Here is a 139,071-nt window from a genome sequence, read left to right as displayed (position 1 = left end):
AGAACTCTTTGGTTGCCAAGTTCCTCTGGGACTTTGTTCCTAAAAGTCTCGGTTGTCATACCTTTGGGCTGCCCAGTCAATACGGAGCCTATACCTTCTTCCAATAACTACCTCTTGTTCCTTCTGTGGCATCCATGCACCGTGCTGAAATCCTGCAAACAGGAAGTAAAGGTCATCACTCTCCAACATCAAGACAGGCCAGGGACCAGCACCAGGCCAAGATGGGGGTGACACCCCGAAGCCTGGCAGTAAAGGCTTTGTGGCACTGTGGAAACAGCTTGCAGGGGGTCCGGGAGCCTGTGGAAGATGAGGCTTGTTCACCCAGCTAAGCAGAAGCTCCTGTGAGCTGAGTCCCTGGAAAGAGGACAGAAGTGACTATTGGGCCGGGACTAGAAAAGGGGAGGAGTTAAGATCAGCTTGTGTGCTTACTTGGAATTTTTTTTTTAACGTGTGTGCGTGTGTGTGTGTGTGTGTGTGTGTGTGTGTGTGCCAGCCACAGCACTTGGGTGGAGGTCAGCAAACATCTTGCAGGAGTTCTTTCATTCCACCATGTAGATCTCAGGGATCTAACTTGAGTTAAGATTGGCAGCAAGTGCCATTTTGCTGGCCCCTAGAAAATTTTTTTAGTAAGTTTAAAACAACAAACAAACACATTAGCCGGTTATGGTGACATATACCTCTAATCCCAGCACACAAGAGGCAAAGGCTGGCTGATCTCTATGAGTTCTAGGCTAGTCTGGTCTATATAGCAAGTTCCAGGACAGCTGGGGACCTCCTGGTGCTTTGGAAAGTTGATGGGACTGGACCTGGTCTTTGCTTCTGCCCCTCCTCTCTACAGCCCTCCCGCAGCCTCTCCTGGGGCACCATCATTCCAGAGCCAGCTCTGCTTACACACCTAGGACCTGTTGGGAGGAGGAGCATGAACAGCAAGACACTACCCTTCACCACCTGAGAAACTGAGGCACAGGCATGTCCACTCCAAGTCTGAGCCTGGCATCCACACTCCTGCTTGTGGCTGTCCTTAATTCCAGACAAGCTAAAAGCTTGCCATCCTCAGAGGCACAAAGCCAGGATGGGGAGATGCTGGGCCAGTAGCCAGTCACAGAGCAGCTGTGTGCCCTCAGTTATCCCACAAGCGGAGGGTGGCAGTCCTCGAAAGGTCACCCACTAAACCTCACATCACCTCCCTCTAACCTCACCAAGTCTCCTCCATGTTGGTGTGGTCAGGCCTCCCCAGGTCCCTCCTACGTAATGGAGAGACTTCTCCCTGGGATTGCCTCTCCCCAAAGAAAGTGACATCTGATGATCTTCAGCGTGGTCAGACGCAGGTGTGGGTCTCTTGGACGGCTCGCACGTCTTTCTAGCCTGAGCCCTTTTTCTGTCTTAACCCTGGTGTTGCCTTCAGCATTAGGAACGCCAGGTGTTTTGAGTTTAGACAATATTTCTTTTTTAGACAGTTTAGGAACCTTTTGGGAGTCATTAAGTCATGGCTGCTTAAGTGTTTTTGTTTGTTTGTTTGTTTATGCATTTATTCAGTATATTTGTGCGCTCATACAGGTCTCAAGGTCAGATGCCATTTCTCACTTTTCACCGCACTGACCCTGGGACTTGAACTCCAGCCAACAGACTTGGTGGCAAGTGCTTTCCCCTCTCAGCCACCTCACTGGCCCACGCTTGTTCATTACTGTACTTAAGCAACAGGTCTGTGGTGGCGGTGTCCAAAGGCGTCACCGTTTTTGTGGGAATAACAAGTTTATCCCTGAATTTTGCAAGCCATCACACAGATTCCAAATAATCTTTGTCTCCTGAAGAGTATTCAGATAGGTAGTGGCATATGCCTTTAGCACGCCTTTAGTCCCAGCACTCAGGAAGCAGAGGCAGACAGATTTCTGAGTTCAAGGCCAGCCTGGTCTACATAGTGAGTTCTGGGCCAGCCAAGTGCTGCATAGTGAAACCCTGTCTCAAAAAATAAAATAGTGCTCAGACATGTCAATCTTCCCATCCTTTTATCGTTTTGTTTTGTTTGGGTCTTTTTAGTTTGCTGTTGTTTGAGGGTTTTTAGATGCATTTGCTTTGTGTCTGTATGTTCCCTGTATGTGTGTCTGTATGTTGCCTGTATGTGTGTCTGTATGTTCCCTGTATGTGTGTCTGTATGTCGCCTGTATGTGTGTGTGTGCACCGTGTACATCCCTGGTGGTCACAGAATTCAGAAGAGGGCATTGAGTCCCCTGGAACTGAAGTTACAGATGATTGTAAGCCACCATGGGTGGACTAGGAATCAATCCCAGGTCCTCTACAAGAACAATACTCTTTTTTTTAAAGTTTTTTTTTGTTTTTCATATATATATATATACATATATATATATAATGTATACAATATTCTGTCTGTGTGTATGCCTGCAGGCCAGAAGAGGTCACCAGACCCCATTACAGATGGTTGTGAGCCACCATGTGGTTGCTGGGAATTGAACTCAGGACCTTTGGAAGGACAGGCAGTGCTCTTAACCTCTGAGCCATCTCTCCAGCCCCAAGAACAGCAATACTCTTAACCAGATCTCCAGCCTCTTTTTATTTTTGAGACGGGGTCTCACTGCATAGCCATGGCCAACCTATAACTCTCTCTGTAGACCAGTCTGCCTTCAAATACACAGAGATCTGCCTGCCTCTGCCTCCCAAGTTGTGGGAAGAAAGGCGTGTGCCACCACATCCAGCTAATTCGTTTGTTTTTTGAGAAAGAGTCTGACTCTGTACTTAGACTCACCTCAAACTCATAGCAGTCCTCCTGCCTCAACCTTTCCCATCCTGAGTATGATGTGATTACAAGTGTCATACATGCTCATCCTTAATTTTCACTCAGGAAATATGGTCATTGTGTTTAGTAGTTTTATGTCAACTTGACACAAGCTAAAGTCACCTGAGGGGGGGAAACCTCAGTTTAAAAAATGCTTGCATAAGATGGAGTTTAAACACGCCTATAGGGGGTCTTTTTAGCTAGTGATTGACGGGTGGTGCCGTGCCTGGGCTGGTGGTTCTAGGTTCTGTAAGAAAGCAGGCTGAGCAAACCATCAGGAGCAAGTCAGTAAGCAGCAGCCCTCCATGGTCTCTGCATCAGCTCCTGCCTCCATGTTCCTGCTCTGTTGGAGCTTCTGTCCCGACTTCCTTCAATGGTAGACTAAGATATGTAAGTGTAAACCAGATAGCACCTTTCCTCTGGAACTACTTTTAGTCATGGTGTTTCATCACAGCAGGAGAAGCCCTAACGAATACAGTCATCATCACAGAAAAGATTAAAAAGAAGTATCTCAGCCTATTCTCAAAGAGCAAAATGGGCTAGGGATGTAGCCCAGTTGGTAAAATGCTTGCCGAGTTTGCATGATGCCCTGGGTTCAATCCCCAGTACCACCACAGAAAAAAAGGAAGGACGGAAGGAGGGAGGGAGGGAAACAGAAGGAAGGAAGGAGGGAGGGAGGGAAGGAAGGAAGAAAGGAACGCATGGTGACATACACATAAAATACAAATAAATCTTACAGAGGTGGGATGGGGGATGAAAACCTTTAATCCCGATACTTAAGAGGCAGAGGCAGGCAGATCTCTGAGTTCGAGGCCAGCCTGGACTACAGAGTCCAGCACAGCCAGTGCTCTGTTATGCAGAGAAATTCTGTCTTGGAAGACAAAACAAAGCAAAACAACAACAACAAAAAGTATGCCAGGGAGAAGAAGCCAAGAATGAATATGGACTTCATGGGCCGTCTCTCTGTCCATCCCCTGCAGATGAAGACCACCTCCCCATGGGGCGCCCAGTCTGGACTGGCAGGGTCTGGCAAAAGTATTTCTAGAGCCTGTGCACTCCCTAGTGCTTCTGTGCTCAAAATGCCAGTTTGAAAAAATGAAATTAAAAAGGTTGTCAAAGGTGGGCAATGGTGGTGGCACTCACCTTTAATCACAACACTTGGGAGGCTGAGGCAGACAGATCTTTGTGAATATGAGGCCAGCCTGGTCTCTAGAGCGAGTTTCAGGACAGCCAGGGCTACACAGAGAAACCCCTGTCTCCAGAAAAAGAAATAAGGTGGTTGAGCTGATTATAAGCATGTTGGCACATGCTTACAATCCCACTTGAAAGAGAGAAGCAGAGGATCATTGAATTCCAAGTCATTTTCAGCTACATAGTGAATTTGGGGTCAGCCTAGGCTACATGAGAACCTATTTTTTTTTAATATTTATTTATTTATTATGTATACAATATTCTTTCTGTGTGTATGCCTGAAGGTCAGAAGAGGACACCAGACCTCATTACAGATGTGTGAGCCACCATGTGGTTGCTGGGAATTGAACTCAGGACCTTTGGAAGAGCAGGCAATGCTCTTAACCGCAGAGCTATCTCTCCAGCCCGAGAACCTATTTTTTAATAAAAGTAAACCAAGAGCAAGTGAGAAGGCTCCATTGGTAAAGGTGCTCGCCACCAAGTCCGACAACTGGAGTTTACTCCCTGAGACTCATGCGGCAGAAGGAGAGAACTGCGTCCCATGGCTGTCCTCTGAATTAATGTGGGACAGGAGAGATGCCACAGTGGCGAAAAGCACTTGCTCTTACAGAGAATCGAGGTTCAGTTCCAGCACCCGCGTGCTCAACCATCCCTAACTTCAGTTCCGAGGGATCAGAGCCCCTCTTCTGACCTTCATGGGCACTAGCAAACACATGGTGAACATGCAAACATGCAGACAAAACACCTACACACATACGATTAAATTGAAAAGAATCAAAAAAGAAAAGGTAATTCCCACCTAACAAGAGAGAAGTCATTCCTGTTATTGAAAACCTAGCCAGCCACCCGGAGCTAGTGAAGTCATGGATCTTGGAGGAGAACCTACGACCACCACCTTACTAAACCAGCATAATCCCTAACTACATTCTAAACATTTGTCTCCCTACACCTCACTCCCCATCGAGGAAACTTCTCTTTATAAGACATTACAGAAAACCACCAACAGTCAAAACGAGGACTTTTGGAGCCCACTTCCAACTGATACATCTACAACTTAATTCCTGCACCTAAGACTCAGGGATCATTGTTTTGTTTTGTGAGTTCGAGGCCAGCCTGATCTACAAGAGCTAGTTCCAGGACAACTAGGAATACACAGAGAAAATCTACCTCAAAAAATAACCAAAGAAGGCTGGAGAGATGGCTCATTGGTTAAGAACCCTGGCTGTTCTTCCAGAGGTCCTGAGTTCAATTCCCAGCAACTACATGATGGTTCACAACCATCTGTAATAAGATCTGGTGCCCTCTTCTGACCTGCAGATGTACATGCAGACAGAACACTGTATACATAATAAATAAATAAATAAATAAATAAATAAATAAATAAATCTAAAAATAAATAACCAAAGAAAGGTGGCGGGGTGGCGGTGAGGCTCTTTATCCCCCAGTGTGGTACCTACCCTCTCAGCTCATTATCCTCACAGTCACAGGAGGCACTGAGCACACTGGCATACCACAGACCTCTTCTAGATGGTGCCCTGGGGTCAGGCAATACCAAATGTATGCCTGTTCCACAAGGAAATGTGACTTACGTGTTGTCTGCCTGACATTAACCTGATATGTGTGGTTTCAGGAACTCAATAAAACCTCATTATGTTAATGATAGTGCTTTGAGTTGTGACAATAGCTTGAGATCATACATTAACTTCTTTCAACAATGCCTTAAATTTCATTTGAACAAAGTATTTAAGATCTGCTTTGTAAAATAAAACAGTAACCAGACATGATAGAACATGCCTTTCATCCCAGCACTTGGGAGACAAAAGTGTATCTCTGTGAGTTCAAGATCAGTCTGGCCTACATAGTAAGTTCCAGGCCAGCAAGGGCTGTGTAGAGAGACAAACAAAAACAAACAAAAAATAAATAAATAAAAGCTTAAAGTCTTAAATTTAAATTAAAATATTTATAAAAATACTATTAAAAATTTTAAAGAGAGCACTGGATGTTCTTAATGGACAGAGGTTTGTTTCTCAGCACCCACTTGCCAACTCACAAGCCTCTGTAACTTCAGTTCTTAGGAAGCCATGGCCCTCCTCTGGCCTTCCACAGGCACTGCATACTGAAAGTTCACAGACACACATGCAGGCAGAACATCCATACACATAAAATAAAATGAAAGACAAAGGGGAGATGAAAGCAAACGTTTAAAACACAATAAACCGGGCAGTGGTGACGCACGGCTTATTTCGTTTTAAACCCAGCACTAGGGAGACAGAGGCAGGCGGATCTCTGTGAGTTTGAGGCCAGCCTGGTCTACAGAGTGAGTTCCAGGTCAATCAGAGCTATTACACAGAGAAACCCTGTCTCAACAAACAAACAAACAAAAAACAAAAGAAAAAGAAAGAGAGAGAGAGAGAGAGAGAGAGAGAGAGAGAGAGAGAAAGAAAGAGAAAGAAAGAAAGAAAAATAAAATAAATAAATGTAACTGGGCAATGGTGGAACATGCCTTTAATCCTGGCACTCAGGAGGCATAAGTGGGCAGATCTCTGTGTAGTGTCATTTAATTTGTATTTTAATAAAAAATAAAATAAAACTTGCTTGAAGATCAGAGAGTAAAATAGACACACTGGTCAGTTTTACAGACCAGGCAATAGTAACACACACCTTTAATCCCAGGAGCCACACTAGTTGCCATAGAAACCAGGCAGTACGTGCCGTTAATCTCAACCCTAGAGAAGATTATAAAATAGAAGACAGCTCTCACACACATTCTCATTCTGAGATTCCTGGAGGCAGGATCGCCATTTTCAGACTGAGGTCGAGATAAGAGCCAATGACAGGCTGTTTTGCTTTTCTGACCCTCAGATTGAACCCCAATTTCTATCTGAGTTCTTATTAATTGTGCTTCATCTCTGTTAGTTCTAGGCTAGCCTGTTCTACAGAGTGAGCTCCAAGACAGCTAAGGCTACATAGAAAAACCCTATCTTAACCTTCCCCCCCCCAATAATAATAAATTAATGTTAAAGAAGTACAAATTTATTTGGTTTTGTTATTGTTATTGCTTTGGTTTTTTGAGATAGGGTTTTCTCTCTACGTAGCCTGGACTGGCCTGAAACTCACTATGTAAACCCGGCTGGCCTTAAATACATTGAGATCCTCCTGCTTCTGCCTCTCCAAGTGCTAGAATTAGAAGCATGCACCACCACACCCTCATGGGTTTCTGCTATTTAAAACCCAGATTTTTAAAATGCTTGTCAGTGTAACCTCCAAGACAACAGGAGTGTGAGCTCTAGGGACAGGCATAAAAGCAGTAAAGAGGTCAGGAAAAGGGAAAGAGACAGCGCTCACTGGGCCGATTGCCAAGTTTGAACAATCTCATGAGGCAGGCATCACTATTGCCATTTTGCAGTATGATTGGTAGCTTAGCCAGGGTCAGAGAGCTGTTAAGTGACAGATTTGAGCTCATTTTCCGCTTAGACTTCATAATTATGCTTAGCCACTGGCCTGTCACAATTCACTGAGATAATATACACCCATTGTTTTAGTTAATGCACACAGTAGCAACTGCAGTAGCAACAGGGAAAAAAAAACCGATCCCGCTGAAGCCCCCCTCCCTAAGGACCTCCCAGTGTTTAGGTAGCACTGCCTATCTACCTCGCTCCCTCCTTTCCCAACCCCCTCTCCTGCTTCCCTATCTAGGCCCCTAGTGCTTATGCCTTAGTTACTAGGAAACGCTCATATCAGCCTGCAGGCAGCGCCAGCTGAACAGTCCAGACACCTGCATCTTCACCGGGACACAAGCTCCAGGACACAGCTTCCTCATTTCCTCCTGGCTTTATCTGTACCCCTCCCTCAGGGAATTCACTGCTTCCGTGGAGCTCTCCCCTTCTCACCTACTCCAGGCAGCCAGCTTGGCGGAAGAAGATTCCCTGAGTCACACGGCAACACTACTCCATCCCTCCGTCCCGGGGCCATTTCAAGAACAAGCCTGTAGCCCTTTCAGAGATCCACAAGCGGACCTCTGGTGTTTGTGTAGCCTCTCCACTTTATTTTCCTTGTCGACAAAATTAGAATAAAAATACTATTTTGCCTCCTCTCCTCAGCTCACAGCAAAATGGGCAGCATAAAAAAGCGCATATTTCACCAGACAGGGGTGGCGCATGCCTTTAATCCCAGCACTCAGGACGCAGAGGCAGGAGGATCTCTATGAGTTCGAGGCCAGCCTGGTCTACAAGAGCTAGTTCCAGGACAGGCTCCAAAGCTACAGAGAAACCCTGTCTTGAAAAAAAAAAAAACAAAAAAAGAAAAGAAAGAAAGAAAGAAAGAAAGAGAAAGAAAGAAAGAAAAAGAAAGACTGCGTGTTTCATCGGTTGAAACAAAGCACTAATTTATCAGATGACACAAGACCCACCCATTATCCTTATTCCTGGCACCAATCCCCTAACCTTCCCACACTATCAGTAACCTGACTGAAACCCCAATCCTAAACTTCCTTTTCCTGCTTCCCAAACCTGAGCTTTCAGGGCTGGTGGCAGGGCTGAAAAAGGCTGCCCCCTGCTGTCCACCTGTTTCCAGACCATTGCAGTACCGACAGTATAGAATTTAGAAAGCAATAGCGTCATCTAGTGGCCAATAGCGACGGGTCACCAAACTGAAATCTCTTAGCTTTGGTACCTTTTCGGCAGGAACCTGTACAATAAAGAGCAGAAATTGCCCCACCTCTTCCGGTGCTCTGCGTCTAGGATATGGGTTACCCTCCCCCTGATTGGCCAGGGCTTTTGGAGGAAACATATTTGATCATATTTCAGGCTGCACTCAGAGCATGTGGGGCAAATTGTTACATTGGAGTGGATGGGATGGAGGGTTCTATCAAGGATATAGTGTCTGACTTATAGACAAGTTACACTTGCAGTTTGATTTTAGGGTTCAATGACAGATGTATGCTATGCAAGCTTACCCCTGCTGTGGCCCCTCACAGTTACCTGGTCCTTGGAATATCAACTTAGAAAATGTTCTGGTTCTTAGGGCTGGAGAGATGGCTCAGTGGTTAAGAGCACTAACTAATCTTCCAGAGGACTTGAGTTTGGCTCCAAGCATCTATATTGGGTGCCTCACACTGCCTGTAATTTCAGCTCCAGGATATTTAATATGTCTGGCTTCCTTTCTGATATCTTCTGGGCACCTGGAAGTGTGCACATATTCATACATGCATGCACGCACATGCGCGTGCGCACACACACACACACACACACACACACACACCTACAATTTAAAATAAAAGTAGTCATTAAAATTCTGTCCCTCTCCCCAGAGCATCTGCTAGTAATAAAAGAGTCAGGAGGGTATAATGACACACCTGTCAACTCAGCCCTAGGGAAGCTAAAGCAGGAAGATAGAAAGTTCAAGGCCAGCCTAGGCAAACAGGGAGCCTCAGCCTAAAAAAGGGAAAAGTAACACATTTCTCATTTCTGTGTATTCTTTTCTTGCTGCTAGCCTTAGAGCCCTGCCTGAAGCTTGAATAAAAGCCCGACCACAGCAGATGCTTCTGGCTGCAGGGCACAAGGCAATCCCAAAGGGAAAAGAAAAACCAAGTTTGGGGATCAGTAGATCAGCAAGAGGTGCAGCCACGGGCTTCTCCTATGACCCAGAAACAGCCCCAGGAGGATGTGAGGACTCAAGAGAAGACTTCTCAAATTTACAAGAGGAAGTGGACCCGAGAGACACACACTAGAGGTCAGAAAAGAGTTGTGCAGAAGGAAAGCCAGCAAGGGGCGCGCCAGTGAGCTCCAGAGCCTGCACACACCCCAGAGCACAGGAAGTAGGGGGCAGAGCCTCCAGTCACTGTGGGGTGGGGTCAGCCTGAGCCTCTTTCAGTGAAGGTGAAGCAGCTGGAGCCTCCAGCAGATCCTGTCTGTTGGTTCTGGGGCATCAGCCTGCCTGGGCCCGAGGTACAGGGCTCATGTCTTGACCAGAAACCTCAGCTATGTCCAGGCAGCATGTGGCAGGCTGCTAGAGGAAGCCAGGATGGGAAACACGTACATAAGTCCTGTACAAAGTCCCAGCCAAAGACCTTACTAAAGCAGCACTCTAGAGGCAAAGGCAGGCAGAAATCTGTGAGTTCAAGGCCAGCCTGATCTACGTAGTGAGACCGTATCTCAAAACTAACAAATGAGTGTACCTGTCCTAGGGTCAGGGGTGACTTGGTCCTGAACTTATTAATACTTTCCAAACCCCTCAAACAATGATGGCCAGGAGAATACTGCGGGAGGTGGGGCTACACAAGGAACTGAGTTACCCCAGGGTAGGTGGAGTTCAGGACTGGGGGGGACAGGGAGGAAGATGTGTCAAGGGAGGAGTTTAGATGAAGTTGGCCTTGGAGGAATGCTTTCTCTGTTGGCTGTGGCTTGGTGTCTTACTCTACACAGATCTCTTTGGAAGAAGATTCAGAGGAGCTACCCTGGACAAGGGCTTGGAATCCCTTGGGCTCACAGGACAAGAGGGGACATTTTCCCAAACAACAACTTCTGGACTTTGGCTGGGGCCTCGCCAAAGAGCGCCCTAACTGCTAAGCACCCCTCCCTCTGGGGTGTGCCCTGCCCCTCCCTGACTCACACTAAGGAGAGAGGGGAAAAGGGAAGCAAGGAGAAGCACTGTCTACAGAAGGAAAAGGAAGCAGTGGAGGAGGAGAAAAGCCACGTAGGAGTGGGTGACAGAAAAGCCCAGAGAGGTCAGACCTAGGGCAACGCTAGGGTCGGGGGAAGATCAAGAGAGGACAGGGTGAGCATCCCACGGAGTGCCCCAGCGCAGAACCCAGGGGCGGGGAGCCAAGGGGGCGGGCCGGCTATGTCCCACGGGACCTACTATGAGTGTGAGCCTCGGGGTGGCCAGCAGCCACTCGAGTTCTCAGGGGGTCGAGCTGGGCCTGGGGAGCTGGGGGACATGTGTGAGCATGAGGCCTCCATCGACCTCTCTGCCTACATCGAGTCTGGGGAAGAACAGCTACTTTCTGACCTCTTTGCCATGAAGCCGGCGCCGGAAGCCCGAAGCCTTAAGGGCCCAGGAACCCCTTCGTTCCCCCACTACCTGCCAGCTGACCCTCGGTCATTTGCTTATCCCTCACATACGTTTGGCCCAGATAGGAAGGCTTTGGGGCCTGGCATTTACGGTAACCCAGGGAGCTACGACCCCAGGGCTGTGGCCGTCAAGGAGGAGCCTCGTGGGCCAGAGGGCAGCCGAGGCACCAGCCGAGGTGGCTACAATCCCCTTCAGTACCAAGTGGCACACTGTGGGCAGACAGCGGTGCACCTTCCCCCGAGCCTGGCAGCACCTGGCCAGCCCCTACGCGTCCTCAAGGTAAGACCAAGACAGCTCTCCTTCTTTCCACCGCGGGCTGGAGCTAGGTGGTTGGAATGAGGGGACTCTGACTTGGGGCTTACCTAAGAAGTCTGCGTTTGGGGCTCCTCTGTGAAAACTCCCCACCTTAAGGCCTTCTTTCCCCCACTCTTGTGAATTCGCTTCTGCATACTCCACTGTGTCCTGAAGACCTTGTGGGAGCTGCTCTGCGCTGATCTCGGCCTGGACCCGCTTCCCTGCTGTCGGTCCACTCCACCCCTTGTCTTGTTTCTCCACTGTCCGCTTCTGGAAGAGGAAATGCTGCTGCTTGTAGAACTGTAGAACAGGAGACTTACAACAGACAAACCGGGGGAAAGTGTCCTCAGAGAGTATGAGAGAGAGAGAGCAGGAAAGAAAGCTTTGGGCTCCGTTCAGGACCATGTGCATCTGGGCTGTCGTCTTTCACAGGGTCAGGGTGATGAATGGGAGATGGGAGCTGCCTGGGAGCCTGTATTCCTTGGAAGCCCCAAGTATGCGCTTGCTGCTAGGATTCCTGCTCAGCCTCTTCTCTGCCTCTTGGTGGACACTCACTTCTCTGTCCCTCTGACTTACCCTCCAGGCCCCTGTGGCTGCTGCTGCCCCTCCCTGCAGCCCCCTTCTCAAGGCGCCCTCCCCAGCTGGGCCCTCACACAAGGGCAAGAAGGCAGTGAACAAAGACAGCCTCGAGTACCGATTGCGGCGGGAACGCAACAACATAGCAGTGCGCAAGAGCCGGGACAAGGCCAAGAGGCGCATTATGGAGACACAGCAGAAGGTGCTGGAGTACATGGCTGAAAATGAGCGTCTGCGCAACCGTGTGGAGCAGCTCACCCAGGAGCTAGACACCCTTCGGAACCTCTTCCGCCAGATCCCTGAGGCCGCCAGCCTTATCAAGGGCGTGGGGGGCTGCAGCTGAGCCTACCTGGCAGACTGTGGACACCAAACCCTGTCGACCCCCTCCCTCCTAGGTCCCCAGAGTCCTGAATAGGTCAAGCCTAAAACAGGGATCATGGACAATGGCAGCCAGTAGCTGGGAAGGTCGGGACCTTAATGATTCTGTGGCTGAATAAACTACACTGTGGCTTGATGCTGGAGCTGTTCACTGGGTCTGGGGCCTGGGCCTGGTGGGACAGCTGTGTGACACTCGTGGAATACCCCCAGGTCGGGGCATACATGTGGCTAGGTCCACATATTCTTGTCCCCATGTCCAAATGCTGCCCACATCTCTCCGTCACACCCTCCAGCCAAGCTGCAGGCCGGTTACTTCTTTTCTGACACTTCACCTCCGTGTCCTTCCACCCACTTGGGCCTTTGTAAGTTGAACGCATGCTTGGTACCAGCACTGTGCATGCCAGGGCCTGGAGCAGTCTCTGCATACTGTCTTTAAAGAATTCTGGGGTTCACGATGATTCCAACACTACACAGCTCCGGTGCCGAGCCCACTGACCCTGGGCATACTCTCTTACTTTAAGGCCTGGAGCTCTTTCCTACGTGACTTCCTGACGGCTCTGCCATACTCGCGGTCCCTTAGCTCTTGCCCCAGCACTCCATCTCTTTTGTCTTGTTCCACAGCCCTGCTCCTCTTTCTCTCATCCCCTAGAGCACTGGCTCCCTAACACGGGGAGAAATCAGTTAATATGTGAAACCCCACTTTCAGGGGTTTTCAACCCCCTCATCGAACTGCAGCCCAGGAAGCAAAACTGTACAATAATTGAGTCTCGGTTTGCATCTCTGATGGATTGGTTGTCTGACCCTGGGCCAATCCCCTCTCCTCCCAGTGCCTCGGTTTCCTCATCTGCACAGGAGGAACCTCAGTACCTACCCCGTGTGCTATTTTCACAGGGAAATGGGCTTAGACACATGGTGAGCGTGACTCTTTGTTCCGGCTCCATTTTTGCTAGAAACAGAAAGATGTCAGACCTCCTCTAAACTTCTCTTTTTGCAGGTGAGGAGCCTGGGGCCTCAGAGCAAGGAGGAGACCCCCTAGAATCACAGAACTGCGTAGAGGCAGAATCAAAAATAGCTCCGTGAAATCACAGATCTCAAGAGGTTCTAGGAGAGACCTCAAGAGATCATCTGTGTGAGCTTTGCCCTCAAACAAGCCAGATAGTGGGAGCCACATCTTGTAGATAAAGCAGGGAGGGCCAAAGGGGATAAGAGCTCACTCAGTCCTTTGCCGCCGCAAAGTGATGCTTGTCTTTCCTCTCACATCCTCCCCTCAGGGCAAAACAGCACACAGAGGCACTGTCAAAAGAGAATTCTGAGGGCTGGGATGGGACAGAGTTGGCAGAGTGCTTGTCTAATATCCACAAGACCATGAGCACCGCAAAAAGAGTAGCAGTGAATTGTCTCACCATGATGGAGACTAGACAGGATGAGAGCTGCGGCAGGGGGATGGACATGGTACACACGGATCATCACAGATCTGGTTCCCTTTCCACGTCAGACTCAGTGGTCCAAGCTATCAGACACCCCAGACATCAGTGTGCACCAGGCTAATCTTGGCCAAAACTCTTCCCACTTCTGTCTCGGCACCCTCTCTTCTCCCTGTGTCCTCGGGCCCTCAGCCAAGTTCTGATTAGGGAGGACAGACTTGAACCTTTGGGTGGAGGGTCTGATGGGTGCTGCTTGGGTAGGAGGTGAAGGAGGCTGTCTCTATGAAACCTGGGAAAATCCTTTCACCTTGCCTTCACCCCTGGGGAATGTGTAACAGGGGGCACAGAATGCTCAGTCTCCCGATTCCCTCCACTTCACTTAGGACCACCCCACCCTCTCCTGGACTCCTTTTGAAGGCATTGGATGGTACTGCTTTGTCTAAGTGTCTTTCCCAGGGCTCTGAGCTGTGTCTCCTTCCAGTCCCTTTTTAATTGGCACTGAAGCTGAAAAAGCTGTCTCCCCAGTGAGATCCCGATGAGATATGACAAGGAATCAAACACAGCCCTCTCCTTTCTGTCCAACTCTGTCCGAGCGTTTCGCCACTTGCAGGCGGCTCTCGAGCTGATGTTAGCTGGCTTCGATCAAAGTCATTTATTCAACAGATACTGCCAAGCTTCTTTGCCGAGAAAGAGATGCGGCTCAGCTGCAGGACTAGGAAGGAAAAGGTAATAGACAAGCATGCCTCCTATCTCCACGGCCCTTCCACCCACCCCTCCACTGTCTCTCTGTCCCTTCATGGGCTGTTCTGCTCTCAGGAGGCTGCCTGGAGGTGGGGGGCCACTGGTGAATGAGAGAGAGGGCTAGAGGAAGGAGAAACAGAGCCTCTCTGCTAGCCTGTCTCTTAGCATTCCCCTGCCCTTAGGGCCCTAGGGTGGCAACGACTCCCCTGCTATTGAGCCCTGGTACCTGCCATTCCTGCGGTTTTCCAAGACTCTCCTTGGACACCATTATAAAGTACTTTCATTCTCATTATCCCATTCGAACGTGCCTGCGGGGAAAATCAAATTAACAGGTACTGTCTTGGCTAGGAAAGTTAAAGGCCTCTTGGAAGAAGAGACATTTAAGTTGAAACCTAAAAACTTTCAAGGAGGTTGATGGTCGCAGGGAAGAGAGATGCAAAGGGGAGGTGGTAAATAAAGCTGGGCGCTCTGAAAATACCCCCTCCACAGAGAGGACTAGGGAATGACTCCCCTGCTGGTCCCTCTGCCCTGACTGCTACCTGCTCTAGGAGTCTAGCTGGCTTATCTTTGACCTGAGAATGACCTCACAGGGCTGTCCAAGGGAAAGAACTAGTTGGAGGAATGGAGGGAGGGGCACTTGGCCAACCCCTGCCAGAGTTTGGAAAGGCTTCAGGACTAAAGGTTGAGAACCTAGGAAAACCAGCACATTAAGCCCCCCAGCCTCACTCCCACCTCCACCCCCACCCCTACTCCCACCACCAACCCCACGTCCATTCCGGGCCACTTTTCCTTCTTTGAGCAGAACCGAGGTAAAGGACAAGAGACCTGAACTGAGACTGGATCTCAGGCTACAGGGAAGCCTGTGAGAAGGAAGGTTGTGGGGAGATACTGATACCACGAGGGAGGAAGCTGCCCAAGGTGAGTCTGCCAAGGTCAGGCAGCAGCGCTTGTGAAAGCTGCCCCCTTCAGTGCACACCTCCCAACCCCCAGAGATTGCCTCACCCTGGCCCCCAGGGCCCCCATCCCAGTGTTGCAAGATCCCCGTTGGGGTTGTGGTGGAAAGGGGCCTCTTCACCTCCACCCCCTGCCCTGCTCCAAGCCTGTGAGAAGACTCTAGTGTAGAGGAATGAGACAGCGGGGCCGAAGACCTATGTCCTCCCCTTGGACAGCCACTACTCTCCAGCAAGCCAACCCCTCCTCCAAACTCAAAGTGTTCTAACCTACACAGTATGCCCTAGCCTGACCTCAGAAATCCAATGGCAGGTGAGAAATTCTCTCCGTGGGGAAAGGTTGGGTGTATTCGAAGGAAAGCGGCAACTTGACTTTATTAAAATGACCAACAGCAGTGACTTAATGGAGCAGGGGAAGGATCCTCTGTCCTGGCAAGGGAAGACCTTGCTTGCAGGGAAAGACCCAGCTGCAGAGCTGTGACTTCTCACTTGTCCTAAAAAGAAGCAAGGTCATGATGCAGGCAGAGGTGAGCCATGTGTAGCATGGCTCCACCCCAGTGCCCTTAAAGCTAAGCTTCATCCAAATGCTCAAATTCAAAATCCCTATCATTCCCCCAACACCTAATGACTTGGTCGCCCCGGCCAGGCCATCCAAACACTGCTGCAATCGGGACGGTTTGCAAAACTTCAGCTAGCTCCCCTTTTGTTACCATCTGAGGTTAGGACTGTACTTGGGAGATAAGCTCGGCCCCACCCACCTGTCCCACAGACTGCTGGCCTTCTGCAACTGGGAAGGTTTGCAAAACCCCTGCTAGCTCCAGCTGTCAACATCTGAGGCTAGCTAGGGCTGCACTCCAAGATAAAGGCTAGTTCCACCCACCCGCCCTGCCTTCAAACCTCCAAAGTATCATGGCCCCAAGAGACAGTGCTCCCAGGAGCCCACTCAGGGGGTCTGGAAACCTTCTCAGGCTAGCACTGAGAGCTCCTATCTGAACCTTGGGGTTCCATCGCCAGCCTCACTTTCTGGTTTTCTGTTTGTTTCTTGAGTCTCTTATGCTGAAGCCCAGACTAGCCTAGAATGCAAAGCAATCCTCCTGCCTCAGCCTTCTGAGTGCTCAGATTTCAGGCGTAGTCCGACACACTCAATCTCTTTTCCTATCTCTGTCCTCACCTCCCTTCTCACCACATGGAACACTTACTCCTGGTTAGGTACTTTTCTTCCATTAGGAGCTACAGGCTAAATGAGATTCGTCTTTGCTCTTGTAAAGTTTACAATTAATAAGGGTGACAGACAAGCATGTTATCATAAATAGAGAATTCTAGATTGGGGGCATTGCTGTGTGGTTAAAATTGAAGAGATTTGTGATCCAGCCTGGACATGGACTCTTCTTTATTTGTTTGTTAGGTTGGTTGTTAGGTTGGTTTTTTGTTTCTGAGAGAGTTTTTCTCTGTGTAGCTCTGGATGTCCTGGAACTCACTCTGTAGATCAGACTTAAATTCAAAGATTAACCTGCCTCTGTCTCCCAAGTGCTGCAATTAAAGGTATGTGCCACCACCACCCGGCTAGACTTGAACTCTTAATCCTCCTGCTTCAGTCTGTCAGGTCCTGGGATTGCAAGGGTATACTACCACACCTGGCACCAGTGCTGGGGTTCAATTAAGGCACGTGCTTTAAATGTGAGAACCAGGAAAGGCATGTTTGAGAGAATAACATAGAAACAGATTTCAAGAGGTAAGTCTGGCAAAAAGCAGGGTTTCCCCACATAGAGATAATTGTTCCTAAGCAAGTCACTACCATTCACATCATGGTCTGTGGTTGGAGTGGGACAGGATAGGTTGGGAGGGAGAAGGGTGCCCGGAATTAGGCCCAGCGTGGCTGCAGCTGGAGTTCCCAAGCTCCTTCGGGTGGGATCCAGAGCATAATGGAAAGATGCCCTCCCAAAGGAAGAGAAATCCGCCTCTCTCTCTCTCCTGGCAGTATGGGAGAGAACAGGCTCCTGTTTGCACCATGGCACAAATGGCTACACACACACAGACACACACACACAGACACACACACACACACAGACACACACACACTACTTTTTAAATTTTATTTTTAGATTTATTTATTGTATTTTATATGAACAAGTGTTTGCTTGTGTATGTGTGTATCACATGCATTCTTGATGACCAAAGAGGTCAGAAGAGGGTATCAGTTCCCCAAGAACTGGAGTTTTGGGTGGTTGTGAGCTACCGTGTGGGGTGCAAGAGCAGCAAGTGCTCTGACCAGTGAGCCAGCTCTCTGGCCTCCAAAATAGATGGCTTTTGTTTGTTTTGTTTTTAACATGTAGCAACGAATTTTAAACACATCGGGTTGAGTTGGGCGTGGAGACACATACCTCTAAGCCCAGCATTCGTGAGGCAGAGGCAAGAGGATCTCTACGAGTTTGAGGCCAGTCTGGTTTACACAGCAAGTTCAAGGCCAGGGATGATACATAGTGAGACCCTGTCTCAAAACACCAAAACTAGTGATAATTTTTTAAAATAGGTTTGGCTGGGCATGGTGAAGCAAGCTTGCCATCCCAGCACTCAGTCGGCTAAGAAGGGACAATAGTAAGTTTGAGACCAATCTGACAGCATAGCAAGACCCCGTCTTAAAATAATAAAGACTTGTAGTAGACAGAGGTTGCTCCTATCTTGGAGCTTTTATTTTTCATTGTGAGAAAAAAAAAAGAGGCTCCTAAAAGTGGCTGAGCTGCAGGAGAGGCTTTGGCATGAAGGAAGGTACAAAATCCCAGTTGCAGCCAGGCAGTAGTATGCATGCCTTTAAATCCAGTACCCAGGAAGCCTGGTCTACAGAGTGAGTTCCAGGACAGCCAGGGATGTTACACAGAGAAACCCTGTTTCCAAAATACAAAACAAAAACCCAACAAACAACAACAAATCCCAGTTGCTAAGGGGAGGAGGAGAGAGCTGGTGGCTGAGGTTTCTGGTTTTGGAGCACACAGTTGGAGCTGATGATAAGTGTTTTTAGAGCGACAATAGTCTGTCTTCTGGAATGATTCCCTCTGGTCCTTAGCTGCTCAGATGCAAATGCAGGCAAATGTTGGATCCATCTAAGGTTGGTGCTCAACTAGGGAGGTTGGATGGAAAGGATAGACAGGGAAGAGGAGTTGAAGTGGTTCGGGAAAGAACTTCATCAGAGAGTCTACACCCTAAGGCAGAGAAGGGGAGACTAAAGAAAAGAAGGGTCACCGTTTCCCTGCCCGCTTGTCCAACAGCTGCAGTGAGCCAACCTAGCAACGAACCCTAAGGAAAAGAGATCATATCAGAGACGGGTGCCTGATTCCGTTATTTCATAGATGTTTCAGTTTCTAGCGATGATAAGGCTCTGGGCACAGCTCTGAGACTGTCTCACTTGAGTGGAATGGAGGACGAGAATGCTAGAGGTGGAAGGGCAAAGGATCTGAGAAAGGTGCCTGCTGGACAGAGCAGCACCCGGTGATGCCATCACAGCGGCAATGCCACCACCTGTGTGGACTGTGCTCCTCAGGCCACCCTCCCTCGTGTTTTCTCCATCATCCTCCCCCTCTCCAGTTCCTCACTCCTGTCTTACCCACCGTCTCTCCTCTGTCTCTCCGGTCTCTCTTCCCATCCTAATGTAACTTCCGCCTCTCTGGGTGAATTTGAGAAGCCATACTGTGTAGTTGGTGGGATGAGGAGTCTAGGGTTGGAATCCTACACAATTATTTGATTGCCTAATTTTGTTGTGCCTAGATTGTAAAATTGAGATAATAGCAATAATGCCTAATCCTCCTAAGGTTTCTGGAAGACTCATAGGGGTATACAATGTTTGGAACAATATTAGGACGTGAAACGTGCTTGCTATGACAATGGCTGTTAGCGTAACTCCTCACCTCCTTCTCCTGCCTCACCCTCATCTTCTCACCTCCACCAGCACTCCAGAGTTACTTCGCATGTCTTCAAAGAGATGAATAAGACTATTTCTCTCTGATGTCTGGTAGAAAAGCACAGTCTCACAAAAGTCAAGATGGAGCTGGGGGCAATGAAGAGACATTCAGTAGCTAAGAGCATTTGCGCCCCTTGCAAGGGGACCTGAGTTTAGTTCTCCACACTCACAATCACCTGCAACTCCAGTTGAAGGGGACACTTGCACAGGGCAGTAAAACACTTATACACATAAAATAAATAAAGCTTAAAAATGAAGACTAACTCGGGAAGCAGATGTAGGCGGATCTCTGTGAGTTCGAGGCCAGCCTAGTCTACAAGAGCTACATCCAGGACAGCTAGGGCTACACAGAGAAACCTTGTCTCAAAAAAACAAACAAAAAACCAGAAAAGAAAGAAAGCAAGAAAGACTAAATATGGAAAAAAATAGAATTGGGCATAGTAATGCATTTTTAAAGTGATCGCAGCACTGAATTTCAGTAGAAGAAAAGAGTTGGGAAGATCCTGAGTTCAAGTGATAGCTTCTCAAAAAAAAAAAAAAAAACAAACAGCACTTGGGAGGCAGAGGCAAGGCCAGCCTAATCTACAAAGTGAGTTCCAGGACAGTTGGGACTATTACACAGAGAAGTCCTGTCTGAGAAAAACAAACAAACAAACAGAAACCCGTTTTTAAAGATGAGAAATAATTGTTGTTGGAAGACAGTATATACAAATGAATGTTCTCTTCTTTCTGGGGAATAGAGAAAACCCCAGTGGGTAGACAGCTTGGATCTGGAGCAAAGCAGGGGTTGACAGTAGGCCCTAGTTCACTGCTGTCCTACAGTAGGCTCTATCTGATCTGAGTGCTGTCATATAAACTACTTACAGGCACACAGTGCAGGAAAAATAAGGTGTCCCTGTGTTTCTTCTGCTGGGGTGGAGCAAGTTCCACCCTCCACTCCCACAGCCCTTGTGATGTTAAGGACAGCCCCTACTCCAGCAGGGTCAGGGCTCTCCCAGCACGGCCACATGGGGGCAGCAAAGAACAGGAGTGGCTGCGGAGAAGGGCCAGAAACCTGGAGGGCCACCTTGGCCCACTGAACTCATCACACAAATACTTCGTGGGAGCTTTTTGGTTTGTTTGGCTTTGTTGTTGTTGTTGTTGTTGTTGTTGTTGTTGTTGTTGTTGTTTTTCAGGGGAAAAGGTCTTCAGACAGCTGGAGAAAGCTGTATTTGTCTTAGACAAAGAAAAAGAGTCCCTTCAAGCTTGTACACCTAATAATAATAAGCTTTTAATTCTAAATTCTCTAATTTCTGTGTGTGTGTGTGTGTGTGTGTGTGTGTGTGTGTGTGTGTGTGTGTGTGTGTGTGTGTGATTTTTTTTCTTCTGGTGAAAGTGAAAACAGGACCTTGCCCTAGACCGTATAATATATATTCTTTTTTAGAATTTATTTCTTTTACATTCTGACCACAGCCTTCCCCTCCTTATAATATATATTCTTTTCTTGCTCACGAGTGCCATTGGAGGCCAGAACCCCTGGATACCCCTAGAGCTGGAGCTGCAGATGGTTGTGAGGCACCTGACATGAGAGCTGGGGATCAGGAATCCTGCCTATCAGATATTTACATTACAGTTCATAGCAGTGGCAAAATCACAGTTATGAAGTAGCAACAAAATAATTTTATGGTTGAAGGTCACCACAACTTGAGGAACTGTATTAAAGCCCCCCCCCCAAAAAAAGGGTCCCAGCATTAGGAAGGGTGAGAGCCACTGTTTTAACTGCTGAGCTGTCTCGTGCCCTGGGCACTGTTAGCACTTTACAGATCCTCGCTGACTCCCCGTAGCAATCCTTTAAGTATATTCATCCTTAAAATGGCAACGCTAGAGCACTTGGTCAAAAGGACATAAACAGGGCTGGGCGGTGGTGGCAGGAGAATCTCTGAGTTCAAGGCCAGCCTGGTCTACAAAGAGTTCCAGGACAACCAAGACCACACAGAGAAACCCTGCCCCATATTCATTTTCCCAGAGAACCCAGAAGTTCCCTTTGTACTCTGGTCCTGATGGTGCTTGGGTTGTGATGGTGTACACCTTTGGTCCCAGTACTCCAATACTGAGGAGGTAGAAGCAGAAAGATCTCTATGAGTTCCAGGCTAGCCTGGTTTGCATAGAGAGTTCCAGGCTAGCCTGGTTTGCATAGAGAGTCTCAGGCTAGCCAAGGCTACACAGTGAGATCCTGTTCCCCCTCCCAAAATAAAAATAAGAATAGATTCTAATCCTTCCCTGTCATTAATTAGATATTCTGCTTTAACATATGTGACTTTATCCCTTGCAATTAATGAAGCAGACACGAATGTGCTTGGCTGTAATCTCTGTACTTGGAAAGCAGAGGCAAAGGGGTCACAAGTTCAAGGCCTGGACTACATAACAGAGAAAAGAAGCTAAAATAATAGAGTTAGGACTCATCTCCACACAGAAGACCTGACAGGAAGTAGGCTTCTTCTTGGCGAGCAGGAAGAGCCTGCGTCTGTACTTAGAGAAAAACAGGTCTTGTCAGGGGTACAAGGAAGGTCAGGGAACTCCTGTAAATGCTCCCTCCCACCTCTGGGTGCGGAATTTGGGCTGGAGATGTTAAGAAAGGCTTCCCAGAGTAACTACAGGAAAGGTGGGGGTTAGCCCAGGGGGAGGAAGGGTGGCCAACCAGGAGAAGCAGTTCAGAAAGGCACAGTGGGAGCAGAGGAAACAAAGGGCTCCAGTAGTTCCCTCAGAATATCTTTGAACTTCTCTTACGCCCATCTTTACGGCTTATTTTTCCCACTCCTGTCAGTGAGTGAGCGGGTTCTGAGAAGCCTCTCAGGCCTAGCTCACAGCCTCCTGAAGGTGTTGGTTGGTTGGTTTGCTGTGTACCTGCTGGCAGTACTACACAGGTGCAGAACATTCCTGAAAGTCTCACAGCCTAGTTAGAGGCTGGCCCAGTAAAAGACAAGACCTGTTTGCTCCCCTCCAAGGAGATGGCAGGCATCCATGAAAAACAACAGAAACAAAACGACTGCCCCCTGGCATTCCTCATCCCTGGCCTCCACTTTTCTGTTGTGGTCTTGGGGGAGACTTCAAGACTTCCCACTGAGAAAGACCGGAATGTGGGGTAGGTCCTCTCTGGGAAAGTAAACTGAAGGCTCAGAGTCACACTTCCCAGCTCTCCACCTCTGGCATCCTAGAGGAGACAGCCCTAGTCCTTGTGGTCCATATCCTACCTCCTAGTAGGAAAGGAGACTCAGTTAACAACTTTCAGCTCTTCAGAGAACAATCGAGAATGGTGCTGCCGGGAGTGTGGAGAGAGAATACAGAGAGAAGGGAAATACGTGACCTGGCCACAGCGGGCAGGACCCAGGGCTGGCTGCGGAGACACAGAGTGAAGATGCAGCTGCTGCTCCTCCTTGGGGTAGCCACAAGCAGATGTCTGCATGACGAGACTCAGAAGACTGTGCGCCTTCTCAGGCCCCACTTCTCCCAAATGCCCATACACTTCCGCTCCTCAATCCTTCCCCTCTCTGGCTCCCATGATCCTCAGCCCCTTAGAATCCTGACCTACTATACAAGAGATCCCGTATCCAGCGAAGCTTGGGGTCCTGCTGCGGATGAAATGAGAGGGGCATCTCGAGCCCTGGCTGCACTGAGAGAGACCACTCGAAGGATTCAGAGCATCCTTGCAGGTAAGAGAGGAGCCAGCAATGACCACGGAAGGCTGGGGGGCAGAGAGGTCCAAGACAAAGAGTCTGTCACAGAAAAGGAATTGAACTCAGATGACGAGATGATTTTGTCCTCTTGTCTCAAGTCACCCCAGTACAAGGACCTCTGCTTCTGAGTCGGGACCCCACACGATACTGCCATGCCATCTGGGGAGACCCAGACACTCCAAACTACCATAGGTGAGTTTGTCACTGTTAATGTCTTCTTCAAAGACATCTAGAAAATGTCTCCAGCTCATTTCTACCCCCCCCCCTTTTTTTTTTTGGACAGGTGTAGCCTCTTGAACCCAAGATACCAAGGAGAGAGTTGCCTCGGGGCAAAGGTGAGAGCTAGTCACCAGTCTCAGGGATCTGAAGGTCTCTAACCTACTTAGACTTCCCTAATACCTCAGCACATAAAAGGAACTGATCTCAGATAGGTGAACCTGTCCTCTTGTCCTGTTCTTCATAGTAATGTGCATTCCTTAGTTTCTTTCCGCCAGCTCTCCTCAGATGCACTAAAGCAGAGCTGTGGGGGCTAGGGGCACAACTCTGGGTTGTTGTTGTTGTTTTAACTCAATTGGATCCCAGGTCTTGCACATGCTCTTAGGTGCTCTGAGTTACACACACTCAGCTGGCCGTCAGTTCCAATTGGCTACCTCGATTGGTACCGAGACAGCCCAAATTATCTCCTTCCTTCTAGCATCCAGTTTCCATCCATCTGTTAAGTTTAGACTAGATTTCATTCCCCGACAGATACCTGATGCCCACCTGCGGGGTTATTCCGTGTGGCCAGAGCATGGTCTGCCCCGGCTGGTCCAACCAGATGGCCCCGGAGTCCAAGACACTGACTTTCTCCTGTATGTGCGGGTTGTCCACACTGCCAAGTGTCACAAAGAGGTGATCCAAGCCCACCCCTCCTCCCTGCTGTCTCTCTTAATCTGAAGTTTTGTAAGGAGGGGTATGGAAATAGGAGCAGTTTTATTGAGTTGTGCTTTTGCGGGGGGCAGTCTGGAGTATGGTGACAAAGCTAGAATTTGGGGCTCAGAACCTTCCACATGGGCACCACCCCACCAGCACTCTCCAGAGGCCGGGCTCCGTTTTCAGAAAGGCTCCATCCAGCTGTATCGCCTCTCTCTCCTTTCTGTGCCACCATCTCTTGTTTGCAGCCCTCTGTCATAGCTTATGCCGCCTGCTGCCAGCTGGACTCAGAAGACAGGCCCCTCGCTGGTACCATTGTCTACTGTGCTCAACATCTCACCAGCCCCAGCCTCAGCCATAGCGATATTGTCATGGTGACTACTGCATGATGGATGCGGGGGGGGGGGGGGAGGGGGGAGGTGGGCGGGATGGTGGTCTCCCAGGAAGAACCTACTGAAGGTGGAACAGGAGATGCCTTAGGCTCTGCAGAGAGCTGGTTATACAGAGGCGCTAGAGTCCTGCTACAGAGCCCCCTACACACACACACTCTGCAACCGCTTGTTCTTAGGGTACGCTACATGAGCTGCTCCATGCCCTGGGTTTTTCTGGAGAGCTCTTCAAGAAATGGCGGGATTGCCCCCCAGAACTCAGTGGTAAGCGGGAGGAACGAGGGAGGGAGTGGGCTTCCTGGGATGTCGACCAGAGGGAGTTCACCACCTTCGACTCTATGTCACCCTTCCTAAGTTTTCCTTTTTCCAAGCCAGCCAGAGAGAACTGTTCTACAAGGAAACAAGTGACGAGGCGAGACGAGTGGGGACAGCTGCTTCTCAGCACCCCAGCTGTTAGCCACAGCCTGGCCAAGCACTTGGGTGTACCGGGGGCTTTGCCAGGTGCTCCTTTGGAAGAAGAGGTGAGAATGACACCTTCGGATGATGAGAAAAACCGGGGATGGCCAAATAGTCGCCAACTAACTGCTGCCGTGCCCAACAGGGCTCTTTGTCTTCACACTGGGAGTCCAGGCTATTCCAGGGCTCTGTGATGACGGCTGCCTTCGAAGGTGCCCAGCGCAGTCGACTTGACCCCGTAACGCTCGCTGCCTTTGAAGATTCAGGCTGGTATCAAGTCAACTACAGCGCTGCAGAGCAGCTATTGTGGGGGCAGGGTAAGAGGCAAGAGAGAGCTGCAGGGCATCACTTCCAACCCAAGTCAGTTTTGTGGTAGGGTCTAGTCTGAAATTATCAGCTACTAAGGTGTAATTCAAACTGTAAGCAGAGCTGGTGCTGAGGGATGGGATTTTATCCCCCCCCCCACACACACACATACACACACACACACAAGACAGGGTCTGACTGTGTAGTTCTGGTTGTCCTGGAACTCACTCTGTAGACTAGGCTGGCCTTGAAGTAACCAAGATTCTCCTGGCTCTTACTCCCAAGTCTAGGATCAAAGTTGTATGTCACTGTGGCCAGTCTGAGTTTCGTCTTCACGTGCCTTCTTTTCTTATCGCACAAGCAGGCTCTGGTCTAGGATTTGGCCTGGTGAGCACATGCAGCAATGGGTCCTCAGACTTCTTCTGCACCCGCAGGTGTGTGTTGAGTGGGCAGGGGGCTGTACAACTGTCGGTGATCCCAGCGTCATCTAACTATCGCTTCCACACAGTGGGCTGGGCTGCCACTACTTGCACCTGGACAAGGGAAGCTGCTCCTCAGACCCAATGCTAGAAGGCTGCCGCATGTACAGACCCTTAGCCAGTGGGGTGAGTGGACTACACAACAGAGGAAGCAGGCCCAGGAAGAGTCGACCTCTACGGTCTTACACTAGTCTGCCATTTTCCCTACACTTCAGAGCGAGTGCTGGAAGGTGGAAAATGGACTCCTCACTGGAGCAGAGAACCCCCACGGGGAGATCTACCATCCCTACAGCCGTTGCTTCCTTGCCAACCTCACCTCCCAAGTGCTCTCCAAAGACAAGGGCAGCCAACTCTCGGTAACTCCCACAGGCCGCTGCTATCTACATCGATGCACACACAAGGGAGCATACAAAGTACAAGTGGAGGGGTCACCGTGGATACCCTGCCTTCCGGGAAAGGCTGTTCAGGTGAGAATTTCTTTTCTTTTTCTTTCTTCCTTTCTTTTCTTCTTCTTTTTTTGGTTTTGTTTTTTCGAGACAGGGTTTCCATCCTGGAACTCGCTCTGTAGACCAGGCTGGCCTCAAACTCACAGAGCTCCACCGCCTGGGCCGGGTGAGAATTTTAAGAGTAATCGGAGCACACAGGCAGAGACATTGGGAAATGATTGATTGGTACTACTGCCTAGCTTCTTAGAGTCTTACTCTGTAGTTCAGGCTGGCCCAGAACTAGCTACATAGCCCAGGCGATCCTCAAACTTGTAACAATCATCCTGTCTTCGCCTCTCATACACTGGGATTACAGACGTGAGCCACCAAGCATAATATTGTTTGTTTCTTGAAATCTTGAATTTTTATATTATATGTATTTACTAGCAGTGCATTCTCTGAGGCAATGCAATCTCTGGGCTGTATCTTCAGCCTCTGGTCCACTTATCTTTCTCCCCCCAATTGTCTCCCTAGCCCACGACTGGGCCAGTTTCCCTAGAAGGTAGCCCTAAACGAGTACCCGAGGCTGTAGTTTACATCCTACCATCTCCTTGCAGATACCTGGATACTATGGTCTTCTCTACTGTCCCCAAGGCCGGCTATGCTTGAGTAACGAAGGTACCAGTGCTGTCACTTCTCCACCGAGGAGTTTTTCAACTCCAAACCTGCTATTCCAGCTGTCTTTAGGGTTAACTGGGACCCCAGGCTACTCTCTGGGGAAAGAACAGAGAGAAGAGCTGGCTGAGGTAGTTCTGCAGGCTCTGGTGACAAGAGGAGGCACTAGCAGGTAAAGGGGACAATTCTACCTGTTTAGACGATGGGCCATAGAGAATGCTTGGGTCCTTCCTTTCGTACTCTTGTCTCTGAAACCACACTTAACCCTTTAGATGTTCTTTCAAGCACTCCTCCTCCATCAGGTGACCTCACTGTCTGTTCAGGTGCTATTTTCAAAGCCCAGCTGTCACTACGAGTCTGGTGTTCACTGTGAGTGTGTGGAAGTCTCCAGGCTGCCAAGGGCCTTCTGCTGCTACACTGTACAGGACCCTGACCCTGACTCTTCAGGAGAAACCCCTCCAAGTACACTATGAAGAAGCCATCTTTACGACACAATACAGCAAGTAAGATCATGCCCCTGCTCTCAGACATTTGAAATCACATCTGAGTTTGTGTTTTTAAGATTTACTTATTTGTATGTATCTGCATGTGTAACTCTATGCCAGAAGAGAGCCTCCGATCCCACTACAGGTGGTTGTGAGTTCCACATGGTTGCTGGGAATTCAACTCAGGGCCTTGGGAAGAACAGTGCTCTTAACCACTGAGCTATCTCTCCAGCCCTCTGAATCCACATGTTAGGCATGCACTTATGCATGCCTTTTTCTAGACAAGGCTATGTTTATCAGTAAAAAGATGCAAAACATCACCTTGCACCCAAACAGTAATAGGACCCAATCCCTAGAACTTAGGAATTTCAATTATCTTGTTTTTTTGTTTTTTTGTGGGGGCAGGGGAGGATGAGACAGGGTTTCACTGGATAGCCCTGGCTGGTCTAGAACTTACTTTGTAGACCAGCGTAGCCTTAAACTTACAGACTCATCTGCTTCTGTTTTCCCAGTTGTAGGGTTGTTTGTTTGTTTTTGTTTTAAAAGACAAGATCTCATTTAGGAGCAGGCTGGCCTCAAACTTACTGAGGATGATCTTGAACTTCTGACCCTCCTGCCTCAGGAGTACTGGGATCACATGGTACACGTGGGCCATCACAGCTCTTAAGCAGTGTCTTCCCATAACCTAGTCATTACCATTAGGTCTCCTTTCCGTACTTGGAGCTGTTGTTAACTTGGACCTTGGTTTCATACCCATGTTTTGGGTTCAACATCAGCTTTTACTGGGTTGTTTGCCCTAGTCCTTGATCCAAACAGGTATCCATTCCATAACGCCTGAACACTGCTGCAGAACAAAACAGTGCCTTTCATGTTCCTAGGCTGTCGACTTCCTCGGACCATAACCTCTCTGTGACTGACCAACTTCTACCCACGGGATTCTGCCTACTGTTGTTAATTCTGGTGGGTGCATTGGGAACTATGGCTTATCAGAAACGAGCTACACTCCAAGTTGGACCATCTACCACTTAATCATCATGAGAGATACATGTACAGGTGTGATGCCAGCCAGCAAGATGGCTCAATGGGTAAAGTCACTTACCTGAGTTTGATTCTTAAGAAGACACAAAGCGGACAGAGAAGACCAACTCCTACAGGTTGTCTTCTGACGTCTACGTGCACATTGTAGCTCATGAGCACCCATATACAGACATACATGAACACATCCAGAACTGCATAATTTTTAGTACTTATTTATGTATGAGTGTTCTATCTGTATGTACGCCTGTATGTTAGAAAAGGGCAGCAGATCCCATTACAGATGGCTGTGAGCCACCATGTGGCTGCTGGGAATTGAACTCAGGACCACTGGAAGAGCAGCCAGTGCAGCCAGTGCTCATAACTGCTGAGCCATCTCTCCAGTCCCTCCACTGTTTTTGTTTTGTTTTATTTTTCAAGACAGGGTTCTCTGTGTAGACCCTGATGTCCTGGAACTTATTCTGTAGACCAGGCTGGTCTTGAACTCAGGAGATCTACCTGTCCCTGCCTCCTGAGTGCTGGGATTAAGGCCCTCACACATACACTTAAAAATAAATGAAAATCTATTTATTGTAAATCCTGTTCTACTTTCCTCAGAATGCCTCTTTGTCAGGATATCAACTTTTCAATAGTTTTACCACATACAAAATGTGGAGTCTTATGGTGAAGAACTACCCTTTATTTTGATACTCCCCCACAAATTAAGTTTAATTTGTGAAGCATCAGTTACTTTCAGACTGTTGTAGACCAATGGCAGAGCAGGAACATTTGCCACCAGCCCTAAGTGCATCACACACACTTTAGAAAAGGTTGCTGCTACTTGATACTTATCTAACATTCATTGCTCTTTGGAGTCAAACAATGCAAAGGATCAAGTAATTATTTTCTTCTCTTGATTTTCCTTAATTTATTAAATCATCACTGGAAAAATCCAACAGTTGGGACATCACATTTTATGCTAGAGTTGGGTGAATGTGGTAAAACCAGCTATCTGGGCCAACAGTAGGCCTGAGTTATAAGATACAGGTTCTTTTAATTATAGTAACAAAGGTCATTAAATTCTTGAATTTAGACATCTCCTGCTAATGCAGGTACGTGCCATAACCAGATTTGTCTAATGGATGACATTTACAGCATCCAGGTAGCATCGCTAAGCTAAAAACAGTGCTGGCACTCATCATGAAGTTCACACAATTTTCTTCACCAGCGGCAGGGTCTGACTTTGTAGCACTGGCTGTCCTGGAACTTGATATGTAAGCTAGGCCGCCTCTGCCTCCTGGTACTGGGAAAAAGGGCACACCACCACCCCAGTGGTTCAGGCAAATCTCTAAGTGACATACTTGCACTCGATTGTCATGATAATCGTAGTCTTTGGCTTGATCAGACACAGTTATCTTCTTGATCTGATTGATTATCAGTCTTTACCGGCAGTGGCAGCTACTGCTTGGTAAAACTTTGCCACAAAATCTGGCTCACTGACCTCCAGCTGTCTGACAAATTCATTGCGCTCCTGTTCAGCCCAACCTCGAAACCACTGATCCCAAAGCCGTAGCTGACACTCAAAGATACACGGTGGTCGGTTTGCCCCAGACACACTAAGCTGCTCCAGACCATCCAGCAGCGGCTGCAGCTTTCCAGGCACTGCCTTAGCTACCAGGTCTTGTAGAAAACGTTCCCGCTGGGGACCTGACCAACTGGCAAACCAGTGAAGAATACACTTCATCTCCTGGGAAGTGATGTAAGACATTGGAGGAGGGGATGAGTCGGCAATGTCATCTGGCACCGAAGGTAATACAGAAGGGAATGATGGTGGCATTGACGAAGATGACGATTCCAGTGGCATCCTGAAACAAACAAACCTGTTAATACAGTCTTTGGCAGAGAGCAATCTAAACATAACCTCCTAAGCAGCAAACCCTACTGCACCCAATTGATAGCCACTAATTCAATCTAGAGGAAAACAACAGGACCCTTTTTTTCTTTCCTTTTTTGTTGTTTTTTTTTGTTTGTTTGTTTTTGAGACAGGGTTTCTCTGTAGCTTTGGAGTCTGTCCAAAAAGAAACTAGTTCTTGCTTGTAGACCAGGCCGGCCTCGAACTCACCGAGATCCACCTGCCTCTGCCTCCTGAGTGCTGGGATTAAAGGCGTGCGCCACCTTTCATTAATATTTATTTGCATTTATTTAATGCTAAAGTTATTCACATGCTGGAAGTTTTTGTTGGCATTAGTTTCTCCTGAGATGTTTTTGTTCTTTGTAGCCTATCCTCCAGTTTGGGAGCAGTTCCTTTTCAAAAGTGAAGATCATTTTGATGTGACAGGCAAGCTCAACGTATTTTGGGTGTACTGCTCTGGATATGTCAATGACCACAGAATCTACTTCAAAGCTTGTAGTTCAGCATTTTCAAGCATGTATAGCAAAACTTCAGCACTCTTTGGGGACCACCAATCACATGTCTAGTCCTACTCTTACCAACTCTAATGTGTCAAAAAGTCGGTTTCATTAAAGGGACATCTTTCAGATACTTGGTAGCTCTTTAGATACATAAGGCCTAAATGGTTTGGGCAATTTCTTTCTTGCTTGCTTGCTTGCTTGCTTTCTAAGATTTTTATTTATTATGCGTACAGGACCTGACTGCATGTATGTCTGCAGGCCAGAAGAGGGCACCAGATCTCATTACAAATGGCTGTGAGCCACCATGTGGTTGCTGGGAATTGAACTCAGGACCTCAGGAAGAGCAGTCAGTGCTCTTAACCTCTGAGCCATCTCTCCAGCCCAGCTTGGGCAATTTCACATGTATTCTAAAGTGAATACAGACACCTAACCTCTTGGTTTGAATGATTTGGAGGTAGAGGTTTCTGGGTCAAGAGTAGAGTAATCATTGTTACAGGTTACCTAAAGCAATCTTAGAAAAAAAATCTTGTCTCCTGCCTCAGCCTTCCATGCGTTGGTATTAAAGATTACAGGCACGTCAACACATCTACCCACAGCCTCTCTCCCCATATCCCTTCTAATTTTCACGTAGCCTAGGCTGAACACATAGCTAAGGATGGCCTGGAACGGGGATAGCCCGCCACACCATTCCCAGGGTGCTAGGAATAGAAGCCAGGGTTCCTGGCGTGCTAAGAGAGCATGGCCTCCAGCGTCTGCAGGACACACACACACACACACACAGACAGACACAGATACTCAGTGTCTGCGGGACACGCATACACCCACAGACAGACAGTCAGCGTCTGCGTGGCACGCATACACCCACAGACACAGATATTCAGCGTCTTCAGGACACGCATACACCCACAGACAGACACAGGTACTCAGTTAAAAATAATAAAAGCAAGCTGGTAAGTGGTGAGGCAAGCCTTAATCCCAGAACTTGGAAGGCACAAGCAGGCCATCGGATCTCTGAGCTCCAGACCAGCCTGGTCTACAGAGTGACTTCCAGGACAGCCAAGGCAACACGAAAAAACTCTATTCTGAAAACCAAAACAAACAAACAAAAATACTTGTTCTATCTCTCCTACTTCTGTTTCAGGTTAGGTTCACATTTATCTACTCTAAAATCAAAGTGCATAGTTTTATAAACTTTGGTACAAGCAACAGCTCCCAGACTAAATGCTAACTGTTCTGTAATTATCAATAGTGTGGGGACATCCGTGAGCCAAGAGCCTCCTACGCAATGTGTACACAGCCTCTGAAATTTGTCAGAATTGTTTTTATTTTCTATGACGCCCTTAATAATGAATTTATTGTACAGCACCAATAAATTCAGGGTAGGATGAGTAAAGGCCTTGCCTCAAGGAAGGTAATAGCTGAAAAATTAGAAGTCACACTTTCAAGGTTCTGAAAAAGGTTCCTTTGGCTTCTTAGGCAGCCAAGGAAGGGTGATAATGGTGCACAAGTGTCTCTGAACGGTTTTCTTACTGGTTTATACCTATACATGCTCATGCATCAAGTGTCAGCCAACTTCATCCAAAAGGTTTAAGTCCTACAGTTTGTATCTCTAACTACGAAAACCTTCAACCCTCTTTGACCTAAATTACTACTTCTGTTCCTTCTGCTTCAAGTTGGAAGATCTGTATCGACAAAGAAAGAAATCCCTAAAGATCAGTTCAAGTCCCGGTTCAGGGTGACTGCCATTTTCAAAGAGACCCTACAGGGATAAGTTCTTTCTAAAACTTCTCTTTTTCAGGGAAAGGGAATTTTTCTAGGGTCTTGCCACATGGCTTCAACAGTAAACTTAAATTCAATATTATTAATAAGTTTACCGCCTGGGAAGCTACTATTTCCCACGTTTGGAAGCCGCAAGCCCACAAGTATTCCTCAGACCGAGTGGCCAGTATGTAGAGGACGGGGGGGCGACAGGAGTTTCGCCACGGGAGCAGGCGATTCCCCAAAAGGAAACCTGCAGACAGACACCAAATCTTATCTGGACAAGGAGGGACTTCTTTACCTGTTAGTTACCTCCCCTTTCCTCTCAAAGGGCGGCAGAGATCACTACAGTCTTTCAGCTCCAGCTCCAGCAATCTCTTCCATGTTTCCTGAAAACCCTAAGCAGAGCCAGCCCAGTAACCCACGCACTTCCGGTCTCAAACCAGCCCCAAACACCCAAGTGCCCCAGCGCCTCATTCCCCCAGATCCGAAGATAGCCGAATATCTCCGATTATGGTTAAACCCGATTCGAGGGCTTCCGAATAGATTCGATCAAAGCCTCGGCATGACGAAAACAAACGAGCCTGAACGCAAAAAGGGAGGGGGCGGCAGCTGGGCAAATAGAAAGAGCTGATTGGTACCGATGTGGAGACGGAAACGACCGAACAGTTCCGGAGGAATTCTGAGCAGTAATAGAGGGGCAGACTATGGCAGTGGGCGGAGCCAATTCGGTACGTTCGAAGGGCGTTAGCGGAAATTACCGAAGATGCCCGAAGCCGTCGGGACGGACCCGAGTACCTCACGCAAGATGGCGGAGCTGGAGGAGGTGACTCTGGACGGGAAGCCTCTTCAGGCTCTGCGGGTGACCGACCTGAAGGCCGCACTGGAGCAGCGAGGCCTAGCCAAGAGCGGGCAGAAGAGTGCCCTGGTCAAGCGGCTCAAAGGGGTGAGAAGTCAGCGTTGCCGAGGTGTCGGTGGGGAGCGGACCCGGTAGAGACGAGTCTCCGCCGCGGCGCAGGCGCAGTGTCCGGGCTCGGCGCGAGCTCTCTCAGGCCGCCAGCGCGAGCCTGCAGATCCACGCGCACGGTGGTTGGTGTGGCTTGCGCTGGAATAGAGATAACGCCGGTTCCCGCCTTAACGGCAGCAGCGCGAGCCCAAAATGGGAGGGTGCGCGCTACTCTCCCGGAGTGTCTTAAGCTCCTTCCTTCTTCCCCCCACCCCCTCCTTGTTTGTGTCTGTGTTTTCGGCGCATGCGCTGCAGAAGGAGTTAAATCCCTCTACAACCACCGGTGTGGCTGGCCTTAAGGGGGCGAGTAGGGCAGGGTCCGAGTTAGGGGTACAGTTGGGTGGATAGGGTTGGTGTCTCTAGCTGCAATAATACACATGGGGTAGGGTAAAAATGTCCGCTTGATTAGATTAAGACCTTGGATGAAGGGAAATCTTGATTGAAGGACTTGGTCAAAGACGGGTGTCTAATTTATAGGGAATCGAGAAGCAGTCTGGATAAGAATTTGGTGACTATTAGTGTAAGAGGTGAGACAGATTAGGCAGGGATTTTCGTATCGGTTTGAGTAGATGAGAATGGGTTCGTCCTGAGGTATACCATATTGTATATCGGTTTGATGTAGATGGAGGGAAGGTGAGACGGACTAGTGTAGTTAAGAGTTCATTAGGGTACATGGCTGATGGTGTGGATTGGGACGAGGTTAGTTCAGGGTTTGAGTTGACAGACCGTTGCTTATCCTGAAGCTGACAGTTTGTGGGTGGATATGGATTAAGCCAAGCCACAGATTACGAAGTCTGTGGTCAATTTCTTTTTGAATTTTTAATACATTTGATTAGTCTGGATGTCACTCTGCTGAAAATTGTGCCGGTTCAGTTAGTTTTAGTTCTGAATAACTAACCAAGTAATAGTCAGATCCTAATCAGCAGCCTCACGGGTTCATGTAATTTAAAGCTTGTTTGAGTATTTGGATTGCCGCCCCCCACCCCCACCCCGCCGCCCCGTATTACCAGATTTAAAGTGGTTCCTAGTCAAAATTGCCGACAATATCGGGATTCTAGTACTGATTCTGTCACTTTTGCTGATTTTTTTTCTTTTTTATGACATAGCCAGGTCGCTGATTCTTTGTGTGCCTGTATTTTTCATCTGTATATTTGGGAGCGGTAACCATGGCTACCTTTAAGGGTCTCATGAAGATGCATGAGAACAGTATTAGTAAAGGGCTTTTAAGCTCCATGAAAGAAGCATGGTATAAATGTATATTTAAATGATTTAATATAATGAAAAGGCTGTGGGAGAGGTAGAAATCTGGGTTGCTTTTTGGTCCCCCCTCCTGGTTTCTGATTTTTGCTCTTCTTTGTGCCAGGCTCTAATGCTAGAAAATTTACAGAAACACTCAACACCCCATGCTGCATTCCAGCCAAATTCACAGGTAAGAAAAAGGGTTTGTTTAGATAGAATGGACTGTTTGGAGAAAGTTGGGAATAGAAGGTGTTGGATCTTCCATGCTTATCAGAAGCAGTATTTTCTTAATTTTTTTTATTGCAAGTGTTCTCATATTAGACAGTTGCTGTCTTTTTCTTTTTAAGGTTCATTTTTATTTTATGTGTATGAGCGATTTGCCTGCATATATATCTGTGTATTGTGTGTATGCCTAGGTCCCACAGAGGCCAGAAGAGTAAGTATGCTGAGTCCTTTGGAACTGGAGTTACAGCCAGGTGTGAGCCACCATGTGAGTGCTGACTTGTACCTGGGTCCTCTACAAGAGCAGCCAGACCTCTTAACTGCTGAGCTCTCTCCAGCTTTCAGACAGTTGAATTCTAATCAAGACTAAATTTTGCATAAAGAGTAAAAAAAAAACATACCAGAGGAGCTATAATTTTGGATACTTGCAGTGTAGCATGCCAAAAGGTATAGCTCTGATGAAGTGTGCCACAAGAATCTGAAGTCACTTATTTGCCATTAGTTTGGGGGAAAGTTGTCTTTGAATAGGGATGTGAAATAAAACACCTGTTATTAACAACTCTTATTGACATAGTTTTTTTTAAAAAAATTTGATTCTCTATTAAAAATTCCTTATTTCTGGTGCTAGCTGTTTAACTTAACAGTTTAAGGCTTTATTTCCTCACCTGTAGTAGGGAAAATAGTTGGACTCGGCTCTTAGTTATACACCTGTTCTGCCTTGATAGCTGGGAGAAGACACTTCATGCTTTTTTGTTGTTACTGTTTTATTTTGGAAGAATGAGACAGAATCTCTCCGTGCAGCCATGATGGCTTGGAGCTCCCAATTTACCTATGCTGACTTTAGACTTGGGGCAGTCCTCCTACCCAGCTTCCCTGGTGCTGGGATAACAGACTTGTGCCCTGCCCCCAGCTTTCTACATATGTTTAATTTTGAAGACAATATTCTATAGTTAAAAGCAAATATAAATGTCTAGACCATATCGTCTATTAGAATGCTTTTTATCTTTTAAACAATCCTTCATTTAATATGTCATACACTTAAAGGAAAATGCAGTGGTGTCTGGACCCAGGACTAGATGAGGTCCCAGGATACTGTGGAAAATCTTCTGTTCCCTTGTTAATACCTCATTAAGCTGTGAGTCCCATAATGTAGTCAAGTTTCTGAGGTTAACAAGCATGGGAGAACAAAAAAATCAACTATGTAAGGGGCTGGAGAGATAGCTCAGTACTCAAGAGTGCTTGTCACTCTGATTCAAATTAGAGTTGATTCCAGCACCTCCATTGTAAACATCTGTAACTTCAGTTCCATGGGAGCCAACCCTCCTCTGACCTCCAAGAACATGGCTGAGCACACAGACACACATATACACATACATCTAAAGGTACGTGTGCATATACCCATAAGTGAAAACTGAAGAGATGGCTCAGTAGCTAAGAGTACTTGTTGCTCTTTAGAGGACCCAGGTTCTGTTCCCAGCACCTACATGGTGGCTCACGGCCGTCCTTAACTCCAGTTCCAGGGCATCCCATATCCTCTTCTGGCTTTGAACACCAAGCGTACACGTGATGTACATACATCCATGTACTTTAAAAAGTCATACATATAAAATAAGAATAAATAAATAAATCTTCAAAAAACAATTTAAAAAACTACTTAGAATAGTTAATTCATAGTTGTATTTTTGGATCTTTGTGTTTTAGACTTTGAAGCATTGATTGTATTAACCAAGGTTTTGCGGGAAACATACTTGTTTTCTTATTCTTGGAACTCACAGTTTGTCAGTGTCCATTGAGTACTGAGAGACTCCCTTACTGTAGGTGAAAATAAGTATTTACTGTTAGAAAATATGACCGAAAACATCGGAAGTATTGGATTGACTTGCCTTCTTTGGAGGTCTGTAGACGTACAAGAAGGACTTGAGGGAGACTTGTAAAGAAAGAACTGAAGGGCAGAAAGAATGGTGTGGAAATGTTATAGATGGGGGAAAGGACTAACCCTGGATTGACTTTGTTGTTGTTGTTTTGAAGCAGGGTCTCTCTGCATTTCCCTGGCTACTCTGGAATTTCCAGAGATCCTCCTGTCTCTGCCTCTGCCTCTGGCTCCACCTCCCTAGTGCTGGGATTAAAGGTATGGGCTACAGTGCTTGGTATGCCAAAATTTCTTACTCAGAGAAAACAGATCTGTTTGGTTGGTTGGAGTTTTGGAGGCAGGGACTTACTCTGTAGCCCAGACTGACCTCAAACTATGGCAGCTCTCCAGCCTCAGCTCCTCTCGTGGTATGATTGCAGATAAAAGCCACATGTACTCCCCTTTCTGTGGTTTATTTTGTATATCTTTTAATGAAAGTGCTGTTATAAGTGTCTCAAGTATTGAATGTATATTCCTTTCTTTGGTCTCTTAATTTCATTTAAATACTATGCTTGTTTTGTTTTTTGTTTTTCAAGATAGGTTTCTCTGTAGCTTTGGAGCCTATCCTGGAACTAGTTCTTGTAGACCAGGCTGGCCTTGAACTCACAGAGATTCCCATACCTCTGCCTCCCCGAATACTGGGATTAAAGGCACGCGCCACCACCGCCCGCCCCGGCTGGCATTTATCTTTTTTTGAGATGGGAACTCACTTTGTAGACGAGAGTAATCTGCACAGTAGATATCACAGAGATTGGCCTGCCTCTGCCTCTCTAGTGCTGGGATTATAGGCATGCATCATGCCTACTCTTCTTATTTTTAAGGAAAATGGTAGATTATTTTTAGATAAATTCTAATTTATATAAAAATTTAGATGAAAAGGCATAATTTGGGCTCAGGATATAGCTTACTGGTAGGGCTCTAGGTATTATTCCTCCCTCCCCCATACACACAGGGGCCAACAACAGGATTCATTGTGATAGCACACCTATGCTACTCAAACTGAGGATTATAACGCCTAAGGACTTCAAGTTGGAAGCCAGCCTGGACTGTGTAGTGAGACCTAATTTCCAAAAGAAGCGTAGTCCCTAAAATTCTTACTTCTTTTTATCTGCACACTAACATCACTCTTTGAACTGAATATTTTAAATAAAAATATTGACGTAGTTTCTCTTTTTGCCATAGTGCTATTTATTCTAATGTTTAGTATAGAATGGTTTAGAAAAAGCCTTCCATATGAGTGGTGGTGGCTCCTACATTTAATTCCAGCACTCAGGAGGCAGAGGCAGGTGAATCCCTGAATTTGAGGCCAGCCTGGCCTGCACAGTGAGTTATGGGACGGCCAGGACTACATAGAGAAACTCTTAAAAAAACCTAAAAAAAGAAAAAGAATGATAAATCTTCCAAGAGTTATGTTTCTTGGATCTAGATATATGGAGTAGACTTGCTCCATGTAATTTCTTTGCATTTCTCTGGTATACTTTCTTAGACTGTTTTCTTTTTTTAATCTCTAATTAATAGAGAAAAGTCTTACATGTTTAGAAACTATCAGATTTTACTGTTTATAGAAATTATTTAAATAAATTCATGTTTCTTTATAAGGTAATTTGCTTTTGTTGCTTTTAGTAAAATGTTTCATAATCATTTTTAGTTTTATTTGTTTATTTTTAAGGCAAGGTTTCTTTGAGTGCTTTTGGCCGTCATCTGTAGACCATGATGGCCTTGAACTCACAGAGATCCTTCTAGCCTCTACCTCCCAAATGCTGGGATTAAAGGCGTGCGCCACCACCACTGCCTGGCTTTATTTTTAATTTTTTTAATTCTTTTTTAAGGAGTAAATTTTTTTAATGACTTATTTTTATTTTATGTGCATTGGTAGTTTGCCTGAATGCGTGTCTTTGTGATCGGGATTCCCCTGGAAATGGAGTTACAGACCTTTGTGAGCTGCCATGTGGGTGCTGGGACTTGAACCCAGGTCTTCTGGAAGGGCAGCCAGTGTTCTTAACTACTGAGCCATCTCTCCAGCCCTCATAATAATTTTTAAAACATTTTAACATATTAAGCTTAACTTTGTGATAAACATTTTAAAACGTTCTTTTTTTTAAGAGGTGGGGGTGGGTTAGAGCAGTAACTCAGTAATTAAGAGTACTGGTTGCTTTTCCAGAAGACTCGGGTTTGATTCTCAGTGTCCATGTGGCAGCTCAGAAGTAAATATATCCATTCCCAGGGCATCTGATACCTTCCTCTGAACTCCGTGGGCATTTACACGTGTGCTGCACCAACAGTCAAAACATTCATACATGTAAAGTAAATTTTAAAAGCTTTCAATAATTAAAACAATTCATTATTAAAAAAAGAAAACTTGGAAATAAAAATGTTATGTAACTAAATTAACCAAACCCAAAGTATGTACATTACCATGAGTTTCTCTGCAGTTAGAACAGCCATTGTGAAGCCATAGAGCTTCACATTGGATTGTGTGCTTTAGCTATCTAAATATATTTTTATGTGACTTTCCCATGAGGGAAAAAAAAAAACTTTAAAACTAGAAAAACATCTTTGCATCTCTTCATGACTCAGGTGTCCGTTACCTGCATGCAGACTTTTCTAATCACCTAATAGCTACCTCCCTTAGACTTTCTTATCCCATTTCCTCTGCACAGATTGGGGAGGAGATGAGCCAGAACAGTTTCATCAAGCAGTATCTGGAAAAGCAGCAGGAGCTCCTGAGGCAGCGTCTAGAACGTGAAGCGCGAGAGGCTGCAGAGCTTGAAGGTAAGCCTGGCTGTCACTTCTAACACGATCTTTGCTTTGATCTCTGATACCAAAGTAGATGGGTCTAACTAATTTCAGGAATAAGTCGGGTGAGACTGCTGCTCATTTGCTTTCAGTGTTTTGTGAAGCCAGATGAGTTACAGTTTGACTGTGTCAGGGAGAGAGATGCTTAGTTTGAGTAGAAGAGGAGTTGGAAGTCATGCCACCATTTAGATGAGGTGGAGCTTAGCGCTCGTTTTTGTTCAGTGTTCTTTTTTGGTATGTGTGTCTGTATCTATAACTTTGCCTGCCGTCCTTCACTGCTACAAATCCTACATGCTGAGCCCTTCACTCCCTCCCTGCCCCGACCCACTGTGTACTTTGCAGAAGCTGAGTCGGAGGACGAGATGATCCATCCTGAGGGAGTGGCTTCCCTGCTGCCTCCTGACTTTCAGAGCAGCCTGGAGAGACCAGAGCTGGAACTCAGCAGACATTCGCCCAGTACGTATCTCCCTCCCCACTGCGCTGTTTGTCAATCTTGCGTAGTTGGTGGGGGAGGTAGTGATGCCTCCTTTCATGATAAGCCTCCATGAAAGTCCGAGGAAGTTCTGTAAAGCTGATGGTTGATGTCTGTTTTTAGAGAAGTATGTCCTTTTTAAAATGTGGTTTTACTTACATGTTAACTACTCAGTATCTTATCAGTTAGTATGATTTTTCTCTGTACCTTTTCCTTTTTCATACATCTCTGAATTCAGCAACAGTCACAACTTTCACCTCTTTGTTGTATGTATACATGTAGCCACCACCACTCCCAGATTTGACATCTACTGTTTACATGCCTGTTGTCTACCAGGTATGTGCTTGGCCCCAGAATATACTAGAGGAAAAGATGTCTGTCTAGTAAGTAGATGGGTATTGATCAAATCGTTATGTATACAGTTATACTGAGTGCTGTTAAAGGCAATGCAGACTGTTTTGTGAACATATTATAAAGAACTCTAATTTGTATAATTGGTTCAAGTAAGATTAAGTTTTCATGGATAGTAATACTAGGTACCTAATTTTTCATATTATCTCATGTAAAGACTATAAATATAGCCTTTGTCTTTTGGAAAGATTTTAATTTGATTTTGATTTTGTTTGTAATGAGGTTTTGATGCATAGCCCTGGCTGTCCTGAAACTCACTACTACAGACCTGGCTGACCTCAAACACATCTCCACCTACCTCAGCCTCCAGATTGCTGCAGTTAAAAGCATGTGCCACTTTCCCAGCAAAAATTAGGATTTTTCAAGGCAGTGTGTGTGATGTGGTCATTAGGTAGTGTAGTGAGCCAGTGTGTAAATGAGCAAATATTTTCAGCTGTTAGTGTAGTTAATGGGCATCAGGACGGTTAAATATGGACAGTCCTGCCGGGCGGTGGTGGCACACGCCTTTAATCCCAGTGCTCCAGAGGCAGAGGCAGGCGGATCTCTGTGAGTTCGAGGCCAGCCTGGTCTACAAGAGCTAGTTCCAGGACAGGCTCCAAAGCTACAGAGAAACCCTGTCTCGAAAGAAAGAAAAAAAAATATGGACCGTCCCTCCATGTTGAACACTTTCAGAATATGTGCCTTTTCAGCTCTCCTGATCAGCACAGAATTCCTTGAAAAGGGTACATTTTTTTAGAGATATTTATTGGAGAAAGAAATTCCATGTAAGGTTAAAAAAGTGAAGGACCTTTGAGGCTTATTTTATGTAAGGTCTTAAGTTGGTTATTAGTGTCTGTATTTTTTGATCCTATTCTGAGTCCTTGAGGGAAATTTTTAGATATTGTTTGTTTTTATTTTATATGTATAAATATTTTGCTTACATGTATGTGTGTGCATCTCATGTGTGCCTGGTGCCCGGGGACCTATAAGAGGGCGTTATTATGCCCTGGAATTGGAGTTAAAGGTAGTTGTGAACTCACATGTGAGTGCCAGGAACTGAACCTGGGTCCTCTGCAAGAGTAGTAAGTGTTCTTAACCAGTGAGAGACCACCATGCCTGTTTTGTTTTGTTTTCAAGATAGGGTAACTCTGGCTGTCCTGGAACTTGTTCTGTAGACTAGACTGGACTTGAACTAACCTGTCTCTGCCTCCTGAGCACTGGGTTTAAAGCATGCGCAGCCATTCAACTCTCCCTGCCCCTTTTTTTGAACCTCATGTAGTCTAGTCTGGCTTCCAGTTCACTGAGTAACCAGGACTTACCCTTGAACATGAATTATGGTATGCTCCATCACATCCTGCTTTATTCAGTGCTAGAGGGATCAGACCTAGGGCTTGGTGCATGATGGGTAAGTACTCTACCAGCTAAGCTATAAACCCAGCTGAAAATTCTGTTGATAACAAATTTCTTTTTCCCCCTTTGCTTATGGATCAAACCCAGAGCCTAGCACATGTTAGGCAAGTGCTCTGTCCTTTTGGAATTTTATGTGTATGGGTGTTTTGCTTTTGTGTATGTCTGTGCTCCATGAGTTCAGAAGAGGGTATCGGATCCCATGGAACTGGAGTTACAAACTGTTGTGAGCCACCATATGGAATTAAACCCAGAAGAGCAACAGTGCTCTTAACAGTCACTCATCTCTGTAGCCCACCCTCCCTTACTACATTTGGGGTTGGGGCTGAGGAGCGCTAAGGCACAGCCACAGACCATGTGTGGAGGTCAGAGACAGCTTGTAGGAATTTGTTTTTGGCACCGTGTGGGTTCTGGAAATTGAACTCAGGTTGTTAGACTTAGTCTCAGTTCTTGCTGGCCGTAGACACTTTTTTCTGCTTGTATGCGTGTTGCCGCCCCCTTCTCCCCCCCCCCCCCCTGAAGCTTTTAAATTTAACAGTGACAGTTTTGGAGTGATTAAAAAGTTCTTTGGGGCCCTCTTTTCTTCCCAAATAGGGAAATAGTCAATTCTCAATTGGTTTGTTTGTTTGTATGTTTGTTTGTTTTTCAAGACAGGGTTTTTCTGTGTAGCCCTGGCTGTCCTGGGACCCACTCTGTAGACCAGGCTGGCCTCAAAGTCACAGAAATCCGCCTGCCTCTGCCTCTAGAGTGCTGGGATTAAAGATGAGCACCACCACTGCCCAGCTGGTTCACTCTGCTCTTTACTGCTCTTCTTTTCCCCCGATTATAAAGCCAGAAGGACAGGGAGAGTCTCTTACAAATAAATTATCATCATTGTCAAAGTCATGGAAATATGTATTGGAATTTCTGCTGGATACATATTTCTGTTATTAGAGTTTATTGGATGTTAGTACATGTATTGTCTGTTGGTGAAGAGAATAATTGCACATAAAACTTTAAAAATGGAAGATAGTAAATATGTGACACAAATGATACACATATACCATACTTTTTTAAGATTATTATTTTGTATTTTTAATTATGTGTATCTGTGCGTAGGTCTGTTTACAGGAATGCATTGGATCCCCTGGAGCTGGAATTACAGGAGTTATAGCCACCTGACATGAATGCTGGGAACGAAGCTAGGGTTCTCAGGAAGAGTGGTACATGCTCTTAACCACTGAGCCATCTCTTTAACCCTCTTCCATAGGGTTTTTTTTTTTTAATTGCATTCATTTATTTGGTGTGTGTGTTTGGATGCACCAATGCCATGGCTCACAGGTCAAGGTCAGAGGACAACTTAAATTGACTCTCCTGCCATGATTTCAGGGACTGAATTCAGTTTGACAAGATAGTATCTTTACCCACTGAGCCATCTTGTCTGCCCTTTGTTTTATTTTGATTTTGTTTTTCTGAAACTGGGTCTTTCTGTAGCCCTGGAACTTGCTGTGTACCAGGCTGTTTGAAACTCACAAGGATTCATCTCCCTCTGCCCCTTGGATGCTGAGACTAAAGATGTGCACCACCTTGCCCAGCTCTTCTGTTTTTTAAGGCAGGGTTTTGCTGTGTAGCCCCAGGTTAAACTTAGTCTTGAGGTCTCTGTTCCTTGCCTCTCATCAGAGTGAGAGATCTGGGACCACTCTTCTGGGGGATCTGAGTTCGATTCCCAGCATCCACAGGGCAGCTAACAGCCATGTGTATCTCCAGTTCCAGGGGATCTGATACCCTCTTCTGGCCTCCACAGGCATGAGGCACACAAATAGTACATAGACATACATCAAGGCAAAAACACTTATATACATAATGTTTAAAAAAAAAGTGAACAATCTCAGTACTGGAGGAGTAATTAGAGATTGCCTCATGGCAGAGATACAGATTTGAAACACTCCTTAGAAATCAGTAACAGTTTAAATTGCTACAGACTTTAAGAATTATTTTTAGAATGGTACAAAGACATAATAAAGATAGGAATACTGCAATTTTTTCGATGTGTGAGTGAGTATATTAAAGATATGTGTAGGTTTCTGAGGAAGCCAGAAGGGGAGTCATACTCTAGAACTGAAGGCAATGTGAGCCTCCCAGTGTGTGTCCTGGAAGAAAAGTAGCAAGTACTCCTAACGACTGACTCAAGTCTGCGGCTGTTGTGGTGTTTTTAAAGGAGGGACCATACACTTAGACTAATACCACCAGAGTAAAGTTATTCATTTTCAAAAATACTTTAAAATACAACTTAAAATATAGATTGAAATAATATTATAGAAGTCTTTATGTGCCAAGCCAGTAAATATGAACTTTTAAATTTTTCTAGGTAAGTAGGGAATTTTTATTTATTTATTTATTCATTTATTTTTGTAATTCCCTGTGGTTTTTTTGGGAAAGATCTTCTGGGGACTAGGAGACAACTCGGTCAATCAAGGGCTTGAGAACCTGAGTGTGGACCCCAGAACTTATGCCAAAAAAAAAAAAAAAAAAGCTGGATACATGGTGTACCTGTGATCCCAGCACTAGAGAGGAGACTGGTATCCCTGAGGCTCATTGGCCAACCAGACTATCCTGCTCAGCAAGCTTCTGGCCAGCTAGTGATCCTTTCTTGAAGGGCAAGATGGATAGCATTCAAAACATCCAAGATTGCCCTCTGGTGCGTGACTGTGTGTGCGCGCACCCACACACACACACCTCTATTCTAAATGTAATTTGAAATGAAAGTGAACAGCGTATCCTTATATAGAATAGGTTTCAAAAGCAGCCATTTTGAGAGGATAACCGGTCTTCTGTGATTTAGATCCTCAGCAGGATTTTACCTGTGGTTATGATTGATAGAAGCAAAAAATACCGAGAGGGGAAAAAGAGGTGAAAAGTAAATTAAAAAACAGGAATTTAGTAAGTTGTAGAGTACAACTAACAATTGCTTTCAGTGCTCTCCACTGTATTTTATGCCAGAGACTTTTCTCCTAATCTTGGAGACTTTTCTTCTAATCATGGCTAGGATATGCATCTCACTAAAGATATGATACAGCCAGAGATGGTGGTGCTTGTTCAATGCCAGCTACTCACGAGTTTTCTGTGTTGTGGCCAGTCTGGCAATTTATTAAGACCTCATATTACAAAAAAAATAAAGAAGTCTAGGTATAGTGGCAAGTACACTTGGGAGGCAGAAGCAGGATGGTCTCTTGAGTTCAAAAACCTTGCTTCTCTATAGCAAGTGCAAGAACAACCAGGACTAGTAGAAGAGGCCCAGTCTTGATGATAATGATGTTGAGCCCATAGGATGGCTCAGTGGATAAAGATGGTTGTTACCAACTTAATAACCTGAGTTCGATTCCCTGGGCCCCATGAAATGGAAGGAAAGAATTTCCAAAGGTTATCCTCTGACCTTCACATTGTGTTGTGATATGTACACGCCCACATACTTAAACATACACACAATAAGTAAAATGTAATTCCTAACTAACCTGGAACTTGCTATCTAGACCAAACTGGCCAGTAAAATCTAATTCTCAACAATTAAAAAAATATGAAAATGTGGTACAGGGATGGGGATGTAATGTAGTTCGGTGGCAGAACACGTGTCTAGTATCATGAGGTCCGGGTCCAGTCACAAACACTGCAAAACAGATGTGGGAGTGACAATAAGCTTAATATGGAAAAACACTTGCTGCCACACCTGACAGGTTCGTTGAGTTTGGATCCCAGAACCCAGATGGTGGAAAGAGAGAAACCAAGTCTCACAAGCTGCCCTCCGACCTCCACACACCTGCCATAATATGCATGCTCACCCGCACACAAATAAATATATGTAAGAAGTAAGGACAGCAGAGTGGTGAAGGTCTGTAACTCCAGGCTAGGAAGGCTGAGCAAAGGATTGCCTCAAGTTCCAGGCCAGCTTGCACTGTGTGGTAAGTAGCCGGGCAGCAGGGTCTGGTTAACAAGACTCTGAAAAACAAAAAGGAAAACCCAAATGGCAAGCTGTCGTTGTCATAGTTTACTGGCCTATGATAGATTGACATTCTCTATCCCCAAATCAGGGAATACCCGGATTCAGGGCTGATAGAGATAGAGCTCAGCCATACCACCCTCCATTTAGGTACTTGAAGAAATGCCCACTGCCTTTTCTGTTTTACTCTTCAGTAGTAAGATTTTGGTTGAAATAAATTTTCTAGGAACATGTTTTGTTAATCACTAGTAACAACTAAGTGTTTTGTTCACTTGTTTGTTTGGTTTGGGTATTTATTTATTTATTTATTGTTTTAGTTTTTTGAGACAGAGTTTCTCTGTGTAGCCCTGACTGTCCTGGAACTCGCCCTGTGGGCCAGGCTGGCCTTGAACTCAGATCCACCTGCCTCTGCCTCTTGAGTGCTGGGATGAAAGGCACATGCCACCCCTGTGCAGCTGTTGTTGTTTTTAAGATTTATGAGGGTGTTTTGTCTGTATGTATATATTTGTACATGTGTGCCTGGTGCCTGCAGAAATCAAAAGAGGGCAATCAGATCTCCTAGAACTGGAGTTATGGATTTAGGTGCTGGGTCCTCTGGAGGATTAAGCGCTCTTGAACTATCTCTCAGCCCCATTAGATGTTTTTAAGAACTCAGTCGAGAAAAAATACAAAAACATTCTTTTAGTTTTTGAGATAGGCTTTCTATGTGTAACACTCTTGGCTGTCCTGGAACTCTTTGTAGACCAGGCTGACCTTGAAATCATGGAAGGGAAGTCCGCCTGTCTCAGCCTCCTGAGTGCTGGGATTAAAGGCGTGTGTGGTGTTTTCATTGCCCGCTGGAAAAAAACATCTTAGAATATCTGCTGAGAGTATTGGTTTCTTCCTCCACTCTCCATCGTATGCCTTTAACAGCCCTCGGTGCTTTACCCTGTGTTTGTCTTACAGAGTTTGTAGCCCTACTCCTTTTTCTCGGTCTGGATGCTGAGGGGGATTTGGCAAACAAATTCCTTAGAAGGCTGAGTAATAATTTAAGTTTGGCATTATTGCTAGGACTCCCTATTGTTGCTGCTAATGTTTAGATAAGGGTACCTTGGTAGTTGTGATTCAGTTGCCTAAATTGGGTCCTGTAAATCCTCTCCAGGGATTTGTTTTCAAAGATTAAAAATAATAATAATAAAACTACTTAATCCCAACACTCATGAAGCTAAAACAGGAATATGGAGAATTTGGAATCAGCCTGAGATACATAGTTATCCCAAAACAGCTCCCAGACTACTCTCCGAAATGCCCTTATATAGTCTTCCTATTAATGCCTCCTTCACTGTCTAGCAGCACTTTTCCCTTTCTTCTGAAGGCTTCTGGCTTTGGACATCTTGGAAATGAGAAACTTTTTTTCAAACCTTTCTTTCAAATTTTCAAAAAAATATTTCCTTTAATATTAGCCTGTTGGTAGCGTTGGATTTGCCTTTAGGTAAAGTGCTCAATGTCTACATGTATTAACACCTGACTTTAAACATTCATGTGGTCAGGTATTGATAATACCAGCTGTCTCAGGCTTCCACCTGACACTCTCCTCCACCTCCGAATGTTTTGTATTGTTAGTGATTCCTAGTTTCATTTCTGAGGATTCCTTCGAGTTTTTGTGACTTTTATAAAAGTGATTGTCAGAACTGAACAGTCTACCTATTTTCCCAGATCTCTTTGGTGACCTCCTAGTGCTTCCAAAGAAATAACTATCCATAATCCTGTTACTGAGGTTTTATGGTATGATATCCAAAATAATGTACATTAGACTAACCTACAGTGAAGAATAAATCTCTTAAACTTGGGTATGTTTAATTTGTAAATTACAACTTAATAAAACTTGCCTTTGGCTCTCAAGACATTTATCTCTGGTCAACTTTTTTTAAAAATATTTATTTATTTATTTATTTATTATGTATGCAATATTCTGTCTGTGTGTATGCCTGAAGGCCAGAAGAGGGCACAAGACCTCATTACAGATGGTTGTGAGCCACCATGTGGTTGCTGGGAATTGAACTCAGGACCTTTGGAAGAGCAGGCAATGCTCTTAACCGCTGAGCCATCTCTCCAGCCCTCTGGCCAACTTTATATACAACTTTTTTATTGCCTTTTTGTTGTTGTTTGTTTTGCTTTGTTTTGTTTCTTAATAGTGCTAGGGATTGAACCCAGAGCCTGTACCATGCCACACAAGTGCTGTACTGATGAGCTGCATCTCTGACCCTTGTGTTCTTAGACATTTCCTTAGTATCTCAGTCTTTCCATCTCAGATGACTTTGAAGTCACCTTGAAGTCCAGGGTGACCGTGAATTCTTTTTAGTTTTTCAAGACAGTGTTTCTCTGTAACATTTTGGAGCCTGACCTGAAACTCGCTTTGTAAACCAGGCTGGCCTCGAACTCACAGAAATCCACCTGCCTCTGCCTCCTGTGTTGGAATTAAAAGCGTGTGCCACCACCACCTGGCTGGCCTTGAATTCTTTATCCTCCTATTTCTCAGGTACTGGGCGTCTGGAAGCATGTTACCATACCTGACCTTGTTTTTGCCTACAAGATAAATTAACTTCTTTCTTTTCTTCTGTCAAAGGAGTTTTGCCTTTTTTTTTCTCCTTTTTCTTTTTCTTTAAGTAAATCCTCCTGTCCTGAGCTCAACTCTGTAGACCAGACTGGCCTTAATTCACAGATCCACCTGCCTTTGCATAGGTGCTGGGATTAAGGACACGAGCACCCCACTGAGTGAGAAACAGTTATCTCTTCTTCTCTCTCTCTCTCTTTTTTTAATATTTATTTATTATGTATACAGTGTTCTGTCTGCATGTGTGCCTGCAGGACAGAAGAGGGCACCAGTTTCATTACATATGGTTGTGAGCCACCATGTGGTTGCTGGGAATTGAACTCAGGACCTTTGGAAGAACAGTCAGTGCTCTTAACCTCTGAGCCATCTCTCCAGCCCCAGTTATCTCTTCTTTTAGCTTTGTTTACTTTATAATTTAGCCTATTCAAGATCATTGAATTATGAATTGTGCAGTCCAGCCAATAATATCTCAAGATGCCTCCAATGTTTGCAAGAGTCATACTGTCTCTGTATGTCACATAGATCCTGTTAGAAAAACAAACAAACAAACCAAAACCTTATTTCAAGTGTTTGTTTACTCTGGTATGAAATTAAATCATTTCAGAGATCTGGTTAATCAAGTAATCATGGAATAAACTTTTATAAAAATGTTCACAGTCTTAGTTTTATTAGTTTTAGCTTGACTTTATTGCAATCAAAGCTTAGTTCATTTTAGACTATTGGTATCTCGAGACAACAGCAGATCCTGGGTTAGAGCTTACACCATCAGAATTATTTAACACTAGTGTAAATACTACTTATGTAGGTCGTGCTTTCTGTGTGGTTTAACCGTTCTTAGTGGGCGTGTTGGTGGTCGGGACTAAACTAAGGCTTTGTGCCTGCTCAACAGGCTGAACTTTATCTCTAGCCCAGACTTATGCCTTTTATACTGTATTAAAGTTAAGTCCAAACCAGGCATTGGTGGCGCACGCCTTTAATCCCAGCACTTGGGAGTCAGAGACAGCTGGACTTCTGAGTTCAAGGCCAACCCGAGCTATAGAACAAGTTCTAGGACAGCCAGGTCTACATAGAGAAACCCTGTCTCAAAGAAAAAGGAAAGAAAAAAAAAACTAAAGTTAAGCCTATTTTAACTAATTATTTGGAATGTAGTTATCTTCATTGCTCTCTTTCCTCATTGGACATTAAACCTAAGCTTTGTGCATTGTTAGATAAGCACTCTCCTCATAAGCCACCCACTCTTACGGTAAATACTCCCTTTCCACCCTTATGCTGTTTTTTAAGTTTTATTTTGTGTGTATATGTGTTTTGTCTGCCTATGTGTCTATACCACATTACAGTGCTTGTGGAGGTCAGAAGAGGGCATCAGATCCTCTGGAACTGGAGTGGCAGCTCGTTGTGAGCTATCATTTGATTGCTGGAAATTTAACACACACACACAGCACCACACCACCACCACCACCAAAGAGCAGCCAGTACTCTTAACTGCTGAGCCGTCTCTCCAGTCACACACCCCATGCTCTTTTCTAATTCAGCCTAGTACTACCTGTGTGGTTATAAGCTTGCACTCTCTGCTGAGTTATGCTCATATCTTCCATATAGTATTTAATATTGGTAGTAAACAAGAATTTTCCAGTTCATGCCCTTCTCTTTCTTAGTTAAGATATTGAAACTTAAATTGCTTAAGTGAATTTTCCATAATTTCATTTGTGGAATATGGTGAAACTTTTTTTTCTTTCAGTTTTATGTGTATTTACTTGCATGGTCTAGATTGGTAATTTTCAAACTTTTTCTTGCAAGGAAGAAAAAAATTTCTACCTTGAACTCCAATGTGCAAAACATAGTCAAGAGGACCCAGTTCTAAAGCCCTGTTCATTTAGCTTGAATTAATTGACAGTGGACATCTTTTATGTTTTAATCCCTGGGAACTTTGGCTTGGGTATTTGCCACTTGACTAACTGATCACTCCGTACTGCTGAGCTGTATCCCTAACTTATTTTTTTTTTTACAAAGAAAACTTTGTTACTCATTTCTTGAGTTTATGATTATCAGATTGACTGGTATATTTACTCATAATAGTTTGATCAAACCTAGCAGTAGAGCTAGCACAACTCACACATACAAATTGTAGCATGCAGTAATCCAAGACAGAAGGATCCAAGCTAGCTTTGGCTACATAGAGGTACCTCATCTCAAGTCAAAAGAAGGGGTATAGCTTAAAGGTGGAGTTTGGTTTAACTTTTTATATGTATAGATATTTTGTGTGCCTGTGTGTCTGCGCACCTCTTAAATGCCTGGTGCCCAGGATGGCCAGAAGAGGGTTATCAGACCTGCTGAAATTGGAGATACAGATGATTGTAACCCACCATGCAGGTGCTGGAAATTAAACCCAGGTCCTCTGAAAGAGCAGTGAGAGCTCTTAACTGCTTGAGTCCAGCCCCTATGGTGCTTGTTACACATGCACAGGGTTCTGAGTTTTCATTCCCAGTGTTTTGGGTAAGGGGTTACTAACAAATAATGGTACAAGGCAAACTTTTCAAGAGTGATAATAGGGAATGGAGAGGTACCTATGCAGTTCAGAGCACTGACTGTTCTTTTTTTTTTTAATATTTATTTATTATGTATACAACATTCCTTCCATGTATGGATGGAAAGGGCCCGCAGAAAGAAGACACCACCAGATCACATTACAGATGGTTGTGAGCCACCATGTGGTTGCTGGGAATTGAACTCAGGACCTCTGGAAGAGCAGCCAGTGCTCTTAACCACTGAGCCATCTCTCTAGCCCCCAGCACTGGCTGTTCTTGCAGAGGACCTAGGTTTGATTCTTAGCACCTGCATGGTGTATCACAACCATCTGGAACTTTGGTTCTAGGGGATCTGATGTCTTCTCTGGCCTCTAAAGGCACGAGAGGAAAATTTGCACACGTGCAGGCAAAACATACACATAAAATGATTTTTTAAGTGGATACAAAGCAGTGAAGACTTCCTGGTTTTATGTTTTTGAGACAGTCTCACACTGTAGTCCAGGACAGCCTGGGAACTCAACATGTAGCAACTTGTGCTGGCCTTGAACTCATGGCAATTCTCCTGCCTCAACCTCTGGAGGGCTGACATTGTATGTGTGAATGATCATTTCAGGCCTCAGAGTGATAATCTCTCAAGTTCTGCTTCAGAATACCAAAAGACATTATAGAAATAGGTGCATTTTGTATTTCTGTTCCCCTGCTGGGTCATTTGCGGTCTTAAACTATCCCTAAACATACAGTTATTAAAAGAACCCCTGGGACTTGTGTAGTCGTGAGTGTATATGTGAAAGAAATGTGGAAATGTATTCATGAACAGCTTGTAGATATTGATTGGTTGGATTTTAGAAAGTCATGAATCAGGGTTTTCAGATCATGAATGTAACTTGATTTTCTTTCATTTGGTAGGAAAGAGCTCCTCTTTTTCTGAAGTAAAAGGTGAATCTGATGATGAGAAAACAAGAAAAGGAGAAAGACGATCATCCAGGGTTAGACAGGTAATCCAACCCCTAGATCACAGTTGCCATTTCCTGCAGTGCTCTGGATCCAGCCATCACAGGCTGTCTCTGGATTGCTGTGGAGCCATCTTTCTCACGCTGCTCTTGCCGTTTTGTTATTTAAATGTGCTCTGGCCTTCAGACTTCTAAGAAAATACATACATTTTTAACTTTTTTTTTTTTTTTTGAGACAGAGTTTCACTTGATCCTGCTGTTTTAATTTTCCCAAGTGCTGGAGTTAGAGACAACGGGCTACCATGTATGCCTGATGTGAACGTAGTAATAAATGTGAGGGCTCAATGAATAAAGTTGCCTGATAACCTGATTTCAGTCTCTCAGACCCTCATAATAGAAAGAGAATACCAATGCCCATGTAGCTGACCTCTTTAGCTCCACATACACAATAAATAATGTAATTTTTTTAAAAAAAAATTTAAAATTAAATATTGAAAATTACTAGGCTAGGCTATATTCTTAAATGTATAATAAGACAAGATATGGCATAATTAAAACTATATGACTGCATTAATAATAGCTAATAGAGCAGTTGAAAAATATGTGAAATAATGTTAAGGAAGAACAGTGGGGAAGTGCAGCCATACTGCAATTGACTGCAAAGGTAGGAGAGTAGAAGGCAGTGACACACTGGTATTTTCAGCACTTGAAAATTCAGGTGCTCTGAATACGAGACCATCCTGGGTAACATAATGAGGACCTATTTCAGAAGAGAGAGAAAAAGAGGAGGGTGAGAAGCAAGATGTGGTATTGCAGCTCAAAGCAAAGAAAAGAGAAGAATGTCTGTGTGTGGTCTTGAATAACAATAGGGTAGTTCTCCCTTGCTTTCTGGGTGTTCCATCCAGTTGCGAAAAGCATAAAAGAGTCTTGAGTCTGGAGAGAAATGGCCCAGTGGTGGTGGTTGCAGGGTACCTGGGTTCAGATCCCAGCACACCAACTGTGGCTCACAGCCATCCTTATCTTCAGTTCTAGGGGATCAGACACCCTCTTGTGATCTTCTCAAGTACTGAGCACATACATGGTGAACCATATACATATGAGCAAAATATTCATACACATAAAATAAACCTTTAAAAAAATTTAAAGCTAGGGACACACGGTGGTGGCGCATGCCTTTGATTCTAGCACTTGGCAAACAGAAGCAATTTGATCTCTGTGAGTTCAAGACTGGTCTACAGAATGAGTTCCAGGACAATGAAAGCTACACGTGGAAACATGTCTCAAAAAAACCCGAAAAGAATTATAAAGCTTGAGCTGGCGAGATGGCTTAGCAGTTAAAGCCCTGTGTGCTCTTCCAGAGGATTTGAGTTCTAGCACCATTATCCACATGGTAGCTGATGCCCTCTGCCAGCACTTGTGCTCACACAGATAATACACATTTACATAAATAATAAAGTAAATCTTTTTAAAATACATAAAAAGAGATTGAAGCTAAAAAAGCAAACCAGAAGCAGCTCTAATGATGCGCTCCTTTTGTTTCCTTTGCTTTGATTCCCTGAGGAACCCATGTCAGCAGTGGTTGCTGTCTCGCCTGCTTCTGTGTTGCTGAAGGTGTGTCCTCCATTTCTCTCTCCTAAGAATACCTTAAGAGATGCTCTTTTTAGGGTTGGAGAGACGGCTGCTTAGGGGTTAAGAGGTGCTCATTTTCCTCATTCATTATGAATGAGTATATGTGAAGCCATTGTATATCTTCTCTTTCAGGCAAGAGCAGCTAAACTCTCTGAGTACAGCCAGGCTGCTGAGGAAGAAGAGGATCAAGAAACACCATCTAGAAACCTGAGGGTCAGAGTAGATCGAAATTTAAAAATGGAGGAAGAAGAAGAAGAGGAAGAAGATGATGATGATGACGATGAAGAGGAAGAAGAGGTAGATGAGGGACAGAAATCTAGAGAGGCAGAGGCACCAATCCTGAAACAGTTTGAGGATGAAGAGGGAGAAGAGATCCCCAGAGCAAAACCAGAAAAGGCGGTAGAAGAGAAACCCCAATTCATAACATCCCAGGAAAATGATGGGTTAGAGAAAGGAGGGCGAGTTACAAGATCCCAGGAAGAAGCTAGAAGAAGTCACCTGGCCAGACAGCAGCAAGAGAAAGACACAGAAGTAGTTTCTCCCATTCAGGAAGCAAATGAGGTAAAGTCTTCACAAGGCTTGGAGGAACGATCACAGTCTCCTTCCCCGCCTCCACTCACTGAAGACCTAGAGAAGACCCCTGTTGTGCCAGAGCAGATAGCCAGTGAAGAAGAAACTCCCCCACCGCTACTTACCAAGGAAGCGTCATCTCCTCCAACTCATATCCAGCTCCAGGACGAGGAAGAGATAGAGCCAGTGGAAGGTCCAGCACCCCCTGTTCTCATTCAGCTATCACCTCGTAATACAGATCCTGAAAGTCGGGAGCTGGTGATGTCTCCACATCCTGTCCATCTGGTAAGAGGCCTGTCTCCTTTGTCCAGTATTCCAGACACCAAAGCAGAATCTCCAGCAGAGAGAGTGCCAGCTGAGAGTGTCCTGCCTCTGGCTCAGAAAAGCTCACTGTCTGAATACTCAGCCCAGAAAGGTCTTGAAACAGAACCTGAAAAATCTGCTCACCCCCTCCCTCCAGCTGTAGAGGAATTAGCACCCACCAAAGGGACCACTGAGGAGCCTGTGAAAAAGCAGTCTTCGGAACAGAAGGGGGACAGAAGAGCGCCCCCTACTCTCTTCCCAGACCATGATTTGAAACAATCAGCCGACTCGTCCTCTAGCCGGTCCTCTTCACCTTCATCCTCCAGCTCTAGGTCCAGATCTCACTCTCCTGACAGTTCAGCCTCCCACCCACAGTCATCTCCAAGATCTAAACAGAGAGATGAATCCCAAGCTCAAGTTCACGCCAACCCTCATGATAGACCCAAGATGGGCTCCAGGTCAACATCAGAGTCCAGGTCACGGTCCCGATCCCGTTCCCGTTCAGCATCAAGCAGCAGCAGAAAGGTGAGTGTGGAGAATCCTGTCTCCTCTCTCGACTAGTTTTGAAACCCAGAATAATGTGTAATGATTTCTAACAAGAATAGAAAGTCCTTGTTTATCTGGGTAGTAGTGGCGCACGCCTTTAATTCCAGCACTCGGGAGGCAGAGGCAGGAGGATCTCTGTGAGTTCGAAGCCAGCCTGGTCTACAAGGGCTAGTTCCAGGACAGCCAGAGCTACAGAGAAACCCTTTCTGGAAAAAACAAAACACAAGAAAGTTGTTGTTTAGCCTCCGCCGTTTACTTTCCCTTCATTACAGAGTCAGTACTTTGTTCCTTGGGTTTTCTGGTCATTCTGAACCCCTTTGATTATAAAGCATGTTGCTTACACTGCTCTTTCATTAGTCCCTGAATGAAACCTAGTAAATTTGTTGAATAAGTAGTTGGAGACTGTTCACCTAAATGACAGTAAACACACAAGACAAAAAGATCTAAAGGAAGACCAAGTATTTATAACCCATGACTGTATTAGCTCTTGGGAGGTAGAGGCTAATGGATCAGTAGTTAAAGGTCATCCCTATGCTACTTATCAGATTCAATGCCTGTTTGGGCTACTTAAGTCTCTTTATCAAAAAAGTAAAAAATAAAAAAGATCCAGAGTATATATGGATTGGGAGAGCAAAAGCTGGAAGTCAGTGCATCGTTCATTCCTACTCATCTCCCAATTTCATTTTGTGTTTTTAGTCTCTGAGCCCTGGAGTCTCCAGAGACAGCAACACCAGCTACACTGAAACCAAAGATCCCTCTTGTGGTCAGGAAGCTGCACCAGTGCCACAGCCGCGGGTCCTCGAACCAAAGGAGACTCCCACGTCCTCAGCCTCTGTCCGGGGGAGGCATCTGAGCCAGACGGAGCCAGAGCAAAAGCGTGTGATCCCGAAGTTACAGCCTGAGCAGGTAGGCTGCTCCCACCCCTTAGACTGCATTGCCCCATTGTTCAGTTTGAAACGGTGTCCTGACTCAAACTCAAGGTCCTGCCTTAGCCTCCCAAGTGCTGAGATTACAAGTGTGTGCCAATGCTGGACAAGAGTCAAGAAATGCAGAGGGTCGAGGATGCTTCTTAATTTTGTGTTTTGGGTTATTTGTTTTACGATTTTTTTTTGTTAGCTTGGCGGTTGGGGTAGCATTGTGTGCCATGGCACAAATGTGGAAGTCAGAGGACGAGTTTGGTTCTTCCATCATGTGGTTTTAGGGATGGAGCTCAGGTCCTTGGCAGCTGAGTCATCTCCCTGACCTTGTTTAATATTTGTTTTAATGTGAGTATTTGCCTGAATGAATGTATTTGAACTACAAGAATACAGAGAGACGAAGGCAGCTCTGGATGGAACTACAGCTGTGGCTGATTGTGAGCTGTATGTAGGCGCTGGGAAGTGAATGCTCGTCCTCTGCAAGAGGGCAAGAGCTGCCAGTGTTTTATCTCTTCAGCTCCCCCAACTTTGCCTTGCCCTTTCTTCTTAACATAGTTATTTTTTGTGTATGTGGATATACACACCATAGTGTGTACATAAACCTTCTTAACTCTGTGGTTAGCCAAAGCTCTGTGTAAAGTTTAGCAGTGGAGTTTTCATCTCCAGGTTTCTTCCTCAGGACCCTTCCATTTATCTGCCCCAAAAGGGAGGCCTTTTTTTTGGGAGGGGGGGTCTTTGAAAAAAAAATTTTTTCCTTTAATCCCAGCACTAAGAAGTTAGAGGCAGGTGGATCTCTCAGAGTTCAAGGCCAGCCTGGTGTACGTAGTGAGTTCCAAGACAGTCAGAGCTGCATAATAGAGGGACCCTGTCTCTTGTGGCTTTTGGGAGGGTTTTGTTTGTTTGTTTTCCCTGAGACAGGGTTTTTCTATGTAACCCAAACTCAGAGGTCCACCTACCTCTGCCTCCCAAGTGCTGGGAATAAAGATCTACTCTACCACCGCCCAGCTGAGAGACCCTGTCTCAAAAAAAGGGCTCTGTGGTACTGAGGATTGGAAGTGTTTGCTCAGTGGTAGGTAGAGTGCATGCTTAGCAAGCAGGGAGCCTTAGGTTTAATACAAGTACTTCATCCGTAATCTAATGAGATGATTGCTAGAATACAATGTCTGCTTGTCTGTCTCCTTTTCTTTGTTGTTGTTGCAGTGCTGGGGATGGAACTTGGGGCCTCATATATGTTAACTATTTCTCCAGCCCCTATAGAAAGCCTTTAAATATTAGCCCCTAATCTTACACATCCTAGGAAAGTAGTAGTATCTATGTCCCTCAGACTTCTTTTTGCATTTTAAGACAGTGGCCATACCTTGCAGTCTTCATGCCTTAGCCTTCTGAGTGTTGAGGAAACAGGTCTCAGCCACTGGCCCAACTAGAAAGTCTTGAAGTGCCTACCTTTAGCCAGGCATGGTGGCTCATATTTTCAGTCCCAGTACTCAGGAGGCAGAAACATGTGGGTGCCTGGGAGTTGCAAAGCTAGCCTGGTCTAGCTAGTGAGTTCCAAGCCAGCCAGAGCTATAAAATGAGAACTTGAATCAAATAAAACAATTTTAGGGGCAGTGGTGATGCATACCTTTAACACCAGTACTAAGGAAGCAGAATCAGGCAGATCTCTGAGTTCAAGGCCAGTCTGGTCCAAAGAATGAATTCTAGGACAGCCAGGACTATGCAGAGAACCTCTGTCTCAGGAAGAGGAGGGAGGAGGAAGAAAAAAGGCATCAACTTTGGGCAGTGATTGTGCACGCCTTTAATCCCAGTACTTGGGAGGCAGAAGCAGGCATATTTTTGTGAGTTCGAGGTAAAATAACAAAGACGGCCATATGTGACTGTCTGTCCTACCTGTACTATGTATATCCTGCCCTGTCTTACTAACTCCGGGTTAAAGAAAAGGAACCTAGCAGAATTAAATTCTTTGGGCTGGAGAGATGGCTCAGTGGTTAAGAGCATTGCCTGCTCTTCCAAAGGTCCCGAGTTCAATTCCCAGCAACCACATGGTGGCTCACAACCATCTGTAATGAGGTCTGGTGCCTTCTTCTGGCCTGCAGACATACACACAGACAGAATATTGTATACATAATAAATAAATATTTAAAAAAAAAGAAAAAAAATTCTTTGCTTTGTTTGTTTTTGATCTCCATTAACAGGGGAGCCCAAAGAAGTGTGAAGCTGGAGAGGCAGAGCCACCGGCAGCCACACAGCCTCAAACCTCAGAGACTCAGATCTCTCATCTACCAGAATCAGAAAGGATTCTTCACACTGTGTAAGTAAGGATATAACAAGGAAGATGAAGTGTGGGATCATTCTTTACGCACGAGGGCTTCTCTGACTCAGCAGTCCTGGTTTCCTTTTAAAACACGCAGGCAGAGTTTTAATGGACAGAGGCCAGACTTTAGTGTCACCATGGTAGGACCTCAGCTTGCAGAACATTAAGGTGGTTTGGAAAATAGTGATCCAGGATTAGAAAACATCTGGGACCTTTGAGCTGAAATAGGTGCCTCCTTAACAGTTAGGCACCTGAGTGTAACAACGAAATAGGGGATTAATGCATCCTAACTCAGCGTCCTAATCACATTTGCCAGGCTCTTACATCTGAGCCTAAGAACCCAGTGTGATGATGAAGGCTCTTAAAGCTGGACATGGCAGTTTGTACCTGTAATCCCATTTTCAAGGTAGGCGAAAAAGAACTAAACGCCAGTGGTCCCATGGCAAATTTGACAGCAGCTAGATGAAATGCTGTTTAAAAATGAATAAACAGGCACACATAATGCTCAGGAGGATGAGACAGGAGAATTGTCCCAAGTTTGAATTCAGACTGGCTGACATAGTGAGTTCCAGGCCAGTGCTTGAATAGCAAGTCTTGTCTATAGACTGGGCATAATGGCACACGCTTTTAATCTCAGACTCAAGAGGCAGAGATAGGCAGATTACTGAGTTGGAGGTTAGTCTGGTCTATATAAGAAATTATGGGGCGGCTAGGGTGACATAGAAAGACCTTGTCTCGAAAAAAAAAAAGTCACATAAATCTGGGCACGGTGGCACAAGCATTTGGAGACTGAGGCAGGAAGATTGTGAGTTTAGGGCCAACCTGGACCACATAGCAATACCCTGCCTCATAAAACAAAGCAAAGCCAAAAAGACAACTAGCCACATAGGAGCATGGCTTTCCCTGATCTCTGCCTGTCACTTCGGTGAGTGGCCTGTACCAGTTGGTGTTTTAAGAGCACAGGACAGCAGATAGGAGGCCCTCTCAAGACATTGTTCTTAGAGTTAATGTGAGCTTTTTAGCACTCAAATTGTAAAAGAAATATTCGTGTCTCATTAATTTTGTAGTTAAATGGATAATCATTATTCTGGGCTTTGTATTGTAAATTAAGTTATTGAAGCAAGACAGGTGTCATGTGCACACCCCAGTGCTCTCCTACAGTCCCGGTATTGGGGAGGCTGAGGTAGAACAATTGAAAGTTCAAGGCAAGCCTGGGATAAGTACCAATTCTCTGCCTCACAAAAGAAAAGGAAAGAAAAGAGGCATGGTGGAACACACTCTGGAGGTGGAAGCAGGAGGATCAGATGTCATCCTTGGCTTCATAGTAAGTTTCAAGGCCAGCCTGCTATGGCGAGAAATTCTGTCTCTAAATATTTGTATATGTTTATTTACTTACTCGCTCACTCAGAATTCCTGGCATCAGCATCTCAAATTCTCATGGAAAATGAAGTATTAAAATAGTAAAATTGTTTAACTTTAAACATCAGGAATTCTGGATTGCTTTGGAAAATGTCCTATATATATAAAGTTTGATCATTTACACACTTAAGAGAGCTTCCAGCACTCTGTGGTTTGGAGGGTGGAAGGCAAGTGGTATGGTAATCTCACTTCCTGTGACTAATGACAGTTTGTGCTCTGCTGTTGTAGCTCTGCTGCACATTTGCTCATATTCTTGCCTCTGCTGCCATCTGGTGGCCAATTTTTTTAATTCAGAAACCAGAAACTCTTTGAAAAGGTTTAGTTTTTCTGTTATGAGACAGAGTTCATCATCCTTTGGGAAAGGGTTTTTCTTCTAGGTCCATAAAATGAAACTTTTAGGACTCTGGAAGGTATTCAGAACCCCAATTTACACCGTCTGTGACAAAGTGGGGCAAAATTTTCCTTTGTATGTCACTCAGTCATATTGTGGTCTTGCCCATTCCGTGAAGGTGCACATGAGCAGTTTGAAAGTGCTTGTTCCCCCTTGAAGAATTGCCTGCTGTGCATGTGGGAGCAGCACACCTTTAAATATCTGCAAGGTCCTAGGTAAAGAGAGGCTTTTTTGTTGTTTGAGAAATACCTTTATTTCTGGGTTTGATTTTTCCATTCCATTGCAGAGCGAATGAAGCTCGGGGTTATATGCAAAGTTTTTTCACTGCCTTGAGGTGATTTTGACCTTCATTTTATGACTAAGATGATCCAGTTGTATTAATTCTGACAGGGTAGATAACTTGGGCAAATGGAATTGTTTGTTGTCTTGATATGTGATAGACAGTCTGTTCAACAACCTGACAAAAAGATGGGTTCACAGGCTGAAGCCCTACACTGTTCTGACCTAGAATTTGGTAAATAAATTTTGTAGGTTTCCTACATTTCAATTGATTGATTGGCAGCACTCCTGATCTTAGCAGCCTGATGTTCTAGAGCCCTTGCCAACTTAGAAAGTGGGTTCTTTTAAAAATATTAAGTAGCAGGACTGGAGGGATGGCTCAGTGGTTAAGAGCACTGGCTGCTCTTCCAGAGGACCTAGGTTCAATTCTCAGCACCCACATGGCAGCTCATGGCTGTCTGTAACCCCAGTGGCAAGGAATATGACACTCTCTCACACACATACATGCAGGCAAAATGCCAGTACACATAAAATAAAAAAAAATAAAAAATTATAAAAAAAATATTAAGTAGCAAATAACATTGGTGACTTAACTCTTGGTTTTCCTCTTGTCTCAACACCATATGACTGTTAAAAAAAAAAACAGTAAAGTGTTAGGCAAAGATTAGAATTTACTTCAAGGACCATTCTTACTCCTGTTGGTTAAACCTGTTTGATTCTGATTGTATGAGAGGTAGTCTAACTGTAAGAAGTGAGCCAGGAGTTATGGCACACTGCTTTAGTCCCAGCATGCAGAGGTGGAAGAGGGGTGGGTGTTCCTGTTGAGCGGGAGGACAGCCTGGTCTACATAGGAGCTCTGGGACATCCTATCTGTAAAACAGAGCAGTGGTAGAGTGGGAGTAGTGTCGTTTTCACTTGCTCAGGGCAAGGATTTGGGAGTCCTTGGTCCAAATTTGTTCAAGCTGTGTTCCAAAGTCTAGCCTTTTGCCTGTGGTGGATATAGCAAAAAATCTCCTACAGCAAAAGAATAATGCTTTCCTTTTATATTAAAAACAGTAGAGGGTTAGAGAGAGAGAGAGAGCGAGAGCGAGCATGTGTGCTTGGTTGGTAAAATGCTTGCAGTATGCATAAGAACTTGAGTTTGATCCCCAGTATCTACATGAAAAAACTTGGTGAGCATGATACACACATGAGACCACAGCACATAAAACATGCTCTGCTTGCAATAAAAACAGTGGAGGTGCACACCTGCGATCCTGGATCTTGTATTGAAGGGCTGGCCCTGGCTTATGTACTAAGACCAAGTTTAAAGAGGGGAAAATTTTTTTTCAGAGGGTACAATAAAAGGTGAAAAGGGTGGGTGCAGTTGTTGATGGACAGCAGTGAATTCATATGCTGACCTTTTCTAAATACAGCCTTCTGTATACACAAACCTACTCGACAGTAGCAACCTCAGACTCTTGATGCTATGCTTATTTGTCCTTGTGCCTTGAGAAAAGGAAGGAAATACTTTAAACCAGTTTGACAGTCTGATGCTCCTCGGGAGACTTAGATGCCAGTTTCCCAAATGGTATATTTTTTTAAAACAAAAATAGCATAAATATGATACCAGAGTTTGCTTACTGAGAAGTTTGTATATTAGGATAAATCCTCCAAATGATACTGTAAATGATACTGTCAGGTTTCATTATTTCTTAATTAAGTTTTCATCTAGGGTCCATAGCATTTTAGGATTTTTCTATAATGACTAAAGTTTAAACATACATGCCTATAGAAATGGCCTTTTACATTGGTTTCTCTTGGGTTATTCATACTGTAATATGTTAATATTTAAATAATTCTGTCCTTTTCTTCTGAGCTGTGATGCTTTGCCCGGGTCTTACTTGTGGATCCCTGTTTCCTCTCCTGTTCCCAGTACAACTTTACAGGTCAGAAACATTTGTTCAAGAGCTAACATAATGGGGAGAGAGAGAGAAAGATGCCTTTTGTCTAAAAAAAAAGATGGGAATTTCAAGGATTCCTTGTTTTCTGAAAATAGTGTCTTACAGATTCTTGGATCCCATAAAATTTATCACAGGAAATAGAAGGGGTAGAGAGATGAATCAGCGGTTAAGAGCGCTGACTGCTCTTGTAGAGGACCCAGGTTCATTCTTAGCACACACATGGTGGCACATGACCATCTGTAAATCCAGGGGTTTCAGTGCCCCCTTCTGACCTCTATGGGGACCAGGCACACTCAGTACACATACATATATGCAGGCATAACACTTATACACATAAAATAATGAGTCTACTTTTTCTTTCATTTTTTTTAAATATTTATTTATTTGTTTATTATGTATACAGTATTCTGTCTGCAGGCCCTAAGAGGACACCAGGCTTCATTACAGATGGTTGTGAGCCACCATGTGGTTGCTGGGAATTGAACTCAGGACCTTTGGAAGAGCAGGCAATGCTCTTAACCGCTGAGCCATCTCTCCAGCCCCCTCTTTCATTTTTTGAGGTTATAATTACATCATTTCTCCCTTCCCTTTTCTCTCTCTGAAGCTCCCATATACCCTTCCTTGTTCTCTTTCAAATTCATGGCCTCGCCAGGCCTTTAATCCCAGCACTTGGGAGGCAGAAGCAGGCAGCTCTCTGTGAGTTCAAGGCCAGCCTGGTCTACAAGAGCTAGTTCCAGGACAGGCTCCAAAGCCACAGAGAAACCCTGTTTCGAAAAAACAAAAATTCATGGCCTCTTCTCTCATAAATTGTTGTTATATGCATTTATGTATGTATGTGTGTGGATAAAAAAATAGAAGGAACAAATCTTAGCTGGGTGGTGGTGGCTCACACCTTAATCCCTACACTCAGGAGACAGAGGCAGGCCAATTTCTGTGATTTCAAGATCTGCCTGGTCTATAGAGTAAGTTCTGGGACAGCTAGGGCTACACAGAGAAACCCTGTCTCAAAAAAACATACAACAAACAAACATACATATACATAATGTATGTTATGTATAAAAGTTCCAGTTACAACCCAGATGTGGTGCTGCATACCTTTAATCCCAGCATCAGAAAGAAGTAGAGGCTGGAAGGTCTCTCTCTGAGTTCAGGACCCACATAGCTAGTTCCATTGTTAGGATCAAAGGCATGCACCACCACTGCCCAGTGAGAGACCCAGGTTTTGGTTTTTGGTTTGTTTGTTTGTTTTCCAAGATAGGGTTTCTTTGTGTCTTAGCCCCAACCGTCCTGGAACTCAATTTGTAGACCAGGCTGGCCTTGAACTCACAGGGATCCCCTGCCTCTGCCTCCTGAAAGAGACCTTGTTTTAATGAATAATGTACAAGAGGTAAATGATTCCTAACTAACCTCTTGACTCTACATGTAGCCTCACACAGGTACATACATATGTCCATGGAACCCACCCCTCACACATACATGAAGAAACTGAGAACAAAATCTTTTAAATCAACAAATATTTATGAAGTATCCCTTTTTAACCTATTATTATACTGTACTTAAGAAGTACTTATGCTGGGCGGTAGTGGTGCACACCTTTAATCCCAGCACTCGGGAGGCAGAGGCAGGTGGGTCTTTGTGAGTTCGAGGCTAGCCTGGACTACAAGAGCTAGTTTGAGAACAGGCTCCAAAGCTACAGAGAAACTCTGTCTGGGGGGGAAAAAGTACTTATATAGTGGGTTTGGTTTGGGGGTTTTTTGTTTTGTTTTGTTTTGTTTTTTAAGATTTATTCATTATATATGCAGTATTCTGCCTGCATGTGTACCTGCAAGCCAGAAGAGGGGACCAGATCTCATTACAGATGGTTTTGAGCCACCATGTGGTTGCCGGGAATTGAACTCAGGATCTCTGGGAGAACAGCCAGTGCTCTTACCTTCTAGCCATCTCTCCAGCCCCCATATATGGGTATTTGTGTTAGGCCCTGAGCTAGGGGCCAAAGTGCACAGTCCATACCTCTGAGGAACTTTGCAGGGTGGAGATAGATGGCCAATAACCTAATTATTATTATTCAGAGTGATAAAGGTATTGTCAAAACCTGTCATCCCATCACTAAGTGTTTTAACGTCAGAGAAAGTATCTACCCTTTGAATTAAGGGGGAAAAGCTTGAGCTGTGGTCCCTCCAGTGACTGCTGCCTCTACCTGTGTTTCCTGCATAGTCTCATCTAGATTTGCAGCATCAGCCAAGCCAGACCCCACAGAGCTCACACTGTCACTGAGGGGGTGTTATTAGCAACACTTACAGAAGATAGGAGAAATTCGTGAATTTGGCCACTATCTCAATTTGTAAAAGGTCTGAGATTCCTGGGTTCCCCTTTTTTTTTTTTTTACACCCCATGCAGGATCTTGCCTTACCTTCTGAGTGGGGGGGTCACTGTGTAAAAGAACTTTTAAAGTAATGGATAAACATCACTTCAGCACGCATTGTTTTGGCAGTAAGTTTAGGAGTCAGAGGCAGACTGGTCTCTTAGTTGAGGGTGCGCGCGCACACACATACACACTCCTTCCTCCAGAGCTTGCAGACAAGTTCTGAGAAGCTTGTCTGGTGCTCCAGTTCTGTTTGCCATTAGGGAGAGGAGTTAGTACATTTCGAGTGGCAAATGAGCTCGTTGAGTCTCTTCAGTGTTGTGTGGCTTTTATGGAGTGGGGGTGCTTTTTGTTTGTTGTTGCTGTTTTGTGACAGACTGGTCTCAAACCTTTAGCAATCCTCCTGCACTGTCTCTCAAGTCCTGGGGTTGTAGTTTTGAGCCCCGAGTCTGGCAGGAATGCATCTTTTGTTCGGGTCTGCTTCCGACTTCATAGTTAATCTGTGAAGATTCCCATCATTACTGTCTTCGGGTGTCTCCCAGTTTCATTGTGCTCAGCTGATCTCATCCTCCCTTGTCCAAGTGACACCTCTCACTCCAGTGTCTTGTCTGCTTCGGAAGCCTTCAGGCTTTAGCAGTGCAAGACCTCCTGGCCTCTTCCTTAAGAGTTGTAGGCAATTCCAGGGCCAAGCAGCCTTGTTAAAGACTGGGAACACGCACCTGCTATCCCTCCCAGACACCCATCCTTTTCTCTTTTGGAGAAGGAGCTCTCCCAGGTTTATCCACTTTCCTCGCCGCCGTTCATTTGAAACAGACAGGTTACCTGTAGTCATTGTGGGGGTGAGCAGCATGAGAGCTCTCCAGCTTGGAGAGTGATGGGCACATTAAGAAAAAAATGTGTCTCGATGTTCTGAGGGTAGAATGGAAACTTTGGTCATCTTTTAAAAATCTTTGCACTTTGGCTTTATCTTTTTTCTTTTAATCATTTCTCATTCCCAACTCTGCTGTTTCACTTCACTTAATTTATGTCTTCAATCACGCAGCTGTAACTGTGTATTCTCCCACCTGGCCCCTTCCTTGCCCCCTAGCAAGTCTGGGAGAAAGCACCCTGGCCCCGTTAGCACTAGACCTCTCTCTGTAGTTGTGGTAACCTGAGAAAAGAAGGGAAAAGGCCTAGCTTCTCGAGCCAGTTGACTCCCTGTGGCCTGCCAGAGGATAAGAACCTTGCTCACTCAGCTCCCTCCCTCTTTCCCCTCCCCTGCTGCATCAGGGCCCTCCCCCATCCGCACACACGGGCTGCTGGGTAAGTGGCAAGATGGCTCCCCTGCATGTCTCCGGCTGATCGCTGCCGCTTCGCCAATACAATAGAACCAGCTACTACCAGCAGCCTGGCCCTCTTCCTCCTCTTCTTCCAGAGAGACCAATCCGGCTGAACTCGGGGTTTGCCGTGAGGACTTAAACGCTTATCTCTTAAAAGCCAGATCTATTTTAGCCTCCCCGCTCCACCACCACCACCTCCCCTTCCATTTACCATTTTTTTTGGATCCCCAGTTGCTGCATCTTGATTTTCTCTCTCTGGATCGGGTGGCTGGGAAGCGGTGGTGGGATCTCGGGGCAAGGAAGGTGGTTTGTTTGGTTTGGGGTTTTGTTTTTTGTTTTAATTTTTTTAGGATTTTTTTGTTTGGTTTTTGTTATTTCTTCCATTCCAGAAAGGGATAAACAGCACTTCCAGGGGGAGAAAAAAAATCATGTTATCAGACAGCAGAGAAGGGTGAGAGCCTCGCACCCCCATGTGTCCTTCCCCACCTCCAGCCCGCCTGCTCCCTAGCTTCCTCATGGCTTTCACTGTCTTTCATTTTGATCTGTTTTCAGGCATTCCGCTTTCTCCCTTTGTCCTTCCTGCTTGGTTTCTAATTGGCCCCAGTTGCCCTCTCCAAGAAATAGGTCGTTTGTTTTGGTTTGGCTTTTGATAAGCCTTTCTTCAAGATTTAAGCAGACAAATCACGTGTTTCTGTGGGGGCCTGTTAGCTGGGGGCCCAATCCTGACTTCCCCCTCCCCCTCAGTTTTGCATCTCTCCCTGCCTACCCTAGGGAGGCTTTTCTGACCCCTTGTATGTCAGACAGTCTGTTGGGAATGCTGGATTTTCCGGTACTAGTTAACTGACCTGGGGAGGCTTGGTTTTCCTTCTCTGTCACTTGGGCCCCTGACCATCCTGATTTGATTTTTGTTTTTTAAGCCTAGTAGTGGGGTAGGGGAAATTATAAGTGAGGGATGGTGACAGAAAGGTAGGCAGGTATTTTATCTAATGGAATCTCTGGATTTCTTTGTCTGAAGTGGGTGCTAACTTGTGGGAGAGTGGGTTTCATGTTTGGGGGGAGGGGAAGGGATGTACTGACTTGGGAGGACTGCTCTTTTTATCTTTTGGAAGTTGGAATGAAGGAGTGGGAGAGACTGGGGAAGAGTCAAATGTAAGAACTGTTTACTCTGAGCAGGTAAAATTGGCCTGACTCTTCCAGCTTCCATTCTTGCTCAGCAGTTTCAGGGTTCCCAGGGTCTGTGCTTACCAACCCTGTACTCTCCCTACGGCCCCTCGCCCTTGTCTGTACCTGGTGTCTCCACATCATGTGGACTATGAGGCACTTGCTTATTAAACTGGTGATTTAACACAGGGCCAGGATCATTTGCTACAGCCATGCCTTTTTAATAAAGGAACCAGGTTCCCTTTAGATTCTTGTGTAAAGTGAAGGTGCCTGTGACTAGGGGGTAAGGAGACCACAGGCTGATGGACAAGTCGAAGTAACTTTTGAAGGACTTTTTAGAGGAGGATGTTTGTTTTGGGCAAGAGAACTGTGGAGTTAGTACATGAGAACTCTTGGGTCCTGGGTGTCCACATGAAGAGAGCAGTATTGTCCCATTCGGGTACTAGGTGGCCATGATTGGTCACTGTAATCCGTGCTTTTTCCCCAAGGGAAACATTCCCACGTTGCTGTGGTGGCCAAGTTCTGGTGTGATCTAAAAGGCAGCTATTACAATCCCTCCCAAGTAAGGGGACACTGAGATTTTATAGCCAAAGCTAACATCTTGCTCTCTCTTCCCCTTCATTCTCTCCTACCCTTTCCTTCAACCTCTTTCATCCTGTCAGTGAAGAGAAGGAGGAAGTGACCATGGACACAAGTGAAAACAGACCTGAAAATGAGGTTCCAGAGCCTCCTATGCCTATTGCAGACCAAGTCAGCAATGATGACCGCCCAGAGGGCAGTGCTGAAGAAGAGGAGAAGAAAGAGGTAACTAGCCAAGCCACCTGATGGGGTGGGTGGGCAGAATGTGGGCCTAGGGAGACTAGACCATCCTAGTGATCCCTCTTACACAGTGGGATGACTTCAGAGGGGACAAGGCAGGGCCTTGGATCAGGAGAATTCGCTGGTTTAGCAAGGGATGCCCCTTGTGATGGGGACAGGGCTGTTTGATTTCCTTTCCCTACGTGGGAAGTAGTGCAGACCAGACTCGTAATTTGCAGATCTGTTAATGGTCCTTTTTTCTGAAGCCCAGGCACAGCTTTTCCTGCTGCTGAAGCTCACGTGAAGTTAACTCCTTGAGCTTTCCCTCCCTTTTAAAGGCTTGATGGCACTCAACGCCACCTAGTGGCCTTTGGTGACTCTTACCAGATCAACCATGCGGAGGAATTTTTTGTTGCTCTTCTGCCCCCCAGTGGTCTCATTACAGAGGTACACTTCTTAGAAGCCAGCACTGGGGTGATCCCTAAGGCTCCTCTGTCTTTTTTTGTGTGTGTATATTACCTTTTTTCCTGTACTCAATTCAAGAGGCTTCCCACATTGGAGCCAGCGAAGTCTTCTTGGCTCTTGAGATAGAATTAGCTGGGTTTGGGAGTGGTATTATTGTAGGGTGGGAGGGGCTGTTGTGTGTGTAGCCTTTCTCTGGTGTGTGTTGCGGGGGTGGGGGCCGGTGAAAGTGATTTGATGTGCAGAATATTATTTATTACAAGGTCCTTCTTCCCCGTAAAACTTTGTCCAAGTACCTCATGTACGGTAATCCGCCCGTAAAATATAACCCTGCCCAACTGGCCAATCGCTGATGCCGCCTCTACCTCTGGACCCACCCGCTGCTACTGAGCCGCCCAATCAGAGCTGAGTCTGCTATCCAGGTGTCTTGGCCAGAGGGGGCATGTGTATGGCCTCCTGTGATGGGCCCCTTTGCCTCCCTGTCTTGCTTACGTCAGGGGGCTAAGAAGAGCACTGTTGTGGAGAGACTCGTATTGAGAAAACAAAAGCATTTGGAAAGGGGTGGACTTGAATCATCTCCCTACTTGGGACACCCCAAGAAGAGTTTGTGCCAGTGCTGGGGCGCCTGCCCACATGCCCTTACCTATCAAAGACTGTGGGTTGCCTTGTTTGCTACAGACTGTTGGGATTCCCATCTAGGGACCAAGAAACCTAAGAGAGGCAGTGTTTGTGATCACAGTGCCATGCTGTACACACTGAGTGGGACCCATGGCTTAAGCTGTGCCGACTAGGAACCCTGCAGAGAAGTCTAGGGTCTGTACCCCAGGGACTTAAAGCTGATGACAGCCCAACCCATGTGTCACCACTTGCTCATCAAATGGACTTTCTTATGGTCCCTGTTGTCCATGGTGAAGGGCAGCAGCATGTTGGTTGCTCCAACTTCTCCATCCCTGGAGGCAGGGACTCACTCATCCACCTGCCTGGAACCACTGTCTCAGCTGGAGTCCCTGAGGAGATGCCAACCACAACCCAGAAGACACATATTCCGATCTTTCTGCCGAATGTGTTCCAGGTCCTGGGGAAGTTCATCTACTACTGCCCCGGGCTACCTTCATCAGAGGCTCCATGATCCTCCTCGGTGAAAGGACCCCTCCCCAGTTACATTCAGAGGAGGAAGGGACTTTGGAGTCATCACCTGGATTCCGAGTATTGGGTGGTGGTATTTGCTGCAGCTTGCCACTGGTGGACTAGGGTCCTGCCTGCCTCATAAAAGGCAAGGAGCATTCCTGCTACTCACAGGCCATCTCACCAGGGACTGCAAGATGATGCCCTACAGGGCCAGGACTGATGTTCTGTCCCCATCCCCCTCTGCCCCTCGCTGAGTCTGGCCATCGCCAGTGAACTGTCTTGACATCTTGGAAACTGGGCAGCGTCCCCCCACACGTTTCCCTCCCGCCTCCCCTGCGCCCCTGGGAGGACTCTGGCAATGCCGCGCTGACTACCACGCCGTGCGCCCACCTTTTTTGCCAACCCAACCCCCCACCAATTGCACAACGCCTAGCAGGGAGGGCTCATTCTGATTGGACCGGCGGTTGACTAGATACAGTACACAGTGAGGTGCGATTGGCTGAACTGAAGATCCCAGGTGTGAGATGGTACCTGGAACATTTGTCATATCCTAGTTTATCCTTTATTTTCTACTTCCTCTTTACTCTGTTATTTTCATTTCTTTATTTCTCTGATTTTTTTTGTTGGGTTTATTTATTTGGTTCGTGTTTTTATTGTTTTAATTAAGACTTTTCCCCCCCTTTTCTCACTAACTTACCCATCATGAGCAACCCAGCTAGGGGTCAGGCTGGCCCTTAACAGAGACCAAGGAGACTTGGTTAGATGACACAGGCGGGGCTGGGGGTGGGTGGGAAAGGATAAGAGGGTTCTGCCCTACCCTTTAGAAGGGTGGGTGGTAGGGAGGGTGGTCTTAGTTTTTCCAGAAATAAGCACCTAAATCTAAAAGTGTCGTTTCCCCTTCACCCCCAATACTTTGTTCTGTCTGTATTATTACTCCCACTGATTGTCTCGGAAGAGACTTGCCCAAATCTGTCTCTTGGGTTGATTTTGGTTTTGACTCTTGGCCAGAGCCCCTGAGGTTTGAGCCCTATTTGAAGGGTAACGATAAGGCTCTGCTGGAGTAAGGGTGGTGGCTGGAGGTGCTGAGGCTTCCCCTGGGGCTGCCTGCCCTTTACCAAAACCTCCTTACCCAGGAGATACTTTTCAGTTCTCTGCTAGCTGTTGACTCGGGAGCTTCATCTTCAGTGAATCTAGTATAGTTCTTTCCATGATGGGTTGGTCTGGGTATTTTGCAAGCACCCCACATCCTGTTAAGATGTCAGACTGTGCGGTTGGGAGTAAAGGAAAGCTGTTTAAGTTGCCTTCTCAAGAGCGGATTCTTTTGTATCTTTCGCATTAGCAAGGAAGGACCTGAGAGAACTCAGGCACCAAGTCTGGGCATAGCTCATTGGGTTTTGATATCCTCATCCCTTAGATCCAGTTGAAGAGGGAGAGAGCTGGGCATGGTGACTCATGCCTGTAATCCCAGCACTTGGGAGGCTGAGGCAGGAGGTCTGCCACAAGTTTGAAGCCAGCCTAGGCTACATAGTGAGACCCTGACTCAAAAAGAAAAAAGTTAATTAAGTAGCTGGGAGGTTGTTGAATTCCCCTTTAGCTTATTTCTGGTAAAGCTAATACGCTGATGTGACATGAAATAGATGAGTTTCCCTATAATGTTTGGTTTTAATTTTTCCTCTAACTTGCATTGATTCTGCTTCGTTTTTTTGCCGTTTGCTGCTTCTGTTTTGGTCTCTATCTGTTGGTGTCTCTTTCTCTCTGTCTCTGTGTGTCTTTGGCATTTATGCTAAGATCGCCCATTTAACCTCCTCCCCCCTCTCTGTGGGGTGTCTCTCTCTCTCTCTCTTCCTTATCTTCTCCATACAGAGTTCGATGCCCAAATCCTTCAAGAGGAAAATCTCCGTTGTCTGTAAGTCTAGCTCCAAATCCCTGGCAAAAGTTATAAAAACTGCTCACAGACGAATAGAATCTCCATTGTTCCCAATAGCATTCTTGGTAGGGGGCAGTTCTCCCTATCCCCTCCACATGTAGGTTTCTTTTTTCCCCTTTGAAGCAATCCTGTGTTTCTCCAATTACCTGTGTGTTCATGTGGGTGTGGGTGTGTTACTGAGGGTTGACCCGGGATCTTGCGCGCGCCAGACAACCAGTACTGCACCAGCTTCCTCAGCTCCAACCACGCTTAGGAGAGTGTTGTACCTCAGATGGTTTCCAATCTATGCTCTTCTTTGTACTGACTTTTGAGACAAGGTCTCTGCTATGTAGACCAGGCTGGCCACAAACCTGCCACATCCTCTCAGGTAGCTGGGATTACAGGCATGTGCTGCCACACCCAGCCCTTAGAGGAATATTGTTCTTTCAGATATCTGACCTTGAATTTGTAGTTAGACTCCCAAAAATGCTTACCATTTTATACTTTAAATGACTGCTTCTTACAGTCATTTTAACTATCTCCCACTGAGGAACTCTGGGTGGTAGTAGTGGTGGTATTTTTCTGGTTGGCCTGGAATTTGCTGTATAGACCAGGCTAGTTTTGAATTCACAGATAGTTCTCTGCATTTTCAGGTGATGGGATTAAAGGTGCGTATCATCATGCCCGCCCACACACCTATTGCAGAACTTTATTAGATGGTCATAGAAGGTCATATAGTCTTACAGTATACTTGTATCCCCTGATTCGGCCAGCTAGGTGCCCCCTTCTGTTTTTTACAGACAAATAGTTTCCATCTATAATGAAGAAACAACATCATCCTTCCTTAGTGCCCTCCCCTCCCCCACCCCACCTCCAAAAAAGAGTATTTTCTTAACTTTGAATGTTATGGTTTGAGCTAGCAGGGAGCCTGAGGCCATCTAACTGTTGGGTCCTATTATTTCTTGGGGACAGCAGCTACCAAGGGGGTGCAAGCTGGAAACAGTGACACAGAGGGGGGCCAGCCTGGTCGAAAGCGCCGTTGGGGAGCTAGCACCGCCACCACGCAGAAGAAACCTTCCATCAGCATCACCACCGAGTCACTCAAGGTGAGGTGGGGGGCAGGGAAGGGGGTGCGATGTGTTCAGGTGGGGATAGACATGGGCCCAGTGTAACGGGGTGGCGGGGCTGTCTGTGTCCCAGAGCCTCATCCCCGACATCAAACCCCTGGCGGGGCAGGAGGCTGTTGTGGATCTTCATGCTGATGACTCCCGGATCTCTGAGGACGAGACAGAGCGGAATGGCGACGATGGAACCCATGACAAAGGACTGAAAATATGCCGAACTGTCACTCAGGTAAAAGTGCTGCACCCCAGCATCTGGAGTGAGGCGGTGGGTAAGAACTAAGAACATTTATTAGAGTACAACTGCACCAGTTCATTACTCTTGTTTCAGCAGCTTGCGCCTCAATACCAGAATTGAGACTAAAGCCTCAAATAGTAGTTTAACATGTTGCCTCGAGCAGAAAACAAGGTCCAGGCCAGCAGGACTGTTCAGTGTGTGGGTAAGGGGCCTACTGGGAAGCATGACCGCACTCCTCAGGACCCATGTGGTAGAGATGCAGCTCGGAAAGTTGTTCTGACTTCCACAGAGGCCATTGCCTGTGTGCATATAGGCACACAGATAATTAAATGTTGTTTTTGTTAAAGTTTTTTAACCAGTCATAGTGGCACATGGCTTTATTTCCAGGTGGGCAGAGGCAAGCAGGTCTCTGAATTCAAAGCCAGCCTGATGCACATGTGGATCTCTAGGACAGCCAGGACTTTATAGACCCTGCCTTAAACCAAGAGTTGGGAGTCACTGAAAATAACATCCCACAGTGGACAGAATGTGTGCAGTTGATGCCACTGCTATCTCTGGGAGCCAGAGTCTGAAGAGAATGTGCCAGCGTGGGACCGACCACCTCTGTTTTCTCATGTCTGTATAGGTAGTGCCTGCAGAGGGCCAGGAGAATGGGCAAAGGGAAGAGGAAGAAGAAAAGGAGCCTGAAGCAGAACCCCCTGTACCTCCCCAGGTGTCAGTAGAGGTGGCCTTGCCTCCACCTGTGGAGCATGAAGTAAAGAAAGGTGAGTGAGGTATCTGAATTCTCTGAGGACCACATATGAACCATTTGGGTGTTTGATGCCTTCTGCCTTACATATCAAAGGTTTTCTGTGCCTGGTATTCTCCCAGGTACTGCTTGGAACTGGGTTTGGGTCGTCTGATGTTCAAGTCTCCACACTAAGGAGACCAGTCTGCCCTTGCACATTGGCACATCTGGATGGAAGAGTGGCCGCTAAGTAGAGAATGAAAGGAAGGGAGCCGTGAGCCAGCAGGGCTGACTCCTGAAAACTGCTCTGTGCTCTCTTTTTAGTAACCTTAGGAGAGACCTTAACCCGGAGGTCCATTAGCCAGCAGAAGTCTGGAGTTTCCATTACAATTGATGACCCAGTCCGGACTGCCCAGGTGCCCTCCCCACCCAGGGGCAAGATCAGTAACATTGTCCATATCTCCAATTTGGTAAGTCATTGTTCCTTATTGTGAGCTCCTTTCCTTTAGGGTTTAACACACTGGGTAGGTGCTAGAGATGCCTCAGCAGTTACGAGCCTAATGCTTTCCAAGTTCTCAGCATCCACGTGTGAGTGCTGTGACTCAGGCCCGGGTCCTGGAAAAGAAGCCAGTGCTCATAACCACTGGTCATGTCTCCAGCACTGCTCTGGATACTTACTGCTAGATGTATGGGTGTGCTGCTTTCTTTAAGACGTTGAAAGTTCATTTTCATTGGCAGGTTCGTCCCTTCACTTTAGGCCAGCTGAAGGAGTTACTGGGGCGGACAGGAACTTTAGTAGAAGAGGCCTTCTGGATTGACAAGATCAAATCTCATTGCTTTGTAACGGTGAGCAAAGAAGCTGACTCTAGTTAGTGTCGTGGACTTTTGTGAGCAGTCTGGGCAGACTTGGGCACTGTAGCGCGTGGAGAGGACTAAAGATACACCATGCCTCTCTGCTTCTTCCTTACCAGTACTCAACAGTAGAGGAAGCCGTTGCCACCCGCACAGCTCTGCATGGGGTCAAGTGGCCCCAATCCAACCCCAAATTCCTTTGTGCTGACTATGCTGAGCAAGATGAGGTGAGAAACCTAAGGAAAAGGAGGGAATGGGCAGAGGCAGCCATATTCGGTGGATTCTGAGACCTTCAGCAAACCTGCAGTCACTAATATTGTGGTTTTTTTTTTTCCTCTCTTTGTATCCTTTGGTACCTGGACTCCTTCATTGGAAATGGTTTAACCTGTCTTGACTGTCCTTGTCCCTTTGCCCACAGCTGGACTATCACCGGGGACTCTTGGTTGATCGACCTTCTGAAACTAAGACAGAGGAACAGGGAGCACCAAGGCCCCTGCACCCCCCACCCCCACCCCCAGTCCAGCCGCCACCCCACCCCCGGGCAGAGCAAAGGGAGCAGGAACGGGCTGTGCGGGAACAATGGGCAGAACGGGAGCGAGAAATGGAACGTCGGGAGAGAACTCGGTCTGAGCGAGAATGGGATCGGGACAAAGTCCGAGAGGGTCCCCGCTCCCGATCACGGTCCCGTGACCGCCGCCGCAAAGAGCGTGCAAAATCTAAAGAAAAGAAGAGTGAGAAGAAAGGTATTTAGGAGGAGAGGGTGTTCGCAGCTCGTCCTGGTTAGAGGGACAGGGACCCAGGTGGGTTGGGTCGGAGGGTTTTATGCATCTGATGGTAATTTCCTCCCACACAGAAAAGGCTCAGGAGGAGCCACCTGCCAAGTTGCTGGATGACCTTTTCCGGAAGACTAAGGCAGCTCCCTGCATCTACTGGCTCCCGCTGACTGAGAGCCAGGTGAGTGGTTGCTGTGCCCGGGGACGGGTGTGACTGGAGTGAGCGGGCCTGGCATTGACGTAGGAGGGTGGGCAAGGAGAGCTGTGGGGAGCTGACCCTGAGAAACAGCCACTAACAGCCAGGGCTACACAGAGAATCTGTTTGGGAGAGAGGGGGGAGAGAAGAGAGAAACGATATGAGGATGAAGAGAGCGAGCCACTGAGGGTGCTGTAGAGAAAGTGAAGGTGGCCATAAAGGCAGGAACTAGATAGAGCTTGTGGGTGTCAAGAAGCTGGCTGTGTTACCCACACTTCTTGGAACTTAATTGATTAGCTGAGAAATGCATGTTTTATAAGGTCCTCTTTATACAAGTCTTCTGCTTTTTCCGGTATCTAGAACTGCTTTCCGTGAGACTTTAAAGCATTCTGTTAGTGTGTGTGTGTGTGGAAGGGGTGTGCTTGCCGTGGTGCTCAGGTGGTGCTCAGAAAACAGTTTTGTGGGATTGGTTCTCGTACCACCTTTATGGGTTTCAGGGGTAAACTACATTGTCAGGCTTTAACAAGGACTTTAATACAGTGAGCTGTCTTGCTGACCCCTTAATGTGAATCAAAATTCGGGAGAATTTTTGGGCTTAATGCTACTTAGGTTTGTTTGCATCTAGACTGATGGAAGCTAGGGAAATACCAAAGAGACGGCACATGGATGGTGCTGGCCCCGCATGGATTGGGGGGGGGGGTGCACAGCTCATCCCCCATGCCTGCTCTTTTCCTATTTAACAGCAAAACTGACAGTGAGTGACCCTGAGCTAGGAATTCAGGTACTGGGGCAAGCTACACAAAGTGAGACCAATTCAGGCAGGACTGTGATGCACTTTGTCTCTGCCCTTCCTGCCTGACTACAGATTGTTCAGAAGGAGGCAGAGCAGGCTGAACGGGCCAAGGAACGGGAGAAGCGGCGGAAGGAACGAGAGGAAGAAGAGCAGAAGGAGCGGGAGAAGGAAGCCGAGCGAGAACGGAACCGACAGCTAGAACGGGAGAAGCGAAGAGAGCACAGCAGGGAGAGAGAAAGGGACAGGGAGAGAGAGAGGGATCGGGGCGACCGAGATCGGGATAGGGAAAGAGATCGAGACCGAGGCAGGGAGAGGGATCGCAGAGACACCAAGCGCCACAGCAGAAGCCGGAGTCGAAGCACACCTGTACGGGACCGGGGTGGGCGCCGCTAGCTGAGAAAAACTAGGAGAGCTGCAGGTACCTGCCACTCTGCCCGGGGAGGTTAAAGGCCACAGAGGGATAGGTACAATCACCACCACCCTGGAACCAAGGGTCTCACACCATTGCTCAGTGCTGAACTATAACTGCCACCCATCCCCACATACCAAATGGAGCAGTGGCAATCTCTCCCCAACCTATCTCTTGGAACTTAGCCCTCTCCTTTCTTCCCATTAAGTGTTGAGAGGGAAGAGCTAGGTTATGGAGGGAAGGGTTTGGCCAGAAGTGGGAATAGCCAAGTGCCCCAGACCTTTTATTTTCCCTCCGTTCTGCTTTCCACCTCCCTTGGGTACTCACGCACAGCCTCTTGGGAACAGCCGGGGCCGGGACTGGGTCACCTATGAGCTGAATCAGCGTCCTCCTGAGTCCCAGGGCCCCTGCAGTTCCCAGTCTCTGTTGCTCTGCAGCCTCTTGCCCTCTGGTTCCACTTTATATCCACCTTTTCCTTTTGTTCAATTTTTATTTTTATTTTTTTTATTATTAAATGATGTGGTCTATGGAAAATAAAAATCTGACTTAGTTTTAACTAGTATTTGAGTGCCTTTCCTTGGGGTTTGGGTGAAAGGGGTTGAATGGCTCTGAGCATGGTGGGCTTCTGCACTCTTCTGGAACAGCCGCCAGAATCCTCATCCCCGCCTTGGCTCTATTAGTCTTTTTCATTCTGGGAAAGTGTGCCCTGTTTCCTTTGTAGGGCCCCAACAACTGGCGGGGTCCGCCACCCCAGTCCCCTGCACAATTAGGCATTTGGTCAAAATGTTTCCCACAAGTGCCACCAGGGGGCGCAAGCAAGAGTAGATCCTTGCAAAGAGCTTCCCTAAAAGATTCTCTCCCCACTGATGTCGTGCCCTGTCCCTGGCGACCTCCCTAGACCCCCCGCTGCCTCCGCGTCCTTAAGCTCACCCTAGCCGACTCAATTCTCTGTTGTGATCTGCATAAGAACCCGAGGCAGCAGCCTTGCCGTCGCACCCCGACCCAGAGCGAGAAGCCGGGTCTCCCGCAGTGCTTTCCCGGAGCCCCACCTCATGGTGTGCCTCCGCAGGTGCTGTGCTGGCCATTCGTGCTTAGGGCCCTCGCAATAGCCTGGCCGTCCTGCCCGTGTGTGTACCCTGCCGCGCTGCGGGCCGGCCCAGTAGCGGCCCCACATCTGTATGCGCCCCGCAGCCTGGGAGCCGCGGGGGCGGGGACTGGCCGGGGAGGGTCGGAGGCAGGGCTCTCCTCTCCCGCGCGAGCCGCCTCTCCTTCGCAGGCGGAGCCTCCTTCCCCCGCCCCCTCCGTCTCGCTCCCTTGTTCTCGCCGGGGCCGCTCAGACCTGCAGCAGAGCCGCGGCGCCGGCTTGGATCCGCTTGGGGCTGCGCCCCCGGGAGCCAGCGACGGAGGCGGGCGGCGCGTTGCTCGCAGTCCCGAGCCCCTCGGCAGTACCAGGTAAGGGCGCCTGCTGGGTCGGAATCCTGGCGGGGGCAGTGGGGGGCCCGCAGCTTGCAGTGCGCTCTGGCTGCGAGCCGTACCGGCTCGGTTCTCCCGCGCTCTGCTCTCTCCCTTCCCACACACCTCTCCTTTTTGCCTCTCCTGATTTCTCTTCACCCTTCCGCCTCTCTGCCCCTTCCCTCTCCCTCTTGTCCTGTCTCTTCCCATCTCTTCTGCCTTTTTCTTCCTCTGCCTTTCTCTTTTCCCTTTCCCGCTCTCCTTTCCTCTCCCGTTCCTTTCCTTTGCCTCCTCTCCTCTCTTCTCTTGCTATCCTCTTTCCCACTCCTCTTGTTTCCTTCCTTCTCTCTTCGTCCCGCCTGCCTCCCTGGTCCCCTGCTGCCCTCTGGCTTCTTTTCTCTTGGGAACAAACGGCCTGTCAGGTGTGTGTCTGCTCTAGGGGAGGAGGAGGGGCACCTGACCGTGGGCCCCTTCTAGAGGAGGGAGAGAAATGGGAAGGGTCCTCTCTCTCTAGCTCCTTTCCCGCAGCCCCTCCCTCCCTCTACTGCTCCTGGTAGCTTACTCTACCAGAATGAAGTTCCCGAGGCCTGATCTCACACACACACACACACACACACACACATAGCCTGAACGCTCCTCTGCCCCTTCCAGTTCCCATGCCTAGTACCTAAGGACTCCTTGCTACCTCTCAGATACCAAGGCTGCTTCCTTTGCTTCTCTCTTGCCCTCTCTCTCTCTCTCTCTCTCTCTCTCTCTCTCTCTCTCTCTCTTGTCTTTCCCATCTGGTCTCCCTGTCTGCCCGATCATGATCATCCCTGTTTCTGGATTCAGAGCCCTGAGCCCCACTGTCGCTGGCCCCTGGGTCAGCCTCCACCTCATCTCTCAGTCTCCTTGCCTGCAGCCCTGCTCCCAATCCTTCCACCTCTACCCCACTCTGCTCTGTTAGACCAGTTCCCCTTAAAGACTGCAGCTGGCAGACTGGGCTGGGGACAGTCTGGATAGGTGGGGGGTGTTCTAAGTCCCAGCCTGACTTGGGACGCACTCCTTATCGTTCAGCCTGACCCTATGGATAAGGAAGGCTGCATGTCAATGAATACAACCTCTTAATGTTAATCCCTTTCTCTGTTAGCCCACCTACCTTCTCTAGTAGCCTAGCTGTGTGCCAAGGTAGAACAGGACAGGATTTGAAATTCCAAGTCCCTTTAGCATCCATCCCCTCTGCTTTTTCCTCCCCAGCTTTCGAGAGCTGACTGACTAGAGGTTTATGGGCTTGGAGGGCTGGAGGTGAATCCAGGCGGAGCTAGGTGGGAGGATCCTGTTGCCTGTCTTGGGCTGGGTTTTGGTCAGTGGATGTCTGGTTTCTCAGAGATCTGGGCTTCAGTGTCTAATTTGGGAGAGGAGTAGGGTTTAGACTTCCTTGATCCTGAGCAGCTACCTGTCCTACAGGTGTGGATCCATGGGGTAGCCTCAACACGTCTTCCCCAACCAGCTCATGGGCCACCTGGCCCTGCCCAGCTGCAGCACCTGGGGCCAGTGAACAAGAGCCCTGGCTGGATTACAAACATGTGGGGCCTTGTGAGGCTCCTGTTGGCCTGGCTGGGTGGCTGGGGCTGCGTGGGGCGCCTGGCAGCTCCAGTCCCAGCCTGGGCAGGGTCCCGGGGACACACAGGTCCTGCACTGCCGCGGACCCGGAGGAGCTGGGTCTGGAACCAGTTCTTTGTCATTGAGGAGTATTCTGGTCCAGAGCCTGTCCTTATCGGCAAGGTAAGGATCGACCGTTCCCACGTGTACTGTAGCTAGTCTGTCAGGCCCTGCCCTGTACCTTCAGCACTCTGCAATGACCTTGGTCCCCTAGCCTTCCTAACATTCAACCCAAACCTAGACTCTAACCCGTGGCTCTGCACTCGGAGATTTCTGCCATTTTCTCTGACCCTTACAGCTGCACTCAGATGTTGACCGGGGTGAGGGCCGCACCAAGTACCTGCTGACTGGGGAGGGGGCAGGCACTGTATTTGTGATCGATGAGGCCACGGGCAATATCCACGTGACCAAGAGCCTGGACCGGGAGGAGAAAGCGCAGTATGTTCTACTGGCCCAAGCTGTGGACCGCGCCTCTAACCGCCCCCTGGAGCCTCCGTCAGAGTTCATCATCAAAGTGCAAGACATCAATGACAATCCACCTGTGTTTCCCCTTGGGCCCTATCATGCCACAGTGCCCGAGATGTCTAACGTTGGTGAGCACCCCAGCTCTGAATGCCCCAGCTTTCCTGGAGCTCTTGCACCCCCTCTTGCCCTGTTGTTGTCTACGCTAGAACCTCTCTAACTCAGCCTTCTTCACATCTGGGCGCCCTCACTCCACTCTCCTTTCCTGGCCTTGCTGCGGCTGAATGGGAAACGGGAATCTCCCACAGGGACGTCCGTGATCCAGGTGACCGCTCACGATGCTGATGATCCTAGCTACGGGAACAGCGCCAAACTGGTGTACACTGTGCTGGATGGACTGCCTTTCTTCTCTGTGGACCCCCAGACTGGTGAGAATGGACCCAGGAAGCTTGTGGGGCAGCCATGGGGATGAACACCCCTGACCCAGTGTCTCTCCCTTAGGAGTGATTCGTACAGCCATCCCCAACATGGACCGGGAGACCCAGGAGGAGTTCTTGGTGGTGATCCAAGCCAAGGATATGGGTGGCCACATGGGGGGGCTGTCGGGCAGTACTACAGTAACAGTCACCCTCAGTGATGTCAACGACAACCCCCCCAAGTTCCCTCAGAGTAAGAGGGCCATTCGGTGCCCAGACAATCCTTTGATTGCCCTGCCCTCCTGCTTCTGGGGAAGCCATCAGTCCCCAGTCCCACCCCAGCCAGACCCTGGGACTTGCAGGGGGAGGGGCAGGAGGGCTAGCGAATCTCTAAGAACACCTCTTCCTCCTTGTTCCTCTAAGGTCTATACCAGTTCTCTGTGGTGGAGACAGCTGGACCTGGAACCCTGGTGGGCCGGCTTAAGGCCCAGGACCCAGACCTGGGGGACAATGCCCTGATGGCATACAGCATCCTGGATGGGGAAGGATCAGAGGCCTTCAGCATCAGCACTGACTCCCAGGGTCAGGACGGGCTCCTTACTGTCCGGAAGGTTAGCCTTCAGTCTGTTGATACCCACAGACTCGGCTGGGGGCGGAAAGCTCATTGGTAGGAGCTTGCCTAGCATGCCCCAGAGGCTGAGATTTCGTCCCCAGTACCAAGAAACAAACAAAAGTGCAGGCTCATTTTCACCTCGCTCCTCCCCCACCCACTGGCCAACTTTTAACTAGTTTTCCTGGAGCGTTCCTTAGGACCCCTGTGTTCGAGCTTGGAGGTTGGAGGTCATACTGAGCGTACCTTTTAGATGCAGCTCTGAAAGCTAGTAGGGAAAATGAGCTTCTCAAGGTTACTTAACAGGTCTACAGTGGAGCTTAGAGCCGCTCTGCAGGGTTCACCCACTGTGACCTCTGAGGCCACACCTCTCCAGGGCACTAGATGCACAGGGTGAAGAGACTGCACCTGTGAGGTGGGCCCACCCCAGTTCCCAATGCATCATTCTCTGTCTCCCCTCATCACAGCCCCTGGACTTCGAGACCCGCCGCTCCTACACCTTCCGCGTAGAAGCCACCAACACACTCATCGACCCAGCCTACCTGCGGCGGGGTCCCTTCAAGGACGTGGCCTCAGTGCGAGTGGCCGTGCAGGATGCCCCGGAGCCCCCTGTCTTCACCCAGGCCACCTACCACCTGATAGTTCCTGAGAACAAAGCTCCTGGCACCCTGGTGGGCCAGGTCTCGGCCAGTGACCTGGACTCCCCGGCCAGTCCAATCAGGTTAGCTGGACCGCGAGCTGGGGAGGGACAAGACTTCCTGAAAGGACCACTGAGGTGGCTAGTCCCGGGATGTGGCATCTTTACGGCAAATCATATCCCTTAGCCAAGGTCTCGCTTCCTGTACCAGCTTGCTGGTGGGCAGGCCTGGGTGCTAGGGGAAGGCTGGAGGGCCTCAGTGACCACAGCCCTGCTCTCTACCCACTTCTTGGAGTGGCACCTCCTAGTGGCCCTACAAGCTAATGGAGTCTCTGTTGATCAAGCACTTCACCTTTTGCTCAGTCCATGGCATTTAGTTCCCACAATGTTCCTATGAAGTAGGTATCATCATCGCCAGTTGTTTTCGAGGCCATGTGAATGACAGTGAATTTCCAGATGTGGCATGGTCCCCCTCGTGAACCACGCTTCCACCCTCCAGACCAGCATCCCTGACACAGCCCTGTGAGGCAGGGGTTCTGATGTCATTCCCATTTTGCAGTTGATTAAACAAGGTCAAATGGTTTCCCCAAGGTCACACAGCTGGTCTGAGGCAGACCAGGGATGAAACACAGGTCCCTGGGTTCCCAGAACAGAGCCTCCAAGTCTGAAACACGTGTAGTGTTTCTCCTTGTCTACCACGCCTATCCAGTCCAGTCCCCTAACTCTTAGGGCTTCCCAGGGAACTCCAGCCTGACCGATGACCCTGAGTGGCTGGTACAGCTCGGCTCAACAAGACCAGCAGAGGGGAGAGAAGGGGACCAGGGAGAGGTGGTGGCTCCCAGATCAGTCCCATTTCCCCTAGATACTCCATCCTCCCCTACTCGGATCCAGAGCGTTGCTTCTCCATTGAGCCCGAAGATGGCACTATCCGAACAGCAGTGCTCCTGGACCGCGAGGCTTGTGTCTGGCACAACCTCACCGTGCTGGCCACAGAGCTGGGTGAGGAGGCCTGGGCCCTGAGAAAACAGCATTGTTCTGGCAGGGAGCCATCCCTGAATGTGGGTGGGGAGGGGTAGTGACCCTCAGCCTGGAGCCTCCTCCTGAAATGGGCACCCTCAGACTGGCATAGAGGGTCTACTTACATAGACTCCCCACCTGACACTTTTGCCTCAGTGATTTGCTTAACCCCAGAACTATACCTCCCAGCCTGTGTGCTAACACGCTGCTCAGAAAGGGACTATGTGGGAGTGTGTCAGCAGCCCCCAATAGGGAGGCCTTCTAGGAAGTTTGCAGGGACTTGCCCCCACACACTGACGTAGGGGAAGCATGCCGGCCCCATGTGTGCAGCCTCTCTGGTGCTTCCACTACCGTCAGCAGCACCTGATTCAGGTCTCTGCCCTGGGGAGACAGGAAAACCCCTCAGCCTTCTGTAAGTAGCACCTTATACCCCATTGCTTGCATTCCTGCTGTTTCTGAATATACATCAGCATTATGACTGTGTATATTGATGTCAGCACATGTCAACAAAGCTGTATATGTACATATGGTCCTGTACTCAGAAATGGATATAATTCATATGTGTGAAGTATACAACTGTATGGACATACCTGTAATCTCAGCACTAGAGAGCCTAAGGCAGGACAGTCCGTTCAAGAGCAACCGGAAGTACACGAGACCCTTAAATGTGAATATATATATTTATATATATGTACATATACACACATGTACTTGTGACCACATGTCTATAATGATATATGTGCTCACACTTTAGTGTTTGCATAGAATTATATTATTATGTTTATGGTATTTGTGCTTGTGATTGAATGTGTATAGTGGTGTACACAAGTAGCTATAGATAATACTTTGTATACGTGAGTAATTGTGGATGGAGGAGTTATTGCTTATTGTCTATTAGGTACTATTTTAAGTACCAACAATGGATCGACTCATTTAATCATCACAATTTGATTAGGGATATATGATTAGTTCCCTGTTCTCAAGTGAGGAAACTCATATAAAGAGAAGTTAAGTGACTTCCCAAACTCACATAGAACATAAATGGCAGAGGAATCTGAGCCAGTCAGTTTGCAGGGTGAGCTGTTATCTTCTCTGACTTCCTGCTTTTCACGGGTGTTGAATATATATTTTTGTACTTGTCCGTCTGTGCGGCTGTGGTCTCTCTGGCAGTAGTATCTGTAGCTGCATGCATATCTGTAGAGACGACTTTATGTGTGTGAGTGTGTGTTACATACATTACTGCACTGTGTCTGGTTGCTTGTTTCTAGGTAGCTCTGTGTGTCTGTCCGCTGTTTTCTCGTACTCTTGCCAAATCCCGTTCTTACCTCCACCCTGGTATTGGCTAGGAGCTCACAGCCCTTACTGCAGTGAAAGACTGGACCCCACATCATTCCGTGTCTAGTTACCCCAGACCTTAGGGCCAGGCAGCCAATATAGCCTGTCCTGCCCCAACCTGTGACCTCAGCCCCTTTCACGACGACCAGCCAGCTCTCCCCATCCTTGGAGAAAGGTGAGAGGAATTGAGAAGCTCAGTTCACTCAGCCTTCTCTCTTAAATGACCCTGACGAGAGAAACAAAGTAAGATGATGGGGAGGAGACACGCAGGGTGGGGCCTAAGCTCCGCACCCATAGACCACAAAGGTCAACTCTCAGTGATACAAATTGCTGTAGGACAGCTTCCCAGACTTGTGACGGTGTGTGTGTGTGTGTCTGTCTGTCTCTGGGCCAGGGTTGGATGGGGGTTAATGCTACATTCACTGTTCATATCTGCTTTGTGTGTGTTTGATTTGTCTTTAACACTCACCTACTATATCTCCAGTATGACTGTATATGTTCCATGGTTTATATCTGCACACCTTGTGTGTGCTTTCTACTTACTTTTCTACTTCTATTTATGCATATGCTGTGTTTATCTTGCATGAGTTGCTGTGTGTGCATTATCAGTTTTGAATATTTGTTGCATGTTATTGTATAATAAACATATCTGACTATGTGAACACATAGGCATTTGTATAGTTCCTCCCACTTTAACATGGTTTGCTGCTCCTGTGTCACAAGTTATCTCATGTTGTTCTGTGTGCATGCTGTGTTGCATCTATGCCTCTAAACCGTGTATGCTGTATGTGCATGTATGATGTACATATGTTGGTATTCTGGCTTCAGATAGCTCTGCACAATCCTCCCGTGTGCAAGTGGCCATCCAGACCCTGGATGAAAATGACAATGCTCCCCATCTGGCTGAGCCCTATGACATGTTTGTGTGTGATTCTGCAGCCCCTGGCCAGGTAAGCAGCCGACGTAGATGGGTTGTGGTCCCAAGGCCTCCAGCAGCCCTTCCACTGAAAGGGCTTTCCTCTTCCTCCCAGTTGATTCAGGTCATCCGGGCTCTAGACAGAGACGAAGTTGGCAACAGTAGCCAAGTCTCCCTTCAAGGTCCTGTGGGCCCTGATGCCAACTTTACAGTCAGGGACAACCGAGGTGGGTGGCCTTCCGCAACCACACCCATGCCTGTCTCCTTCCTCTCCCTCCCACACCCCTGGCCCAGCCTGACTGCCCCTCCCCCACCTGTGGAACCATCTGCCCAACAGAAGGTAGGTGTGCATTTACAGTTATTTGTTAGCTCTTATATAAGCCTTGCTTGGGAAGCTGGCCGTATGGGCTGGACCAGCCCTCCAGGAAGATACCCCAACCACCTTTCTTTTCCCACAGATGGCTCTGCCAGCCTGCTGCTGCCTTCCCGCCCTGCTCCACCCCGCCAGGCCCCCTACTTGGTTCCTATAGAACTTTGGGATTGGGGACAGCCAGCCTTAAGCAGCACTGCCACGGTCACTATCAGCGTGTGTCGCTGCCGGCCGGATGGCTCCATGGCATCCTGCTGGCCCGAGGCTCAGCTCTCACCTACTGGTCTCAGCACTGGTGCCCTGCTTGCCATTGTTACCTGCATGGGCACCCTACTTGGTGAGTCAGGCCACCATGGGACAAGATGTGGTATCTAGGCCTGTTCTGTGGGGAGGGAGAAAGCAGGTCTAGACAGAGGGCATGAATGACCCCCTTGGGCCAGGATTTTCTACTATCCGACAGGTCCAAGAGAACGTTTTGTCTCATATCCGTGATAGTAACCAGCCTTATATAGGTAAAGAGCTCTTCGGTGTCAAGTGTGGTGCCGGGCACATCATGAATGTTTTATTTTAATCTTTCAAACACTAAGGAGATAAAACTTTTTCCACATAAATTCATGCAAAGCAAATAAAGGGTTAAGGCAAGAATCAAAGCAACCTTTGCCAAATGTCAGATCTAGGGCTTGCAGTCTCTGGCCACACCGCCTGGGCTTTCACCTGGCCCCTCACGGGAACCAGCTGGCTCGGTGGCTTGTGTGCTCTTGTGCAGCCCTGGTGGTGCTCTTCGTGGCCCTGAGGCGGCAGAAGCAGGAAGCATTGATGGTACTGGAGGAGGAGGATGTCCGGGAGAACATTATCACCTATGATGACGAGGGTGGTGGAGAGGAGGATACCGAGGCCTTTGACATCACAGCCTTGCAGAACCCAGACGGAGCTGCTCCTCCAGCAGCAGGGCCGCCGGTGCGCCGCGACGTGCTTCCGCGGACCCGAGCGCCACGCCAGCCCAGGCCACCCGGCCCCGCCGATGTGGCACAGTTGCTGGCGCTGCGGCTGCACGAGGCGGACGAGGACCCCAGTGTGCCCCCGTACGACTCGGTACAGGTGTATGGCTATGAAGGCCGAGGCTCCTCCTGCGGCTCGCTCAGCTCCCTGGGCTCCGGCAGCGAAGCTGGTGGTGTCCCCGGCCCCACCGAGCCAATGGATGACTGGGGCCCACTCTTCCGCACCCTGGCTGAGCTGTATGGGGCCAAGGAGCCCCCGGCCCCCTGAGGCCGGCCCTGGCCCTGTGGCTCGCTGCACTGCGGTGGGGCAGCCCGCAGAGGCCCTCTGAGTGAGCCCCACGGGGTCCAGGCAGGCGGGGAAGCCCAGGGGCCCCATGTGTCTGTCCCTCCTTCCTTGCCCCGGGTACCCTCCCTTTTACCTCCCTCTCCTCAGTCGGTCTGTGTGTTTCTCCAGAGATCCCTGTCTGTGATTCTCCACTGTCGGGGGTTGGGTTTTATAACTGACCCAACCTCTGTTCTCACTGTGACTCTGTGGCTGTTTTTGTCTAGTAATTCCAATCGCTCAGACTGTCTCCCTTGCCCACACACATGCTCTCTGTCTCCTACCCACATGTTCCTCCTCCCTTCTCCGTAAGTCCCTGGCTTTTTGGTTTGTTTGTTGTTGGTTCTGTTTCTTTGTTTCCTGTTAATCCATCCCAAAAGCAAGAGAACCTTCCAGCCACTGCTGCCCCACCCTACTGCAGGAGATGCTCTGTTCCAGGTTATTGTTGTTGTCCATGGACTACATGGGGAGGGAGGGGACACCATTGATGCTCCTCCAGTCCTGCTTCTAAACCAACTCTCCATTCCTCATAGACCTGCCCGCATGGTTCCATCCATCACTCCTGGCCTCATTCTGGCTCCGCTGGCTTCCAGCAGAAGGAAGAAGGGAGCCAGCTCACCTCCTGGGGCAAGAGCTTCCCCCGCTGGCCACCTCCCTGGAGCTCTGCCCAGCTGTCAGCCTGCCCTGGGCATCCCAGCTCTGGGCATTGTGTGTGCTTCTTAGGCCCCAAGGGAAGGGAGAGGGGAGAGAAAGGGGAGGCAGCTGGGGAAGAGGGGAAAGGGAGGAAGGGGAGGGGCCTCCATCTCTAATTTCATAATAAACACTTTATTTTGTAAAGGAGGGGCCTGCTTCTGTTTCTGCGCTCGGCCTTCTGGACAGAGTTTCCTCTGTGCCGAGGGTGGAAGCAATCTAAGCCCTCTGGTCCCAGCTCATGCTTTCTTAGAAGTACCCACTTTATCTCTGAGGAGATAGGAGTGTTAGGACTGTTCCATTGGAGGAGCAGAAGGATAATGGCTGTCCCCATGCCCACCACCAACTCTTCAGTCCCAAGAATGAGCCTGTGGGATTAGCAAGAGGAAAGTGGACAACGGGACTGGATGAGTGGAGACCAGGAAGAGGGAGAAGAGGAGCTTGGGTCAGAAGCAGGATGTGGATACCCAAAGGGTAGACTATATCGGGGCGGGGCGGGGGGGTGGCAGCTAGTTGGGTCTGCCGACATCCTCAATGCTCACTTCCCGAGGCAGAGGAGGCATCTTCTCGGGGAACAGCACAAGTCTCAGGCCTTTCCTCCAGGAAGGTCTCAGGCTTTCCCGGAGTAAGCGGGTCCCGGCAGGTCTCTGTGACGCTTCCTACTAAACATGTGATGCTGGCAGCTGGAGAAGGTGACTTCCGTGGGAGAGAGAGAGAGGCTGGGTCTCACCATGTAGCTCAGGCTGATCTGGACCTCACCGTATAGCCCTGACTAGCCTTGAACTCACAACAGGCCTCCTGCCTCCATCCCTGAGGGCTGGGAGCAAAGCTTCTCATGTCTCCCATAATTGCTGACTTAGGACAAGCAGGCGGTGGGACGCCAAGAGCCCTCTCTCCATTTGCTGGTTATTTACTCCGCTGAAGTTGCATTAAAAGGCCCTCATAAAGGCAGGTGTCTATCCTTCCAAGACCTCAAGAAACTGAAGAGAGATACAGAGCATCTCAGGAGATTGGGTTGTGCGCGCATGCGCGCGCGCGCGCGCGCGCGCGCGCGCGCGCGCGCGCACACACACACACACACACACACACACACAGACAAACACACTCTCTTCACAGCAGCCTCTGGCTGTGGATGTCCATCACAGGTCCTAAACCACCCCCTCTGCACCTGCCTTTGCTCGCTGTCTGAAGGCCTCAGAACAGACCAGGGGAGTAAGGAGTAGCTATGGATGATGCATAGCCCGGCCCCAAGCTCCTCTTTTCTGTGGCTTTCTACTGTGCAAGACGTACAAAGCCGGGAGCAGGGGATGGAGGGGGGAAGGTTGGCACTGTGCCACAGAGGCTGCCGAAGCTGCTCTCATTCAAGTATTGCTCCTTTCTCTTCCCGAGTCACCACTCATGCCCACCTGGCACACTCAAGTGCAGATCTCTGTGCTGAATCACAAACCTATAGCCGGATGTAAGACCTACTCACATCAGTGGCCATGAATCTGAACCCACTCATGCCCGTGCAGAAGTTGCCCCTCTAGGAATAGGAGGTCCCAAGTGTCCCTGACCTTCAGTTCTCACCCCTGGAGCCCCACACCGCCCCAAGGCTGGGCAGTTTGTAGGAGATGAAGGCTGTGGAGGTCAACAGCCGGATTTCCACCTTGACTAGCAAGCTCGTCTCCACGCACTGGGAACTCTCCATAATCCTCCGTTCTTTCTGGGGGTTCCCGACTTTCCTTCCAAATCTCCAGAGCTTGGAAAATTCAGGTCAGAGTCTGTAAGTCTCATGTCACTGAATTCTGAAGGGCGGACAGTCAAGGAAGAGGAAAAAACAGCTGTCAGTCTTGGGACTGGAGGCTTCAGGAGGGGTAAGAGAAAAGGTGTTTCCTTCAGACCCCACCTCCTGACCATTCTGGGGCGAGGGCACTGGCTCCTGGAGCTGAAGACCTGGATCTCCAAGTCTGGGCCCTCTGGACAGCCAGAGCAGGCCAGGAGGGCCGGGAGATGTGCTAGCTGGCACCACCAGCACAGCGTCCTCACTCTGGTCTTAATCCTCTGAAGGGAGCAACCAGGAGAGGCTGGAGTGAAGAAACAGGGAGAAGTCTGTGGGGGTAGAGAGCAGGGCTGGTCTACAGGGCAGAACTCAGGCCCTGGCCAGCACAGCAAGATAAGTCCAGGAATGGGCAGTGTCTCTGAGCGCACCTTCTGAGCTCATTGGCTCCTTGAGGTTCATTCATCTCCAGCCAATAGGCAGGAGCTTGGCCTATTCCCCAGAAGCTTGTGAGGAAGGTAGGAAAAAACCCTGTCTCAAAAAAAATGGGTGGGAGGCGGGACAGAGGGAAATAGGCACAGAGAGCCCGTGAAGGCTTGGCCGTGTCTAAGCTCTGCAATGTCACCTACTGTGAACCTTGGAAGTCCGATAACTCTAAACCTGATCCAGCTTCAATAAAGGATTATGCTTCCAAAGACTGTCATGAGACCGCCACCCAGTCTAGGAGGAGTCACAACAGTCATTATAGTCCCAGCAGGGGGAACGGCAGAGACAAGCCCATGGCCACTATAACTAAACTAGGCCCTGCAGCCCCCGGGTTTCTAAGTCTTTCTGAGGAGGCTGCTCTCTCCTGGCTGGCCTGCCTGACCAAGCTGAGAAGTGACCAGGAGAGAGAGAGAAACACTCAGACAAATAAGGACCAAAATGAGAATGGAGATTGGCACGGGATGGCAAAAAGTAGCCTAGCACATAGCGGGGCAGCTGGTGTGCAGTGCACACGCAACAAGTATTGGCAGAGTAGGTTCAGAGGCAGAAGAGGCTATGCCATCCATCTGGGCATCATCAGGGCGGGTTGGGCAGAGACGTCAGTAGCTCTGGGAGGCAGAAAAGATAGGGACTTAAACAAAAAGAGCAGGCAACCCAGAAAGGCCAGAGCCAGAGGCCACGAGGCTGCTTCAGAACTAGCCCCGCTAAGGCAGCCTCATTCCGTGACCTACCCGCCTTGTCTGGGTCCCCCAGGTGCTGTCATTTCTCACATCATTTCTGTCTTCACTACTACCCTGTCGCCTTCTGCCGTCACCTCCTCTGGCTCCACACAGAGTTCTCCACCTCCTTCAGCATCTTGTGGAGCGGCAGGTCCAGGGCGGACTTGACTGCCTTCTGCCTCCTGCTCCTGCTCCTGCTCCTGCTCCTGCTCCTGCTCCAAGCCCGGTGTTTTCTGCATCTCCATGTATAGCACATAGGCATCACTGCGGGACACATACTCCCATCCAGACTCCTGAACGTGGAACAGGTCCACGGAGCCCCCTGAATAAGCATCGCGGTGGGTGGCATGGGCCACGGCACAGCGGGCCAGAGTATAGGCTTCCTGAATGGTCATGTCATAGTGGTAGCTACGGTCAAGCACACCATAGGCATATGGAGATCCAGAGCCCACAGAGAAGATGTCTCCCTGCAGACAGGTGCCATCACTGTAGACATAGAAGAGAGCAGGGCCAGAATGGTCCCAGCCACACAGGGCTGTGGCCACACACAGATCCAGACCCCGGTAGCGGGACATCATAGCTGACAAGAGTTTGGCTGTGCCCGCCACGCTGGGCAGCTGACCTTCCCTCAGTTCCCGAAGTCGCAGCTCCCGCTGTAGTACCCGATACCAGGTGACACAATCCGCAGAGGTCCCAGAGGTGGTACCCAGAAGGTGCTGGTGCACAGGGATGACCTTTCGTGAGGCCGGGCATGCCACATAGCTGCCGCAGGAGGAACGAGTGTCAGCTGCGGCAATGACACCGTGACGGAATCGAAAAGCCAGGGTGGTGGTGCCATGAGCCAGCCTGGGGCCATAGATCTGCAGGAAGGTGTGAGGGTCACAGCCCCGGGGCACAGCCCAGCCACCAGCCTCAGGCAAATGGGGGGATAGCCCCCGGGGATCAGGGACCTGCCACTTGCAGACATCCTGCAGAGCCATCTCTGAGGCTGAGTGTAAGCTGGAAGGAGCCGGGCAGCATTTGAGGCCTGGGCCAGAAGGGGAAGAAGGTCAGAAGGGGAAGAAGGACGCCGTTGAGAAGCTGGACCACAGCCAGAACTGGTTAAGTGAGACTTTGTGAGCGGAGGCTTCATTGCTCCTGATCTCAAGTCAGGCTTCTGGATTGGTTGGTAAAGCATCTCCTCCCACATCAGAGAACTGCCAAGAGGAGACAGAATGCACCAGCAGAGGTTCTTGCGCTGGGGAGACGCCACCCATCAGTCATGCAAGAGTCTCCTGTCTGTCAACCTCTATCTGCCCAGCAGGGGGTAGAGGCAGGGATTAGGGTAACTGCAGAGAACAGTGGATGCCAGAGGAAGGAGCAGGGCTGGGTCCTCCTTGGCTTTGCTGTGGGACATTAGGCCTGCAAAGACTTCCAACTCATGGCAAGATGGGGGTGTAACATGGACTCTGTTGAACACAGAAAAGACGGGAGTTTCTGTTAGAGGGAAAAGGGGAAGACTTCAATACCTCCCCGAAAAGCAGGATACTGAGGGGTACGAGTGCCAGAACATGAAAGTTTCTCTTCTGCTTTGGGGACAAAGGGGTCCTTCTGTCTGCATGCAAAGATGGCTTTCCTAGGTTGGGAAGGTCACTAGTAGGTGGATAAAAACACTTGTTTAACAAGCCTGGCAACCAGAGTTTGAGCCTCAGAACCCACATTAAAAAGCCAGATACCAATACTCAGGAGGCAGAGGCAGGCAGATCTCTCAATTCAAGACCAATATAGCCTTCACAGTGAGTTCAAGGACACCAGAGCTACACAGAGGAACCTTGTCTTGCAGATGCAGTGGCACCTCTCTAATCATCATCTCAATGGCAAGAAGAGAAGCAGGGACAGGAGAACCAGCTCACCTGGAGGACCAAGGAAGGTGAGATCTGGCCCTAAGGTTGTCCCCTGACCTCACACTCACATACACTTTATACACACCAACATACGCTAAGTAAATAATTTGTTCATTTTTCAAAAGATGGCCTTCCTGGGTATCCATGTCGCTTACAAGTGCAGTATTTGCCTAGATGCCTAAACCTGGCTTCACAAAGATGATAAAATAATAATCTGAAGGCATCTATATGTAATGATACATACCTATTATCAATCCCAACATTCCAGGCTAAGATGGGAGGCTCATGAGTCCCAGGTCAGCCAAAAGACTCTACCTCAGATAAACAAACAAACAAATAACTTTTAAAATGAATACTATAGGGAGCTGGAGAGATGGCTCAGTGGTTAAAAGCACTGGCTGCTCTTCCAGAAGACCTGAGTTCAATTCCTAGTACCCACATGGCAGCTCATAACTGCCTGTAGTTCCAGCTTTGGGGGATCTGACACCTTCACACAGCAGGCAAAACATTAGTGTACATGAAATAAAAATTTAAAAACTACTACAAAGTTTCAGACTCTCTGATGTGAGATGTCCTTCTGTATATGTGTTGTTTTTATCGGTTGATGAATAAAGTTTGTTTCAGCCAATAGCTTGGCAGAGTAAAGGTAGGCAGGAAATCCAAACAGAGATAGAGATAGAGAATAGGCAGAGTCAGGGAGATGCTGTGTAGTCACCAAAAGAGAAAGATGCCAGAACATTACTGGTAAGCCACAGCCTCATGGTGATACATAGAAATGGGTTAATTTAAGATATAAGAGCTAGCTAGAAATACGCCTGAGCCATTGACCAAACAGTGTTGTAACTGATATAGTTCTTTGTGATTATTTGGGTCTGGGTGGCAGTCTCCGTTTATAATTCTCTGTAAGAATGGAGTGAAATCCTTCATCATGCCATCATCAAGGTGGGCTGGGACAGCTGGTCTCCTAAGTGGACACCCTGACCGCCTACTCTATTCCTATCCTCCACATAGGCGATTTTTTCTACAATATTCAAATACTATGTCTTCTCTGCTAAGAAACAAGATAAAATACAAACAACCTCTTTCACCCCAGGCTGACATTTAGAGTTCTCTATAGCACCGAGTACCAATCCCAACAGTTAGAAGCCAGAGGCATGCAGATCTCTGTGAGTGCAAGGAAAGCCAGGTCTACAAAGAAAGACTCTGTCTCAAAAATAAATAAATAAATAAATAAATAATGAAAGAATATAAAATTAAAAACAAGTTCACTCTTGTGGAATATTTGTTTAACTAGGCAAAGATGCATTACATTTGTTGACGATGCATTTGCTTAACTATGTAAAGATTCGTTCCATTTGCACTAAATAAAATTAACCTTGGCTCAGAGAGACAGAATTAGCAACTAGTTGACAGGAAGAAGGGAGAAGTGTAGTTGGTTTGGGTTTGATTTTTGGAGAACAGGGTTTCTCTGTGTTACAGCCCTGGCTGTCCTGAAATTCACCCTGTAGCCCAGGGTGGCCCCAAACTCAGAGATCTGCCTGCCTCTGCCTCCCGAGTGCAGGGCTTAAAGGTGCACACCACCTCCGCCAGGCAGTAGCATGAGTTTTTAGTTGGGGTGGTGTGAAAGGAGGAAGAGGAGCCAGCAAAGAGAGAAAACTAGACAGTTGCTACTCTAACCCCTGAGCTTGCAGGTTTTCACCCCAGCGTTTGATTGCAGCTTTTATTAGAATGATAGAGATTTAGTTAAAGCTACCTTCAGCAGCAGAAACAGAGCCACTGTCTGGGGGAATGGAATCCACCCAGGTTATATCTACATCAATTGTCCATTTGACATCCTCCCAAGACTGCGCCCACTAACTTCCCTTTGAGAAAGGGAAGCAGTGTTGAAGAGACCACAGTGAGGTGGCACACACCAGGCCCTGTCCCCCTCAAAGGGAGAGTAAGCAGTTCACAGTTGTGTATGTGTTTTTAAAATTATTTTATTCATTTTGTTTTATGTGTGAGCATTTTTGCCTGCATTTAGTATGTATACCACATGCATGTTTGGTGTCCATGAAGGTCAGATGAAGGCAGTGTATCTCCTGGAGCTGGAGTTATGGATGGTTCTGAATCACCATGTAGATGCCGGGAATTGAACCTGGATCCTCTGTAAAAGCAGTCAGTGCACTTAGTTGCTGAGCGTTGCCTCCAGCCCCCAGTTAACAGCTGTTGGGGAAAGAGACTATTATTTAGTGGTATAGCTTCCATAAGTTGCCCAGGTTCCTATAACTAACCACTTAGTCACGCACCTCTAAGTACCCACATGTGAACTCACTGGGTCACCATGCTAGACCTGGGTGACTAGTTCTTTGGTCTGTCCGTGGTGCTCCATGTGGAGTGAATAGACTTTTGTTCACATCTCTCCAGGAAAGGGCAGACAACATGCAAACATACTGGTAAGGCTCTAATTTTGAGGAGCAATGGACCCCAAGTGAACCCCAGATCTCCGTATCAAAATCATTTGCATCTCTTGTTTCAGCGGGCCTGTATCTATACTGACCTCAACACTTCTGAACTAGAACACTTGTTGACGTCTTTGTAGGACAACAAGACTGAGTCTTCAGCTAATTAGAGAGTAACAATCTTTAGGACCAGAAAACTAGTTCAGGAGAGTATTTCCAGGATCTAGGGAATAAGATACTGAAGGCGAGCTGGCAAGACGGCTTAGCATGTGGGGGCTCCTGACGCCAAGCCTGGAAACAAGCTTGATTCTCAGAACCCACATGGTAGATGGCCAGAAATGCCCCCTGCAAACTGTCCTCTGACCTCCAGCCCCCTCCCCACGGGAGAAATAAAATACTACAGAATTAAAATTAAAAGTTTGTCTTTGAGGCTGGGTCTCATTATGTAACTGTAGCTGGACTCAAATTTTCTAGCTAGACCAGGCTGGCCTTGAATTCACAGAGTTTACCTGTCTCTGCTTTCCAAGTTCGGGGATTAAAGATTTAAAGCACTACACCCAGTTTAAACTTTAAAAAAGAAAAAGCTGGGCAGTGGTCGTGGCACATGTTTTTAATCCCAGCACTCGGGAAGCAGAGGCAAGTGGATCTCTGTGAGTTCAAGGTCAGCCTGGTCTACAGAGAGAGTTGCAGGACTGTTACACAGAGAAATCCTGTCTTGAAAAAAAAAAAGAAGAAGAAAGGAAAGAAAGCAAGAAAGAAAGAAAGAAAGAAAGGAAAAAAAGGAAGAAAGGGAAGGGAGGAAGGACAAACCATTCAAAACAGTCAGAGGACTGAATACATTACAGAAGTGACAACAAAGAACACACACTCAACAGGAACTTTGCATTCTTTTTCCCCTGTGTGTGTGGCAGGGGTGTGTAGAGAGCTGTGTTGTGGAATACTCAACCACACTGTGAACCCTGAGTTTGCGTTTATGTTAATTATATAAAAATCAGCCTTGTGTCAGGAGGCAGAGCCAGCAACTAATTGATAGAGAGTAATCATAGAGAGTCTGAGGGTATCAGGAAGATGGGTAGAGATACACAGGAAGTAGTAGGGAGGGACTTTAAGCATGGTGGTCTTTTTTAGTGTGGTGGACTGGAAGGATGCCCTCTTTCTGAGACACCAGAGAAGAGCGAAGGTCAGCTAGTTGCTCTTCAGCCTCTCTGAGCTACCAGGTTTTCACCCCAGCCTCTGACTTCCAAGTCTTATTGATAATCAGACTGATAGAGATTTAGTTAATAGTACATTTGTCAGGTGCATATCTTGAATCCCAGCACTCAGGAGGGAGAGGTAGGCAGATCTCTGTGAGTTCGAGACCAGCCTGGTCTACAAGAGCTAGTTCCAGGACAGCCTGGACTGTTACACAGAGAAACCCTGTCTCGAAAAACCAAAACACAGAACAGAACAAAACACTACATTTGGTGGCATCAGCAGGAGGTGGATCCGCTGGGGATGTAAAAGTCCTGCCAGGTGGCTGCCTGAGAAGCTGGTCAGTAACTGCAGAGCTGCAATTTCTGGCTGAAACAGCAGCTTCAGGTGCAGTCACTGTGCCGGAGGAAAAACAACACGCAGGTGTGTGCATGTGAGGGTACATGTGGAACAGATTCCCATGTCCTGCTCTAGCTCTGTACCGTATTCCTTTGAGATAGGGTCTCTCAATAAACCTAAAATGCTGGTTTTCTCCCAGTCTAGCTGACCAGCAAGCATCTGGGATCTACTTGTCTCTGTTGCCCAGCATTGGGGCTGTGGGTGCTCATGCCCACACCCAGCTTTTTAGCTTGGTGCTGGGGCTCCAAACTGAAGTCAGTTCCAGCTCTCTTACTGGGTCCTCTCACAAGCCCTACCCTGCATTTCCTTCACTACCTAAGTGTGAGACGGATAAAAATGTTCTACCTCTGGCTGTAGGATTTGGAAAAGGTTGCCAGGTTTCAGCATGGAAAACACTGTGCATGCAAATGCTATAAGGGAGGACGGCCCGAGCTGGGCATTGAAGGAACACTGAATTTAGATACTGATCGTTGGATCCAACAAGCCAGGCTAGACGCTGACTACATAGACCCACCAAGCAGGAAGCAACATTTCGTACACGTTCCTACTTCCTGACTTGTTCTCATTCCCCAAAAGTGTTGAGCGGTAAAGTTGGGTGGGGGCAGAAGAGGCTGTGAAACATCGCCTATTCCTGATGAAGCCAATCTTGGCAAGCTGCAGTCGGATCTCCGGTTACATCTTTATGGACCCTCAACTCTTCTTCAGATTCTTACATGTCAAATACTACTGATTTAAAAGTCAGGCGCGAAGGAAGGCGCTGTGGCACATGCCTTTAATGCCAACACTTGGGAGTCAGAGTTCAAGGCTAGCCTGGTCTACAGATAGCCAGAGTCACACAGAGAAACCCTGTCTTGAAAAATCAAAAACAAATAAACAAAAAAGCAGGCACTAAACTGAGACTATACTTTTTCAATTAACCAAACCCTTTGTTTTTCAACCTTTAGTTTATTTGCCTTACAGACAATCTATTACTAAAAATTCTCACTAGAAGGTGGAAGAGGAGAATCTTAGAAACTGGTTACTTTCAGCAGGGTATGGTGAATGCCTTAATCCCAGCACTTTGGAGGCAGAGGCAGGAGGATCACCATGATTTCAAGGCTAGCCTGGTCTACATAGCAAGTTCCAGTCCAGGCCATGGCTATATAGTGAGACATTGTCCCCCCCAAAAAAATAAATAAAATAAAAATAAAAAAAAATAAAACAAAAGTCTTTGAAGGAATAGCGACCCTGGTGTGGTGGCTCAGGTTTGCAATCCCACTATTCTGAGACAAGGCAGGAGAGCCTGTAGAGTTGGAGGGCAGACTGGGCCACGTAAGTGAGTTTCAGGATATTGAGTATGATTATTTCAAAACACACACACACACACACACACACACACACACACACACACAAACAGCTGTGGTATGAATGTTATTTAAAAAGAAGCAGTATTGTTGTTGTTTGTTTCCGAGACAGTTTCTCTGGGTAGCCCTGGCTGTCCTGGAACTCACTTCATAGGACAGGCTGCCTCTGCCAACGGGAGTGCTGGGATTAAAGGCTTGTGTCACCGAGGAGGTGTCTTTTATTGTTTGTTTTTACCACAAACTAATGCGGCTGAATTAATACCATAAGAAAATGGCCTGAAAAACAATTATTTTAACCAGAATTAGGAAGGGTGACCTTTAAAAAAAATGGCAACCCCTCGTTAACAAGATTTTAGAAACAGATGCAGCCCGTAACCTGAACCCGGGCCTGGGCGGCGACCAAAACCAGAACCCAGTTGGATTCTCAAGCAGTCACGCCCTTCTCAAAGATGGCCCTCACTCAACGAGAACGTAGCAACCACTCTCTAGGAATCTGAAGTTACTCTGTGGGTACACTACTTCGATGACCAAAGTAAAAAACGGTAGTCGCATCCTTTCAGCGTTAGTTTCCGCCCTTCCTGGGTGAAATCAGCCCGACGCAGGCACGTGGAGGCGTGGTTGCCCGGAGTAAAAATGGCCTCTTCCTATAGACTTCCTGGGACGTGAAGCTGTGACGGGGCGGTGTTGCCCGTCCGTTCTCCGGAGGCGGTCTCAGAGTTAGTTCCTGTTGCCCTCACTAGACATGGCGCTGGCTAGCGTGTTACAGCGGCCTTTGCCGGTGAACCAGCATGGGTTTTTTGGACTCGGAGGTCGCGCAGATCTGCTGGACCTGGGTCCGGGGAGTCCCGGTGATGGGCTGAGTCTGGCCGCGCCCGGCTGGGGTGTCCCCGAAGAGCCGAGGATCGAAATGCTTCATGGAACCACCACCCTGGCCTTCAAGGTGCTCAGCCAGCCGCCTTGCGGCTCTCGCCTCTCGGGCATCCCAGCCGGAACCGAGGCGGGCGGAGGTTCGGTCCTCTCACCCCGACCCTTAGCGGTTTCGCCGTCTGATAATCTTGAGAAGGGGGATGTGGGAGCGGGGGCGGTGAGGGAAGGAAACCGAGACAGTCTGGGTTGGCTCCTAGTCGACCCCGTTTGTCCCTGTTCAAAAAGGGAAACCGCGGTAACAGCGAACCGTGGCGGCGGAGAGAAAACTGTTGTAGCGGTTCACCAAAGGTTTTACAAACTGAGGGTCCCCTCCCCGGAGCTTGATGAAGTCCGGGCACTACTGTAGTGAGTGCCAAACAGTTAAGGTCCCTGTGCCACCTCTAAATAACTAGTTGTGGCTCTTAGGCGAGTCTTTAAAGATTTATTTATTTTTTAAATAATGTATTTTATTTCATATGCGTTAGTGTTTTGCCTATATGTATGTCTGCGTGAAGGTGTCAGGTTCCCTGGAACTGCAGTTACAGAAAGTTGTGAGCCGCCATGTGGGTGCTTGGAATTGAACCTAAGTCCTCTGGAAGAGCAGTCAGTGCTCTTAACCACTGCGCTATATCTCCAGCCCGATTTATTATTATTTCTTTGTGTTTTGCCTTTATGTGTATTCACTACGTGTGTAGTGCTCGCAGAGGCAGAGAGAGGGCGTCGGATTCATGGAACGAGAAGTAAATACGCTTGTGCGCACTCACTAAGGTGTATGTATGTACTGGGAACTGAACTCGACCCTGAAGAACAGACTAGATAGTGCTCTTAACCACTGAGCTAACTCTCTAGTGCTCTTAGGGGAGTCTTTATGTCATTAAACTTTCTTCATCTGGTTATTCTCAAATCAGGAATTGCTGTTAAACCCAAATGACGTTTAATATGTGGACTCGATTACACAATCCAAAAAGATACAGAAAGATATTCTGGTTTTACATTAATACAAAAAGAAGTATTGGAAGTATTGTGATGACCTCTTTTGTGTTTTCTCTGACTTGAATTAGTTTCGCCATGGAGTCATTGTTGCAGCAGATTCCCGGGCCACAGCAGGTGCATACATTGCCTCCCAGACAGTGAAGAAAGTGATCGAGATCAACCCTTACCTTCTGGGCACCATGGCTGGGGGTGCAGCCGACTGCAGCTTCTGGGAGCGGTTGTTGGCTCGGCAATGTCGAATCTACGAGCTTCGAAATAAGGAACGCATCTCTGTCGCAGCAGCCTCCAAGCTTCTTGCTAACATGGTGTATCAGTACAAGGGCATGGGGCTGTCCATGGGCACCATGATCTGTGGCTGGGATAAGAGAGGCCCTGGTGAGTTGTTGGAGTTACGTGCTCCTTGGCGTGGACACTACAGTGGGGCAAGGCTAAATGGATAGATGAATTAAGGGCTTTTAGTGGATGCTGAGGATGTGTGTGTTAATTGGGTTCTTAGCTTTTCCTTCCCTCTCCAAGGTAAGACAGGCATTGCGCTGTACAGGAAAGGGCACGGAGTTAGACTTGCTGTGTCATTGTCTCAGCTGACCTCAGGCGACCTTTTCTCTTAGCCTGTTTCTTCATTGCTCAGTTGGTTGAGTGAGCTGTCACAATGGTTGAGTGTAGTAAATATAAAGCAATAAGTACAGCGATGGGCACATTTTCCTTCTTCCCATACAATGAACAATAAGGACTAGAAAACAGCTATATTTGAGAATTCAGTTGACTGAATAGATAAACTCTAGGCAGTTTTTTGGGGGTGCGGGGGGGATGGTTGGGAAAGGATTTCTCTGTGTAGCCCTAGCTGTTCTGGAATGTAGACCAGGCTGGCCTCAAACTCAGAGCTCTACCTTCCTCTTGCCGAGTGTTTTAAAGGGGTGTACATCACCTGACAAGCTAGCGTTTTCTTTCTTTTTTTTCTTTTTTTGGTTTTTCAAGACAGGGTTTCTCTGTGGATTTGGAACTAGCTCTTGTAGACCAGGCTGGCCTTGAATCACAGAGATCCTCCTGCCTCTGCCTCCCAAGTACTGGGATTAAAGGCGTGCGCCACCACTGCCCTGCAAGCTAGCGTTTTCTAACAGGACAAAAAAGTGAGCTGCACACATAATTTCAAAATTTCTCATGAATACATATATACATATTAATATATTCTTATATGTTTTATATATTTATATATTAAACTCTTTACATTGTTTTATTTTATGTGCATGGGTGTTTTATCTGCTCATATATATCTGTGCACCACAGTGCATGTCTAGTGTTCAAAGAGGCTAGAAGAGGGTGTTGGATCCCCTGGAATATACAGTTGTGAGCCACCATGTGGGTGCTGGGAACCAAACCCAGGACCTCTGCAAGAACAGCCAGTGCTCTTACCCATAGAACCATTTCTCCAACCCCATTTTTAAAAATTTTAAGTTGGCAGGGGCAGGCGGATCTCTGTGAGTTTGAGGCCAGCCTGGTCTACAGAGCAAGTTCCTGGACAGCTAGGGCTACACACAGAGATCCTGTCTCGAAAAACAAACAATCTAACAAACAAAGAGACCAAAAAATTTTAAGTTACATTATTTATTTCTTATGTGTATGTGAGTTCAAGAAAGCGCATATCCCAACACCTACATGTCGAGTTCAGGGGCTAACTTATGGGAGTTGGCTCTCTTGTTCTGTGGGATAAACTCAGGCCTTTGGACCTGGTGGTAAGCAGCAATCACATGCTGAGTCACCTCACTGACCCTAACTTAAGCAACAGAAGCCAAGTGATCACAGCTGTGATCTTAGCAGTATGGAGGCTGAAGCAGGAGGGTCAAGGGTTTAAAGCCAGCCTAAGCTGTATCAAACCAGGACCGCCTGGGCCACACAGTGAGATCGAATCAGAAATATATAAAGCTAGTGGAATTGGCTTATAGTAAATATAAAATTCCCAAACTACTTCTCAGTATTTGGCGGTAATACCATTTCAAGTGTTGTAGTCAGTTACATTTAGTCACTTGTCACTGTGTTGGATGGTAACGCTCAGCTGTATAGTTACCATCTCTGTTTCATTTAGTCTTTGGCCTAGAAGGAGCCATCTCTTGCAGCCCTGGGACTCTATTTTAAGTGTTGTCTTCCACTGTGCCTGAAGGTCCTATGCTTGGACTATCCAGCACTCTTGCCTTTTGGACTTGCCCGTAGAACAGGCAGGATTGTTTGTATAATGGAGGAGAGATGGTGGCATGGTGCTTGGACTCTGGAGAGCTCAACAGGAAATTTGATTATGTCTTTCTCCAATTTTTAAAAAAATTGTCAGGTGGTGCTGGCATATGCCTTTAATCCCAGCAATCAGAAGGAAAAGGCAGGCAGATCTTCTCTCTGTGAGTTCGAGGCCAGACTGGTCTACAAGAGCTAGTTCCAGGACAAGCTCCAGAGCTATACAGAGAAACCCTATCTCAAAAAAAAAAAAAAAAAAAACCCAAAAAGAAAAAAAAGTTATTTTGTTTCTTTGTGAGTTTCTCTGTGTATGAGTGTCTGCATGTGTGTATGTGCACCACTTGTGAGTTTTTGTGTTTGCGTGTATGTATATGCATGTGTGTTAGTATTTGCGTGTGTGTCTGTGCACCATTTGCATGTCCAGTGCCTAAGGGGGCCAGAAGAGGGTGTTGGGTCCCTAGAAACTGAAGTTACAGACACTTGTGAGCCACCCTGTGGATACTGAGAACTGAAGCAAGAGCAAGTATTCTTGGCTGCAGAACAGTCTTTCCAGCCATTTTGTTTTGTTTTAAACAGGATTTTCTGTAGCACAGACTGGCCTCAAACTCAATTCATAATTATGGCTAACCTTTGATTCCTGGTCCTCCTGCCTACACTGCCCAAGTGTGCTGAGATTTCATTTTGGTGGTGGTATGCGTGCATGAGTGAGTGTGTTGGTAGATAGAAATCAAACCCAAGGCCACCTTGCACATGCAAGGCCTATATTCTGCAGAGCTACATCTTTGTTGAGAAGATGAGAAATCGCCTTGGGAGAGGAATGAGATAACAAGGAAATGATGGTCTTTCTCCTTTTATCCCTACTCACCTCGTCTCCTTTTCCAGGCCTCTACTATGTAGACAGTGAGGGGAACCGGATCTCTGGAACTGCCTTCTCAGTGGGTTCTGGCTCCGTGTATGCTTATGGGGTCATGGATCGAGGCTACTCCTATGACCTAGAAGTGGAGGAGGCTTATGATCTGGCCCGCCGAGCCATCTACCAAGCCACCTACAGAGATGCCTACTCTGGAGGTTCAGTCAACCTCTACCACGTGCGGGAGGATGGCTGGATCCGTGTCTCCAGTGACAATGTCGCTGACTTACACGACAAGTATAACGCGCCTGTCCTCTGAAGGAAAGTGGCTGTGGCCGTCTGCACCTGTTTGGGGGCTCCTACTGGTTACAATAAATAATAGCACTCATTCCATAGTGAAGCCCACAGTTATTTCAGTACCTCTTGTAAAGCTCCGAAACATTGTGTGTTCACAGTTGATGGGCTCCTGATGGATGTATTAGCTGTTTGTTTTTCTCTCTTGGATGCTAAAATTACACTACTCTTCAACCTCGGCCTCTGTCGCATCTTTTGTCCCTCCTTCAAGCACTTTGCAGTCGAATAAGCCAGGACGGCGGGAGAGAAGGCACTGTAATTACAGGAGACAGTGGTGTGGAGTCATGTCTGCTGCATACATAATGTCCTCACTCATGAAGCTAATAGCAAAGCAGGAGAGCGGCAGGGAGGAGGGAAAGGCTTCCTGCTTCTGTTTGTGGAGATGAAGAGTTGATGAGGTGGAAAGATACACAGGGATGTTCCAGCCAGGACTGCAGAGGGAGAAGCTCTTCCTCGTGGTGGGGCAGGAGGACACTGTACACAGTGTAGCGTGATAACCCCCCACCTGGAGAGACGGCTTTCTTTGTGTAACAGCCCTGGCTGTCCTAGAACTCCCTGTGTAGACCAGGCTGGCCTAGAATTCACAGAGATCCACCTGCCTCAGCTTCCCAAGTGTTTTGTTTAAGGTGTGTGCCGCCACACTTAGCCAAATCTGGAATCTTGAACGATTTGGGAAGGGAAGGCTTGAGCCCTGAGAAAGTGGACACGTGGGTGAGGCGGAAGCCTTGGTGATGCTGTTCTGGTCTCCCAGGGTATATGGATAATAGATGTGCAGCTGTAGGGGAGAAGGTGGGATGTGTGGGTGGGAAAGTCCGTGCTGAGCACACAGGAAGTTGACTTCACACACCAGCTTTGAGGGGGTCTGTGACTCAGGGAGGCCCCAGACAGAGGTGGGATATAAGAAAAGACCACCAGTTAGTCATATTCTGGTCTAGAAGGCAGACAGGCTCTTCTCCCATCTCAGCAGGGTGCAGTTTGTGTTCTGATTGATGAGGCTGTCCTTAGGAACTGATGGAGCCTTGTTAATTGCATTTGTCAAGTCCAGGGAAATTGTGAATCAGTGAGACTGGAGAAGAGAGTCCGGGAAACGAATGACTTGTGCCTTGGGAAATGCATTTTGTCGTGAAGCCTCTGGAGCCTGGGAACCACTGAGCATGGACCCAAACAGACTGTACTTTTAAAATGAGAATATTTTGGCTCAGGATGTAGGTCAGGAGGTGGAGTGGATGTCTAGCAATTACAAAGCCCTAGGTTCAAACCCCAGCAGCTCATAAAAACCAATGTAGTGGTGGGCTTCTAATCCCAACTCTTGGGAGGTAGAGGCCACTCCTAGCTATATCATAAACTGGAAGTCAGCCTGAGCTACATGAAACTTTTTTTTTCTTTTTCCTTTTTCTTTTGGTTTTTTTCAAGACTGGGTTTCTCTGTGTAGCCCTGGCTGGCCTGTAACTCCTGTGAACCAGGGTGGACTCAAGTCAGAGATCCTCCTGCCTCTGCCTCCCGAGTGCTGGGATTAAAGGTGTGCACCACCACGGCCTGTTTTTTTTTTTATTACTTTTTATTTTTTAATGATTTATCTGTTATTTTATGTGCATTGCTGTTTTACCTGTGTATCTGCGTGAGGGCATCAGATCCCCTGTAACTGGAACAGTTGTGAGCTGCCCTGTAGGTACGGGGCATTGAACCCCAGGGTCCCTGGAAAAACAGCAACTGCTCTTAACCAGTGAGCCATCTCTCCAGCACTGAGTCCTAGTCTTCAAATAAAAATAAATTTAGGCCAGGCAGTGGTGGCACATGCCCTTCTTTAATCCAGTACTCGGGAGGCAGAGGCAGGCAGATCTCTGTGAGTTTGAGGCCAGCCTGGGCTACAAGAGCTAGTAGGATAGCTACAGCTGTTACACAGAGAAACCCTGTCTCAAAAAACTAAAATAAATAAATAGATGATTGATAGATAGACAGAGACAGGTAAATTTAGAATGTTTAAAAAACTAGCAGAGCCAGGCAGTGGTGGCACACTCCTTTAATCCCAGCACTCGGGAGGCAGAGGCCAGCCTGGTCTACAAGAGCTAGTTCCTGGTCAGACTCCAAAGATACAAAGAAACCCTGCCTGGGGAGGCGGGGGGGGGATTAAAAAAAAACCCACAAAACTAGTGGGGTAGTGGTAGCACACATCTTTGATCTCAGCACTCAGGAGGCAGAGGGAATTGGATCTCTGAGTTTGAGGCCAGCCTGGTCTGCACAGCAAGTTCCAGGACAGCCAGGGCTGTTTCACTGAGGAGAAACCCTGTTTTTGAAAAACCAAAAATAAATAATTAGATAAATAGAGCCTGTGATGGTTGCTCATGCCTTAAATTCCAGCACTTGGGAGACAGAGGCAGATGGATCTCCATGAGTTTGAGGCCAGTCTGGTCTACAAAGTAAGTTCTAGGATACCCAGGGATGTTAGACAGAACAATCCTGTCTCAAAAAACAAGAAGAACAAAAAAATAGGGTTGGAGAGATGGCTCGGGAGTTGAGAGCACTGGGTGCTCTTCCAGTGAACCTGGGCTCCGTTCCCAGCACCCACATGGCAGCTCACAACTGTCTGTAACTCCAGTTCCAGGGGACCTGACATGCATGGCAGAACAACGCATATAATAAATAAAGACAAATCGACTCAGTCAGGCGGTGGTGCACACCTTTAATCTCAGCACTCAGGAAGCAGAGGGAGTTGGATCTCTGAGTTTGAGGCCAGTTTGGTCTTCAGCCACGGCCAAATAGACCATGTCTTGAAAAAACAAAAAATAGTAAATCAATTTTTTGTTTGTTCTATTTTTTTTTGGGGGGGGGTTCCAAGACAAGCTTTCTCTGTGATTCCCTGGCTGTCCTGGAACTCTGTAGACCAGACGCCTAACTCACAGAGGCTCGCCTGCCTCTGCAGTGCTGGGATTAAAGTCCAGCCTTGCCACCACCTGGCTATAAATCAACTCCTGAGGAGAAATCTCAACACCTGAATGGAACCAGAAAGAGACTGAGTTGAGGGGTGCAGAGCCCCACCATTGTGCTTCTGCAGCTTCTGTAACACATCCCCTGGCACTTCCTGGGAGCCCAGGGGACACAGTTTGGGAGCCACTGTGGAAGGAAATAGCCTTGGAGATGGAAAGTGCTGAAGACAGAGTCCAGTCCGCGACCCCAGAGCGCATCAAACTCCCTGGCCCGTCATCAACGTGAACCTGCGGCTGGGAAGAGATGGGCTCACAGCAGCACAGTGAATGCCCTCGCCCCAGTGTCTTCTCACACCTTTGGTCTGTTTATGTAAACAATCTGTGCAGAGTCCTGTAGGAGAGAAAAGAAAAACCTGTAGACCTGTGTATGCTCTTTTGGAACGTCTATTATTCTAACCCAGGTCTGTGGCACAAAGCCCATTAAGTGGAGGTCAATTGGTAGGTTTTTCTAGAAAGAAATTAGGAGGTAAGGAAAGTTTGTTAGTGTCTATGAGGCTAGAGATGGGACTCGGTTAAGAGCATTTGCTATTCCTGCAGAGGAACCTGGTTCAGTTCTCAGCACCCACATCAAGCGGTTTACAGCTTACTCCATTTCAGTGAATACAGTGCCTCTAGTGTTGAGGGTACCTGTTCTCACATGCACATACCCACACGTACATACACAGTTAAAATATGTTAGCCAAGATGGAGAGATGGCTCAGTGGTTAAGAGCATCACCTGCTCTTCCAGAGGTCCTGAGTTCAATTCCCAGCAACCACATGGTGACTCCCAACCATCTGTAATGAGATCTGGAGCCCTGTGGCATGCATGCAGGCAGAACACTATACATAATAAATAAGTTTCGGGCGGTGGTGGCACACGCCTTTAATCCTAGTACTCGGGAGGCAGAGGCAGGCAGATCTCTGTGAGTTTGAGACCAGCCTGGTTTACAAGAGCTAGTTCCAGGACAAGCTCCAAAGCTACAGAGAAATCCTATCTCAAAAAACTAATAATAATAATAATAATAATAATAATAATAATAATGAAATATTAGCCAAGTGGGATCATGCACTCATTTTATCAAAGAACTTGGGAGGCTGAGACAGGTGGATCCCTCAGTCTGTATGGGGAGACCCTACCAGAACCAAAACTCGGCTTTAATCTCAACACTTGGGAGGCAGAGGCAGAGGCAGAGGCAGGCAGATATCTGAGATCAAGGCCAGCCTGGTCTACATAGTGAGGTCCAGGACAACCAGGGCTACATGGAAAAACCCTGTTTTGAAAACAAGCACACAGGGCTGGAGAGTTGACTCAGCAGTTAACAGAACAACCTGGTTTTTCAGAGGTCCTGAGTTCAAGTCCCAGAAACCACACGGTTTCCAATGATGGAACCTGATGTCCTCTTCTGTCTGATGCCCACTCTGTCATTCAGTCATATATGCAAATGAAGCACTCATATACATAAATAAATAAATCTTTAAAAAGAAAACAAAACGGAAATAAAAATATAATTTTTTTTAATTGTTAGTTTCGGAGCTGGAGAGATGGCTTGGTAGTAAAGAGCACTGGTTGCTCTTTCTGAGGGCCTGGGTTCGATTCCCAGCACCCCCCATAGTGGGTCACAACCATCTGAAATACCAGTTCCAGGAGACCCAACTTCCTCTGACCTCTGCCAGCACTAGGCACACTTGGCAGTACACATACATCTATGTAGGAAAGATAGTCATACACATAAACCTAAAAACAATGACAGATTGCTGCTTTCTAAGCCATCAGTAGCCCCCTGGTACACTTGTCTATTCTCGCTGGTGGAGATGCTGCAGTTGAGTGCATGTTCCGGGACTCTCCAGACTCCTTCCTGATACAGTGGGCCTGACAAAGGAAGATGGAGGAGAAATTGCCGTAATCACTGAAAGATTGATTTCTCGTGGCAGTTCTCATTTCCAAGAGACAAGGCTCTTGAAGGGACGGCTGACATTTTTCCTCCCTCCACATGCAGCTCAGTATCACCAAAATCTGAGTCCTCTGGGTTAGTCTGGGGTCTAAGCAGGATTAAAAAAAAAAAAAAAAAAAAAAAAAAAAAAAAAAAAGCAAGCACTCCGAGAGGTCTGTGCACTCTCTCGCTTGCTTGCAAGCAGTGTGGGGTAAAGACTGGAAGTGCCTTATGGCAGCTCCAGGTCACACAGGCAGGGACTGTGGGGGTAGAAAGTGCTGCAGGGGACCATGGAGGGGGTGGGGCACAGTTAAGCAGATCAGAGGCTGAAGCCTCACTGTTACTGAGTGTTCCCTCCTAGGCAAGACCCAAAGGTCAATGTCTCTTGATATCCTCCTCAGCTAGCAAATGGGAAAACTGTCAAAGCCATTTGGGGAAAGGAAAGTCACATCCTCTGAGGGGAAGTAAAACAACTGATTGATTCTGGCCCACAGAATCCACGTGGCATGCTGGGAGAAATTAAGAGGTGAGATGAAACCTGGAGCCCTTGTGTCCCCCTGTCTCCTAGCACTTAAGAGGTAGAGGTAGGATTAGGAGTTCAAGGCTGTCCTTGTCCAAGGAGCAAGTGTGAGGCTACCCTGGGTTACATGAGGCCCTGTCTCAGAAACAGTGGCAGCAAAAGAGGTCGCATGGAGAATAAGCCTGAAGTGAGGCAGAGAAGACAAAGAGGGCTCTGCAGGGAAAATGGGGACAGTTGTGAGGGGAGTAAGGGGGTGTTACTCTTGTGCCCAGAGTGACGAGAGTACTGGGTCAGTCACAATCTATTTTAGTGGGTACTATTAGGTGGTTTTAATTTTTTCCCCCTCTTATTTTGCTGTTTTCTTAGAAGATTCCCCTCCTGCCAGGGCCATAATACCAGAATAAAAATGATTAGCAAGCACTGACCGTATGATACCAGGACTTTATGATTTAAAGTATACTTATCTTGCAACCAAGGATTCCACTGCTTTGCGTTTGTTTCTTGCTAGTTTTAATAAGTTCTGCTTTCCTCAGGAAGCCAGAATCATATTGGGAAAGCTTAAGTGTAGTAGGCAAGAAGAAAGTGCCAACACAGCAGCCAGAACCACCCCAGGGCAGCTGCCCCTCCTCCCTGACCCAGGCCGCTCCTCCAAGTTCTGGCTTCCAGGGGCTATGCCCCACTGAAGCTATCTGCTTTGCATTTGTTAGTGGGTCAGGCAGAAGAAATGCTACTCACATCAGTTTCTTGGTTTATTTAACTCAACTCATTTCTCCCAGAAGCTTTTGCCTTTGAGTTAGGTGCTTGACCTGACTCGATGTTCAGCCCTGCATCGTCCGGGTAAGCTGTCACTAGACACGAATTGCTGACCTAGTTTATATAAGAGAAAGAAGATAGTCAAGATAGCTCCCAGATAGTGGCTTACAAGCATCATCATATTCTTTTTCTTTAAATATTTATTTATTAGGTATACAATATTCTGTCTGTGTGTATGCCTGCAGGCCAGAAGAGGGCACCAGACCTCATTACAGATGGTTGTGAGCCACCATGTGGTTGCTGGGAATTGAACTCAGGACCTTTGGAAGAGCAGGCAATGCTCTTAACCTCTGAGCCATCTCTCCAGCCCCTCTTTTTCTTTTCTTTCTTTTTTTTTTTTTAAGTATCCATGGATTCAGTCTCATCAGATGCCCCCCTCCCCCAGGCTACTCACCTTTACTTGATTTCCCCTTCCTGCTCTGTTGTCTTGCTTTACCAATTTTTGGTAAATTGGGAGACCTGGGAGATGCTCATTGGGTGATTGTAACCAAGGCTGATGACCTGAGTTGGAGCCTCCTGGAACCCACATGGTAGAGAGAACTGAGTCCTGCAAGTTGTCCTCTGACCTCCACACCAGCTGTATATCACACTCTCACACAATAAACCAAAACTAATTTGTGCACGTGTATGTGCGCGCGTGCGTGTGTGTGTGTGTGTGTGCGTGTGTGTGTGTGTGTGTGCGCATGTGTTTAGGTCACAGGGCAACTGTAGTGTGTGTGGGCTCCTAAGCCATAGTGCACATGTGGAAGTGGGTCTTAAACAGCTGGGGGAGTCCCTCCTTCACTGTCTGGTGCTGGGGTTATCAGGTGCCTTTACCTGCTGAGCCATCTCTCCATACCATCCCTCTCTCTAACTGAAAAAAAAAAATCTACTTTGGGGAGTGGGAGGGTGTAGCTCAGTTGGAGAATGTGTGCTTATTCATGAGCAAGGCTATGAGAAAGAAATAAAAAACAAAGCCAAACAATAAAAATAGTAGTTTAGTCCACAGAATCTGTTTGCTTGTTTGTTTAGTGTGTGTGAGCCCATGTACTGGTGCAGGGTGTAAACATGCAAGTGGACATACATGCGAAGCCAGAGATCGGCCTCAGCAGCCATCCCTTGAGAGCTGGCCACCCGGCTTCTCTCACTAGTATCGCATAGATCAGGTTCCTAGGGCTGGCCAGCAAGACTCAGCGATCTGCCACCTCCAGCGCCACAAGGCTACGGTTCTGTGTACAAGGCCATGCCCAGCCTTGTGTGTGGGTGCCAAGGATGGAACTCAGGTCATCTTGCTTAAGCAGCAAGCTCTTCAGTAACTGATCTGTTTCCCCAGCCCCACTTCACAAAATTTAAATAAGAAACAGTCAATAAACAAGCACTGCTTGTAGATCTTAACAAGAAGAGGTGGTCACCAATCGCTGTGAGGCACCCAGAAAGCTACTATAGTGGAGGGTGGAAAAGGAAGCTAGATCTAGGGACACATTAGAGATAAGGACAGAAAAGTAACAGAGTAACGTGGATGTAGCAAAGATGGAGAGAGACACTGGCAGGCAGAGCTGGACCAAGGGTTTTGCAGGAATGAGGGGGTCAGAAGACTGAGGACAGCGGCAGAGAGTGGACGCTAATGCACTGTGAAACATGTTTCCCTGGAGACAGATACATTCTAGCCACACATAATGACATGCCTCTCTGTGTGCTGCCCCGGTACTGTCACAGTCGCTTATACTCTGGGAGAAGCTGTATCAACATTGCTCCTGCCAAGTGGAAAGGTTTGTGGGTTTGTAGTCCTTTTTCTTGCTCTCTCTCTTTCTCTCTTTCTTTCTTTCTTTCTTTCTTTACTTTTCTTGTTGTTTTGGTTTGGGGTTTTTTTGTTTTTTTGGGGTTTTTTTGTTGTTGTTGTTTGAGACAGGGTTTCTCTGTATAGCCCTGGTTGTCCTGGAACTTGCTCTGTAGAGCAGGCTGGCCTAGAACTCAGAGATCCACCTGCCTCTGTCTCCTGAGTGCTGGGATTAAGGGTGTGCACCACTACCGCCAGGCTAGTTGTTTTTGAGACAGGGACCCATAGTATAACCCTGACTATCCTGGAGCTCCCCAGTAGGCCAGTCTGACCTTGAGTTCACAGAAATCCACCTGCCTCTGCAGCCTGAGTGCTGGAATTTAAGTCATGTGTTATTTTGCTTTTTTTTTTTTTTTGATACTTTTGAACAGTTTATTGGGATGCTCAAATGTCTTTTCTCCTAATACCTCAGTATCTCGTGGCCAAACATAGCACACACATAATTAAGCCCCCCCTTTTTATGTTTTTTCTTTTATCTTTTAATGTTTTAATTAATTAATTTATTTATTATATATACAACATTCTGCCTCCATGTATGCCTACATACCAGAGGAGGGCACCAGATCTCATTACAGATGGTTGTGAGCCACCATGTGGTTGCTGGGATTTGAACTCACAACCTCTGGAAGAGCAGCCAGTGCTCTTAACCACTGAGCCATCTCTCCAGCCCCTAATGTTTTAATTTTTGTTTGTTTGTTTGTTTGTTTATTCTAGTATCCGAAAACACTCTTTCCACTTCCTCCCCTCCTCCCAATACCCTCCCGCTCCCCCCACTCCCTCTCCTCCTCCCTCACCATTCCCAAGAGCAGTCAGGGTTTCCTGTCCTGTGGGGAATCCAAGTTCCTCCCCCCTCCCTCCGGGTCCAGGAAGGTGAGCATCCGAACAGGCCAGGATCCCAAAAAGCCAGTCCATGCAGACGAAACAAGACCCAGTACCATTGTCAATGGCTTCTCAGTCTTCATTTGGACCTCGGGGGCTCAGTCAGCCCCCATGTCAGCCACATTCAGAGAATCCGGTTTGATCAAATGCTCGTTCAGTCCCAGTCCAGCTAGCCTTGGTGAGCTCTTATTCGACCAGTCCCCTTGTATCAGTGGGTGAACGCACCCTTCACGGTCCTGACTTCCAGTGCTCCAATGTGGGTCTCCGTCTCTATCTCCATCTATCGTCGGATGAAGGCCCGCTCTGATTTTGCTTTCCTTGCTCACGATCTCCCTCCCTCTGCTTCTCATTTGGACCTAGGGAGTTAAGTCCAGTGTTCCAATATGTGTCTCTGTCTCTATCTCCATCCATCGCCATATGAAGGTTCTCTCTGGGTAGAACTCCTCAGCACTGCAACAGGCCTAGCTGGTCTTCCCAGGACCCAGGAGACAAAAGGGCGGCAGCAGTGGGGGCAGCGAGGGGTCCCGTGGAACACCGAAGACCCTGCCGCAGAAGCTGAGGCTGTTTTAATTTTTAAATTTATTTTTATTTTATGTGCATTGGTGTTTTGCCAGCATGTAAGTCTGTGAGGAGTTGGGTTTCCTAGAACTGAAGTTACAGACAGCTGCGAGCTGTCATATAAGTGCTGGGAATTGAACCTGGATCCTCTCTGGAAGAACAGTCAGTGCTCTTAACTATGAGCTATCTCTCCAGTCCCCACATTTTTACTTTTTATGTCTGTGGTTGTTTTGCCTGCAAGTACCTCTGTGTACCATGTACACAAATGCTAGATGTGCACAAATGCTAGAAGGTGCTGGAAGGCCTGGAACTGGAGCTACAGGTGATTGTAATCTGCAGTTTATCTGCAGTATGGATGCTGGGTATCAGACCTGGGTCCTCTGGAAGAGCAGCCTGTGCTCTTAACCAGAGTCATCTCTCCAGTCTTCCCTTCCTCTCTTGAGACAGAATCTTCTGCCATAGCCAGGTAGCCAAGCTGATTTACAATTCAATATGTCGTCCACATTGGCCTTGAACAGGTGACAGTAAGCCTATCATTCTGTCAAGTGCTGGGATTACGAGATTGAGCCACCATACTAGCTTCCCATTTTCTTATATAAACTCATAGGTCAGGGGTTCAAGTGAGGTGGGGAAGACAGGAAGTCTCAGGAAGACTGAGAAAGGTCATGGGTTCAGATACTAAAGAAAATAAATAGGATTTGATGTTATCCTTGGGGACTAAGATGGAGGGGAATACCAGGTGTGGCAGATCTGAGTTCAAGGCCAGCCTCATCTACCGAGCTAGTTCCGGGACAGCCAAGGAAACACAGTGAAACCTTGTCTCAAAAAACCAAACCAAACCAAAAAACAAACAACAACAACAACAAAAACCCAACAACAACCAAAAGAATTTAGTGCCCAGTGGAGGACATCTCTTGCTCAGTTCGTGAAGGCCGTCAAACCTGCAGACTTGGTTTTTATCCTCTAGACCCACAAGATTGAAAGGAGAGAACGACTCCTACAATTGTCTTCTTACAGTCACACCGGCTCTGCGGCACGCGAGCGCCCCCACAATAAATATCCGTGTTTTACGTTTTACGTGTGTGTGTGTGTGTGTGTGTGTGTGTGTGTGTGGTGCGAGCATTTTAGAACAAGTAGGTGCGGTGAGACCAGTTTATGGGCTGCTTAAAACCCAGGCTTAAGCAAGGGTCTACATTTCGGTATCTTCAGAATTTGGTGTTAGCCCAGTAGGGGAACGAACCTCGCTCGGGCTGTACAAAAACAAGCCCCAAAGTGTAAGGCCCGGTGTAAGGCTACTTTGCCTTTCACTCAGACAGCGTTACACTCATAAATGATCGCGTAGAGGTGGGCTGCTAGGCAACATGTGTGACCCAGAGACATTGCCCTGGGAAACCAAGGGTTGAAGCCCAGGCCCCCAACCGTGACGCTCAATCCCAGTCCAGAAGGTCACAGGTAAGGAACTACTTCGCCGAGTTTGGCAAAGTCAGAAGGCGCTCAGTCACAGGGTTGTTTTTCTGGGTCTGGTTTTACAGGGAAAAAGCGAGACACGAAAGGTGAAGGTTGAGAAAGGGCAGGACACTTCACAGGCAGTCCAGGTCCGCCAGCCCGCGGCCCTCGGGGGCCCCCCGGGCGGACGCCTCGGGCGCGGCGCGTGTGCTTGCGGGCGGGGCGTCCGGCGGCCAATCCGGGCGGGCGTCCGGGAAGGGGCAGGGCTTGCGAGCTCCAGCTCCGCGAGTCCTCCTTTTTTGCACACACACGAATACAAAGAGCCGTACGACCTTCGGGTATCCTTTTTCCATTTTTTTTTTCTCCTTCATCTTGTGTGTGTTTTCAGATTTTTTTAAAAATAGAGATCCGTGGCAGTGCTGGGGTGAGGAAACTGTTGCTAAGGGGAATTTGCTCTTTTCCCCATTTCTTTTTCTGTCTCTCTTTCTCTTTCTTTTTCCTGGTCAAGGTTTAAAAATATACCAAGTTGAGAAACAGGATGGTCGTGTGCAACCGTTTCCAGACAAATTTACAGAGAATTTTTTTTCCTTTTTCCTATCACATTTTAAGGACTGGTAAATTTTGTGCTTGAAGGATTTTACATTTTAGTCGCTTGGGGAAGTATAGATTTGTTTTTAATCGGGCTAAAGGGATAATGTAAATTTTTACCACAGGCAACAGAGAGATTTGAGGCGCCCTCACAAAGCCGTTCGGCATGCGTTTTACACACACTCCCTCAGAACCAAAACCAATTGGCGAGGATGTGGCAAGTGTGCAAAACCAATAGATTTAATATACTGGGATATTGTAATTGGGACACTCTTTTCCCTGGAGAGAAGGGAAGCCCTCTGACGATGTGTCTCGCACAATTTCATGAGGACGTGTATGTGTGTGTGTGTGTGTGTGCGCGCGCGCGCAAACCACTTCATATGGATTATTCTTTGTGTATATGTAAAGTATGTGTATATGTGCCATATCAGATCTTATTTTTCAAGTATTTTCCTTTGGGTTTATGTGTGTAAAACAAACCCTACGATGTAATATTTTTTTCCAATAATATTGTGTTTCCAAATGTGATCAAAACAGGATTTCATATGCCAAGTAAAGCTTAGAGGAAATCCTGCACTTGGCTTACTTAAGAACTTCCATCCTATTGGAATTTACCTTATTTTCTGCTCCTTTTTTGCTCAGATTAGTGAATAATTAAATAATTGCCCCAAAGCATGCAGTCAGTCTGCCTGGCAGATGATGGTAGGGAAGTTATTCCATCTGTAAAGTTATCCCAGCCCCCTGCAATGGCTTGTGAGTGCTTTTGCCTTCTGTTTCTCGTTCTTAAATGTCCAGCTGTGTATATTTTGGCCTCTGCCAGTAATTTTGGAGAGAGAGGTTCAACGGGGAATTTTCTGGCTTTTTAACAAAGTGTACTTTTATTGGTTGGGATTTGTTTGAAAAACTCCAGAGGTAGGAAAGTGGGGGGTGAAAATTGTCTAGTTCAGTTATCGAACTGTTTGGGGCAGGGCGAGGCAAACAAAACATAGGAGGGATAAAAAAAATGCAACGTGATTTTGTGTTCTGTAAATGCAAAGCTTCCCCCACGTCTTGCAAGTTTTGGGAAAGAGTGCGTTAAAGCCCCATTTCCCTGGGGCAGAGCCTCCCCTTCCTATGCAGCTGTGTGCTGTGACAGTCTAATCGGGAGTTATACAGGCTATACCTGTGTTCGGTCTGTATTTGAAGATTGTGTGAAAACATTAGTGTATGCGGAGAGATCAGGGAATGTCACAAATGTAATCTGGAGAGTCAAGTCCAAGTTCTCACTACAAGACCTCTTAGCTAAGTGTTGTATGCAGACAGTCTTTAAAGACACCTCAACAACACCTGCAGTAAAATTGGTGCCAGGTCTTAAATTCATAAGGAAAATGGCTCAGATTGGATTCTATAGACTTTCTGTTTGTACTAAGTGCATTTTCATTCCCCAACAAGACCTTCCACAAGTTTAAACTTGCATTTCTTTGAAATGTAAAAGATTCTATCGACCTTAATGATCACAGCAACGATGGTAATTTGTATGCTACCCTTTTAAAGTCTCAGGTACCACTGCAGGCTGTCACCTACCACGTAGTTCCTTAGGAGTAGTTGCCAGGCAGCTTAGGCATTCGGATCCTGCAGCCTAGGCTCATCGCCTAGAAATCCCTCCCGTGGATTTGTTTGGTTTGACAGTTTTACCAAAGCAAAGCAAATCTATAGATTTTGCTGAGAATCTAACAGTAAAAGATGCAAACCGAACTAAGGAGGAAGGAAATGCTACTTTGCAACTATTATCTGAAAGATCTGTAACTAAGGCAGGCAGGAACCCAAAATCAGCCCGGCCAAATGTATGAAAACACTTTGCGGCCTCCGTACTTCGGTCGTGTACACACAGCTGTAGAGCAGCACGTAGCAAAAGCGAGTAAACAGCCAAAATGGCGCCTGGCGTCCTTGAAAAAGCCTCTTGGTCGTGTCCCTCCCTGAGAAGGCCCCTCCCTTCCCGGATAGTTGAGTGACAGGGAACTGACGCCAATAGCGTCCCTGGTCCTGCACCTCTTTGGTTCAGTGGCCTATCGGCGCGAGCCGGAGGGCGAGCGGGGCGGTGCCCCCACTCGTGTGCGCGCGCCGGCGGGTACACGGGCGCCGCCATCTCGCGCGCCAGCGGCACACGGGTGGAGCGGCCCTGGAGCTGGGCTCCGGGTGGGCTGGGCTGTCCTTGAGGTCCACTCGTGAGTCCCCGAGGGCGGGCAGACCTGGAGCTGCGCTGCCTCCCTGGAAATGCTTTGCAGCCCCTGCGCCCGTCTGGGTCACCTTTGGCTGATCACCAACATTAACCGAAGGCGCTGCGTGCACGAGATAAAAGCCCTGGGAGTTAGTTTTACATTTTTCCGTTTCTCCACAAATACAGTAAAGTCCTCAATATCAGGTATATTCTAGGGAAACGGAAATCTTAATCTTACCTCGCTGCAATTTAGCCTGTTGATTTTATTTAATTTTTTTTTTTAAAGACTGCCGTATTGATTTGAAAACTCTTGTGACAAATAGAGCATAGTGCCTGTTACTCTACCTCTCTAGATGCTAGTGCAGGATTGCCACGTTTTTGAGGCCAGCCTGGGCTGCGTAGTTCCAGGCCAGTAAAAGCTGGAGAGTTGACTCAGCAGCTGTATAGGACTCTGGTTCAGTTCCCAGCACCCACATGGTGGCTCATAGGCATCTGTAACTCCAGTCCCATGGGAACCAATGCCCGCTTCTGACTTCCTTGGGCACCAAACATGTCTGTGGTGCACTTACATGAACATAGGCAAATACTTATTAAAAAAAAAAATCTTCTAAAAAATTTAAAGAAAAAAGAAGTACATGCTGAATTCTGTCACAAAAGAATGGAGGGGAAAGGCACCCTACCACACACACTCAAACACACACACACACACAAACACAAACTTCTCTCTTAGGAGGAGAGAAAAGGAAGAGAGTTCAGTTTTCAGATTACACGGAAGGCTTTAGTGTGAGAGCGGAGGCTCTGCCTGGCCTCTCTGTTTTGTGCCTGGTAATGAGGTCTTAGATATCTTGTAAATCATTAGACCCTTTTGTTTGCTTGTTTTTTGAGACAAGGTTTCTTTGTGCACTCCTGGCTTTCCTGAAACTACCTCTGTAGACCAGGCTGGCCCTCTGCTTCCAGAGTGAAGGGATTAAAGGTTTGTGACATCACCACCTGGCCTAGACTGGTCACTCTTAAATTATAGGGAAAGTGTATTTTATGGTAACTGCTCATTGCGGTTGTTGTGTGGTAACTTCTTTGTGATAGGAACGGGTTTTAAGAAGACCATTTTGTTCCTCGAAGTGGAGGCAGCAGAGCTGACCGGCTGAGGAGGAGCTTTAAGTGATGAGTTCCTTTTTATTTCCAAGAATGAAGATTATGATAGGAATTGCCTGTCACATTTAAGAAAGTTCATTTCTATCCTGACCCTGAATGAGTCAAAGGCGCATTGTAAGAACATATGTCCGAAGAATACCATATTACATCCAGTTATTAAATAGTGAGAAACCTTTTATTTTTCATAGTTTGGAGGTGAATTCAATCATGTAGAAAATTCAAACTCGGAATGAGAAGAAAGCAAGCAGAGGAACTGCCAAGAATATGATATATTTAGCCTGAACAAAAATGCGTGTGGCTTGTGAGGAAAGGATAGTTCAGATTATGGCTGGCCTCTCCCTGAACTGTTGTATGTAAAGGTGAAGTTTTCATTTTTTGTGGGTTTTTTGGCTTTGGTGTTGGTGGTTATTGTTGCTACTGTCTTTAGTATATGTGTGTTTTTATTTGTTTTGTTTATTGTTTTTTTTAGACAGCGTCTCTCTGTGTAGCCCTGGCTGTCCCGGAACAACCTGCAGACCAGGCTGGCCTCAAACTCACAGAAATCCACCTGCCTCTGCTTCCTGAGTGGTCAGATTAAAGGTGTGCTGTGTGTGTTACTTTTACTCTGTCTGGACTGTTCTGGACTGCGGCTGTTCTAGACTGCGGCTGTTCAAGGCTGGTCATACCATGGCTGTTCTGCCTTAGCCTCCCCAGTGGTGAAACTACAAGGACTCACCGAGCCCAGCTCAATTCCTTTTTGCCCAATCCCAGTTTTCTCATCTCTGCCTTTTTTATTTGTATAGCAATTATAACAGGGCCTGAAGAGATGGCCCGGAGGTTAAGAGCACTGTACTCTTCTAGAAGACCAAAGTTCACACCCCAGCACCCATTTCAGGCGGTTCACCACTAATTGCAACTTCAGCTCATGGTCCCAATGTCCTCTCCCGCCTCCCAAGGGTACCATCCTCAACACACACATGTACACACAAATAAATAATTTAAAAAAGATTGCTTATATAAAAAATACCTACAGAGATCTATAACATACTGACAGAGGGTCAGTACCCACAAATAGCAGCTTGATAATATTATGGTTGTTGTTCCTACCACCGACATCAACCCTAACTCTAATTTGCTTGTTCTGGGAGTTGTTCTTGAGACAGTTTCAATATATATCCTTAGTTGGCCTGGAACTAGCTACATAGACGAGGCTGGCCTTGAACTCTTGGAGACCCACATGCCTCTACCTCCTGAATACTGGGATCAAAGACATCTTGTCACCATGCCCAAGATGAATTTGTTTGAGCTCTTACTGATTCTTTGTGGGTTCCACGTCATGCACTGGGAGCTCACTTATCTCTGTCCTCTCCAACCTGCCCTCTTGTCCTTGCCACCTCCCTCCCCGACCCCGAAATCAAAACCAAATTTAAAAGAAAAACAAAAACAAACAAAAACAAAAAGGAGAATCTTGTCGTGAAAGCTTAGTGTGGCCCGTTGAGACACACAGTACACCCTTAGCAGCAGGGCGCCATACTGTTAGCAGAGGAATGACAGGAATCGGAGAGAAAAGGAGGAACTAGGTCTTCATTTTCTTCCATGGTCTTTTCTTCTTTCCAGGTGTCCCCCCTTTTCCGTTACCTGGGTTGCAGCAGCGGGGGTTTGGAGATGTCCTTGCTTGGGTGCAAGAAGAATGCCTTGGATCCTCTGAACCTGTACTCATCAGAGTCTTTGTTCTGCTTTACTCTTTCAGTGAAGGCTGCTATGTGCTTAGGAAGCACGGGACCTGCCAATAGAAGGCTGAGGAGGAGCAACCATGGACTTTGAGTGTCTTTATCTGCTAGCTTCCTCAGATCCCACAGTCTGGAGCCCCAGCCCTGCTGACCACCTTCCATGAGAAGGAAAAGTGAATCTTGAGGCCATTGCTTACCGGGTGAAGCCCAGTTCTCTGGAACGCTTGTGAGGTCGTCTGGCAGTGTGCACCCAGTTCTCTGGAACGCTTGTGAGGCCGTCCGGCGGTGTACCTGGTTATCTGGAACACTTGTGGGGCTGTCCGGCAGTGTACCCAGTTATCCAGAACGCTGTGAGGCCGTCCGGCAGTGTACCTGGTTATCTGGAACACTTGTGGGGCTGTCCGGCAGTGTACCCAGTTATCCAGAACGCTGTGAGGCCATCCGACGGTGTACCTGGTTATCTGGAACGCTTGTGAGGCCGTCCGGCGGTGTACCTGGTTATCTGGAACACTTGTGGGGCTGTCCGGCAGTGTACCCAGTTATCCAGAACGCTGTGAGGCCGTCCGGCAGTGTACCTGGTTATCTGGAACACTTGTGGGGCTGTCCGGCAGTGTACCCAGTTATCCAGAACGCTGTGAGGCCATCCGACGGTGTACCTGGTTATCTGGAACGCTTGTGAGGCCATCCGGCAGTATACCCGGTCATCCGGAACCCTGGTACCTCTGTCCAGCCGAGTGCACCCAGTTCTCTGCATCCATCAGTTATGTCCTTCAGTGCCACCATTCTCTTCTCCCCTCCCAGTGGCAGTGAAGCCAAATGCTGCTGCTGTGCCTGTAAGAGTGAGACTAGCCAGGGCAGCTCGGGTTCTCAGGGTGGAAATCCTCCTGCCAGCACCCCTATCACAGTGACTGGGAGTGGCCTGGCAGTTCAGAGCACCGAACAGCTCCTGCATATTATCTACCAGCGGGTAGACAAGGCCGTGGGTCTGGCTGAGGCAGCCCTGGGTCTTGCTCAGGCCAACAACGAGTTGTTAAAACAGCTCCAGGAAGAAGTGGGTGAGCTACGGCAGGGGAAAGTGTGCACTGCTGATGAAGATGGGGAGAGTCGGGCTCGCAGCCCACCACCCGAAGAGCCTGGACTGCTCAAGGGGAGTCCGGGGGAAGCCTACAAGACACTCTCTGCGATGGAGGAGGAGTGTGATAGCGTGGGCAGTGGTGTGCAGGTGGTGATCGAGGAGCTGCGGCAGCTGGGGGCTGCCTCCACCGTGGGGCAGGGGCCTTTGGGCTTCTTCGCAGCCCCCCAGAGAGATCTGCGGCTCCCGGGATGTGCTCTGGCTGCGGTAGAGGGAGCCCCTCTGCTCAACCCCGTAAGTAACACCCCCGCCCCTCGCCTCGCCCCCCCCCCCTGTGGTTGATCTGCCCGTGGGGATAATGAATCGTATGCCCTCCTCTCTCACTTTTTAGCCCATTCTTCCACCTGTATCTGAGATAAAAACAGAAGAGCACCCATCAAGTTCCCTCCACTTTCAGGGATATCATATCCTGCACTCTTGTGTCCACCCTGAGCCTTTTTGGCAGGAGGTCGTTTTTGGTGCAGATAGTGACATGGTGCTTCCCCATCTTTTCAATAGCTCCAACATGGCATCTTTTCCACAGCAGCCTCAGCTGCTCCACCAGCTTCGCCTTTCCTGGCGAGAATGCCTGCCATGCACAGACGGCTCGTTCATGTTTTATCACGGCCTTCATTTTGCCAAGAAGGGCTTCAGAGCAGAGATGAAGTGTGGAGAGAAAGAGGGGCAAGGGTAGAGCGCCGCGGGGTGGGGGTGGGGGAATAAGGGAACATAAAAGAAAGGTAGATCTAAGAGGGCAAGAGAAATGCTGGTGCAGAGAGATGGCTCTGCAGTTAAGAGCACTGGCTGAGGTCCTGAGTTCAGTTCCCAGCAACCACATGGTGGTTCACAACCATCTGTAATAGGACCTGATACCTTCTTCTGGCATGCAGGTATAAATACAGACAGAACACTCATACCTAAAAAATATGCACTCATGCTGGGCAGTGGTGGCACATGCCTTTAATCCCAGCACTCAGGAGGCAGAGGCCGGCGGATCTCTGTGAGTTCGGGCCAGCCTGGTCTAAGCTAGTTCCAGGACAGGCTCCAAAGCTACAGAGAAACCCTGTCTCAAAAAGAAGAAGAACGAGGAGGAGGAGGAGGAGGAGGAGGAGGAGGAGGAGGAGGAGGAGGTGGTGGTGGTAGTTGGGGCAGAGAGTAGAAGAGGATGAAAATCGAGCATATTCTGGGCAGAAAAAAGACAGAAATACACAGCACTATTTCAGCTTTTCAGTGCTCAGGGCCATCTGAAGAAGGAAAGCCTGACTGCATAGAAGAACTGCAGAAAGACACTCAGGGATGAGAAGGGGACCGGAGGATGGCAGAGATCACAGAGATAGGGAATTACAGATGCACTACACTCAGCAGCCAGAGGGGTGTCTTCAGCTCTCCCTACTCCCTGTCTGCCCTCTCTCTTCCCTTTTGGCCCCAACACAGTAACAAAAGATCCAAACACACAAGGTGAACGAGAGGGTGGGAAGTCCCAGCCCATCTGCTGACTCTGAGGAACGAGAATCCAGACCTCTCCCCTAGACACTAGCCTATCATAGCAATTGGTGTCGCTCTTCCAAAGGCTTCGCTTTGTAGTCATGGTCACTGTTCCTCACTCTGCCTGCCTGGCTTGGGCCCGAGACAGGAAACAGGAGGACACCCGGGCCAGGCGGTGCTCTGCACTGGGGATGCTTTCAGGCAGGGAAGGCTTCCAAGCTGACAGGATGGAATTAGCTTTTAGATTTCACAGTAGGGAGAGCAGCTCACGGGTCTGTAAATCTCAGCCGCCTCCTCCACGTCTTTCTGTACGTGTGTGGTTCCCCCCACTCTCACTGTTTTGTTTTCTTGGCTGCAAAAATTCCCGCTCCTCTCCTTCTCCCCGCCTGCTCCCGCCCTCCTTTTCCTTGCCCTGTGTGTCCTTCACTGCACAGACTCCAGCAGGACTGAGACTGTGGTGTGTGGCCTGCCCTGGACCAGCCCCTCCATGGAGCTGGAGGGTAGGGGAGGTGTCTGTTGTGTGCGTGACTCCCCTCTAAGGTTCTTCATTTGCATTTCCCTGCTTTGCTCTCATCTTTTCTCTCATTTCCCCTTTTTATTGTCATTACTGTTCAGTTTTCTTGGCTCTCCTGGAACTGCTCTGTAGCCCAGACTGGCCCTGTACTACTCAGAGATCCACCTGCCTCTGCAGCCCGAGGGCTGGGATTAAAGGTAAAGGCATGCTTCACCACTGCCCCCGAGATACATTTCTTATACTCAAGAATATGCCAAAAGTAACTTTGACAGAGAAGGTCAAAGCATGCCTCGTTCATGGATGCTGTTTTGTGATAACAACCCAACATTACAGGTCCTCTTCACATAAGAACAGTCAGCCCAGGGCTGGAGAAATGATTCAGCAGCTAAGAGCACTGGCTGCCCTTCCAGAGGACCCAGGTTCAAGTCCTTAGCACCCACATGGTGATTCACAGCCGTCTGTAACTCCAGTTCCAGGAATCCAACACTCTCCTCTGGCCTCCACAGGCACTGGATGGATGTGGTGCACAGACATACACGCAGGCAAAACACCCAACATGGGGAAAAGAATGATTTGCCGACTTGCCTGTTAAGCCGTTGACATGACAGACTGCTGACCAGGCCTCGTCCTCCACTTTGTTCACTACTCTTGGCCGAGAATGGTGGTTAAGCAGGTCCTCCTCTATCTGGCTGTTAATAGACTGTTCTTCTTGTTCTTAGATGGCAGACGATTATGTAGCCTCTGAGGGTGCAATACAACGAGTGTTGGTCCCCGCGTATGCCAAACAGCTTTCACCAGCCACACAACTGGCTATCCAGAGGGCATCCTCAGAGACAGGACCAGAAAATGGAGCCAAGCTCCCAGCAACTCGCCCTGAGGACATGCTTGGTTCAGCAGCACCGGACAATGCCCTGGAAGAGTCAGGCCCGGGCAGCACCGGGGAATTGAGCCGTTCTATGGGATTTATTAGCTCTCCATGCAGGATCCGTGGGACCGGGCAGAAAAACTCCAGGCGCAAGCGTGATCTGGTGCTCTCCGTAAGTGAGCTCGGTTTCAATCATTTTTTTGAAAGAGTGGGTTGACTTTAAGCCTCCAAATAGAATGGTGTCCTAAATCCTACTGGAATGGGAAGGATAAAAAGAGACATTATCCCATAACCTTGAACATGGGCAGAGCCTTTTCCATTGCCTCGTCTTTTAGGCTTGTCCAGATAGAATGGTGTCTCCCCTTTAAAGAGAAGAGAATTCTCTCTCTAGTGTTCTCATAGTCCTGATGGGAAGGTCTTAAAAGATTGAGCAGACTGACTACCAAAGGGTCACATCTTAGCCAGTGTGCAGGGTAAGTCATGAGGGACATCTCCTGTGGGAAAGCTAGATGGTCCTGAAGCAGTGTCAAGTCCCACAGAGGCTGAGCCACCAAGCTTCCTGCCGTCTGCCCAGTCACAGAGCCCTTGGCAGGAAGAAGCGACTGGCTAGGAAGACTGCCTGTCACTTTGTTGGAGAAGCTGAGAGTCCCATGAAGAACTACCTGTGGAGCAGTGGTTCTCAGCCCAGAGGAGCTGCCCCCAGGGACAGTATAACCACTAGCCACTTTTTAGACTATTGTCGCCGGTGGGTAGGCAGAGGGAGATTGCTTATATCCAATGGGTAGATGCCAGGTACTCTATGGCATGTTCCACAATGTCCCTTTCAGCTCAACGTGCCAATAGTGCAGAGGCTAGGAGACCTCTTCTGCATGAGTATAGTCTCTTGGATCAACTGAGAGCTCAAGAGCTTTGTGGGGCTTGGGGGCTTTATTTTGTTTGTTTGAAACAGGATCTTGTGACACTCAGAGTTGCCTCAAAGTCACTGCACAGCTGAGGCTAGCCTTGAACTCACAAGTGCTGGCTGGAATTATAAACATATACACCACTCTATTCACCACACTCTGAGTTTATTTACTTATTTATTTAAAAGCAGTTAATAAGAGGTAGGGGCTCGTTACATAAGCCCTAGTTGACCTATAACTCGCTCTGTAGACTAGGCTGGCCTCAAATTCATAGAGATCTGCCTGTCTTTGCCTCCTGAGTGCTGGGATTAAACGCAAGTGCAGCCACTACTGGATTTTTTGTTTGTTTGTTTTGTTTTTCGAGACAGGGTTTCTTTGTGTAACTTTGGCTGTCCTAGAACTAGCTCTGTAGACCAGGCTGGCCTTGAAACTGGATATTTTTGTTTGTTTGTTTGAGACAGGGTTTCTCTGTGTAACAACACCCCTGGCTGTTCTGGAGCTCTTTCTGTAGACCAGGCTGGCCTAACTCAGAGATCTACCTGCCTCTGCCTCCCTAGTGCTGGAATTAAAAGTGTGCACCACTGCCACCTGTCCAAACTGGATCTTAATATAGATTCTTAATGTTTTTCAATTGTATCTGTATGTATGTGTGTGTATACCACATGTGTGCAGGAGTCTTCAGGGGCCCAAAGGTGGTATATTCCCTGGAGCCAGAGGTATATGCTGTTGCGAGTGTCCCAGTGTGAGTGCTAGGAATTGAACTTGGTCCTCTGGAAAAGCAGCAAGCTCTGTAGTTTAAGTTTTAAGTACTAGGGTTAAGAGGAAGGAAGGTACTCGGGAAGACACACGTGGAGGACTCCTGTAATCCCAGCCCTTGGGAAGCCAAGGCAGGAGAATACCGAGTCCGAAACCAGCCCAGGCTGCAAGGTTAGTTTGTGGCCAGCCCTGGCACAATAGTAAGGAAGGCTATTTCAGAAAAGTAAAGGAAAACAAATTATTGAGCAAGACTACTGACTTGCAGGGGAAGAATGGTTATAGGGCCTTACAGTGGTAATCGTGAGCTCTGGAGGGAGCCAAGAGCTCACGGATCTGATGGGATGCCTGTGGATGCTGCAAGGGACCCTGTGGACCCCAAGGACCAGACCAGTAACCTTGACTCTTTGGAATGGTGCAGATGCCAGCCACCCTAGGGGAAGACTATTTATTTTTAGCTCACTCAGGAGATAGATGAGCCAGCAGCCTTTACAGTCTTAACAGCTACTGTCTCTACTGTCTAGAGTACTTTCCCTTTGTACTTCAAGCCTGGTTGGATTTTTTTATCACCTGATCTCTTCCAACCTCCTTGTCTTAGAAGATAGGTAACTCCTTTTCTTTCTTTGAGAAGTTACACTTCTCACTTTCTATGAAATTGTTCACCTATTCCTTTGTGACTGCTTACATTTGGGCTTCAGTTTTTTAAAGATTTCTTTCTTTTTTTTTTTTTCCTTTGATTTTTTTCAAGATAGAGTCTCTCTGTGAAACAGTCCTAGTTTTCCTGGAACTCGCTCTGTAGACCAGGCTGGCCTCGAACTCACAGAGATCCGACTGCCTCTGCCTCCCGAGTGCTGGGATTAAAAGTGTGCGCCACCACTGCCCGGCAAGATTTATTTCTTATTTTTATGTGTTTAAGTATTTTGCCTTCATATATGTATGTGCACTGTGTGTGAGCCTGGTGCCCACCAAAACCAAAAGAGAGAGCTGGATCCCTAGGACTGGACTTGTGGGTGCTGGGGAATCCAGGTCCTCAACCAGTGTTTTCAACTCTCTCCAGGCACCTGCCCCCACTTTTTAAAAGGTTTATTTATTTATTATGTATACAGTGTTCTGCCAGAAGAGGGCACCAGCTCTCATTATAGATTGTTTGTGAGCCACCATGTGGTTGCTGGGAGTTGAACTCAGGGCCTCTGGAAAAGCAGCCAGTGCTTTTAACCTCTGAGCCATCTCCAGCCCCTTCAGCCTGTTTTAAAAAGGTCCTGTTTCGGGGCTGGAGAGATGGCTCAGCGGTTAAGAGCATTGCCTGCTCTTCCAAAGGTCTTGAGTTCAATTCCCAGCAACCATATGGTGGCTCACAACCATCTGTAATGAAGCCTGGTGTCCTCTTCTGGCCTGCAGACAGAATACTGTATACATAATAAACAAATAAATAAATATTTAAAAAAAAAAAGGTCCTGTTTCATACAGTCCAGGCTGACTCTAGACCCTCTGTGTTGTTGAAGCTGACCATGAACTTCTAGTCCTGCCCCTTCCTCCCAAGTGTTGGGTTTATAAGTATGTGCCATCATGCTTGGTTCATACAGTGCTAGGCGTGGAGCCCGAGAGTTCATACATGTTAGGCAAGTGCCCTATGAACTGAGCTGCATTCCTGTTTACAGAGAGGGAGAGCTGTAGTATGTCGTACATGATGGGGAAGCACGTTTGTCACAGAGAATCTGCGGCTGTCAGAGGATCTGCGGCTGTCAGAGGATCTGCGACTGTCAGAGGATAACTCTATGGGGTCAGTTCTCTCTAATTTACACAGGTTCCAGGAATCAAACTCAGGTTTCGGGGTTTGTGTGGCAAATTCTCTTACCCACTCAGCTACCTTGCTGGCCTCTGGTTTTGTTTGTTTTAAAATGTTTTATCTTATCATTCTAGACTTTATTTTATGTTTGTGGATATGGGTGGGTGTATGTTTGTGTACCACATACATACAGTGTTCATGGAAATCAGAAGAGGGTGTTAGATTCCTTGGTACTGGAATTATAGATGGTTATGAGCCACCATGTGGGTGCTGGGAACTGAACTTAAATCCCCGGGAAGAGCAACAAGTGTTCCAATCCGATGAGCCATTTCTCTCTCTCGCTGCTTTTTTGTCTTTTTGAACAATGTCTCTGTGATCCATGCTGGCCTGTGGCTCACTATGTAGTTCGGACTGGCCTCAGATTTGTGGTGTTTCTTCAGTACCAGCCTCTCAAATGCTGGGATTACATTCCTGAGCCACCATGCTTGGCTTCTAAGTGGTAAAACAAAACTATGTGGAACTTAAGGCTAATAGAACACCAGTGCTCTTTCTAGAGCGGAGGCTGGAGCCACTGAAAGCTGACGGTGCTTTCCTATGTGAGCTCTTGAGATGGGGGAGAAACCACCGGGGTTATCAGTTTTCGTAATTGCCACTGACTTCAGGGGCTTGGGCTGAAAACATAATCAGAAAAGAACAAAACTAGATGTACCAGAAGTAGATATAAATTTGAAACCTTTCATTAAAACTCAAAGTGTTAGGCTGGAGAGATGGCTCAGAGGTTAAGACACTGGCTGCTCCTCCTAGAGGTCCTGAGTTCAGTTACCAGCAACCACATGGTGGCTCACCACCATCTGTAATGAAAGCTGTGTATACATAATAAATAAATAAATAAATCTTAAAAAAAAAATAACAACTCAAAGTGTCACTGGGCGGTGGTTAATCCCAGCACTTGGGAGGCAAAGGCAGGCGGATCTCTGAGTTCAAGGGCAGCCTGGTCTACAGAGAGTTTCAGGACAGCCAGGGTTACACAGAGAAACCCTGTCTGGAAAAAACAAAAACAAAGAACAACTAAAAATGTTGAAAGCGCCAGCTGCAGCACGAACCCTATGACTTGGTGAGAGATGTGGGGTGACTAAGGAAGGTAACGCCATCTTCAGATTTATTCCCAAGCACAGAGCTGCACTCTGGGAAGTAACACTCTCTCTGGCTCTGGCTTGGTCCCAGCAGATGACTTGGTCTCGGTTCTGGTGCTCCCTTGGAGGCAGACACAGATTGTCACAGAGCTCACGCCTGATCCCCAGACTGAGGCTGTTTAGTCCACACCAGAAGTGAGACGGTCTCTCACTATGCAGGCCTGGCTGCCCTGGAGTTCTGTATGAACAAACTCACAGAGATCTCCCTGCTTCTCCCTCTTGTGTGCTGAGATTAAAGGCATGCACCACCATGCTGGGTCCAATAAAACTAAATTTAAAAATGTATTTTATTTTATGTGTATGGGTGTTCTGCCTGCATGTGTCTATAAACCATATACATGCCATAGAGGACAGAAAGGGCCTCAAAACTTCTTGAACTGGGGTCAAGGACAATTGTGAGCTGCCATGTGGGTGCTGGGAATCGAACCCATGGCCTCTGGATGAGCAGCCAGTGCTCTTAACCACTGAGCCATTTCTCTAGCCTCCAATAAAACTCTTTAACTAAAAATGTTCATTCAGGCACATCGTTAATCCTAGCACTCAGGAGGCAGCAGAGGCAGGCAGATCTCTGTGAGTTCGAGACCATACAGAGTGAGTTCCAGGACAGCCAGGGCTACATAATCAGATCCTGCCCCCACCCAGTGTTCAGTTAGAATAAACTGGCTCAGAAAGGAGACAGATGGCTGGGAGATGGCTCAGGGTTAAGGACGGTGTGGGTTGAATTCCTAATACTCACATGGCTCACAACCATTTATAACAATAGATCCAGGAGATCTTTCCTCTCTTCTGACCTCTGTGGGCTCCTGCATACATATAATACACATACGTATACTCAGGCACACACACACAAACGTACAATTAAGCAAGGGAATGGATGTGTATGAGGAAAACTAAGAGCTGCTTGGTGCCGTGGAAGGAAGTGCTGGCTTCTCCAGGGTGCTTTCCAGGTGCTATGGAAGGAAGGAAGGAACTGCCGGCTGTCTCCAGGGTACTTCCCAGACTTGAGAAAATTTTTAATTTTCTTTCCAGACTGTCCTGAAACTTACCCTGAGGACTAGGTTGGCCTCAGACTTAGATAGTCACCTGCCTCTGCCTTCTGAATACTGAGGTTAGGAGAGATGGCTCAGTGGTTAAGAGCACTAACTGCTCCTCCAAAGGTTCTGAGATCAATTCCCAGCAACCACATAGCGACTCACAACCATCTGGAATGAGATCTGGTGCCCTCTTCTGGCCTGCAGGTATACATGCAGACAGAACACTATACATAATAAATAAACCTTAAAAAAAATAAAGGCATGTGCCAACACACATGACCTCTGGGTCATCAACTTTAATAGATAATTTCAAAATACACAGATAGCTGGGACACAGGTAGCTGGGTGTGGTGGCACATCTCTATAATCCCAGGTAACAAAGGCACAAAGTGCAGGAGTTCAGGACCACACAGGAAATTTGAAGTCAGCTTGGGGTACATGACACTTTGGTTAAAAAGAAAAGCTAAAATTATACAGCCTTAGATAGAGCTCTTTAGTTAAGGAAGAACATATTAAAAAATAGTGCTGTGGCAGTTTGAATGTATTCGGTTCCCATAATCTCACAGGGAGTGGCACTATCAGGAGGTGTGGATTTGTTGAAGTAAGTATGGCCTTATTGGAGGAAGTACGTCATTGTTGGGGCCGGCTTTAAGGTTTCCTAGTTGACTTCCTGTTGCCTTCTGATCAAGATGTCACCAAATTCATGTTTGCCATGCTCCATGCTGTGATGATAATGAACTAAACCTCTGAAACTGTAGGGAGCCACCACAGTTAAAAGTCGCCGTGGTCCTGGTGTCTCTTCACAGCAATAAAAACTTAACCAAGACAAGTGCCTAGAAGCCGGGTGGTGGTGGCACGCACCTTTAATCATATCACTTGGGAGGCAGAGGCAGGCAGATCTCTGTGAGTTTGAGGCCAGCCTGGTCTACAGAGTGAGTTCCAGAACAGCCAGGGCTACACAGAGAAATCCTGCCTGAAAAACAAACAAACAAACAAATAAACAAACCCAAAAAACAAATGGTGCCTAGGAACTAGAAATTGGGACAGAAAAGAACCCACACACGGGGACGATGCTTTTTTACCCTAGGGACCAGAGGAAAGTTTTCCTGTCTACTCCTGACCTGATTCTTTCTCCCTCCTCTAGAAACTGGTCCACAATGTGCATAACCACATCACCAATGACAAGAGATTCAATGGATCTGAAAGGTACGGGCTCTCAAGGACAAACAGCTCACCGGGTGCTTTGCTGAGAGGGAAGTGGGCTTGGGGGTGGGTGCTGGCTTCTGTCAGGCCAAGGGGTTCACAACAAAGCTTGTTCAGTCTAGGTGTGTCTGGCTCCTCTGGCTCCTCAAAAGTTGTCTGCCTTATTATTTTTTTTTCTCCTCTGTGACAGCATTAAGTCCTCTTGGAATATTTCAGTAGTGAAATTCCTTTTGGAAAAGCTCAAGCAGGAACTGATGACCAGTCCCCACAATTACACAGATAAGGAGCTGAAAGGTAGGGGCTCCGCCTTCCCTCTGCTCATGCTCTCTGCCCTTTCTGGGAGGGAGGAGGCATGGGGATGACTGAGATGGTGTTTAAATAGCACATGGCAGCTAATTATGGTACCTCACACCTGTGATCCCAGGGCTGGAGACTGAGGCAAGGGGACCACTTCAAGTTCAAGGCCAATCTAGGCTATATACAGAGTTCTAGGCCAGCTTGAGCTATGAAAAATAAAGGAAGGAAGGAAAGAAGGAAGGAAGAGAAAATAATGCTTGTGCATTTAAAAACCTTATGGTTAATGTTCTCATCTTTAATTTATTAAAGATTACTTCAAATTGCCTTCTTCTCCTACTCATTTGGAACAAAAATACAAAAAGGACTAGAGTTCTCTTATACATTGTGCTTCCATAGGGACTGAATGAATATGAGGCCAGGACTCAGCTTATTATTATCATTATTGTTATTATTCTTAGACAAGGGTCTCACTCTGTCACCTAGCTGTCCTAGAACTGTTTATGTAGACCAGGCTGGCTTTGAACTCACAGAGACCCACCTCCTAAGTACTGGGATTAAAGGCATGTACCACCATGCTGGCTTTGTTGTTGTTGTTTAACTTTATATTTCTTTGTTTTATGCTGCATGTGTTTGCACATCTGAGTGTGTGCATGCATATCACTGTGTGCAGGAGCCTGCTGAGGTCAGAAGGCACTGGATGCCCAGGAACCGAAAGGACAGATGGCTGTGACCTGTTGCGTGGATGCTGGGAAATCAAATCCAGTCCTCTGGAGGACCAGCCAGTTCTCTTAACTGCTCAGCCATCTCTCCAGCCCCACTCCTTTAAGATAACATATTACAATGCCAGGCAGTGGTGGCACATGCTTTTAATCCCCACACTTGGGAGGCAGAGGCAGGCAGATCTCTGTGATCTGCCTTCAAGACCAGCCTGGTCTACAGAGCAAGTTCCAGGACATCCAGGGCAGTTACAGAGAAACCCTGACTTAAAAAAACAAAAAAACAAAGCAAAACAAAATGTATTACATTTATGTATTTAGTGTGTGTATTGTGTGTGCATACAGATGCTCATGTGTAATCACCCACCACAGTGCACATGTGTAAGTCAGAGGACAACTTGTGGTAGCTGATTCGTGCTTCCAGGGATGGACTTGGGTCATCAGGATGTCCCTGAGTACTATGTCCTGGGAGAGATGGCATAGTGGTTGAGCTCTCACTGCTCTTCCAGAGGACATAGGTTCAATTCCTAGCACCTACATGGCAGCTCACAGCAATCTGTAACTCCAGTTCCAGGGGATCTGATGCCCTTCCTGGCGTCTGAGGGCGCTGTACACATGTGGTACACAGATACACATGCAGGCAAAACACCCATACACATAAAATTAAATCTCGAAAATAAAAAACCACTATGTTCTAAGTTTTCCACTTTCCTTCCTCTCTGTCACCTGTACCTATGGCAGCTGCAAAGCAGTACTGAGATTTATTGGCAGGAGAGCAATAGACTTGATGCTAGGGTTTAGTGCAAAGAGGCAGTTGGAGTTATCTCTTTGTAGTGAGGGAGGAGTTAGTTTTGGAGATGAAGGTGGGCAAAGGGCACTGAATCCAAGGGGATTGAAAGCCTGACCTGCTAAATGGTGATTCTAACCTTCCACTCCGGAGCAGTGTGGAGGCTGGAGGTCCTCACTCAGGAGGTAGTGCGGGGGCTGGAGGTCCTCACTTAGGAGGTAGTGCGGGGGCTGGAGGTCCTCACTTAGGAGGTAGTGCGGGGGCTGGAGGTCCTCACTTAGGAGGTAGTGCAGGGGCTGGAGGTCCTCACTCAGGAGGTAGTGCGGGGGCTGGAGGTCCTCACTTAGGAGGTAGTGCGGGGGCTGGAGGTCCTCACTTAGGAGGCACTGTGGGGGCTGGAACCCCTATTCTAGAAGGTCCTGATTATTTCTTCTTCTTCTTCTTCTTCTTCTTCTTCTTCTTCTTCTTCTTCTTCTTCTTCTTCTTCTTTTTCTTCTCCTTCTTCTTCTTCTTCCTCCTCCTTCTCCTCCTCTTCCTCCTCCTTTTTTTTTTTGTTTGTTTTTTTGAGACAGTGTTTCTCTAGCTTTGGAGCCTGTCCTAGAACTCACTTTGTAGACCAAGCTGGCCTTGAATTCACAGAGATCTATCTGCCTGCTTTTGTCTCCCCTCCCATCCTGAATGCTGGGATTAAAGGCTTTTGCCACCACTGCCCGACTGAAGGTCTTGCTTCTTGTTGTCTCATTCCCCTAGGAGCCTGTGTGGCCTACTTCCTTACTAAGAGGCGAGAGTACCGCAACTCTCTCAACCCTTTCAAAGGCCTAAAGGAAAAAGAGGAGAAGAAACTTCGAAGTCGCCGATACCGGGTAGGTTTCTAGGCCTTCCTTTTGAGATTTATACCAATAAGCTGTAATGTGAAGAGTATACCAGAGGAGCTGAAACTATGGTGGACGGACTGGAGGGTAGATAGACAGACAGATGGAGGTTGAGCTAGCTCAGAGATCTGACTTGAGGACTGGGTACATTTAGACACAGATTTTACATGTCCTTTCTCCCAACATAAACTCTTTCTACAAACCCATAGTCTGTTTCTGCTCCTAATCTCTGTCCTGGGTCTTACCGTAGCTTTTTGCCAACCGATCCAGTATCATGAGGCATTTCGGCCCCGAGGACCAACAGCTGTGGAAGGCTGTGACAGAGGAGCTGATGTCCGATGAGGAGGACAGTCTCAATGAGCCAGGTGTGTGGGTGGCCCGCTCTCCCCGCTTCAGGGCCCAGCGCCTCACAGAGCTGTGCTACCATCTGGATGTCAACTCGAAGCATGGCACCAAAGCCAACCGTGTATATGGGCCACCCTCAGACAGATTGCCTTCTGTGGAAGCCCAGCTCCTTCCACCCGAACTTTACAATCCCAATTTCCAAGAAGAGGAAGGAGGCGGAGGCAACGAGAAAGGACCTGTCTCTCCATCCTTTGACCAGCCTCACAAGACATCCTGTCCTGATTTGAACTCCTTCATTGAAATCAAGGTGGAAAAGGATGAATACAGTCTCTAACAAGGGTCCCTCTGGCTCCTGACACTCTCCACGTACCAGAAACGGGTGACTCAGAAAAATGAGGCGCCTCCTGCAGTCAGAAAAAGCAAATCTGCTTCTCTTAACATAGTGTCTGCTTGAAGTGGAAGCTGGAGACTCTAGTGAGACAGCAGAATTTATGTGGAAGGCAGGGGAGAGGCCCCGCCCCTCCGCACCAATGGCAAGCCCGGAAATGCTTTTTCCTTAAGTATAAACAGTGCCTCAGAGGAGCCTGGGATGGGAAAGGGGAATGGGCCAAAGAAACATGAGGCCTTGATACATGTCCCGATCTCTGATTTTGTTTGCTCCCCTTTCACCCTTCTCCCCCACCCCCTCCTTCATTGTACCTACAGCTCAGGAGAAACACAGCGGGTCCTGTGCTGACCTGGAAGCAGAACAGACCAGCCAGGGTAATACTGCCCCCTGGTGGGAGGTTTCAGTCATGGGCTTTCTCTTCTGAGCAAGGGAATATGGGTTTACTGTTATTTGGTATTAGGGTCTAGATGTGCTAGTTATTGTTTGAATTTTTTAAATGATAGTTATTATTTGTTGGATTATATGAGAAAATTTTATTATTCCCATATTACATGTGATAAAATTAAAACTTAAACATTTCTCTTGTTGCTAGGCATAGTGACTCATATTTAGAATCCCAGCATTTAGGAAGCTGAAACTGGAGGACCACTGTGAGTCCAAGGCCAGATTGGGCTATAATAGTGAGTTCCTGGCTAGCCTGGACTACAGAGTGAAACCCTGTCTCAAAAAAAGAAAAAAACAAAAAAACAAGTCAAAGCCAAGCAGCGGTGGTGCACGCCTCTAGTCCAGCACTCAGGAGGCAGAAGCAGGTGTATCTCTGTGAGTTCAAGGTCAGCCTTCTCCACAGAGCTACTTCCAGTACAGCCAAGGCCACCCAGAGGAACCCTGTCTCAAAAAGCAAAACAAACAAATAAACAAACTAAAACAAGCCAGGCATGGTGGCACATGTTTTTATAATGCCAGCACTCAGGAGGCAGAAGCAGGTAGATTTCTCTGAGTTCCAGGACAGCCTGGTCTACATAGTGACAGTGGGACCCTCTCTCAACAAAAACAAGAACAAAAGGAAACAAGCAAAAAGTCACTCCCATGTCTCTCTGACGGTTTCTCTTCCATTCTTGTGATCAAGCACACACTGTTTTGTAGCTAGTTCTCAGTCTTGTTGGTCAAGCTGTATTTTGAGGAAGGTGTACACACATGCATTACAAATGGATTAAGAAGTAAAATGGCAGGCAGAGGCAGACGGATCTCTGTGAGTTCGAGGCCAGCCTGGTCTACAAGAGCTAGTTCCAGGACAGGCTCCAAAAGCTACAGAGAAACTCTGTCTTGGAAAAACAAACAAACAAACAAACAAAAAAGAAGTAAAATGGCTTTAAACTCACTCTGTCATGCAGCAAATATTAAAACTGAGTGAGATGGTCTATGCTTATAATTCCAGCAAGAGGGAGGCTGAGGCAGGAGGGTCACACGTTTGAGGACACCCTGTCTCAGGGAAAACAAAACAAAACAAAATGAACGGGGCTGGAGAGATGGCTCAGTGGTTAAGAGCATTGCCTGCTCTTCCAAAGGTCCTGAGTTCAATTCCCGGCAACCACATGGTTTCTCACAACCATCTGTAATGAGATCTGGTGCCCTCTTCTGCCTGCAGGCATACACACAGAATATTGTATACATAATAAGTAAATAAATATTAAAAACAACAAAAAACCCAAAATGAACCAACCAGAGATGGACCCTGGGGAGATAAAGGGAATGGCATCAGGAGGCCAAGGTTTTCCTCAGTTACACAGCAAATTCGAGGCCATCATGGGCTATATGAGATACTGTCTCTAAACAGCAAAAGCCATAAGCTAGTTCCTTACTGTGTCATGTACTGTGTTAGGGCCTTGGACACAGAGTTGCTGGGTTCAGATCATTAGGTTTCATTGTCAGGAAAGTCAGGAAGCAAGGAAACAGGATAGGCAAGAGAAAACCCCTGATAAGGGTGGTCACAGAGGAGGGCGGAGGACCATAGTGGTATACAGCTGGGGTGGCTAACGTGCTTCAGCAGTTGAGAATGGCCTCTCAGACAGTGATGTTTAAAGACCTAAAAGAGGGGAGGCATTAACCAGGACAGGGGCAAAGGCCAGGAGAACAACTAAACAGAAGATCAGGACAAAAGTCCAGGGGCAGGAGTGAGCGCAGGCAACGGTTCCTTCAGTTCCTTCTACTGCAGATGGTTTGAGGAGGCCACAATGCTGAGCCAAGAGTCTGGAGAGCTGAGGGGCAGTGAAAACTCACCGAGCCTCCTGCTTCTCCTCTCAGGTCACCAAACTGCTTTTACATGGTGTTGCGAGTCAAACCCGGGGCCTCCTGCATGCTGTGCAAATACTTCCCCAAACAAGCTTTATCCCCAGCCCTGGCTGGAATGTTTTAAAGTCAGGAAGTGAGACAATCATTTCTATGTGTAAGAATCACTTGGCCTCAGGGTAGAGCATGCTGGAAGGAAGCAAGCCTCAACTGTAGCCTGGCTGTAAAGGTGGCGGCGGCGACAACTGAGATGTTTAGGAAGCAGAGCCCATATGACGTGCCTTACAGGACTGGGTCAGGTTTGAGGTTGAGAAGGAAGAGAGGGCTCCATAGTTGGCACCGGCTGCTCTTCCAGACAACCCAGGTTCATTTTCCAGCATCCATATGGCAACTCACAAGCACCTGTCCCTCCAGTTTCTAAAGATCCGATGTCTTCTTCTGGGCTCCTTGGGCACCAGGCATGCACAAGGTGTACAGATACACATCAAGTAAAATAATAGAGGGAGGGGTGCCGTGCAGAGTGAGAGAAGAAACAGGGTTAAAAGTTAGGTTTCTAACTTAGGCAGCCAAGCAGTTTATGACTCTTGCTCAGCAGTAGCTGTGAGAGTAATTGCAGGCGGCCAGGAGAGGCCCCAGGTTAACAAAAATATTGGGTGCTTTTGAGGCTGCCAAGTAGAGGTATTAGCATTAATGTGGGGTGATTGTCATTGGCTTGTTTTTGTGGTACTGGAGGTTGACTTTCGGACCAAGTACAAAGTAAGCACTAATTGCACCACTGAGTGACACCCTCAGCCCTCTCTTTACTTTTTTTTTTTTTTTTTTTAGTTTTTCGAGACAGGGTTTCCCTGTGTAACAGTCCTAGCTAGCTGTCCTGGAACTAGCTCTTATAGACCAGGCTGACCTCAAACTCACAGGGATTCACCTGTCTCTGCCTCCCGAGTGCTGGGATTAAAGGCATACGTCACCACCACCCGGCTTCTCTCTTTACTTTTTATTTTGAGATGAGGTCTCATGACATGACTTGTGCAAGTCTTGAATTTATGACCCTCCTGACTCAGGCTCCACCTGGCTAGTTATTTGAGTTTTTAGTTTGGGTTAAGAAGCCATCTGTACATGTAGTTTTAGAGCTGGAGAAGGCTTACAGAAGTCAGGCCTGGTGGCACATGCTTGTAATCCTAGCACTCAGGTGGCAGAGGCAGGAGGATTGAGTGTTTGAAGACAGCTTGCAACAACCAAATCCTGTATCAGAAACAAAGGGCCATCTGGATGACTTACTGGCTCTACTGCCATGCCAGACATCCGAAGACCTTCATGACAGCAAGAGAGCTGTCAATGTCCTTCACCTGAGCAGCAAAGCGCGCGTGCGCACACACGCGCACACGCGCGCGCGCGCCCACACACACACACACACACACACACACACACACACACACACACACATAGAGTGATAATGAAAGGTAGAAGAGGGTTTGTGGCGCTCCAGCACCGGTTTGGACCGCGTCATGAGCACTACTACCGGGCCTTACCCATCAGGGCACCTCACTGACCTTTTACTGGTTTCCGCTTCCTGTTATCCCCGTACACAGCTGTTTGTCTCGGCTGTTCCCACTGTCGCCTTTGAGTGGGTCTTTTTAGGAGCTTCAAAACTCTTCCTAGGACTCGCTCTTTTGGGGCTAAAGAGATGGCTCAGGGATTAAGAGCACTGGTTGTTCTTCCAGAGGTCCTGAGTTCCCAGCAACCACGTGGTGGCTCACAATCATCTATAGTGGGATCTGCTGCCTTTCCTGGCATAAAGGCATACATGCAGATAGAGCACTCATATACATAAAGTAGATAAATATTTATATAAAGAAATGAATTTCTTCTTTCACCAGGGGTGACTTTAATCAACACTTGGGAGGCAGAGACAGGAGAACCTCGGTGGGTTGAGGCAGCCAGGTCTACATATCATTTCAGGATAGCATAGAGAGACTCTGTCTCAAAAAAAATAGACAAGAGCTGGAGAGATGGCTTAGTGATGGCTCAGTGGTTATGAGCTCTGGCTGTTCTTCCCAAGGATCCAGGTTCAACTCCCAGCATCCACATGGCAGCTCACAGCTGTCTGTCACTCAGTTGCAGTGGATCCTTCACCTTCACACAGACATACATGCAGAAAAACCACCAATGCACATAAAATAAAAATAGTTTAAAAAACAAAACCAATTAAATAACAACAAATTACTTTCAACTGTATTCCCAAAAGTCAAAACTTCTAAACATTAGAGGTGTGCATACAGCTCAGAGTTCCATCTGGAGGTGGACCCTTTTTTTTTTTTTTTTTTTTGAGACAGGGTTTCTCTGTAGCTTTGGAGCCTGTCCTGGAACTAGCTCTAGTAGACCAGGCTGGTCTCGAACTCACAGAGATCCACCTACCTCTGCCTCCCAAGTGCTGGAATTTGGGATTAAAGGCACGCGCCATCACCCCCTGGGCTCATCACCGCCTGGGCCCTTATCTTGATTTTAAGAGGTTGCTCATAACAGGTTGCAACCTAATATGTTACCTCATTCCTGATGTTTCCAGTCTGGGAGGAAATTTTCAAGATGAGAGAAAAGCTGTAGGCTTGACCAGGGACAGGCTGATTATCTGGGAAATGAGTTTTGGGAGAAAATGCAGCTTTTACAAAGAAACACCTTCCAGCTTTCTATGTTGTTTGATGTGCTTTTGAGACACCCTGTAGCCCTAGCTGGTCTAGAACTGGCTAAGTAAACCTGGTTGACCCTGAACTCACAGAGATCCTCTTGCCTCTGCCTCCCTCCTGGCTTTATTTTTTGTGTTGAGTGGGGGGGGGGGCTATGTAGCCTAGGCTGTCCTAGAAATCACTACATAACCCAGACTGACTTCAACCTAGCCATTCTCCTGATTCAGACTTATAAGTGTTGTGAATATATTCCTATGGTCACTGAAATTATATAAGGTGTCCAAAATATTTAGATGAAAATAATATGATTGATTTGTGTGCATGTAATCTTCATAGTACCAAATACAAAAGGAAGCTGGGTGTAGTGTATACCTTTAATTCCAACACTTAGGAGGCAGTGGCGGGTTGATCTCTGAGTTTGAGAATGACTTCCAGGGCAGCCAGA

General features: G+C 47.3%; 8 protein-coding genes across 20 annotated transcripts; 6 read left to right on the top strand and 2 right to left on the bottom strand.

The window, feature by feature from the left end:
* The first annotated feature begins 9,477 nt into the window (after positions 1 to 9,477).
* Positions 9,478 to 12,437, top strand: Cebpe (CCAAT enhancer binding protein epsilon). The gene is made up of 2 exons (XM_048444831.3): positions 9,478 to 11,332; positions 11,931 to 12,437. Exons 1-2 carry the CDS (start codon positions 10,823 to 10,825, stop codon positions 12,264 to 12,266), a joined length of 846 nt encoding a protein of 281 aa, XP_048300788.1. The 5' UTR covers positions 9,478 to 10,822; the 3' UTR covers positions 12,267 to 12,437.
* A 10,014-nt stretch (positions 12,438 to 22,451) lies between these two features.
* On the top strand, positions 22,452 to 29,522 carry Cirop (ciliated left-right organizer metallopeptidase). Its single transcript, XM_087912025.1, has 14 exons — positions 22,452 to 23,057; positions 23,180 to 23,273; positions 23,365 to 23,416; positions 23,829 to 23,972; positions 24,242 to 24,367; positions 24,562 to 24,646; positions 24,758 to 24,903; positions 24,984 to 25,155; positions 25,509 to 25,578; positions 25,653 to 25,749; positions 25,839 to 26,090; positions 26,666 to 26,895; positions 27,047 to 27,226; positions 28,087 to 29,522. Exons 1-14 carry the CDS (start codon positions 22,658 to 22,660, stop codon positions 28,235 to 28,237), a joined length of 2,199 nt encoding a protein of 732 aa, XP_087768151.1. The 5' UTR covers positions 22,452 to 22,657; the 3' UTR covers positions 28,238 to 29,522.
* C12H14orf119 (chromosome 12 C14orf119 homolog) lies at positions 29,123 to 33,292 on the bottom strand. 2 transcript variants are annotated; one of them, XM_048444888.3, is made up of 2 exons: positions 33,154 to 33,292; positions 29,123 to 30,087 (listed from the first exon to the last, which is right to left on the bottom strand). In XM_048444888.3, the coding sequence occupies exon 2, from the start codon at positions 30,084 to 30,086 to the stop codon at positions 29,658 to 29,660; it is 429 nt and encodes a 142-aa protein (XP_048300845.1). In that variant the 5' UTR covers position 30,087; positions 33,154 to 33,292; the 3' UTR covers positions 29,123 to 29,657. The 2 variants fall into 2 exon arrangements, with proteins under 2 accessions (XP_048300845.1, XP_048300836.1); XM_048444879.3 differs by lacking the exon at positions 33,154 to 33,292 and adding an exon at positions 32,694 to 32,957.
* Acin1 (apoptotic chromatin condensation inducer 1) lies at positions 33,159 to 76,983 on the top strand. Of its 8 annotated transcripts, none has more exons than XM_085698515.2 (19): positions 33,159 to 33,338; positions 34,762 to 34,827; positions 39,429 to 39,540; positions 39,907 to 40,020; positions 51,831 to 51,919; positions 53,636 to 54,901; positions 55,619 to 55,828; positions 58,032 to 58,147; positions 67,687 to 67,828; positions 71,276 to 71,318; positions 72,294 to 72,424; positions 72,555 to 72,671; positions 73,303 to 73,441; positions 73,729 to 73,874; positions 74,143 to 74,250; positions 74,376 to 74,483; positions 74,675 to 74,999; positions 75,110 to 75,210; positions 76,091 to 76,983. In XM_085698515.2, exons 1-19 carry the CDS (start codon positions 33,159 to 33,161, stop codon positions 76,409 to 76,411), a joined length of 3,834 nt encoding a protein of 1,277 aa, XP_085554641.2. In that variant the 3' UTR covers positions 76,412 to 76,983. The 8 variants fall into 8 exon arrangements, with proteins under 8 accessions (XP_085554641.2, XP_048300802.2, XP_085554640.2 ...); XM_048444845.2 differs by having other exon boundaries at positions 72,519 to 72,671; XM_085698514.2 differs by having other exon boundaries at positions 72,291 to 72,424.
* A 755-nt stretch (positions 76,984 to 77,738) lies between these two features.
* Positions 77,739 to 87,443, top strand: Cdh24 (cadherin 24). Its single transcript, XM_048444909.3, has 13 exons — positions 77,739 to 77,879; positions 79,326 to 79,643; positions 79,819 to 80,113; positions 80,291 to 80,410; positions 80,484 to 80,651; positions 80,822 to 81,009; positions 81,476 to 81,729; positions 82,508 to 82,644; positions 84,826 to 84,947; positions 85,029 to 85,140; positions 85,372 to 85,620; positions 86,050 to 87,041; positions 87,137 to 87,443. Exons 2-12 carry the CDS (start codon positions 79,443 to 79,445, stop codon positions 86,547 to 86,549), a joined length of 2,346 nt encoding a protein of 781 aa, XP_048300866.3. The 5' UTR covers positions 77,739 to 77,879; positions 79,326 to 79,442; the 3' UTR covers positions 86,550 to 87,041; positions 87,137 to 87,443.
* A 2,861-nt stretch (positions 87,444 to 90,304) lies between these two features.
* On the bottom strand, positions 90,305 to 91,263 carry Psmb11 (proteasome subunit beta 11). The gene has a single exon (XM_048445384.3). The coding sequence runs from the start codon at positions 91,235 to 91,237 to the stop codon at positions 90,305 to 90,307; it is 933 nt and encodes a 310-aa protein (XP_048301341.3). The 5' UTR covers positions 91,238 to 91,263.
* Positions 91,264 to 98,227: 6,964 nt separating this feature from the next.
* Psmb5 (proteasome 20S subunit beta 5) lies at positions 98,228 to 103,016 on the top strand. The gene is made up of 3 exons (XM_048444919.3): positions 98,228 to 98,454; positions 99,482 to 99,788; positions 102,516 to 103,016. The coding sequence occupies exons 1-3, from the start codon at positions 98,257 to 98,259 to the stop codon at positions 102,800 to 102,802; spliced, it is 792 nt and encodes a 263-aa protein (XP_048300876.1). The 5' UTR covers positions 98,228 to 98,256; the 3' UTR covers positions 102,803 to 103,016.
* An 11,018-nt stretch (positions 103,017 to 114,034) lies between these two features.
* Positions 114,035 to 134,590, top strand: C12H14orf93 (chromosome 12 C14orf93 homolog). Of its 5 annotated transcripts, none has more exons than XM_087912022.1 (7): positions 114,035 to 114,103; positions 119,432 to 120,777; positions 123,241 to 123,558; positions 130,199 to 130,260; positions 130,448 to 130,551; positions 132,808 to 132,920; positions 133,180 to 134,590. In XM_087912022.1, the coding sequence occupies exons 2-7, from the start codon at positions 120,175 to 120,177 to the stop codon at positions 133,606 to 133,608; spliced, it is 1,629 nt and encodes a 542-aa protein (XP_087768148.1). In that variant the 5' UTR covers positions 114,035 to 114,103; positions 119,432 to 120,174; the 3' UTR covers positions 133,609 to 134,590. The 5 variants fall into 5 exon arrangements, with proteins under 5 accessions (XP_087768148.1, XP_087768146.1, XP_087768147.1 ...); XM_087912020.1 differs by having other exon boundaries at positions 114,038 to 114,189; XM_087912021.1 differs by lacking the exon at positions 114,035 to 114,103 and adding an exon at positions 116,468 to 116,754.
* Positions 134,591 to 139,071: the final 4,481 nt, after the last annotated feature.

The sequence above is a fragment of the Myodes glareolus genome, chromosome 12 (assembly GCF_982192425.1).
Source record: "Myodes glareolus chromosome 12, mMyoGla1.1, whole genome shotgun sequence".
Taxonomy (NCBI): Eukaryota; Metazoa; Chordata; class Mammalia; order Rodentia; family Cricetidae; genus Myodes; species Myodes glareolus.
Note: the sequence above shows the minus strand (reverse complement) of the source record. Positions and strands in the feature narration are given on the sequence as shown.

Coding starts and splice junctions, on each gene's coding strand:
- Cirop (XM_087912025.1), top strand. CDS start 22,658: ATGGTGCTGCCGGGAGTGTGGAGAGAGAATACAGAGAGAAGGGAAATA. Junction 23,417..23,828: donor AGAGTTGCCTCGGGGCAAAG/GTGAGAGCTAGT, acceptor ATTCCCCGACAG/ATACCTGATGCCCACCTGCG. Junction 27,227..28,086: donor TTTACGACACAATACAGCAA/GTAAGATCATGC, acceptor TCATGTTCCTAG/GCTGTCGACTTCCTCGGACC.
- C12H14orf119 (XM_048444888.3), bottom strand. CDS start 30,086: ATGCCACTGGAATCGTCATCTTCGTCAATGCCACCATCATTCCCTTCT.
- Cdh24 (XM_048444909.3), top strand. CDS start 79,443: ATGTGGGGCCTTGTGAGGCTCCTGTTGGCCTGGCTGGGTGGCTGGGGC. Junction 79,644..79,818: donor AGCCTGTCCTTATCGGCAAG/GTAAGGATCGAC, acceptor TGACCCTTACAG/CTGCACTCAGATGTTGACCG. Junction 80,652..80,821: donor CCCCCCCAAGTTCCCTCAGA/GTAAGAGGGCCA, acceptor TGTTCCTCTAAG/GTCTATACCAGTTCTCTGTG.
- Psmb11 (XM_048445384.3), bottom strand. CDS start 91,237: ATGGCTCTGCAGGATGTCTGCAAGTGGCAGGTCCCTGATCCCCGGGGG.
- C12H14orf93 (XM_087912022.1), top strand. CDS start 120,175: ATGTCCTTCAGTGCCACCATTCTCTTCTCCCCTCCCAGTGGCAGTGAA. Junction 123,559..130,198: donor AGCGTGATCTGGTGCTCTCC/GTAAGTGAGCTC, acceptor TCCCTCCTCTAG/AAACTGGTCCACAATGTGCA. Junction 130,552..132,807: donor CACAGATAAGGAGCTGAAAG/GTAGGGGCTCCG, acceptor TCATTCCCCTAG/GAGCCTGTGTGGCCTACTTC.
- Acin1 (XM_085698513.2), top strand. CDS start 33,159: ATGCCCGAAGCCGTCGGGACGGACCCGAGTACCTCACGCAAGATGGCG. Junction 67,829..71,275: donor AAGAAGAGGAGAAGAAAGAG/GTAACTAGCCAA, acceptor TTCTCCATACAG/AGTTCGATGCCCAAATCCTT. Junction 74,484..74,674: donor ACTATGCTGAGCAAGATGAG/GTGAGAAACCTA, acceptor CTTTGCCCACAG/CTGGACTATCACCGGGGACT.
- Cebpe (XM_048444831.3), top strand. CDS start 10,823: ATGTCCCACGGGACCTACTATGAGTGTGAGCCTCGGGGTGGCCAGCAG. Junction 11,333..11,930: donor AGCCCCTACGCGTCCTCAAG/GTAAGACCAAGA, acceptor CTTACCCTCCAG/GCCCCTGTGGCTGCTGCTGC.
- Psmb5 (XM_048444919.3), top strand. CDS start 98,257: ATGGCGCTGGCTAGCGTGTTACAGCGGCCTTTGCCGGTGAACCAGCAT. Junction 98,455..99,481: donor CCACCACCCTGGCCTTCAAG/GTGCTCAGCCAG, acceptor GACTTGAATTAG/TTTCGCCATGGAGTCATTGT. Junction 99,789..102,515: donor CTGGGATAAGAGAGGCCCTG/GTGAGTTGTTGG, acceptor CTCCTTTTCCAG/GCCTCTACTATGTAGACAGT.